The 144179-nt window shown below is 31.7% G+C and overlaps 8 protein-coding genes across 13 annotated transcripts in view; 7 read left to right on the top strand and 1 right to left on the bottom strand.

Moving 5' to 3' along the window:
- The window catches only part of LOC109818915 (chaperone protein dnaJ 10), a 6890-nt gene extending 3712 nt beyond the window's left edge, over positions 1 to 3178 (top strand). For both annotated transcript variants that reach the window (XM_020384459.3, XM_020384458.3), the window contains exons 7-10: positions 1573 to 1731; positions 1840 to 2012; positions 2625 to 2705; positions 2878 to 3178. In XM_020384459.3, the coding sequence (XP_020240048.2) occupies positions 1573 to 1731; positions 1840 to 2012; positions 2625 to 2705; positions 2878 to 2958 (494 nt within the window). In that variant the 3' untranslated portion in view covers positions 2959 to 3178. The remainder of the gene's footprint in view (positions 1 to 1572; positions 1732 to 1839; positions 2013 to 2624; positions 2706 to 2877) is intronic.
- Positions 3179 to 19296: 16118 nt separating this feature from the next.
- Positions 19297 to 21364, top strand: LOC109818905 (protein CASPARIAN STRIP INTEGRITY FACTOR 1). The gene is made up of 3 exons (XM_020384446.3): positions 19297 to 19431; positions 19828 to 19883; positions 20900 to 21364. Exons 1-3 carry the CDS (start codon positions 19350 to 19352, stop codon positions 21038 to 21040), a joined length of 279 nt encoding a protein of 92 aa, XP_020240035.1. The 5' UTR covers positions 19297 to 19349; the 3' UTR covers positions 21041 to 21364.
- A 35196-nt stretch (positions 21365 to 56560) lies between these two features.
- LOC145950928 (uncharacterized) lies at positions 56561 to 61425 on the top strand. The gene is made up of 2 exons (XM_083062873.1): positions 56561 to 59231; positions 59303 to 61425. Exon 2 carries the CDS (start codon positions 59363 to 59365, stop codon positions 60635 to 60637), a length of 1275 nt encoding a protein of 424 aa, XP_082918999.1. The 5' UTR covers positions 56561 to 59231; positions 59303 to 59362; the 3' UTR covers positions 60638 to 61425.
- Positions 61362 to 61811, top strand: LOC109818910 (photosystem II protein D1). Its single transcript, XM_029268937.2, has one exon. It carries the CDS (start codon positions 61362 to 61364, stop codon positions 61809 to 61811), a length of 450 nt encoding a protein of 149 aa, XP_029124770.2.
- Positions 61812 to 69475: 7664 nt separating this feature from the next.
- LOC109818912 (RING/U-box superfamily protein) lies at positions 69476 to 75647 on the top strand. Of its 5 annotated transcripts, none has more exons than XM_020384452.3 (5): positions 69476 to 69611; positions 71073 to 71474; positions 72928 to 72974; positions 73077 to 74049; positions 75162 to 75647. In XM_020384452.3, the coding sequence occupies exons 2-4, from the start codon at positions 71159 to 71161 to the stop codon at positions 74025 to 74027; spliced, it is 1314 nt and encodes a 437-aa protein (XP_020240041.1). In that variant the 5' UTR covers positions 69476 to 69611; positions 71073 to 71158; the 3' UTR covers positions 74028 to 74049; positions 75162 to 75647. The 5 variants fall into 5 exon arrangements, with proteins under 5 accessions (XP_020240041.1, XP_020240042.1, XP_082919001.1 ...); XM_020384453.3 differs by lacking the exon at positions 75162 to 75647 and adding an exon at positions 75021 to 75155; XM_083062875.1 differs by lacking the exon at positions 75162 to 75647 and adding an exon at positions 74403 to 74660.
- An 8532-nt stretch (positions 75648 to 84179) lies between these two features.
- On the top strand, positions 84180 to 86542 carry LEA (dehydrin LEA). The gene is made up of 2 exons (XM_020384448.2): positions 84180 to 84388; positions 86055 to 86542. Exons 1-2 carry the CDS (start codon positions 84218 to 84220, stop codon positions 86439 to 86441), a joined length of 558 nt encoding a protein of 185 aa, XP_020240037.2. The 5' UTR covers positions 84180 to 84217; the 3' UTR covers positions 86442 to 86542.
- A 9024-nt stretch (positions 86543 to 95566) lies between these two features.
- LOC109818914 (putative receptor-like protein kinase At2g21480) lies at positions 95567 to 98765 on the top strand. Its single transcript, XM_020384457.3, has one exon. The coding sequence runs from the start codon at positions 95695 to 95697 to the stop codon at positions 98314 to 98316; it is 2622 nt and encodes an 873-aa protein (XP_020240046.2). The 5' UTR covers positions 95567 to 95694; the 3' UTR covers positions 98317 to 98765.
- A 1922-nt stretch (positions 98766 to 100687) lies between these two features.
- Positions 100688 to 107837, bottom strand: SAE2 (SUMO-activating enzyme 2). The gene is made up of 11 exons (XM_020384456.3): positions 107585 to 107837; positions 107394 to 107483; positions 104819 to 104902; positions 104520 to 104738; positions 103746 to 103847; positions 102802 to 103260; positions 102462 to 102691; positions 102006 to 102099; positions 101734 to 101913; positions 101568 to 101665; positions 100688 to 101336 (listed from the first exon to the last, which is right to left on the bottom strand). Exons 1-11 carry the CDS (start codon positions 107615 to 107617, stop codon positions 101012 to 101014), a joined length of 1914 nt encoding a protein of 637 aa, XP_020240045.1. The 5' UTR covers positions 107618 to 107837; the 3' UTR covers positions 100688 to 101011.
- Between the last annotated feature and the right edge of the window lie 36342 nt (positions 107838 to 144179).

The following is a 144179-nucleotide window of genomic DNA, read 5'->3' on the forward strand; positions in this document are numbered from 1 at the left end:
TAAGGGCTTGAAATAAATTATCCTGGTTTGTTGATGTAAATGGATGCTTTCAGTTTTGTTTGACAGAAAATTGTTTTGAGGTGCAAAACAAATATTGTTTCTTCAGTTTTGAAATATAAATGAAATTATTCAAAGAAAGACACATTCATTATGGTGTAGTTTAGGATCTTGCAGAATGCTTTAATATGCTATTTAAATTACATTATTTCCCACCGAGGGAAAATGTCCAAATAATGTCTAATTTGTAAGCATATCATACTACCAAATTCTGAGTCTGTTATAGTTCTGGCTTTCTATACCTGGATTATTAGATTCTTGCTATGTTAGGAATATTGTTAGGTTGTGCTCTGCTCAGTTTGTACTAGTTGTTGTACCACATTTCTGCTTGAGCTTAAGTACAACATTTTTTGAATGATGATTCTATTACATGCTTAATACCATCAAATGAGTGGTCCTATGCCTGTTAATAAGAAAAGACATATTAATCTATGTCTCATTCTATAGAATCCTAAATGGATTGTGAAATTCCATTGAGGGAAGATTCTTATGTACTCTTAGAGGACTAAACTCAATCCACTAAAAACTGTAATTTGTGGGCAGCATTGCCTTGCATGTCATTGGATCAGCTTTGAAGTTAGTTTAAAATCTAGATTGAATCTTGAGTGTTGGAGTATTACTCTTACCTTAGAATATATCATTCCAAAGTTGTGGGGTTATAATTCCATATGTTCCACGGAGTGAGATTTTATTTTCTTCTCCCGACATACCATTATCATTTTTCATGAAGTAACAAGTACCCTTATTAAAGTTTTAGACAACTAAATTTTTCTCTCAAAGAAAATGTATGGCCTCATACAAATATAATATTGATAGGGACTTGGGTATTATGCGGTGCTTAATTCCTACTTCGATTAGTATGGGATGCTCAATGGAGTATTTAACTGCTTTGTTCTCGCCCGAAAGTAACTAGCTTTCAAGGGAGGGTTCTCCTTGTTCTTGGGTGCTTATCAATTGGTATCAAAGTTGGTTGCTAGTATCTTGGAAAGAGCTACCTACGGAGGGACTAATAGAAAGGTTGAGTGAAGCATCATAGAGTGTCATCCGCCAAGATGTCAACTCTCTGGAGCAGTACTATGCCAGGGACTTGGGTATTATGGGGTGCCTAAGTTCCTCATCGAGTGGTATGGGATGCTCCGTGGAGTATTTAAATGCTTGGTGCTCCCTCCTTAACATTCAGCTTTTAAGGGAGGGGTTCTCCAAGTGCTTATCAACTACCTTGAGTAAAATATGAGTAAGAGTTAGAAGAGGAATTTAGGTTCTAACAACCGTGCTGAAACATTTTTCACGTGACACTTGAAAATTCAAAATGTGAGGATCCGTTTTTATATATTATAGAGCGTCTTCACCATGAAAAGACGCATGAATTTCATCACATATTATTACTTCCTCTATCAGCATGCTGCACGTGAAAAGGATGACAGGGGTATTGTAAAATTCATGTAGGAACAGTATGTTCACAACTGAATCTTTTCTTCTCCTGGGTTGCTAACTTGTTTCTGACATTATTTTCAGCTTTTGGAGAGGCCATGCTACACACAATTGGTTATATCTACACACGAAAAGCTTCAAGAGAACTTGGAAAGGATATGAGATATATGAACGTTCCCTTTTTGGCTGAGTGGGTGCGAGACAAAGGACACCGTATTAAATCACAAGTAACAGCAGCCTCAGGTTGTAGACTAATTATTATTATATTTGTGTTGTCTGTCTGTTGAAAGGAAAGGATATTGACATTTCTCAAATTTGCAATGTTATAATGGAAACTGTCTGTTTATGTAGGAGCTGTGTCCCTAATTCAAATACAAGAAGAGCTAAAGAAGCTAAACCAAGGAGAAAACAAAGAAGAAAGCATAGTGAAAGCTATTGAAGAAAAGAAGGATGCCATGATTAATTCTCTATGGCAGATCAATGTGATTGATATTGAATCAACTCTTTCACGTGTTTGCCAAGCAGTAAGTTGCAGTATTTACTTTATGTAGTTTGATAATAATAGTCTTTCCCCCTACTTACCTACTAGTGCATTTATTAGTGAAAACATCACATTAAACTCAAATGATATTATATAAATTTCTCAATCTGTCACTGTCAGTTGTGTTACCAGTGGCCTTGATGTACTACAACAACATTTCTTAAAATTACAACATTAAAAAGATCAATTTTAAATTTTAGGGACAAAAAATAAGCTTAACTTATATTTGAGGAACTAAAAATGTATTTAAGCCAATGTTTAACTTCTAAACCTTTTAATTTATTTTCTATCTCTAATCCATCTCAAACATCTAATTATTTGAGTATAAAATAAGGATTTGAGAGTTTTATGCAGAGTAAAAGTGTTGGAAACACTTACTGTAAAAAATTAATAGTGAGTAACTTGATCACATAATAAAGAGCTAAGAATATAATCTTTTACCTCGGAAAGCTATAGGTGGACCATGATCACTTCACAGGTATTTACTGAAATATTGATCTGAAATGCATGCAATAATTCGTTGAATAAGTATATCATTTACTTTGAAATATCAATTAATCACAAGTTTTAAGAAAATGGTTTTTATTTTTTTCAGGTTCTTAAAGATCCTAGTGCCTCCAAAGATGTTCTGAGGTCTCGGGCCAAAGCACTGAAAAAGTTGGGAACTATATTTCAAGTTAGTGCTTGATTTCTGATGTTGGTGCACCAATAACTAGTTGAACTGTGCATAACTTTGTCACATATGTCATTGCACGTTAGCATGAATTTAACAATGATTTCAATAATCATCTGTTACATTTTGTTTATATATTAGACATAGTTAAGAAATGCTTCATTTTGTTTATCAGGGTGCTAAGGCTGCTTATAACAGAGAATACAGCCTACGTAAAGAAAGCAACAACCCAGCAGGTGCTGCTTCCTCATCATAGTCATCTTGTTCAGTTTGTTTCATACGGTTATGTATTGAGTTGGTTGTATTCTTATGGCCGTGTGGCTCTTAGTGGATTCTAAACCTTTTCTTACAGTGCTGTTAATAGGTATGGTATGTAATTTCACTTGGACTTATGGATTGGACTAACCTACCACAATTACACACACTTGTACTTAATTATTATTATATAGTTTATAGTGATGATTGATTTCATTTCATTTCATTTTTTTTTACCATATAACCACATATCCATAAATTTTAGATAGTGAGGGAAATATTTATTCGTATATTTATAGTCACTGATGGATCCAGAAATTTTAGATAGTTGAGACAATATTTATTCGTATATTTGTAGTATCAAAAATTTTACATATAATATTTAAAAATATAAATATATCATAATTATTTTTTACAAGGTTTTATATCTACGATTATAATTAAAAATAAAAATAATTAGGTCCGACTAGATTATATTATAATTTATCTGCCATAAACATTTTTTCAAATATTTGGTTAGAATTATAATCCTAAAGACCTACTTTAAAATAATTTAACACTAATAAAAATATAAAAATAAATGTTAAATTTTAAAAAAATCAAGTTTAATTTATTTATGATATAAACATGTTTTTAATATCTAATATATATTTTTAGATGATAATTTATTTTAAAATATAATTTATAATAAAAATTTTAAATAGATCATAAATCTTTCGATCTTTCCTATTTTGATTTTTTTAATCAACATATAATCTTACTATTTTGATTTTTTTAATCGCCATATATAATAAATAGAAAACACAATAGGTAAACATACATGCTACAAATTTTATTTTATCAAAAATTAATTTTTTTTAACATATTACATTATATATGTGAATATTAATATATATATATATATATACATATATATATATATATATTATAATTAAACTTTTAAAAAAAATTATTAGTTATTGAAGAATATTCTTTATTACATAAGAGAATTAATCTTTTTCAAAAATTTGACAGACATTAAATAAATGAATATTTCCTCAAAATTTATATTTTATACAACTTATAATTTAAATATATATTTATTTTATTAAAATATAATTTTTATTTTTTAAAATATATTATTTTTTAAATAACAAATATGTGTGTATCAAATGGTAGTGGGGGCAAGTGCCCCCACTATACATAACCTAGATTCGTCCCTGCATATAACATACTTGAGATATGGCTCTCCTAAAGTGAAAACTCATTTTAGAGGATAAAATAAGTAACCTTGATTGTTGATGAGAAAATTAATAGTGAATATTATGTTTCCATGTATATAAATCATGCATGTATTGAAATACTAATTGTTGAATTTTTTTTCAATAGTAATTAAAATCCACTTATTTTACCTTAAAAGAATGTTAGCAACATTCTCTCTAACTAGAATTGTCAAAACGGGCCAACCCGGCCCACGTGGGCCGGCCCACCTTGACCCACTTTAAAAACGAGCCAACCCAACCCGGCCCACTTGTGATTTTCTCAAAAAATATTTGGTCCGGCCCGACCCACCACGGGTTGGTGGGTTATACGGGCCAACCCACCTGCCCACCAAAAATTTAAAAAAAAAATTATCAACAAAATTCAAAATTTTAAATTAATTATAAATTAACATAATAGTCATAAAATTAATATCATTAATAGTCATAAGTCATAATTCATCATACAAAATTAAATACAAATCATGATAAAAGTCTAAAATAAAAAATTTTAATATACCATCATACAAAATTAACTACAAATCATACTTAAATTTTTATTGCAAAAAAAAAAATAAATGGTGGGTTGGTGGGCCACCCGGCCCACCACGGGTTTAGCCCGGATGGGCCAGGTCAAAGTGGGTCGGGTTGAGATATACCCACCTACTATAAAGCTTTAATTTTTTTGGGTCCGGCCTGGCCCATTTTCAAGGTGGGTCGGGTTGGCCCACGGGCCCCGGCCCACTTTGACAGCTCTATCTCTAACTCTATTTATAACTTTTTGCTCTATTGGTTAAAGTTTATTGAAAATCTCTATCAGTTAAAGTTCATTGAAAATTATAAATTTTGGTGGGTCTAAAAGAAAGACTCATAAAATAAGATCGAGATTTATAAAGTTTGTGATTTTCAATAAATTTTAACTAAGACTTTTAGAAAGAATAATAGAGTATCGCTAGTATGTTTTATCTTTACTCAAGAGTCAAATTCAAGCTTCGACTTGAAAATCTATATATAGGATAAGAATAAAATTTACTTAACTTTACCTTATTGCTATGACATTATTTATTTTTATAACAAATGATTTTATAGGATAAGAATAAACTGTTGTAATTTCATAAATAAACTTCTTTTAAGTTGTATTATATATTTAATGACATTTTTCACGAAAGTTAAATTACATTACATATTTTGTTAGAAGAACACAATCAAACGTGAAACATTTTGTTATACAATGTCCAAAAAGTAAATATCTTATAATGGATTTCTTTCTAATTAATTTATGCAGAAAAATTACGTTAATAATATATTTTTTTCCAATAAAACTTTAACCATTAGTTGCTTAATTGTTTTCAACCATGAAACAAACATGCATATGTTTAAAATTTATTTTATATTTTGATTGCGATATAATTCTTCGCTAGTGTTTTACTAAATAATTGTTTTCATTGTTAAGTTTTGAATTATCTATTTATGTATGTAGCTCATTTCATGATCACAATTTTTCAAAAAAAAAATGCATTAACCACATTATAGGCATATTTAACCCAAGATAATCTTATTCAAATAAGGCAATTATATTTCGGAGTTTAAGTGTGAGTGAAAATCTCAGATTAAATAAAATTAAATATATTAAGCAGTATATAAGTGAGAAAGATCTGTCAACTTAATATTTTAAAATTTTGGATTATAATGTGATGTCAAATTTACTTATGTAGTTTATTCATGTTGGAAAAGATAACAAAATAATAACAATTAAGCGGAAGCAAAACTGAATCTCTTTTCTTCCTATATTAATAATAATAGGTTCTGGAAGCAATAAGATAATTTTAGTAGGATGTACCAAATTTTGAACGTTGGAAAACCCTTAATGTGAGCTAAAAACCCATGAGATCTAGTATAGTAAAAACTCCACTAATAATACTCAATGAGTACACCACAAGTCCTCCTGGAATCACTAGAGATCACTAGAAATAGATCATCACCAATATGGTGGATAACAATACAAGAAAACTCTCAAATGGGTATTTTAACCGAACAATAGAGAGAATCAAAATATATAGAAATTGGTACCAAACACTTCTTCTTCAAAGTTGGTTGCTCCACTCCTTCTCATAGAATTTTTCTTCTTCCCTCTATTTCACAGAGAGGCACAATACACCAAACACACAAACACCTCTTCTCCAAAGTTGGTTGCTCCACTCCTTCTCTCATAATTTTTCTTTTTCTCTCTGTTTCACAAAGAGGCACAATACACGCAAACACATGACTCTTTAATTTCTCCTTCTTCTAAAAGGTTGATCTTACATGCCAAGACTCATAACAACTGATGCTAATACAATTAGCATAGTGGACTTTTTATTTTTATTTTTAAATCAACATGTGTCCAAATAAATTGGTGACCCACTTGAAAAATCTCCCCCTTACCAATTAATTGGTGCCATAGTCAACCAAACTCGCCTTCTCTTTACAAACAACAAACTTTCTTGTAGGTAAGGTCTTTGTCATCATATTTGAGCCATTTTCTTCAATATGAATTTTCTCCAATGATAATTGCTTCATCTCCAATACATCATGTATCCAATGATATCAAACCTCAATATGCTTCGACGTTGAATGAAAAATTGAGTTCTTGCTAAGATGGATTGCACTTTGACTATCACAATACAAAACATGAATTCTTGTGAAAGTCCCAACTCTTTAGGAATTTTTACATCAACAAGAGCTCCTTGGTAGCTTTTGTTATAGCAATATATTTTGCCTCTATAGAAGATAGAGCAACACATTTCTACAATTTAGATTGTTATGACACTGCTCCCCTTAGAAAAGTCATTATATAACCAGAAGTAGACTTCTTGGAATCTACATCACCAGCCACGTTTGCATCTATGTAACCATTCAATAGAGACTCACCACTTCCAAATCACAAACAGATTCTAGAAGTACCTCTGAGATACCTAAGTATCCACTTCACAGCTTGCCAATGCTCTTTACCTGGATTAGAGAGAAAACAACTAACTAAGCCAATAGCATGAGAAATATCTAGTCTTGTACATACCATTGCATACATCAAGCTACCAACTATAGATGCATATGGAATCTTCTACATTTCTTCTTTATCTTTCTCACTTGTAAGACATTGCTTAGAGCTTAATTTGAAGTGACCAGCAAGTGGAGTACTAACAGACTTGGAATTGTCCATACTAAATCTCTTCAATACCTTCTCAATGTACTTTTGTTGTGATAACCACAATTTTCCATTCTTCCTATCACGGATAATCTTCATGCCAAGAATTTTCCTTGCAGGACCCAAATCCTTCATTACAAAGGACTTGTTTAACTCTCTTTTAAGATTTTGAATTTCTCTCATGTCATGACGAACAATCAACATGTCACCCATATAAAGCAAGAGAATAATAAATTTACCATCCAAAACTTTATTCACAAACAAACTGATCATAAGAGGTTTTGTCATACCCATGATTCATCATGAAGGAACTAAATTTCCTATACCATTGCCTTGGAGCTTGTTTGAGCCTATACAAGCTATTCTTTAGTTTGCAGACAGGCTTCTCTTTTCCTTTAACAACAAAACCTTTAGGTTGTTCCATATAAATTTCTTCCTCCAAGTCACCATGGAGGAAAGCGGTCTTCACATCAAGTTGTTCAACCTCTAAGTTTAAATTAGCTGCTAGGCCAAGCACAACTCTAATTGAAGACATCTTGACCACGAGTGAAAATATTTCTTCAAAATCAACTCCTTTCTTCTGACTGAAACCTTTGACAACCAACCTTGCCTTGTACCTTGGTTGTGAGCAATTATCCTCTGATTTCAACTTGAACATCCACTTATTTTTGAGTGCTCTCTTGCCTTGGGGCAACTTCACCAACCTAAATGTGTGATTCTTATGTAAGGATTTCATCTCCTCTTGCATGACTATATATCATTTATCCTTCTCTTCATGTTACATAGCTTCTTCATAGCTCTCTGGCTCTCCACCATTAGTCAACAACGCATACTCATGAGGGGAATATTTTTGTGAATGACAAGACTCTCTAGTAGATCTTCTCAACTGTGGAATTATAGATGGTTTAGGAGGAACAAGCTCTACTTATTCATTAATTTGTGACTTTGGCACATTAGTTATATTCTCCACATTTTTATTCACATCTCCTCCATTATTAGTAGCCCTGGTAGGATGTTTTGGCTCAACATTAATGTCCTCGCGAATAATCTGTTTTGGCTTCTCCTTCTTGTTAATATCTTCTATGGTTTGGTCTTCAAGAAAAATAACATCTCAGCTTCTAACAATCTTCTTATCAACCGGATCCCAAAACCTGTAACCAAAATCATCATGACCATAACCTAAGAAAAGACATTGTTTAGACTTACTATCAAGCTTGTTTCTTTCATCTCTAGGGATATGAACAAATGTATTGCAGCCAATCCTCAAGTGACTATAAGAGATATTTTTCCCTCTCCACACCCTCTTTGAAACATCATTATCAAGAGGAACAGAGGAAGAAAGGTTGATCAAGTCCACTACAGTTCTCAAAGCTTCACCCTAGAAAGCTTTAGGTAATTTGGCATGAGAGAGCATGTATTTGATTCTATCATTAATTGTGCGGTTCATTCTCTCTGCAACCGCATTGTGTTGGGGGTCTTTGGAACTGTCTTCTCAAGCTTGATGCGATGGTCCTTGCAATAATGCTTAGATGGACCCCTATATTCACCACCATTATCTACTCTAATACACTTCCACAATTTTCCTATTTCTCTTTCAACACTTGCATGAAAGTGTTTAAACACATCAAGTACCTGATCTTTGGATTTCAAAACAAAAGCCCACACTTTTCCAGAATGATCATCAATAAAAGTGACAAAATAAGTGTAACCACTAAGGGTTTTAGCATCCATAGTGCAAACATCAGTGTGAACTAAATCCAATATATGTGGCCTTCTACGTGGATGACAAGTGCGGAAAGAAATCATGTGATGTTTACCAACAAGGCAATCAAAACAAGTTTCAAGTGATGTATCTTCAATTGGAAGAAATCCTTGTCTTGAAAGAGTATCAAAACCTTTCTCAATCAAGTGACCAAGACGTTTATGCCATAAATTTGTAGAGCAACCCTTCTCACTTGTCAATTAAGAGTATTCTGCTTCTCTCCCTTTGCTATCTCCAATGGCAACAACCTTGCTTATCCTTTGATTTCCAATCTTCACTTGCCCAAAATCCCCGACAATGTAGGATGTATAAAGTACTCACGATGTGGTGTAACATGAAATGAGGCAGCAGAATCAATAACCATTCATACTCCTGTAATGCAAGATTAATAGAATTATCATCATAAACAATGACAACTTCACCATCAGATACAACTGTCGTAGTGTCTTTGTCTTTATCTTTTCTTTTATCATTACCTCTACCCCTTGATTTATCTCGCTTAAGGAACCTGCACTCTTTCATTACGTGTCTCATTTTATTACAATGGAAACACTTATTGTCTTTCCTTGTCCTTGATCTTCCTCTTGACTTGCTACGATCATCATTTCTATGAGAGTTTCTTTGATGGCTTCTCCCCCTTGATTTCATAACCAAAGCTTCATTATGAGTTGAAGAACTAGCCATTCCTTGTCCATTTCTCCTAGTTTCTTCATTCATGAGACTATCTTTGACCATATTAAAAGTCAGCTTCCCATTAGGAGCAGAGTTACTCAAAGATACCACCAATGTCTCCCAACTGTCTGGTAATGAACTAAGCAACAATAATGCCAATAGCTCATCATCTAATACAATCCCCATAGTATTCAACTGATTCACCAAATTTTGAAAATTTCTTAAGTGCTCTACACTCTGCCACTGAAGAACCATCCTTGTATTTTAAGTTTACTAACTTTTGAATGAGAAACACCTTGTTTTGTGCGTTTTTAGACTCAAATAGCTCACTCAATTTCTTCCATAAGTTAAAAGCATTAGTCTCACTTAGCACATGATGGTAAATGCTTTGATCTATCCATTGTCTAATCATGCCAATAGTCTTCCTATTGGCCTTCTTCCAATCTTCTTCAGAATTTTCTGCTGGTTTGGTGTCAATAGCCTCAATGGGATCATACAAGTCTCTACAAAATAAAAAACTCTTCCATTCAAGACTTTCAAATAGAGTAATTGGTGGAATCCAATTTAATCATTGCACCAGCAACATCGCCTTCACTCATCTTCAGAAAAGAAACCCGAACCCCCAATCGGAGCTCTGATACCAGTTGTTGGGAAAGATAATAAAATAATAAAAATTAAGCGGAAATAAAACTAAATCTCCTTTCTCCCTGTATAAATAATAATAGGCTCTAGAAACAATAAGATAATTTCAATAGGATGCACAAAACAAGAAAAATAGAAATCAACGGGCACCAAATTTTTAACGTGGGAAAACCCTCAATGTGAGGTAAAAACCCATGAGACCTAATCTAGTAAAAACTCCACTAATAATAATCAATGGGTACACCACAAGTCCTCCTGGAATAGGGGTCACTAGAAATAGTTCCTTACCAATATGGTAGATAACAATACAATAAAACTCTCAAATGGGTATCTAAGCAAACAATTGAGAGAATAAAAATACATAGAAATTGGTATCAAACACTTCTTCTCTAAAGTTGGTTGCTCCACTCCTCCCAGAATTTTTCTTTTTCTCTCTCTTTCACAAAGAGGCACAATACACGCACACACATGACTCTCTGATTTCTCCTTCTTTTAAAAGGTTGATCTCACATACCGAGAGTCACTACACCTGATACTAATACAATTAGCATATTAGACTTTTTATTTTTATTTTTAAATCTACATAAACCCAAATAAATTGATGACTCACATGACAATTCATAATTCATTGATAAAATCATTGTTTAATCACCTAACACTATAATCATCCATATTCTCTCCCTAAATATATAACACTTATAATTTTTTTATAGAAACTGCCCCCAACAAATGAAACCACAAGTTTTTAACCCGGCGTTAAACCAATTAAATTTCTTCTATTGCACATAAATTTTTTTGCTATAAGATCCTTACAATCAAGCATTTTCTATTTTTCTAATCAAACGATAATCAAAGATCAAGAGCTCCATGACTTCATGCATTGATTGCGGGTGTTCAGTTGTACATGGAAATCCCTGAACGACCCAATTTCATGTTGTACATTGCTTATCATACATCTTTCTTCAAAATAAAATAAAAAAAGAAAAAAAAGAAAAAAGTATACTATAATTACTAGATAGTAGAACAAATTTCAATGTGCGAAAGTAATCAAAGTGGATTTGGATGGACTAGACTACAAAACAAATTAAAATACTAAAACAACCCATTTAAAAATGCTAACCCAGTTGATCGTTATACATATTCTATTGATTCAAATTGCAAGTTACTTTTTACGTGTCATCGTTGAATTTCTCCAACTACCGTTTCTTTGGGGCAATAAAACGTTCACTGCTAAAAATGATTGACAACACCACACCAAGATATATAAAATAAAATTCCCTTTTAAAGCAAACAACTAAACAAGTTGAGTCATGCTGGATCAATGTTAATAGAAGCACTCCACTAGGTTACTAATCCATTGGATAAAATGATTGTCAGCAATAAATAAAAGAAAAATTAAAAATCGATAAGGTTTGAAGGTTCTAAGTGCTGCAAATAATAGATATAGTGATGCCAAAGTGCTCTCCAAACAAGATCAATGTCATAATCTAATTTGCTCTTAAGTAGATGGTGTGGAATATGCACTCGAGGAGGATTTGATTCATAAGACCACGCTTTTACTATTATAAATGGATGGTTTATAATGATGAGTACCGAAATGGCAAATCCAAAATCCACATATTTATATCATGATTAAACCTATATCAATTATACAAGCATCCATGCAAAAGGATAATTAAGCCAGCTAATAAAGTATATTTAAGAGATATTCTTTTTCTAAACATTAATGTTACATGAAGTTTTATAAATTAAAGACTTCTTTCATGATCAAGATCATATTATAGAAAAATATAAGAATCAGATTAAAAGATAAATGGGTAAAAGCTCTTATATTGTACAGTAATGCTCTAGATAATTTGTTAGATAGTATATATAATAGTCTCTTATATTTGGAGTAAGATAATATATATCAAGATATGAAATAAAATATATGTAAATTAAATAATACCTTTTGTTAGAATTACATACCGTTTTTTAATATATTTTATTAATAAATATCCCTTTTAAAATTATTAAAAAAATTGAATTTAATATTTTTTTTTCTTTTATATATTATTTAATTATTTTTAAATTGTAAAGATAAATAAAATGGTTAATATTGAATATTTTATAATAAATCATAGAGATGAAAAAATACATATAAGTGATGAATGTTACCAACATGCATGGTGTGATATATAGATAGTAGATAATTTGTTTTTTAAGCATGTATTATGAGTTTAATTTCTAGCTAGTTCCAAGTGGGTGAAAGAGCTTTTGTTGGGAGAGATTAGCATATTAAACATTTGATTAACAATAAGATAAGATAAGATAATTTATTTTAAGTGTGTTTGGTATGATATATGAACAACGTATAAGTTCTTTTTGATTAAGATAAATTTGTTTGGTATACAAGCTTATTTTAGGAATTCATAGCTTATTTTCATAAGTTAATTGAAGAAACTTTTAAGTTTTTAGTTTTCTTTTCCTACATGTTAGTGTTTGTGTTTATTAAATAAATAAATATATATATCACTTTATATTAATCAACTAGTTTATCAACTAATTTTATCAAATACTTCCGATTCAATTAGTTAATTTACAAGCTTCCAATTTTTTAACTCCTAGCTTATAACTTAAAAGCTTTGAGCTAGCTTATAAGTTAATTTTACCAAGTACACCCTATATTTTATCTTGGTCAATATCTTTTTTTTTTATACTTATGATTCATTCATATTGTTGAAAAAACAATTCAAATTTTCAAATTCAATATTTAAGATATTGTTTCTATTTAAAAAGATAACTTGGATGTTGGATCAATAAATAGAAGTTCTTAAGATGGGAAGAATTATTTGGCCTACATAGGGTCAACACCCTAAATGAGAGAGAGGTCATATATGTTGGAGTTGAAATGTAAATGAAAGTCTCACATTGGATGCAGTTTTGTATGGAAAGTTAAACTATGGGGAGCACTTCTTTAATGAATAGCAATTGAGTTTGACATCAACTTAATCCAAAACCTTAATAGTGTGTTTGGATGGAGAATTTAAATGGGGTAATTCATTTATTTGAAGAATTTTAAATTCTTTAAGGTGAAATATCTTGTTTAGATGGAGAATTTATAAAGAATTTGAAATTCAAGCATTTGTAAAATTCCTTGAAATAGTATAATTTTAAATTCTCTCAAAAAAGTAAGAATTTGAAATTCTTCATTTTTTTCTTATTTCACTTATATATTTTATCTTATCTCTTATCTCTTTATATTTTTAATTATTGAATATTCAAAAATATTTTTTAAATTATTAAATATTATCTAATATTAATTTTTAAAATTATTAAATATTTAAAAATTAGCTAATATTTATTTTTATAAAATTTAATTTAAAAAACTCAACATATAAATATATTTTTAAAATCAATTTTACCATGGTGGAATCAAATTATCATATCCAACCAACAATTTAAAATTTGAGAAATTTGAATTGACTTATCCAAACAAAATATTTTAAGAATGATAGAAATTGAAATTAAAGTAATTCAAATACCAAGAATTTAAAATTCTTTGAATTTGTAAAATTTCTCATCCAAACACACCATAAGGCAATGAGTTGATGGATTATTGTCACTTATATACTATTTAACTTACTTAACTATATTCAATGTGGGACTCTCATTCATACTTGAACTCTAACAATCCTTTCAAATGTGAGTCTCTTCCACATGATATGCTCCACTTAAGGGGAAGTCTTTTTCTCATCCACAAGTATTCAATGGTTGCCACACTCCACAAAGACTTACATGGGATCTCACACTTGGATCCATTGCTCACATCAACGGAACATGTCCTCCACATTCTGGAAAGATTTTCAATACAAAGGAATCCTGCTCGTGGATCCACTGCTAAATCTATTGGCCAATTCTTGCTTGAGTTAGCCATCAATCACTTGATCAAACCTTACCATTGTTAAGATTGTTAAAACATTGGGAGAAATTCATCGATGGATAGTGATTAAATCACATAAGTGAACTTGACACTACATCGTAATCTAAAACCTTAAAATATTAAGTTAATGGATCTTTCTCACTTATATATTAGTTAACATACCTAACTTTGTTCGATATGAGACTTTTATTCACACTTGAACTTTAACACTTTTTTCAAATGCAACTCTCTTCCACATGGTATATATGATGCAATTTGAGATAATGAATATTTATTGAGTTATATATTATTGTGGAATTAGGAATGATGACCTATATCACATTAAATAAACTTGTGTGACTTTTTCTTATATCTTCATGTTTTTTTTCTTTTTCTTTTATGTTCTTTTATCATTGAGTGTAAAGATATTTTTTCCAACACATTACAAATTTGGATTCTCACTAATTGTTAACAAAATTTTTTTTTTTTTTATTTGTAACAATGATGAGAAACATTGAAAACAATACCATAAATAAATAGAAAATGATCACACAAAATTTATTTAATGTATTTTGGTCCTTAATGCCTATGTCCACAAAGATATTTATTATCTCAAAATATATTATATATATGTTTTTTAAAATCCTCCCTTCAAATTTTGTGGATTAAACTTGAAAATCCCTCCTCACAAGTTTTATAAGTGAAACTTGAAACCCCTTCCTTACAAGTTTTATAAATAAAACTTGGAACCCCTTTCTCACAAATTTTATGGATGAAATTTGAAAATCCCGCCCTCACAAGTTTTGCAAATGAAACATGGAAACCCACAAATTTTCTAGTGAAACTTGACAAACCTTCCTTCACAAGTTTTCTAACAAAACTTGACAAATCCTCATTCATTTGAACTCTTCTCTTATTTAAGATAGTGGCCCCTTTATAAATCAAGTGATTTTTCTCATCTCAAGAGTTTTTATTTATTAACCTAACACCTTAATCTTAAAAGAGCAAACAAGTCCCTAAAATAAATATAATATTTTAATTCTAAATAATATTATAAAGACAAATAATATCTTTTTATATCTAAACAATATCTTAATAATTTGAAATTAAAAATTTGAATTATTTTTTTAACAAATTTTTGGAGTACAAGCAAAAGCCCACATTATTGAACCATGAGAAAAAACTAAAGGTTTATAAAGTATATTAAATTAAAAATATATTTTTAGATAAACTATATTCTGAAACCCTTGGTTGATTCATAGGTGGTTATTCAAGTGGATGGGAATTAGGCATCCAAGTGTTGGGTCTCTAATCTTGATGACAAATGGTGAAAATTTAGTTCTTGATCCGTGATTCGTATCTCTAATATCTTTTGAACCACTTGTGCTTAAGATTAGCTCTTTACATCAATAGAATCATGTATTTAGCTTATAAAGAAAAAGATAAAATATATTGTAATATCATGTGTAATCTTAATTTAATTTTAGTTTTAAATTTTTACACACTATATTAATTAAAAATTTAAAATGACGTGTCTTGATTTAAAAATAAATTATTTGCATAAGTCCTTCCATAAAGTTAAAAAAAAAAAAAAAAAAAAACTTATCTCTATAATTTTTTCTCATTTAATAAAATAGAATAGTCATTATTAATAATGACAACATCTTTATTTTATTCTCTTCAATTTTTATTTATAATTTTTCACTTAAACTTTTAAAAACATCTATGCAATATATGAGATACAAACAGTTCTATATATAAAAATAATCTTTTAAATTTCATGGACATAATAAAAATATCATTTTTAGTCTTGAAAAATTAACCAAGTAAAGATATAATTAGTTAATTGTTATAACTAGTTCATTTAGTTGCTATCCCATTTTGTGTTGTTCCATCACACAGTTCTTTTCCAAATTTAGGTGATGTGTTCTTCCAAGTTGACCAATTATCAATCTCTCTAAGAGAGGTGGAGAAGAATCTTCCGAGAAGATAATGCTTGACTTAATTAGGGGAGCTCATGAACGTCCTAAAACCACTTTAAGAAAAGATAAGAGTTTTAAAACACTACAGTGCTCATCTTTATTCTCCACCAATGTCCTTTCATCGTTATTTGGTGCTTTGTCCTTGTCGTTAAGGATAATTGGAAGCACTTACAATTTACAATACTATTTTATGCTAACCTAATATCACTTTTTGTGTACGCAAACTTTGGATCGATGTCCTTTTAGTCCCTACGCGCATGCTTTCTAACTTTCCATTTCAACCCCCTTTTAAAATTTGATCAGCTTATGAAACTTTGCCTACTGGATGAGATCAAATTCATAATGCCAAATTCATTATTATGATGAAGATTATATGATTAATGTCATCCGATATCATGTCAATCATCGATCGGCTTATTGACTACTCTACTACTAATATTCTCTTTAAAGACAAGACTGGTGAGATTTAATCAAGGTTTTTGGTCATGACTTTCTGTTAAAATCAGTAGCTCCTGTCTAGTTTTAATCAAGTAGGTGTGTATATAGATAGATAGTGTTTGATCACTGTTCTTTATGAGTTGAAATACTGCTTATAATTCCATACATATTTTTTTGTTGGCTTATAAAAAAAATTATTCTTTTTCACTCGTATGAAATTTGATTTTCATAGAGTTGCTTTTATAGTAGTTTTTTAAATAAAGAGAAAAAAAATTCTAAAATGCTTAAATACTCATGAGAAGAACTCTCGTGTTGTTCGTAATAACTAAACAGAATTTTATCATATAGAAGATATTTGTGGTTTATAAAAATATATATATATATATATATATAGTCTCCGATAAAAGTTTGGTTTGCTAGAATTTGTTGTAAAGTTTATTATGGGTACGATAAAAAATATTCTTTTTCAATAATATAAAATTTGGATTTTGATGTTTAAAATGATAAGGAATTTTAAAATTTTTAAAATTTGAATTGATTTTATTGATTTATTTACTTTAAATATTTTTTTATAAATCGCTTCAAATTTTTAAATTTTAAGTTTACACAATTTAATTTTTCATTATATGAAAATTTTCTTAAATATATTTAAAATTTTGAAATTTCGATATTACAAATCATCTAAAATAAATATTGGCTAATTTTTTTAAAATATTTAATAATTTAAAATTTTGATAGTAGACCATATTTAATAATTTTAAATATTGAGTAATTCAAAATTAAAAATGTTAATTATTTTAATTTTAAAGTTGATAAAGTGAAGAAATAGAAAAGAAATTAAAGAGATGGGAAAAAAGAGGGAGACAAGTATTACAAGAAAAACATCTTGTAGTGATAGATAAAAATCATCACTAAAAATTGAAAATTTATAGATAAATGTCTATTTTAAATTGACCTACAAATGATCTATTTGTCTATTGTATAAGATGTATAACAATGATTTTTTTTAGATTTTATCTATAACAAATAATTATAATTTTGTTATAAGTATAATTATTTAAGTTTATTTAATGATGACGCACTGTTAATGTAAAAAGTTGTATACAATCAACTAATTAGAAATCATAATTTGTATGACTTTTATAAGATAATTATTATAAAAGTTAAAAATCTTATCATATGATAGATTGTGATTAAATGACAGTATAAAATTATTTTACATAATCAGTATATCACCATTAAACCCTTTTAAGTTATACCTGCCGTAAATGTTTATATATATATAGGTAGATATATTTTTTTGTTTTACCCACAATTGTAAGTATAAGTTTTTTTCCTTGTATTGATTTCAAAAAATATTACATACAAATGATATACAAAAAGTTAGATATAATATATGTAAATATAAATTTATTTGATATATATTTGTGTCAATTTTGTCTGAAATTTTATATATATTGTATGTTATTATAATTTATATCTATACTTTTTTTAATAATACAAGATATATATTATATCTATAATATAGGTAAAAAATACTTTTTAATAATAAACAATGTGTTACTATAGGATGTATATCATTACATGTTATTTTTATTATTTATTTTTTTGTAAGGAAATAGAGTAAGGAGAGAAAGAAAGAAGAGAAAAGAGAAAGTGAGAAGTTAGATACAATAAAAGCGAGACGAGAAAAAGAAAAGAGGCACTACAAGAAAATTGTCGTATAGTGATATACATTCTATAGTGACACAATAAGTGTCACTAAAAACTACTTTTTACCTACATAATAAATATAATATATGTTGGTATATTGTTAAAAAGTGTGAGTATAAGTTATAGTGACACACAAAATATATTGTTAAATCTCATTCAAAATCAACACTAAAATTATGTGTAGCTATATGCCAAATAGATATATACCTACATATATGTCACTATATATATAACATTTATTGTAGTGAGAGAAAGAGTAAGAAAATAGAGGAGAGAGAAAGCAGAGAGATAAAAGAAAGAATAAATATTTTTTGTGAAAATTGAAATTTTACAATTTTAAATAATTAAATTTATTTTCATAAATTATTAAAATATCAAAAAAAATTCTAAATTTTTTTATTCAAATAGCATATTTCACTACAATGTATTTCAAATGCACTAAAATAAAATTGAATCTCTCTTAAAATTCTCCTTAAAGTATTAAAACATTTTAAAATTCGAAAGGAGGGGCAAAAAAAATAGTAACAAACAAGAGTTTGGTACGCTAGGAAATTAGGGGTATATAATAATTTCCACTAAGGTCTAATTTCAACTATTATCCTAATTAATATATGTCACTCCACTAACTTCTTAGACTTAGTGCCCCAACAAAAGCAAAGTGGTCTGCATACACCTTTTGTGTTTGAATATTTATATAGAGTGAGAACACTTTCTTACAAAATAAAACTGTCTACTTCAGTTTTTTCTTCAAAAGGCTTCCTCTGTGGGGGAATTTATTGTTCCTTGCAATATAGATAGGAAACAGAAACACCAGTTTTTGTGAACTCAAACGTAGAAAATATCAAGTTGCACAAATCATCATGGGCACTCTCATGCTTCTCAAGAAATTCACCCTCCTCTTTCTCCTCATTTCTGCCTCACTTTTATCAACTTCTTTTGCAGGTGTGTCTTTTTAGGTCTTCTTTGTTGCAGCCTTTGGTAGCAATCACATGTCAGCGATAGCATGGCTAAAAATAAAAGAGCTTGAGTGCAAATATATGAACACATAAATATATTTTACGCATACCAAGTTCTCTAACATCAATAACAATGATATTGTTTGGCTCATGTTAACTTTGATATGTGGAAATTAAATTAGTTTAATGTGTTTCATCACATCTTCTCTTTTAAGCCTCTAAGTGCATGGCATGTGATTAACTGGACACAACTTTATTTGAGATTTAGTTTTTCATTATTGTATATATATCATGTATAAAGTATTCTCACTCACACAACATGAAAATTGTAAGGTCTGAAATTGCTGGATATGACATGTCTGTGCTTAATGCATATATGCAGGTAGACGATCCATCTCTATCAAGAACTTCGTTAAAGATGGGAATGCAATCCAAGAGGTATGCATGCATGACCAAGTAATCGTCATCTATTATTTATATTTAGATTATGTTTAGATATAATTTTTTATAAGTATTTTTTTGAGTTTCTTTACTAAAAATAAAGAATTATTTTCAATAAAAAAAAAATTTAGCAACACTTTTAGCTCCTAACGAAACAAGCTATCAGCATCGTATACTTTCATTTTAGCATTTCCTCAATCCGGTTAGTTCAAATATAAGAAGCAGTTTGCAAGAACAAAATGTTACTTTACCCCTTCTGATCGTCACTCCTCTCTTCTAAAGCATTTTTTTTTTTTGAACCAGCCAAGAATATATTGAATATAACTTATTTATAAAGCATATATTATAATATTTATTTATTAACAAACCTTTAAAATATTGCTAGCTGCTTGGAAACCAAATTATGCTCTTTATCAATATAACTTACTCCCCCTTTTATCTCTCTTGAAATCTTTGTAGTTGTACCTAACAAAATGGTGCAGAACTCATGAACTACCTATATATTACCTTCCAATTTGAAAGAGCGCCCATGAAAGAGCATGTCCTTTGTTAATTTCCCTCTTCTTCTTTTTCTTCTTATTTATTTAATGTCCTTTGTTCTTTTTCTTATGTGTATCTTTGTTAGGAGCTAGCATATCATGTCATCATGAAAAAATGAAAGTAATTAATCTTCACTGTACAATCATACATATTTAGATAGAATAAATAGTGTGAAGAATTTTTACATTAATTGTTATCTATCACAATTCCCAAACCATGGTATGTGGTAAGTTTGTTTATATTTTTTTACAATAATTATCATCAAAATTATACCTGTGTACATAATGCATAGAAATTAAACTCATAGAGATAATTAAGATTAACTATTTTTATTTTTCACATTCTCATCATCAAATTAAAAGAAGGTATAATTTTCTAATTTTCCATTTTTCATTTCTTTAGCATCTCCAAATATTTCATTTAAAGTTTAATGTACACTCAGCTGCTATATTCATGCTTTGTTAATTTGCTAGGAAACACCAAGGAAGCCAGTGAATAAGGAAGAAGTAAGAACTATAAACGAGAGGCTTCTTAGGGCTAACACCAAAGATTATGGACGATATGATCCATCGCCATCTCTCTCTAAGCCTCCTTTCAAGCTTATACCTAATTAACGTAACGTTCAATATGAGAATCTTGGAAGTGGGTGGAATAAGTAGCATAAATAATTGGCTTAATCTTGTATAATTATAAGTATGTCATATATAGCAAAAGAAATACGGGCCATGTCAGGAACCTGACAATTTAGTAGCATAAATATATATAGATATTAGAAGATGTACGTGTGCTTTACATATTACTATAGTTCAAGTTTTGTTGTATGAGTCCATAATATACATATATATACTTGGTATTGTCTTATCTAGAAATGATCGTGAACTAGTATACTGTTATGAGTGAAACAAAGTAATGAGATAACGTATGTATGTTGAATTCGAGTGACTTTGCTCTCTGGTCTTTAAACATAATTTTCCAAAGTCAAGGAAGATCATAGTGAAGATAATATTGAGATTTGAAAGGATAAAAAATTATTTGATATATACTATGGTTACCAAAATAAAATGACTATGCACTTGTAGACCTAGCTATAGCACAACATATGTAGGATAAGGAATGGGTCGATCCTTTCATTTTTTTTTTTCCTTCTGTTTAGATCTTACTAATCTGATTCCTGAAGTTTAAACATAAGATAAAATTATTTGCAAAGAAAATAATAAATAAATAACTTTTATTAGAAACTACATGGAGATGCATAATTATAAATCCTAACGAAAGTGCATTAATAACATTTTTAATAAAAAATTAGAGTTACTTTTAATAATCAATAATCTTAACACAAAGGTTAATATTTGTTTACATATATATATATATATATATATATATATATATATATATATATATATATATATATATATATATATATATATATATAACTATGTTAAGTAAAAGTTTTACTTAATGTAAGTTTGAGGAGTGTTAATAACATAATGGGCACATATTATTTTTAACAAACTATTATTGTTTTTTCAAATTAATATTTTTAATATAACAGGCAAAAGCATCACAATTAAAATTGTCATTCCTAGCTAGGTTGGCATCGCAATCCCATCAATCATATGCCGACAGCCATAAATTAATATATATATATATATATATATATATATATATATATATATATATATATATATATATATATATATTAAATAAGGAATAAGAAAAAACATAAGCATGAGGAGACATAATCAAACAAGAACCCATAACAAAATAAACCAGATTGAGATAATATAAACTTATATTTAGGACCTTGTTGTTAATGCCAAAGCTTTTACTAATGAATAAATGAATCGAATCTCACCGAGAATTAGGAAGAAACACGTCAAATAAGAAGCGTGACTCCTGAAAAAAAAAAAAAATATATATATATATATATATATATATATATATATATATTCAATAAATTTCAATCAATAATAATATATTAAAAAGAATTGTTGCTAATATATTTCTCATATTATATTAAAGTTCTTTTTATATTAAACATTAGAGCAAACGTCAGTGATATTTCAATAGTTTTTTTTTTAGATTACATACATATGACATTAATTTCTATCTTTTTAATATTTACGATTATTTCCCTTTATAGAAATGCAGATTAATATGTTTTTTCTCTAAAAAAAAAGTAATATGCTTGTTTAACTTTTCTCATGATGCCAAAAGAATGAGTATATATAATTTTAAATATGATGTGATTATAAAAAAATGTTATATGACATAAAAAATATCATTATAAATATAATATATGTAAATATATATTTATTTTAGTGTTAATTTTAAATGAAATTTGATAACATATATTATATATTATTATAACATATAATTACATTTTTTTAAACAATATATTAACATATATTATATTTATAGTATAAATAAAAATAATTTTTAATAATATATTATATTATTATAGGATGTGTGCATATAACAATTTTCTTATAACATGTAATTAACTTGCGAATTAAATGAAATGTAGCAAAATGTAAGCCTACATGGGCTTAATCAATGAACTTAACAGTCCTAACCAAGGCTAAAGAAGTTACGTAATAATGAATATTAAGAGATTAAACGGTAAAAAAGATATATATACAAGTATATGGGAAAACTCAGATGTAGAATACTAATATGTATGAGTTCTAATGTTTGAGCCAACCGTGTGTTTTAATGCAAGTAAACATACATTTATTTTAATTTATCAAGAATTATATTTTTCCGTTTTATTACTTTAGAATGCTCTCTGCCAATTATACAACACGTTCAAACTACAAAAATAGTGAGTTGGTTTAAAAATGAATTTATCAAAATTTCTAGTTAAATTATTTTAACTTGACTCTTTGAGTTATATAGGGTTGAAGACAAGGTCGTTCCATTTAAAAAATAAAAGTAAAAAATAAAAGTCATGAGTTTCAAATTAGGTGGGGTCCCTTAGTCTATATTGGTTGGCTATTATATATTGTGGCATTGTACAAGATTTGTGTAGGAATGTCTAATCATCCTCTGTAAAGCTAGGCTGAACTTTGGAACATCTCTTGCTCTAGCTATCTTTACTTATTTTTTATATAATAATATAATATTATCATTTTGCTTTTCAAAAAAATTAAAAATCCCTAATATTCTTATAGACCCTATAGGCTAGACCTAGCCTCCTTCTCCCACACCATGTCAATTTTTTAGAAATTAAAACTTAAATCCATTGAAATGGAGTACCAAAGGTGCTCATTGCATAAATGTATAGGAATTTAGACCAAAACGTAGGCATATTTTAATTTTGAAAAATAAATACCCAAAAAGAAAAATATTGCAAATTGATTGATGCCAGAAAAAATATTAAAAATATTTCCTTTTTCCTTTTATTAGTTCGGTATTCTTTCTAATTTTTACGCATGCATGGTTGACTCTAGAAAAATGTTATTTAATTTTTAAGAACTCGTTCTTATACAATAACAGTATTTCTGTCAATTGAATTTGCTCTAATAATATTATAGGGATTATTGCATATAAGAACTACAGAAACAACTAGGGCTAGAGTTTGCTCTTACGATGCAAAATATATAGTAACTACATAAGCTTAGAAACATGAACCAACTCCTTCTCCCACTTGTGTATGAGTGTATCTATTATATGAAGAAAGGAAGCACTATAATACAAGTAATGAGTGTGACACTTTGGGATGATGTGACGTCATAGTCAACTAGTGAGATGCGATGCGTACCAATGATGAGCCTCCATTGCAAGAAGTAGGTTTTGATGGACAAGAAGAAATCGCCCTCAAAGCATTTGACGAGATTCTTTATCTTTCCTTCTCTCTACCAACGACTAATTGGTCGAAATTAGGTTTAAATATTCAAAATCAAATTTTAAGTTAAAATTTTGTGGAGGAAAAAACTAATGAAATTAGAAAAAGTGATATTCTCATAAAAAAAAATTATAAATAAAGCATAAAATAAATGAATACATCACATTAACCACTAGGGTTAGCCTAGTGGTTAGGTGTGAAGGAATTGAGATAGTTAGAAATATGGGAATCTAGGTTCAATTTTCATTATGACCATCTTTATAATATTTCTTATCTTTACAAAAAAAATGAATACATCACATTAATAAAATAATAACAATATATATTCTTAGAGTATTTAGATTTAACTTAATGAAAATTGTTCTTCACTTATATATATTGCTATGACTCTATTCCTAGTCAACTCCAACACACCTCCCTCGTGTTCAAGACTAAACATCTTGAGTGTGAAGTTTGCAGAAGTAAATATCTGTAAGTGATCCAATAATGGTTCAATAATGAGTGACTTGATAAGTTCTCTAATAACCAATAATTGTTAAGATATAGACTCTGAGACCATCTTAAGAAAATGATTTAAGAGTTTAACTCAACCTTACAAAATCAACTTATAAGATGTAGATTCCTTTTTACTTATATATATACACTATTATAACTCTATTTCTAATCAACTCCAACATATATATACACATATATATATATATACATATACATATACATATATATATATATATGAGGAGGGATCATTTTATTTCAGGAGTAAGTCTACCTAGACTTACTTTGTTTAATAACTCATGTTTTATGTGACACCCTCTACCCCAACATACATATACAATCATTTAAAACAAATGCTTTAATTAAAATCTTTCATAAATAAAACCAAATTCTCAAATATCTTACGTAGAGGATTCACATTCATAAACTCATAAACAATATCTTCAACACGGAAATTACAAAAAAATAAAACTGAGTTTTCAAATAGTTTAATGGAAATAGCATCCTAAACTAAACATAGCTATGCCCCGATGTCACATATCCTATCAGAGCATGCCCAACTGAAGCCTAACCTCATCACCAACATCCTCATGTTGATGATCACTTGCAATACAATTTAAACACAGACAAATAACAACAAGGGAGTGAGAAACATCTCACTCAGATTCAGGTACAGAAATAAAGGTTAGATAGCACACACACACACAACAAACATATTACATGTCATAAACATCAATCACATATAAAAAATACACATACATAATCAATATCACATATACATTCATTTATCATGCAATGATATCATGGACTTGAATCATAAATGCATGTGCCGCCAGTCACGTGTCTCATCACATATCTCATCATTTCACCATTAGTGACCCTAAGGTACACCTTGTTAGCTTGTTACATCACCAGTGACCCTAAGGTATACCTTGTTAGCTCATATATGCACATGATGCATGTCACACATTCACGATTTCATTGACTCAACATTTCACTTGTCATGAAACTTCAGGTCTTATCACACTCATCACATTTCACATTCTCATAGTCATAGCTTATCTCATTTTATCACATTTCACATTCTCATAGCTTATCTCATTACATCACGTTTCACAATAGCACATTTCATTCACATCATGTCTCATGTCATTTGTTCATATTTCACATAGTGATACTTATAAATATTCCTCATAGGGTTTCGTACAAGAACCCACAGGGCACTTTAATTCATATCAAAACTAATCTAATTTTGAAATCAATTACATATTTATACTCTACATCACACAAGGAACGCAACAGAACATTCAAAAAGTAAAACAGAAAATATTCATATTTTGTCTGTTTCTCATAGGATTCTCTTAGGAACCCATAGAGCACTCTAATTCATATCAAAACATATCTATTTTCAAAATTAATCACATATTCATACATCACAACCAACAAAGAACATAACAAAATAATCAGAAAGCAAAATAGAAAACATTCATATTTTGTCTGTTCCTAGAAGCATGCATCAGGCAAGGGATTAGAGGTCAATTCTACTACCCAAAAATTATTCCCACACCCCCGAGCGAGGTTTCTCACTCCCCCTTACCTGGATGAGCAGAAAACGAAGCTAGAGCGAAATCTGGTCAATCTCCTTCTCTTGATTCTCCTTGGTCTCCAGAGAGTGTGTCTAGAAACACTACCAGAGTGCTCTATTTATATATTTCAGGAGTGGCCAAAATGACTCGTTTCAAATCCAGAACGGCCCGTTCTAGGCTCATGCATAATATGTAAATTTCATATTCAGAACAGTCTGTTCCAAATCTAGAACGGCCCATTATGAAATCACATTTTACCTATAAAAGTCATGATTAGAACGGCCTGTTCCCAAATCGGAACAGCTCGTTCTAGCTTCGCATTTACTTAGAGAATCATGTGTTGGAACGGCCCGTTCCAATTTGAGAATAGGTCGTTCTAGGCTACTAAAAATCAAAATATTACAAAATAATTTTCATAAATATTTATTATTAAAATACTCATAATTATTAAAAACCTTTAAAATATTCTATAACACCCATTAAAATAGTTATAAGAAAATAATCTCCATAAATATAAAAATAAATAATGATTAATCATTATACTAGTAGAAAATTCGGGATATTATATTTTACATCAAATTTCAACGATCCAACCATTCAATTTAAAGTTCTTAATACATAGATCAAATATGCAAATTTTTAGAAAATTTGAAAATCGTTTGATACTTCGTTTCATTGATTTGAATCAATGTATAAAATGATTTTATGATTATCCGTCAATTTGAATTAATGAAATGAAGTATCAAATGATTTTTAAATTTTCTAAAAATTTGCAGATTTGATCTATGCATTAAGAACTTTAAATTGAACGGTTGAATTGTTGAAATTTGATGTAGAACATGAGTTATTGAATGGAGTAAGTCTAAGTAAATTTACTCTTGGAGTAAAAGGATGTCCTCCTCTCTCTCTATATATATTCTATTTTCACTCTCTTTCTCGATCTCTCTCAATTGGTATTTGTTTAAACATTGAAGAAGACGACCACCGTTGGTGGCACGACGAGCCAAGGTTGGTGAAGAATGGTGATGATAGTCTCCTGCAAATACCCCAATACTTAAATTAATATGTGATCCAAGTCCAACATACTAACAATAAATTAAGAAAAGAGAATGTAAATATACATGTTACGTTAAGTGCTTCTTATACTAATGAGGGACATAGGAGAGATCTTATGTGACAAGTTCATAATGGAACATGTTATATCATGCATGATTGTTACGCTTATCGTATGTGTGACTATATCAGCTCTTATATGACTGTCGATTTGATGGCTTGCTTTTGTTTGGGGTGGTCATAGCATGGGACGACAGTTGGATTTTGGAGCAACCTAAGTCAATCCGGTGTCAATATTGATGTGGGAAGTTGATCGTAACCCAGGGATATGATACTAGGTTTTAAGTATCTTAATAACATTTTTATTTTTTTAAAAAAAATTAAGTATTTCAAGAAATGGCCCAGATTTCTGTTTTAGGGCCTCCTAAGATATCCAAGATATGCAAAACAGTTACTATAACAACTATAACAAGCATAATGACTGCGATTCTTAGATCATTAATAGTCATTTAAAGGATAGTAACAAGACATAAGAGATCCTAGTGTTTAAACAAGAGACTAGTACATAAGAGAAAAAACGTTTAAGTCAGGTTAAGTTATACTCTTTAGATGTTTTGAGTGATGATAGTAGGTAGAATTCTTTAAAGAGGTAGCCTTATATACCAAAACAATTATATATACTAGAGTAAAAGAGACACTTTAATTTATGTCTCTAAATGTTTTTAAAATAAAATAAACAAAAAATAATAATAGTGTGAGGAGTTATTCAGAGTTGGTTAATGATGGTTATATTAAAATTACTTATTTATTTTTCTTAATAATTAAGGGTATAATGATCTACAAATTGTGGAGAAAAGAATAGTTATGAGAAAAACTATTTTCTTTATATATTAATATATGTAATTATTTTTTTCTCTATTTATATTTATGATTTAATTTGGTTCCAACATTTTTAAATTGTTCAATTTAATTATTTAATTTTTTAAAAATATTTAATATTGTCATTTCATGTAAAATGACACTCACATCATTAATGGAATAAAAAAAAAAAAAACAACAACAATAAACATCTTTTGGAAATTAGATGACCAAATTGAATTTTTTTTGAATTAATGTTCAATTTAGTCTCATTATTTTTAATTGGTTCAATTCGATCGGTTCTCTAACTTTTATTAAAAGTTCAATGTTGTCCTTTCATTCAATTTCATCAATGTCATTAGTGTCAATTTGAACAAAAGAAAAACATTAAACATTTTCTAAAAATTAAATGATTAAATTAAACCATTTAAAAATAATGAGACCAAATTAGATCATATTATATATAGAGAGAGGGGCAGGATCCACTTACTGAAAAGTATAAATCTACATAGGCTTATTCTACTCTATAATTCATGTTTTATATCAAATTTTAATAATTCAACTAGTAAATTAATTTATTCATGTGAAAATAAGGAGAATAAATATTAAGCCTTAAATTTTATTATGAATAGTTGGGATAAAAACACATGATTCTTTTAATTGATGATATAATTTTATTTTTATTTGTAAAATATAAATTAGAACTCGTTTTTAATGTTTAAAAAAATTCATATTTTGTCAACAAAATATTTTAATTTATCGTTGACTTAAATATGTATTTATTTTTTAAAATTTAAGGTAAATTTATTTTTAGTCTATCAAATTTAAAATTATTTTTTAGTCATGTAATTTTAAAAAAAAGTTAATTCGTATACACAAATTTTGTTAAAAAATTTGTAAAATATTGTTATATAAAATCTACTTACCAATATTCTTATTAATGAAAATATCACATTAAACTCGATTTATATCGAATAATTGTTTCAATCTGTCATTTTCAAATATATTATTAATGAACTAAGAGATTAAAACAAAATTTAAAAAAATGGCAAAGACATATAAGGTTAGACCAATGAAAAAACTATATTTAAGAGACTAAAATAAATTTATTCTAAATTTAAAATATTAAAAACATATTTAACCCTATATAATTCTACTTAAATGTTTGGTTGGGCCAACGAAAGGGCTCCTCTTAATTTCTTATTAATTTGTAGTCCATAAACTTTTCAATAGCGTTGTGTCTAGTTATACAGAAATGTCACCGATGCACAAAGCCTCTAACTTCAAGTTCCGATTTGAGATGCGCATTACTATTAGGTTCATTGTGATATATATACATCTCTTTGCTTTTTTTTTTTTCTTTTTTTTTAATAAGTATGTCTCCTTTTTAAAAAAAAATTAAAATATTTTTAATATTTTAAAATTTTAATTTTATGCCTCCAACGTCTACTGTAGCATTTCTCTTTGTTTTTTTTTTTTAACACATTATTTTCTCTTCATTAGTTTTAACATGTACTCCGTATTCCAACTTTCAACCTATTTCAATAGGTAGTTTTTACTTTTTTTTAGTTTTTATATTACTCTCTTCTCCTCTCTCTTTTCAATTTTCACATTATTATTATTTCTTTTTCTCCTCTTATAGTTTTCACATGAATCCGGGACATAGAACTGGTGTCTGACAGTGTTATAGGTGGATGTGGCTTTCTTGATAGTGTCGAAAGATGTTGAGCCAAATTATATGCAATTTTTTTCTTCAAGCACTTACCCACATTACATGTCTAGAAAAAACAACATTAAATTTAGTGATCAAAATAATTTTATTATTCCAAAAAGTATTTTCTATAACACTAAATTTACCATTCCATAATAAACTTTCTAAAATTATGTAAAATAACACTTCTGTAAATTATTTTTTAGAACATTAATTTTATTATTCTGAAAAATACTTTTTGAAATGTGTTATGTACATAATTTTGGAAGTTCTTTTCGAAACAATAAATTTAGTGTTTTAAACAGTATTTTTTAAATATGTAAAAAATACAATTCCAAAAAATACTTTTCAGAACACTAATTTTACTATTTTGAAAAGTATTTTTTTGAAATATTTAAATTAATATTTTAGAAAATATTTTCTGGAACACTAAATTTAATGTTAAGATTTCTGAAAATGTGAAAGGTGAAAAGTGTTCAAAGAAAAAACAAACGTCACCCACCAGTTGAAGAAGTCACACGTCCTTACAACTCTATCACACACACCACTTCTACAATTCAAATGCATCTAAAAACTGAAAGAAATTAGGTGGGAAGAAAGTAATGTGAAACCAAAAGAATTAAAATTACTTACTAAAATATGTGAGAATGGGAAAAAAATGAGGAAGTGTATGTAAAAACTAAAAGAAAAAAAAAAGAAAAAATATTAAATTAAAAATTAAAGGTGTAAAATTAAAAAATTAAATAGTAAAAAAATAAAAAATATATATATTTTAGAATTTCTTTTAAAATAAAAAATGTACTTATTAAAAAAAATGTATTTATCATGATCCTTACTATTATCTCTCAGGAATTTGGGCTTATTATCTCAATCCGCAAAGACCATGAAAACGTAATATTAATGCTAGAGTTGTATGAATAGTGAAACTTAGGAATTTGAGCTTATTATCTCAATCTGCAATGACCATGAAAACGTAATTTTAATGCTAGTGTTGTATCAATGGTGAAAGAAGAGAAACAAAATCTATTCTTATTAAGGGTGCTAAGATTTGACAAAATATTTTTGTTTTTATTTTTATTTATTTTAAAAATATATATAAACAAACTAATATTTTAATTTATGCAATTTACAAAATTATAATTTATTTTATTTAAATAAAAAATTTCAATTACATTATAATTCAAATTTATAATAAATAAATTATTTTGAATATATAAATTACATTTAAATTTATAATAAATAATTTATATTATGATATAAAACTATGTTTAACTATTAATAATTTTAAAAAAAAATATTGAATAAATACAAAAATGATGCATAGCGAAAAATGATTGCCAAAGAAAAAGAATCAATAATAATAATGTCATCAACATATACAAGGACATGTAAAGCAAAATCACCTTTGGAATAACTAAATAAAGAGTAATCAACATAAGATTATTACTTAAAACCAATTTCCTTTAGAGTAGTTAAGAGCTTAGCAAACCAATTCTGAGGTGCTTGTCGAGGTCCATACAATGACTTATGTAATCGATGTGACATCCTCTATCCCACATGCCATAACACATAATATATTGAATAACTGAATAACCTCAAATATAATAGATAAGCTCAAAATCATACAGGTAGAGAGAATCAACTTCTAACATAAACTAAACTTAGTGGAAATATTAAATTACAAAAGGAATTAAAATTAAACTACTCAAATTAAATAACATAAATCAAATCCTAACTAGTCCTAACTAATTCTTCGGTGTCACGTATCCTATTAGAGCATAATCCTTCCATGAAGATTGAGCATTGTCACCAACATCCTCAACATCATGTTGAAGATAACCTGCAATAACATACAAGAAGAGCAACACAAAACAAGAGAAGTGAGAAACATCTCACTCTAGCTCACAACGTAAGATGTAGTCAGGTAGTCAAATACAAACAAGACATATATCAACATAATATAAACTTATCGATCATATAACATATTCCATTCATTCATGATATAACAAGTAAATACCACGTGGCATTAAGATGCATTATGTAATGGATACATACTAAATTTTATCATGCATGTGGCACCAATAAAAACATCACATATCACATATGTGCATTGCCACTAGCAATACATGTAGAGTAGTTTAAGAGTACATGTCGGGTCACACCCTCTGTGCACTTTCATTAGAAGGACATACTACTAGGGTTTGATCAGGATAGCTAAACTGTGCCAGATACATCCCATGCTCATGAGGGAAGGACTGAGACTTCCAAACCGAACTATCTCTAAGGTAGGTTCCCAATCTTTTTGATAAATGTCTAACTAATCTGATTAAATATGCATTGAGCCACTTATCTAGCACAATTTTTGTACATATTGATATTATTTTGGTCTATATATGCTTAGAATCAAAGAGGGACTTTTGATTTATGTTAGTACAGGGAGCAATGAAGCTTTTGATTCAATTTTGTGTTTATTTTGTAGGTTTTGGAATTTGGAGGAAAATGGCTCAGCCATTCAAAAGGGCTGAGCGGATTCAAGCCAGAGAGCCCTCCAAAAGTGCACCAAACCAGAGGCGCTCAGCCACTCCAATCCGCTGAGCGAATCTGACCCAGGAAGAAGGAGTGCTCTCTGCCTCCTAGGCGCTCAGCCACTCAATTTCGTTGAGCGGATATGGCCCTGGAAGAAGGATGCTCTCTGCCTCTTAGGCGCTCAGCGGATCTGAGGCGCCCAACCCCTTGTGCTTGCTTAATAGTGAAGGATCTCTAAGGCGCTCAGCGGATCTAAGGGGCTCAGCCCTTCAGGTTACTTCATGGTGAAGAATTCCTCAAACCGCTCAGCCGTTTCAAGGCGCTAAGCGGATTCTTCTCTTTCCTGCTTACTCTGTTTTAATTCCATCACATATATAAGGGCAGAGGAGTGAGAAAAGGGGAGGAGAAGCTGTACGAAGAGAGAGAACAAAGAAATGAGAGAAACAGAGCATTTTGGAGCTCGTGGGAACGCGAATCTTCAGAGGATCTCTTTCTTCTTCTACCTTTCATCTTGTTATTTGGTGATTTCTTGTACTATGGAGAGCTAAGCTCTAGGGTTGGGATTGATGTAATCATCGAACTCCTTTGTATTCCTCTTTGATTCATATATATATATCTCATCTATTACTCTATGTCAGTGATTTGTTTCTGTTCTTAATGCTTTGATGAACTGATCATTTATCTCTGATTTTGGGTTTAGAATTTGGTTGGAAAACGTTTTCTGAATCTAGACTTGGAACGAATCACCTATTAATTTTGAGAGCCAGGGATGGTCTTGAAATTAATAGTTGCAACAAGTTCTGACTCTTAATGCAGGATATTTAAATGAATGAAGTGAGGAATCATTCATTGAGTTAAATATCTTAGAATTTCTTATGCCAAGAGATTGGGTTTGAATGAAAATAGAGAACTCAATGGCCATGAGTAATGGAATCATTTGAAAGAATCAATAGGAATGCATAGGAGGGAGATTGATGAAATCTATCCCAACTATTTCTCATATCTGTTTGCCTTAAATTTTATCTAACTTTTGGCTACTTAAGTTTGATCTATCATCCACATCAAATTTGAACAGGTGTAATTACTCAAGTTTTAAATTCACAAGTACCAATTAGTATAATAGAAATCAAAGCTTACTTCACAAGTCCTTGAGGATCGACAACCTTTTAATTATACTACAGAGACTTGGGTGCGCTTGCCCAGAAAGCCAACACTTTTACCCAAGGGACCTTCCCTAACGGTGTATTCCACATCGTACATTTAAAAATATTTTATGCATAAGATGCATGTCAAATAGACTCTATGCATTATATTCACATGGTCTTATACCATAACACATCACACATCTTATCATATCATATTATATCATGGCTAAGCCTTGGTGTTAGAGAAAAAAATACACACTAGAAGGAGGGGTTGAATAATATATATCAAAAGCTCGTGCTTTTAATATGTAGTGAAGCAGTAGAAGCTATGACAAATGAAGTACTGGAATACAATCAGATGAAAGGAAACATATATTTTATATTGGTTCGTCTTAAACACAGAGACTACGTCCAATTCTTAATCCAACCAGATTGACTTTCACTATCTTTTTCAAGATACAAGTATTCTTTCACAAGTCACTTCTAGCTCAAACCTAAGTAGTCTTTGACTTGTCTCTCCAAGCAACTACCCAAGTATTCTTTCAACAAGCTTTTCCAGGCTCAGACCCAAGTATTCTTTCTACAAGACTCTCTAGGCTCAGCACCAAGTATTTTTTCTACAAGCCTCTCTAAACTCAACACCAAGTATTCTTTCAACAAACCTCTCCAAGCTCAACACCAAGTATCTTTTCAACAAGCCTCTCTAGGCTCAACACCAAGTATTCTTTCAACAAGTCTCTCCAGGCTCAAACTCAAGTATTATTTTGAACAAGTCTTTTCATAATCAACCCTTACAAATAAATTTGACAAGAGTTACAAGGATATCTTTGTCTCTTCTAGACATGATGCTATGAAAATACAACACAAAACGTCTACAAAGAACTATGTATAAGATTTACAATGAAGAGTTTCTTTGTAGTGCTTCAACTTTGTTCTCAAAATGTTTGATCACTGTAAAATGCTTAGTGAATGTTGATCTTTTTATGTACAATGCTTTTCTTCATATGTGTATTCTATATTCTCTTTTTTTTTTGCCTGGTGTCTAAGATCCTTATATAATAGCTTTAGAGAAGATGACTGTTACAACAATGTTGAGTTTGAACGTTTTTAAATTTCTTCATAAGTTGTTTCATTTGTCTTCTTTGTTGATCCTAAAGGTTAACGTCGATACATTTAATGCAAGCATTAAATTTCATTCAGTGAAGTGTGTATCTCTTATATGATCTTGGTAGCTAGTTATCATCATTTACTTCTAAATTGAGCACATTAGAAATAGTGTCAGAGCAGAGCAGTTGAAGTTGGCGTAGAACAGTCTTTTGTGGTGTTTTTTTTGTAATATCTAGGATTTTTCTCTTTGTTTCTCATGGACATTTTGTCTTTTTCCTCTTTAATGCACTTCGAGAGTTCCAAAGCTTCTTTTTTTTTATATTTGCTAAGGAATAAAATATTAATGCTTCTCAAAGAATAATCTAACATTTTAACGAGAAATAAATGTATCATAATACAAATTGTATGCTTTGTCTAGTGTACTTCATCTTACAAATGAAATATGATATCTACTTTGTTTGAAATAGTCTCTTGAAAAGTTTTGTTTGTTATCATAAAAACTCATAACTTCTTGATCATAAAAGCTCTTAACTTCTTGAGGGATTTAAGATTGTCTTTTGATTTTACACTTGGTTAGACTTCTCATCATATGACCATCATAGGATCCATACACATCAAATGCATCAATGTTAAGACACATCAATCAATTCATACATAGCTCACAATATGTCATCAATGGCATACTCATACACTATAACCAGTTATTAAATAATATAATGATTAAACAATATCATCCAATATACCTCAAGTAAGAATCATTATGAGATAGTTTAATCATATATTAGCACCATAACCATAATCACTGAGATAAATGTCACTAAGAATTTCTAGCAACTTTATCATTGTCACACATGAAGTCCTTAGATATCCCTATCATTAGAACACTTCAAGTCATTAACAATTCTACTATCTGTACCGCTATGCCGAGCTCGAGCTCGGCATCTCAGCACAGAGTGACCTCGGACACGCGCTAGGCCACGTCAGCCCTACATCCAATTAGGTCATAAATTGATCTCGGGCCCAAGGCCCAAAAAAATCCTAATCCACACAAAGGTACGTGCATTACTTATACGAGACTCATACTCCCACAAAGACTAACTTTAGCATCGGAGTCTCTTTTGCAGGTACCACCCCCATATTGGAGCATCAAGCGTACCAGTGAAGGAGGCTCACCAATCTTACTCGGAGGATCATCTCTACAGCAGATTTCCGGTAAGAACATTTGGCGCCCACCGTGGGGCCGATCAAGATAGCTATTATCGGCCAAACTTATGGTTTTCACCCGAAGCCATAGTAGACGAGCAACAGACGACGTAAATCACACGACTGCCATGGACAGCGAAGCAGTATTGAGGAGACTGATCGAGCAGGTCGAGCAGATGCGGCAGCAACACACCGCCGATCTACAAAGTATGCGTGCCAAGCACGAAACTGACCTAGCCGCGATGCGTACCGCTAATGAGGCTGACCTAGCGGCGCTGCGCGCAGAGAATGGGTGTATTCGCGCTCAGCTCCCTCGGCGTCCCTCTGATCAACCCCCTCAACAGAGTAACCTACATGAGGAGGAGGGGCACTCGATTTCTCAACCGCCAACAGCGACTAGGGCACCGACTCCCAGGCCTACCACACAACGGTCCCACGTACCGACGAACAGGTCGGCCCATGACGTCAGCAATGCTCCTGCCCACATCACGGGCAATCAAGCGACCTTCCGCCGTCATCCTTTTGTGGATGGCATCATGGAAATACCTATCCCTTTCGGGTGGAAGCCTCTCCACATCGACCGTTACGATGGCACGACGGATCCGGACGAGCACATCGATTTATATACTACACAGGTAAACCTTTACACTAATGAGGATGCTATTCTGTGTAGAGTTTTTCCGACCTCGCTTAAGGGGGCTGCGCTCAAATGGTATACCCAGCTGCCTGCCGAGTCGATTGACAGCTTCGGCACTCTGGTCAGACGGTTCACAGTGCAGTATGCAACGAGTCGACCTCATGACATAACGTCAGCTGCTCTGGCCAGCCTTAGATAGAGGGACGACGAACCACTACGGACGTTCATGGAACGCTTTGCCAGTATCTCGGTCAAGATTCGAAACTTGAACCCCGAGGTGGCCCTACACTCCATGCTCATGGCGTTGAAGTCAGGACCTTTCGTCGACAGCCTTTGCCGACGACCTCCTCCCAACATGGACGAGCTCCGAGCTCGCGCTGCTGGATACATCCAGATGGAGGAGCATGCCGAGTTCCGCAAGGCAATTCGCGACAAACCACAAGGAAAGCAAGACCAAGGTCAGGCCACGAACATTTAAAGTTGGCGACCTTGTTTGGCGATTACAGGGAGAAGCAAGAACAGACCCCTCCAAAAGAAAATTTGGAACTTGGAATTCCACCCACCTCAAATTTTATTTCTCTTAACTTGTAAATTCAGGTGATGTACTCTTTTTCCTCCTCAGCCTTTTTCCCACTAAAGAAAAGGGTTTTTGGCCAAGGAAGGTTTTAACGAGACACACCTCAGAAATAAATCAACAAAGCAACTCCATTCCCATACATTTTCGGTATTGGCACATTAACCATGACGACTTGCCAAGGTCGAGTTTGAACCTTGGTGTTAAAGTTGAGTTCGAGCCTTCAAATACAAATTACGTTGCCAAGGTCGAGTCCGAACCTTGAGACTACATTTTCTTAACTAAGGTCGAGTTCGAACCTTGTTATGCCAAGGTCGAGTTCGAACCTTGTTATGTCAAGGTCGAGTCCGAACCTTGAGACTACATTCTCTTAACCAAGGTCGAGTTCGAACTTTGTTATGCCAAGGTCGAGTCCGAACCTTGAGACAACATTTTCTTAACCAAAGTCGAGTTCAAACCTTGTTATGCCAAGGTCGAGTCCGAACCTTGAGACTACATTTTCTTAACCAAGGTCGAGTTCGAACCTTGTTATGCCAAGGTCGAGTTCGAACCTTGTTATGCCAAGGTCGAGTTCAAACCTTGTTATGCCAAGGTCGAGTTCGAACCTTGAGACTACATTCTCTTAACCAAGGTCGAGTTCAAACTTTGTTATGCCAAGGTCGAGTCCGAACCTTGAGACTACATTTTCTTAACCAAGGTCGAGTTCGAACCTTGTTATGCCAAGGTCGAGTCCAAACCTTGAGACTACATTTTCTTAACCAAGGTCGAGTTCGAACCTTATTATGCCAAGGTCGAGTTCAAACCTTGTTATGCCAAGGTCGAGTTCAAACCTTGTTATGCCAAGGTCGAGTCCGAACCTTGAGACTACATTTTCTTAACCAAGGTCAAATTTGAACCTCCGAACAACAAATTTGGGAGCTCCTCAGAAGCCCCTTCGCTCTTACATCACTCGGTGCTTGGGGGCAAGTGTACTGGCCAGCCGAGTTGCCGACTTGTCCCTCACCAATCTATTGACTCGGTCAAAGGCTTACCAGCCTGACCAAGCAATAAACTCTATATTGCCGAGTTCCTCAGCTCGGCCATGAAACATGGACATCGGAATACCTCATCGGCCCAAAGAGACGACGTCATCAAACAGATAAAAATACGATCTTGTCACCGCGCCACAATCACAAGGTAAAACCCTAACAATGCCAATGTACCGGTAGATAGTAAAAACCCTAATATTACCAAGGTACGTCTACATAACCGTCACCTCCCATTAACACGCCGCCCGCACGTTTCGGGGAGCGAGGTGACACTTATGACACATGGCATCACAGCAGAGAAGCGTACGCGAAGGGTCACGACCCCCTACCGAGCTCGACATTAACTCCTTGACCCACGGTCTTCGGAGCTCGGGGGGCTAGTGTACTATCTGTACCGCTATGTCGAGCTCGAGCTCGGCATCTCAGCGCAGAGTGACCTCGGACACGTGCTAGGCCACGTCAGCCCTACATCCAATTAGGTCATAAATTGATCTCGGGCCCAAGGCCCAGAAAAACCCTAATCCACACAAAGGTACGTGCATTACTTATACGAGACTCATACTCCCACAAAGACTAACTTTAACATCGGAGTCTCTTTTACAGGTACCACCCCCATATTGGAGCATCAAGCGTCAGTGAAGGAGGCTCACCAATCTTACTCGGAGGATCATCTCTACAGCAGATTTCCGGTAAGAACAACAATCAACTTACATCATAACCTATTAAGAATTATTTCGTACCATAATTCATCCTTCCTAAACATTGATATAAGTACCTCAAACCACTCATAAAATCAAATACTAAAATGGTAAAGTTATTCATCATCCTTATTACAAATTAACCTTCTAAGACATTGTGTGATCCAAACGTCGTATCTAGAGCTATATATATGATATCAAGTTAATATTAATTTTATTAGAAAGATAAGCCAATTATCTTCAATTTCTATGTTGACCCCAAGAGCTAATTATGTCATCTACTATTTTAAAAAAAAAATACAAAATACAACATTTTAGCCTAAACCTAACAGCTTGACCTCCGTTCACTAATTTAATAATAACTTGAGTTATAGACCTCCTTTTTAATTGATTTCAACAACATTTGAAAGATAACATCTAGGGCTACAACTTTTATGGGTATTACAAAATCTAATTATGTCATTTAAGTCTACTATAAAGGCTTACAACACATGTATGTTATATTTCACACACAAGAATATAAGGTTCATCTTTTAACTCACATAACTTTGTCACTCCTTAACATTTTTATGTGATTCTTGAGTCTAAACTATAGCCCTAAAGTTTTTTAGAGAAATCACATAAATATCAAGGTATGTTCTTACTAGAATTTTCAAAACAAGCCACAACTCACATCCAAATTTTTTTCTCCCAATCCAATCGATAAAAATATAGATTAAAACCTAATACTACTCTATTATACCACCAATTACTCAAATACAACATTAATTTCACATTCTAATTACATGCTCCTATTAACTACTCACACAATAACTATTTAGGGTTCTCACAGAAACTCAGAGACAATCCAAATTTCACAATTATATGTCTAATCACAAAATTAGAGACATATACAACTACACCACATCATATAAAACAATAAAAAACATATGAAAGATAAAAAAACATAATGAAATCAATTGGGGAAACCTCCTTCATACAATACAAGCAACAAAGAAGGGATTAGGGGTCAATCCTACTACCTAACATAATCCCTTGTTTAGAGCAAGACTACTCATTTCTACCTTACCTCGACGAACGCTTGATGAGGGACGTAAATCTCCAAGGTGTTCTCCTACGAGCTCTAGTTCTCCTTCCCATTCTTGAAGAACCATAGAAATTGAGGAGTGTAAAAATAAAAGAATTGTTGTAACCCCTTTTTAAAAACTTAATACACACATTTCTTTTCTCCCTTAAATATTAAAACTTATAAATAAATAATATATCAAATAAATATATTTCTTCCAACCAAAATAATTATAATGAAATACAATAATTAATAATTAACAAATATATAATATATAAAATAAATCTATTTTTTCCAAAATAATTATAATTAAAATAAAATATATAAAAAAATTATATTAAAAATACATTTTTCTTCAAATACTTATTACAACAAAATATCATAAAAATACATATTTCTCTAATAAATATTATACAAAATAATTTTTACAAATATTCATTATTTAAATAAAATACTCATAATTATTAAAAATCTCTAAAATATTTTATAAAAACTATTTAATTAATTAAAATAATTATAAGAAAATAATTCTAATAAATATAAAAATAAATAATAATTAAATTATTATATTAATAAAAAAATTTGGAGTGTTACAATCATAATAAGGACTAAGAATAATATTTTTCAAATTTTAGAAGAAAAAAATTTGGTTTACAAGAACCAAATTTAAGCTTATTCATTTATAAAATTAAAACTATATTTAATTTCAGAATTTTGTTACACGTTTCTTTTGCAAATCGACAATTAATGCCTTTATGATTTATTTATTTATTTATTTCGTGCAGTGATTTAAAACCCGGATCGAATCGGCCGGTTGGACCGAGAATCGGTGGTCCAACCGATCCAAATCTTAAGTTGGATCGATTATGCAGTCGACCCGTTTCAAACCGGATTGAACCGGTCAATTTTCTGGTTCAATCGGTGAACCAGTGGGTCAAACCGGTTCAACCACTTTTTTTTTCTTATTTTTTTTAAAAAAAATTTAAGGAACCATAAACCACAAAAATAATAATGAAAATTGAATCTCTTAATGGAAGAACAAAGAGTCTTACTAAATATAACAATGACTACTTATTCTAATGTATTTGTTTGTAATATATACAACTTAAATAAATTTTATAGTATATTATTAATTTTAAATTATATATTTAATAATATAATATCTATGTAGATATTACATATATTATTTTGTGATATCAATTGCAAACATATTATATATGTACATATTATTTATATTTTTAATTTGTATTAATTTACAATTTAACATGTAATTTTTTATGTATTTTTTTATAAAATAAAAATAAAAATAATTTTAAATAAGATAGAAAAATTAAAATTTTAAATAAGATGAATTTATTAAAATTTATAAATATAAAATATATTTAATATGAATATTGTTTTAATAAAAATAAATAAAAATTGAGTCATGCACTTCAACTAGTAATTTACCGGTTCAACCTTTGACTCATTGACCCAGTACCTTAATCGATTTGATGACCGGACCGGTTTTTAAAACTATGATTTCGTGACTTTATTTATATTGCATCAAAATCGTTCAACGGTCCTGACCCTCCTGTTGTATATAAACGACCTTGGCCTTGTTTTTAAACGTTCTTTCCCTCGTTCTAAAGTACGTTAATATGCAACGTCTATGGTTTCGGTCTTTTCTAGCTTTCAACTGTTCTCGGTTATTCATCTTTTGATTATGCAACGCCATCTTGATTTCTTGATCTTTAACTATGATGTTCATATTCAATTTTAAGAGTTTGTCTAGGGTTTTGGTTATTGATACGAAGATTTTGAGATATTCGCAGTCCAATCTTCTTTTACGCCAAGTATTTGAATATCGTTATTCATTTGATCATGGAGTTCCATTTAGGTGTTAATTGATCGAGTTCATTCGTTTGCTGTCCTCTGATTCTGTTGTTGGTTGAAGATTAAGTCAGTGAATTAGAATGGCTAACGGCTCTCCATAAATCAATTTCTTCGCTGAGTTTCCTCTACTATTTTATTTCTCTGGGACTTGATAAAAAACCTAGGGATTCAATTATGTTTTTCTGCAATGTAGTGGTTGGAATTGCATCGACGAGCATGATTTGGTGATGACTCCCCAGGTTTTTGAGTTCTTGGAATTTTTCTTTCTTTTTTCTTTACTTCATCATCTATTATGATTTGGCGACGACTTCCCTTGGGTGTTACAGGGAACATAAGCAATTGAAGCAGTGGTGGGAGACTATTGACGGAGTTCCTCTGAAGCCTTAGGTCTACTTCTTGACTGGTTCTTGTTTTGTAGTTTTATTATGTGTTCGTTCTGTTGGACTCTGATTGGTGGTTTTAATGGTGTACGATAACCCAGTAGTGTTAGAGTTCTCCGGTACTGTCAACAATAATCAAATATGGCATGAGTTTTCTCTTTTCATATACTTTGGTATTTTAGTTTTTTTTACTGTTATGAGCTTTTATATTTTTTACTGTGAGATTTTTTCTCTATTTTACAAGCTGATGTGGCTGGGTAGAAGATTCCAGATTGTATGGGCAGGGTAATACCCACGCATATTATTAGATGTGGTGAGAAATGGAAGGGATGAAATGAATCACTTTTGAAAGATTATTCTCTCTCTTGTAACTAATTTTTTGTTACTCAATACGGGTTCTCTACACCGAGCTCCATTCCATTCCTTCATTGGGGCTCCTGTTTAGAACTAAGGGATTTTATCGGTTCTTCCTAAAAATCCAAATTTTGTCACAATTGGTATTCAGAGCTTCGACCTGGTATTTTGAAAATGGCTGCTACCACCCGCAACCAAATTGCCATTGCCGACCTTGAGAAGAAAGTCGATGACTAGCATGCAGAAATCAATGCTCGGCTAGAACAAATGAGTGTGAGCATGGAGGAAATTAGGAGTCTCTTGTCTACACAAGCATAATAGAATCAAAATGAAGCTTCTTCGATCATCAAAAGCAACAACTCCTCTTCTGAAACTATTAAATTGAGTCACCACTCATACTTCACGAGAATATCAAAGGTTGAATTTTCGAGGTTCGACGGAAAAAGGGTGAAAGAGTGGTTGTATAAATGTGACCAATTCTTCATGTTGGATGGTACTCCTGCAGAATCCAGAGTTCGCCTAGCATCCATCCATTTAGATTATTAGACTCCCCAGTTATCTTTGAATGCTATCATTGCTATGATAGGAATTCCAGATTATCAGACTATGAGAGTCACTGGTATGCATGAGAAAAAACTGTTGCAGATTTTACTTGACACGGAAGTACACATAATTTCTTGGACTTGGAAGTGGTCAAGAGACTGGGTTGTAAGCTGGAGAAAATCACTCCAATAACAGTCACAGCTAGGGGAGGCACCAGATTGGAAGCTCCCTATCTTTGCAAGGGGTTTAATTGGCAATTACAACAAATTTCTTTCACTGCAGATGTGATTGTGCTTCCCTTAGGTTGTTGTGATTTGATCTTGGGAATATCATGATTGAAATCTTTGGGCCCGATACTATGGGACTTCACCAAGCTTCAAATGGAATTTTCGATCAAAGGAAGGAAGGTCTTACTTAGGAGGGCTAAGCCTTCCAAAGTTAAACTCATTAATAACAAATCTCTCTCTCTCAAGCCATTCAACAGGGGGCACAAATGTGTTTCTTGTATATGGAACCACCCAATCAACATTTGGAGATGCCTTCTTGTCAGTTGCATACTTCAGTTGAATCTTTGCAACAGGTACCACCAATCATTGTGCAACTCATTGATAAGTATTCTAATGTATTTGAAGAACTGAACAGGTTACCTCCTTTTAGACCTGGGTTTGATCATTGGATTCCCTTAAAGGAAGGGACTAATCCTTTTAGTATTCGACCTTACAGGTACTCTGTATTTCAAAAGGACATTGTGGATAATCTTGTTGAAGAAATGTTGCAGCAAGGTATTATTCAGCATAGTAATAGCCCATTTGCATCCCCAGATGTTTTAGTGAGGAAGAAAAATTGTTCTTGGAGGTTATGTGTTGACTATAGGAGGCTCAATCAATACACAGTCAAAGACAAGTTTTCTATTCCCTTGATAAAAGACTTGATGGATGAATTGGGTGGATCTACAATTTTTTCTAAGCTTGATTTGACTTCAGGCTATCATCAATTGAGAATGGAATCTAGTGAAGAGTATAAGACAGCCTTCAAAACACATGTTGGGCACTATGAATACTTAATGATGCCCTTCGGACTCACTAATGCTCTTGCATCTTTTCAAGCTCTAATGCATCATGTCTTTCATTTGTTTCTTAGAAGATTTGTCATTATCTTCTTTGATGACATTCTTATTTACAGCCCCACCATAGAGGATCATGCCATTCATTTGGAGCTTGTGTTCCAAATTATTAGGGAGCAGAAATTGTTCCTTAAAAAAGATAAATGTTGCTTCGCCACTCCCAAAGTTAAGTATCTAGGACACTTCATTACTAAGGATGGGGTGTAAACGAGCCCTTCTAAAGTTCAAGCTGTAGCAACCTGGCCACAACCTTCTAGCATCAAGCAATGAGAGCTTTCCTTGGCCTTGCTGGGTACTATAGAAGGTTTGTGCTTAACTTTGGCAAAATTGCCAAACCACTCACTAACATGTTGAAGAAAGACAGTTTCCATTGGAATGATGATTCGGTTGCTGTGTTCTAAGCCTTGAAATAGGCCCTTGTTACAGCTTCTGTCCTAGCCCTTCCTAATTTTTCTAAGCCATTTATTGTCAAGACGGATGCTTCCGGAACTGGGATTGGTGCAATGCTTATGTAGGATAAGCACCCAATTGCTTATATTAGCAAATCCTTGGGTCCCAAATAGCAAGCAATGTCTATTTATGAGAGGGAACTCCTTGCTATTGTCTATGCAGTCCAAATATGGGGCACTTATTTATCTCATAACCCCTTTGTCATTAAAACTGTCAGGCCCCATAAAATAGCTAGCCCAGTCCAACTCAGCCATGGGCCATGGGTATGGAAGACATATAATAGGAGAAATAAAAAATATTAGTAGAAGGGGTAAAAGGGGAATTTATGCAAGGAGGGAACGTGGAGTTAGTTACGTTTTGGGTGGATTCTCATTTTAGAGGGAGGAGGAAAGAGAAGGGGACAGTTTTTGGGTATTCCGTTAGTAGTGGGTCAGGAGCTGTGCGTATTGCAGATTCTATCTCTGTAATACATTTGGTTTTCAATAATACAGTATCTTTCAATTTTATTTCTTGGTCTCTGACAATTGGTCCGACCTGCCGGATCCGTTGCCTGAGTCATCAACGAAAGAGTTTATGCCCAAAGGACGTGGAGGAACCTCAGCAGCGATGGACGGTCGTGTAAGCTTGTTGGAGGTCACGGTGCAGAATTTGGCGGAGAACCAGGTGAAAGCCCAATCGGAGTTGCAGAGTCTAATGAATAAGATGATGGAGGAGATGAGGCAAATGGAAGTTCGTTTGTCACGAGGCTCAGGTGGGAATGTTTCGAATGTTGGGTCGTCGGGTTCGAGTGAAAGTGGGTCGCATAATCAAAGTCCCTTGGAGTTGCAAATATTATCCGAATTTCGATCAGCTGTGAAGAAGGTGGAGCTTCCGAGTTTCGATGGCAGTGACCCCGGTGCATGGATATCAAGAGCAGAGACGTATTTTGAAATTCAGGAAACTCGACCTGAGTTGAAGGTGCGTTTGGCTAAGATTTGTATGGAGGGATCCACTGTGCATTGGTTCAATCTTTGGTTTGACAGTGAATCTGAACCATCTTGGGAGGGTCTTAAAGTAGCATTACTGCGGAGGTTCGGAGGAGCGTTCGTTGAGAATCCTTTTGAGAGTCTTGCAGAGTTACAACAAGAGGGAACAGTGACCTCTTATATTGAGGAATTTGAGTACTTAACTTCTCAAGTCCCTAAGATGCCAGAGCAACAATTTATGGCCTATTTCATGCATGGTCTTCGAGCAGAAATTAGGAGGAAGGTCAGAATACATAAACCTGACAACAGGGTGAGAATGATGGAGCTTGCAAGGGCGATTGAGGCTGATTTGCTCGAGGAAACTCACTTAAAACCCTTATATATGAGGGGTTTGGGGGTAGTTGATGGGAGTCAAAATCGTACTCTGTTTTCTCGTGGTGGAACAGAGTATTCTGCAATGTTAAAATCTGGAGGAAACTTAGGTGGTCAGCAAAGGAGGGAATTTCGTCATGATGAATCAAAGAATAAAGGCTCTAGTGTAAGCAACACAAGTACCGGAGAGAGGCGATTTGGTGGTGGTAGGGATCGTGGGGTGCGTCACTTATCTTATGGAGAATTAATGGAAAGGAAACAAAAAGGGTTATGTTTTAAATGTGGTCAAAACTTTCACCCAATGCATCAATGTCCTGAGCGTCAACTGAAATTAATTATTGTGGATGAGGAGCAGTTAGAAGGTGGGGAACATGAAGTATTGGCCTTAGAAATGGAGGAGCAGCCACCAGAGGAGCTCACTTGTTCGCTCCTTAGTAGCTGTAATGTAGAAAAGAGGACTGATTTTCAACCTAAAACCATGAAGATCAAGGGGATGGTTAAAGGCGTTCCTGTGATCATTTTAATTGATAGTGGAGCTTCACATAATTTTGTTTCTTCAAGGGTGGTGGATTCTTTGGGGTTGGATTATGGGCAGACTACAATTGCAAAAGTAACATTGGGGGATGGTAACAAAAAAAAAGTGCAAGGACGTTGTAATGGAGTATTGGTGGAATTGGATGAGTTGCAGATAATCATTGACTCTTATGTTTTTGATGTAGGGGATGTGGATTTGATTTTAGGTGTGGAGTGGTTGGCTACTTTAGGGAAAGTAACTACTGATTGGAAGAAACAAATTATGGAATTTAATTATGAGGGGAAGAAGATACAATTGAAGGGAGAAGTCAATCTTGGGAGAGTATTTGAGTCTTTGTTTTGCTTTCTAAATCAGGAGGTACAAGAGATAAATGGGGTGATGTGGCCTAGTAATATTCAAAAGGCAAAAGGATGTGAAGGTGAAGGATTGACGGATGAGCAGGAGGGAAGGCTGCAACGTATTTTGCAAAATTTTTCAGAAGTGTTTTTAGAGCCTAAAGGCTTACCTCCTAAGAGGACCAAAGAGCATGTGATTGTTTTGAAGCAAGGGGCTGAACCTGTGAATGTGAGACCATATCGATATCCGCATTATCAAAAAGAAGAAATAGAAAGGCAAGTGGATGAATTATTGAAGTTTGGAGTCATTAGGCCTAGCACAAGTGCCTATTCAAGCCCGGTGATATTGGTAAGAAAAAAAGACCATACTTGGAGAATGTGTGTTGACTATAGGGCTCTTAATAAAGAGACTATACCTGACAAGTATCCTATACCAGTCATAGAGGAATTGCTTGATGAATTGAATGGAGCTTCTTATTTCTCTAAGCTGGATCTAAAGTCAGGGTATCATCAAATCCGGGTAAGAGAAGAAGATATTCCTAAAACTGCTTTTAGGACTCATAATGGCCATTATGAATATCTTGTGATGTCTTTTGGGTTAATGAATGCACCAGCAACCTTTCAATCCTTGATGAATGATGTGTTCAGGCATTGTTTAAGGAAGTTTGTTTTGGTGTTTTTTGATGATATATTAGTGTATAACAGAGATTGGGGGTCTCATATCCAACATTTGGAGCATGTGCTGTCTTGTTTAAAAGAACATGGCTTGGTAGCGAATAAAAAGAAATGTCATTTTGGCAGGAAGACAGTAGAATATTTAGGCCATGTAATTTCGGAGGATGGAGTTGCAATGGACCCGGAAAAGGTGAGAAGTGTTTTGGAGTGGCCCGTTCCAAAAGGGGTAAAAGGTGTTAGGGGTTTCTTGGGATTGACCGGGTATTACAGAAAGTTCATTAAAGATTATGGCAAAATTGCTAAACCTCTAACAGATTTAACAAGGAAGGAAGGATTTCATTGGGGGGAACAAGCTCAAACGGCTTTTGAGAGGCTAAAGAAGGCTATGACAGAGGCACCAGTTTTGAGGCTACCAGATTTCACAAAAGAATTTGTGATAGAATGTGATGCTGCAGGAAGAGGGTTGGGTGCTGTTTTGATGCAAGAGGGTCGACCCGTGGCCTATTTTAGTAAATCTCTTTCTGAAGGAAATTTGGCAAAATCGGCTTACCACAAAGAGCTCATGGCACTAGCTTTGTCAATTCAACATTGGAGACCGTATCTTTTAGGGAGACATTTTAAGGTTTTTTCTGATCAAAGGAGTTTGAAACAATTGTTGGGGCAGAGAATTTCTACCCCTGATCAACAATGTTGGCTCACTAAATTGTTGGGCTATGATTTTGAGGTGATTTATAAGCCTGGTCCTCAAAATAAAGCTGCAGATGCTTTGTCTAGGAGTAAGGAAGAAGTGGAATTACAAGTTCTGGTTTCTAAACCAGAATGGTTGGACTCAAGTATAGTGCAAGAAGAAATTCATCATGATTCTTACTTGCAAGGGGTGGTTTCAGATTTGCACAAAGACCCCACATCTAGGCCTGGATTTTCTATAAAACATGATATTCTTTTCTATTATGGCAGGTTGGTCATTTCAGCAAATTCTTCTTGGATTCCAATTCTTTTACATGAGTTTCATAGCACACCTACGGGTGGTCATTCTGGCTACTATAGGACATATAGAAGATTGGCTGAAAATGTTTATTGGTGTGGCATGAAGAAGAGAGTTCAAGATTTTGTTAAAGAGTGTGACATTTGCCAACGACAGAAATACCAAGCTCAATGTCCATCTGGGTTACTGCAACCATTAGATATCCCAGAACAAATTTGGGAAGATGTAAGCATTGATTTTATTACTGCTCTCCCTAAGTCCAAGGGACTTGATACCATAGTAGTTGTGGTGGATCGACTCTCTAAATATGCTCATTTTCTTTCCCTTCGACATCCATTTACAGCTAAAACAGTGGCTGATTTGTTTGTGAAGGAAGTGGTAAAATTGCATGGGATTCCCAAGTCTATAGTCAGTGACAGGGATCCCCTTTTTCTAAGTCATTTTTGGACTCAATTATTCAAATCCCAAGGCACCAAGCTTAGGATGAGTTCTTCTTATCATCCAGAAACTGATGGCCAAACAGAGATTATTAACAAGTGTTTGGAAACTTATCTCAGGTGTTTTTGCTCTGAACAGCCTAAGACTTGGGTCAATTGGTTGCACTGGGCAGAATGGTGGTATAACACCACTTTTCATGTCACGACAGGGGTCAGTCCTTTTCAAGCAGTATATGGCAGGAAACCTCCTACATTGGTGCAGTATGTTACGGGTGAAACCAAAGTAGAATCAGTTGAGAAGGAGCTTATTGATAGGGATGAGGCACTTAGACAGTTACGGTATCATCTACAGCGAGCTCAAGGACATATCAAGAAGTATGCAGATAGGAAAAGGAGTCATCACTCCTATGAAGTGGGAGATTGGGTTTTTCTCAAGCTAAGACCACACAAACAACAAAGTTTGGCACAAAGAATTAATCCTAAATTGGCTGCTCGGTTCTATGGGCCTTACCAAATTGAGAAGAAGATAGGGGCGGTAGCATATCAGTTAAAGCTTCCTTCACATTCCAAAATTCATCCCATTTTTCATATTTCTCAACTCAAGAAAGCTGTTGGCAACTACCAAGAGGCCGTGGACTTACCTGCAGGTTTGGAAGCGGAAGTGTTTGAGAACATTACACCTGAGCAGATTTTGGCAGTTCAACAAAGACAGAAGAATGGGGTTCTTGTTCCATACTGGTTGGTCAAGTGGTGTGGGAAACCTGTTGAGGAGGCAACTTGGGAAGAAGCATTTACTATTACCAATCAATTTCCTGATGTACGCCTTGAGGACAAGGCTATTGTTGAAGGAGAGGGCAATTTCAGGCCCCATAAAATAGCTAGCCCAGTCCAACTCAGCCATGGGCCATGGGTATGGAAGACATATAATAGGAGAAATAAAAAATATTAGTAGAAGGGGTAAAAGGGGAATTTATGCAAGGAGGGAACGTGGAGTTAGTTACGTTTTGGGTGGATTCTCATTTTAGAGGGAGGAGGAAAGAGAAGGGGACAGTTTTTGGGTATTCCGTTAGTAGTGGGTCAGGAGCTGTGCTCTGTGGGTATTGCAGATTCTATCTCTGTAATACATTTGGTTTTCAATAATACAGTATCTTTCAATTTTATTTCTTGGTCTCTGACAAAAACTGATCAAAAGAGCATCAAGTTTTTGTTAGAACAGCTACTCAACACTCCTTTTCAGTAGGTGTGGATGTTTAAGCTCATGGGGTTTGATTTCGAAATTCAGTATAAGGAATGGGTGGAAAATAAGGCTGTTGATGCTCTTTCTCGCAAACTTGGGGCTGAATTACTACCAATGATGCTTGACAATGCTCAAGAAGTTTTGTTGGACAACATTAAGGCCTCTTGGCATCAAGATCCTCTACTATAGATAATCATTAAGGATTTGCAAAATAACACTAAATTGCACCCCAATTTTACATGGTACAAGGATGAATTAAGGAGAAAACGGAAGCTAGTTATAGGGGCTGATTCTGCACTCCAAAAATCTATTCTTCATTGGTTACAAGATTCCCCGTTCGGTGGTCATTCGGGAAGTGATGTAACAGCATCTAGGGTGAAGTTTCTTTTCTTTTGGAAGAGCATGAACAAAGATATTCAAAAATATGTGCGGGAGTGTGATATTTGCCAAAAAAGCAAGCTAGATTTAATTGCATATCCAAGTTTACTACAGCCACTCCCAATTTCCAATAAGGTTTGGGATCATATCAACATGGACTTCATTGAAGGTTTGCCATCTTCAGCAGGAAAACAAGTTATCTTCGTGGTAGTGGATTGGTTGAGCAAGTATGCCCATTTTTTGCCATTATCCCACCCTTATACTACCCTTGATGTTGCACAACTTTTCTTGGATCACATTTTCAAGTTACATGGTATGCCTAGTACGATTACTAGTGATCAGGATCCCATTTTCTTTAGCAAAGTTTGGAGTGACTTATTTCAACTTCAGGGAGTTTGCATGAACATATCCACTGCATATCACCCTCAATCAGATGGGCAGATTGAGATTGTCAATAGATACCTAGAAACCTACCTTTGCTTTTATGGACAGCCACCTCCCATTCATCTTCCATACCTTCCTGGGAAGTCCTCAAATTTGATAGTGGACAGAACTTTAATTGCTCGAGAGGCAGTCATCAAATTTTTGCAATTTCATCTTTTGAGGGCTCAAAATCGAATGTCTCAACAAGCTAACAAGAATAGAAGTGATAGGACTTTCACAATTGGTGATTTTGTCTTCCTCAAGTTGCAACCTTACAGACAACCTTCTATGCGCTGCAAAACTTTTCACAAGCTTATCCCCAAGTTCTATGGCCCTTTCAAGGTGATTGATCGTATTGGGCAGGCAACTTATCAACTTGAGTTGCCTTCCTCTACTGAGATACATAATGTCTTTCATGTTTCACAATTGAAATTATGCAAGAACCCTGCCACTAGTTCCATATAGTCCCTTCCTCTTGTTGCTGGTTTCCTAGATTCTCCACAGGAACCAGAGGCTATTCTTGATAGAAAAATGGTTAAAAGAGGTCGAGTGGCGGCTACCAAGGTGTTGATCAAGTGGAATCTTGATAGAAAAATGGTTAAAAGAGGTCGAGTGGCGGCTACCAAGGTGTTGATCAAGTGGAAAAACTTCCCTGCGGAACAATCTACTTGGGAGTTTTACTATGATGTTCTCAAGAAATTTCCTAACTTCCACCCTTGAGGACAATGGTGTTCTTGTAGGGGCGGGTATTGTTACGGTAATTATCTACTATTAACAATAATCAAATATGTCATGAGTTTTCTCTTTTCATATACCTTGGTATTTTTGCTTTTTACTGTTATGGGCTTTTATATTTTTTACTGTGAGATTTTTTCTCTATTTTACAAGCTGATGTGGCTGGGTAGAAGATTTCAGATTGTATGGGCAAGGTGTAATACCCGTGCATATTATTAGATGTGGTGACAAATGGAAGGAATGAAATGATTCACTTTTGAAAGATTATTCTCTCCCTTCTAACTAATTCTCTGTTACTCAATACGGTTTCTCTGCACCGAGCTCCATTCCTTCATTGGGGCTCCTCTTTAGAACTAAGGATTTTTATCAGTTCTCCCTAAAAATCCAAATTCTGTCACACATTTGGGAAGCTTGGTTGAATCTTTGACTGTATGATTTGAAGGTTTGCGTCTTGGTTTGGAGAATTCTTCCACTTTTTCTTTTACTAATTTTTATTATAATCTATAAGTGCCCTTTTGGTGGCCAGGATTGAATATCACTTCTGATTGAATATCCTCTTTGTCGCAGTGGCACAAGACCAATCAATGGTATAGAGAATATGAGATGATTTTACCAAATGATAATCAGCAAAGCTCAGTTAACACTGTTTTGTCCTGTTTTTGTTTCCTGTGTTGATTGCAACACACATGAATTGAATTTTGACCTTGAATTTATTGTTTTTAAATTATTATTATTATTATTTTCATTTTTAGACTCCTTATTAGGACAATTTTATGTGTTAACTTCTCACAATTGAACTTGTATAGATTAATCAATGAATATGCGTTGGGTTGCAGATGTTTTATGTGTATGGTTTCTTATGACTTTTGGAACTTTTGGATTTCCTTAATGTTTTTGTATCAGGACTAAAGTCACCAAAGTTTTGAGACCCTAAATTTTTCCCCTTTTAGATTACTTTGACCTGAATAATTTCCCTTCATTCTTAGTACTGATTATTTTGCTTCTTGATTTGGATCTTCTATGTTCTTACTAATTGAACAATTTTTTGTTAATCCCAGTTTTAAGGGTTTTATGATCTACTGACATACAAGGTCTTTCATCCAAAGGCATGCGGAAGGTTGTATCAAACATGAATATATTTCTCCTGCAGCATTTGCAATGTATTTCAAAGAGTATTGTATTGTTTTGTTTTAAAAGATGAAATTAATATTATTTTTCATGGAGCTTGTGTATATAACTTTGATTTTGACGATACCTTTTATGTTCATAGAATTATTGTTTTTCTGAATTTTGAATCTACCATGCAAAGATTGCTTCATTTATTTGCTTCTGGATTATATTCTTTTCTCTGTTCTTACTAATTGAACATTTTTTGTTAATCCCGATTTTAAGGGTTTTATGATCTACAGACAAAAAGGTCTTTCATCATGTGGAAGGTTGTATCAAAATGAATATACTTCTCATGCAGCATTTGCCATGTATTTCAAAGAGTATTGTATTGTCTTTTTTTAAAAGATCAAATTAATATTATTTTTCATGGAGCTTGTGTGAGTATATTCATATGTTTATACAACTTTGTTTTTGTCGATAGCGTTTTTGTTCATAGAATTATTGCTTTCCTGAGTTTTGAATCTACCTTGCAAAGATTGCTTCATTTATTACCTTGAAAATATTTTCCAATAAAGACATTTTCAATTTCTTTTCTATGATTAAAATTTTCTTCTTTAAATAAATTAAAATGTACCCAAGGTCCTATTTTTCTTAGATATGAAAATCTTGATGTTCAACTTTAGTTGCACACAAAAATCATTAATTTATGTATTAGTTATATAATTCAACGCATCTTTGACTACAATAATTTTCTGGATTATCCAATCTCTCTTTTACTTGGTCAAATAGTTATAGTGTGAATTATAATGTGGACTGTTCTTTTTTATAGAAATATTTTCTCTCCAAAAATTGAAGAGGTTTGTTGTTGGGTCTTTATTTTGTTCTAATGATTTTACTATCACTTGATATTGTTTGTTCCTTTTTGTTTTGAGCACCAGAATTTACATGAAGATTCCATTCGTGAATCAATGTCATCTGTTGGTGATACTTTTTAGATTTGAACTTCCTGGATTTATCAATTTTTGTTTTTGTTTCTATTTGTCAATTATTTTGGGCATTTTTGTTTTCTCTATATTTATATACTCGACAAATTCCCCTTTTGTTGCTTGATTTTAAATTAAAAATCAAATTTTTATTCAAGATCAACATTAAAATTACATAAAATACATGAAGTAACTCGGAAGTTAAGTATTTCCTTTCATTCTACTTTCTTTTTTTTGCTATTGATTTGCGTATAGATTTGAATTTTTTATGTCGTTAATTGATTTTTTTTTATACTCTGTTCTCAGGTTTTATTATAAATTGACGGTTGGTAAACTGTTTTTGAGTTATGTTTAGTGTGGAATCTTATTTGTGTGTGGCTGTGTTGATGAATTTGAAGTGATAGGCATGTTAGAAATGGGGTTTTTGAGTTGTTGGTCAAAACCATTGATTCTTTGCAAAATCTTGGTTGCATGTTGAATTTGAGTACACTTTTGAGTTGATTATGATGTATATACTTGTTGTTTTGTGTTGCATATGTTGGAAACTTGTTGGATTTTAGGTTGTGGCTCAAAATCAGATTCAACACATGCAGAATTATGATGTCGCGCCAGGAGTGCCTTCAAAGCACTGGGTGCTATTCTAACTTGAAGCTCTCTGTCACAATCACACCGAGCGTCGGATTGGTGGCATCGTGCGTGAAGAGAGAGACTCATGTAAGATTGGAATGACGTCGAGCATGGGAACCTTGAAAGCTCTCTAACTTGTTGATGTCGAACCCAAAGTTTAGTGGCGCCTAACGTGATCAAGCCAGAGCTTTCTGTCTAGATTTCACCGAGTGTCAATGTGGTGACCCTGAATGAGAGTCAGGTATAGACTCTTTGCCTAAGATAGGGTTGGGCGTTGCGCTTTCACTACAAGAAAAATGTAAATTTTCGAAGAAAAATTTCTAAAAATTTATATTTTCCAACGAAAATTTTTTGACGAAAATTCTGTCGAAAATTTCTAACGAAAAAATAAGAAAATTTTTGACAGAATATTTCGTCGAAAATTTCAGAAGGATTTATATTTCTGTTGGAAATTTCCGACAGATTTATATTTCCGCCAGAAATTTCTGACAGAAATATAAATCCGTCGAAAATTTCTTATTTTTAATTTCTTATTTTTAATTTTATTTTTAATTCTTATTTTCATTTTCTAAAATTGAATTTTTATTATTAATTCTTATTTTTTATGTAATCATTTTTAACTATTTTTTATTTTAAAAAAAAAGATAAATAATTATTTTAGGTGTCACCTACAACAATTACGTACTATTATCGTATTTATATTTAACACCTCTATTTTTTTTTTAGTTTTTTAAAATAAATATTATTTATCTACCTTAAAATAATAAAACTAATGAATTTATATTTTAGAAAGATGAAAATCAAAGAAAAATATTTTACTTATTTTACAAGTAGAAAACAATCTTTATAAATCTTACAAGGATGAAAAATAAAAAAAAAAATTTACAAATACCAAAATCAAAATCACCTATCTTAAAGGGACTAAACTATATTTAAACCTTCTAAAATTAATATTTTCGATCTTAACAATTATTTTAAATAAATAATATTTATTTTTAAATATTTATAAACTACTTAGAGATGTTAGTATATTGTTTAAAATTATAGTAAGCAAGTTCAAGTGTGAATATTTTCATATTTGTGTGTTTCATGAGTTTTCTATTAAATAATTAGTGCACATATTAGTTTATTTAACATAAATAGTAGTTTTATATTTTAGAAGAAAAGAATAAATTTTTTATTTTCTAAAAGTAATAAAAAATTACATATATATATATATAATATAGGAGATTATAATTATATTGGTGTAACTTTTATTAAGTATTATGCCGCTCAGTAACTTTATATTAAATGTGAATTTTGTAAATCCAACCGTTAAAGGGAAAGTTCATATCATTTTATACGTGTATATCAAATTTTGTTAAAATTGAACGACAACTAGAAGGTAATCAAAGTGTTCATATTTTAGTGTATTTTGAAATGAATATATTATATCAATTTTGTTTTATAAAAATGAAGTATCAAATCATCTTGGATTAATATAAAATTTTGTATATATAATCTAAGAGATATGAACTCTCAATCTAACAGTTGGATTTACCAAATTCACATTTAATATAAATTTATTGAGCGGTATAATACTTAGTAAAATTTACACCGGTATAATTATAACCTCCCTCATATATATATATATATATATATATATATATATATATATATATATATATATATATATATATATATATATATATATATATATATATATATATATATATAGGGAGCATATCAAGTGAGAGGAAATTTATTATGAGGGATGAGAGGGTTAAAATATAACCCTTAGATTAATCAAGTGAGAGAAAATTTGGGATTTAATCAAGTGAGAGGAAATTAATCTAAGGGTTATATTTTAACCCTCTCATCTCTCATAATAAATTTCCTCTCACTTGATATGCTCCCATATATATATATATATATATATATATATATATATATATATATATATATTAAATGTGACTTTTACTAAGTATTACACCGCTCAATAACTTTATATTAAATGTGAATTTTGTAAATCCAACCGTTAAATTGAAAATTCTTTACTCTTAAATCATATATACAAAATGTTATATTAATCGAAGATGATTTCTTATAAAACAAAATTAAATCTGTCAAAAAATTTATATTTTCGATGAGAAAAATTTTGTAGGAAAAACTATATTATTGATGGAATATTTCAGACAAATTTATATTTGTCAAAAATGTAAGAACTGATTTTAAATTTGATATGAAAATATTATGATATAATTAGATAAGATTTTAACTTAGTATTTTATTAATGGTTGATAATTAAAAAATAAAACAAGGATAAATACATTTTTTGAATTTTATATGTTTGACATAAGATAACTTACAAAATAACTCTTGGTAAAGTTATTCCGCTCAATAACTCATGGTGTGTGTTGAATTTCATCGATCCAATTAATGTTAAATTAAAAGTTATTAAATTTTACTAATAATTAATATAAAAAATTAATTAGTTTTGGAATAAATTATTTGCTAATTAACAATATAATTGAAACATTAATTATTTTAAATTATTTAACTAAAATCTTATTAAAAATTTACTATATGATCTTAATATTTTTGTATAACTAATATCTGGTTTTAAATTTGATATGAAAATATTATGATATAATTAGATAAGATTTTAAGTTAATATTTTATTAATGGTTGATAATTAGAAAATAAAATAAGGATAAATATATTTTTTGAGTTTTATGTGTTTGATTTAAGGTAAGTAAATATATTAAATTAATTAATAATTTATTTAAAATGTTAAAATTTAATTTATAAGTATGTAATAAATAAATATTTATAATTTTATAAATTATAAAATTAAATAATTTAAATTATAATTTTAAATAGAAATAAGTAGATGTTAATTATAAAAGTACGTACATAAAGAATAATTAAATATATTATTATTATTATTCCTAATATAAAATTATTATATATTATTATTATAGTACAAATATGAGATTGTATATTTAAGGATCACTTAAATGAATTAATTTATACAAGTTATACTGACAACATACATATACATTTCACAGTTAAGCGTGTTTGACATGGAGTAGAACAGGGATGGGTGACTTTCTAAGAAGTTTCCCAGAAATTGCGCAAGTAAGGATAAAACACGCTAAACAGTGAAATATCGTGAAATAGAACCCTTAAGAGGCCAAATATGAGGATTGTTACATTAATAAAAGTTATTAAAATTTTAAAAAAATTATAATTTTCGACAGATATTTCCGACAAAAATTTCTGACAGAAATTTCTGATAGAATTTTCTGTCAAAAATTTTCGATGAATTTTTTTTTCGACGCTACTTTTTCCGACGAATTTAAATCCATCGAAAATCTGTCGGAAAAAAAAATCTGTCAAAAATTTACTTGTTTCCGTCAAAAATTTTCGTCGAAAATCAATACTTTTCTTGTAGTGTTTACCATGCTAGGTGCAAGGTCTCGGGGACCTTTGCCATAACAACATCAGGAGGTCAATAAGCTCAAAAAGGTTGAATTAAGAGCCTCAAACGGGTTGTTCCCAATCTAGAACATGCCGTTCAAAACTACAAAAAAGGCTTAGAAACCCTAGGTCAAAACGGGTTGTTCCCAATCCAGAATGGATCATTTTGACCCAGGTTGTTATGAGCAAAATAGTAGTTTGAAATGGGCCGTTTAGATTTTGAAACGGGTCGTTCCAATTTCAAAATTTTGCCATAACAAACAAATTTGGAATAACATGTTCCACTGATCAAAACGGCCATTCTAATTGGTTTTTACACCTATAAATAGGTGTCTTATGCACAGTGCAAAGGGACCAGATTTTTTCCGAAAAATCGACCAAAAATTCATAGAAAGGTTGTTATCTTTGACTTGTTTCTAGTAGTTCTAGTTCACAAATCTCTTCTCCGTCTATCTTTTGTATTTCTTGAGTATTGCGAGGATATTTATAGTATGAAAGGTTGCCAAAAAGCACCTGGACCCTACATTTGAAGAGGAATTTTATAAAGCTCACTTCGAAGGTATTACTATTAACTCTCTCTCTCTTTTCATTACTGTTTCATTCAAATACCATTGTCACAAACAATAAATCATCATGTATACATACTATTTTTAAACATATGAGGGTATAAAACCCTATTTTATAAGTAAGTGTAATTTAAAATAACATGTAAATAACCACTAAAAAAAGGAATAACATGTTTAAACTATATTCTTTATTATTTTAATTTCATCATAGGGAACCGATTAAGAGCGTTTTAAGGTTCCTAATACCTTCCCTACACGTTGTAATTAGAGGAAAATCTTCCTAATTAAAGAAAATATTTGTAGAATCTTCTATTTTATTTTCAACATATTTTTTTTCCTTATTTCCTTATTTTGGAAGATTAGATTTTTACAAATAGGTGTAACGAAAATGTAATATGTATGAATGATAATAATAAAATCATTCTCTTTTTCAAGTTGGTATCAGAGCTCTTGATCTTAGGAGCTCCGTTTTCGCTGCAACAATAGCCATCGCCACCGCTCTCTAGTCACTACGGCTGCTGCCGTAGCCATTGGGGTTGTTGATAGGGTAGAAAGGTGTGCCCAACTCCAGCGAACACAACGTTGGAAATCACTCCGGGAAAGACATTGCCACGCACCACCACCGTCGCTGGCACGTGTAGCCCACGCGCCTAGCTTCGGTGAGACCCACTCGTCGTCGTCGTCATAGAAAGAGTCGCCGGAGCCTCTTGAGTTCGTTCCACAGGTCGGTACGTCCCATTTGGCCTAGATTCAAAAAGATATGAGTTTTGAGTTCTGCTCCTTTTTTTGGTGTAGCACACACGTCATCGTCATCGCGGGCAGGGTCACTGGAGACACCTGATTGCGTTCCAAGGGATGTCTGAGGTAAAAAAAATTTCTTTGGGTCCTAATGATCTTCCAAATGTGGTGGTTCCCTATTGGTTGGACGGTTGGAATTTCTTACAATGGAGCCAATACATTCGAAGGATTCTCAAGGGACGTTCAAGACTAGACCACATAGATGGTGGAGGGCCAGGACCAAACGACTCTAATTTTCCAATTTGGGACAATGAAGATTCACTAATTATGACTTGGATGTGGCATTCTATGATTCCTGAGATAAGTCAAAATTATATGTTTTATTCTTCTGCCAAAGAGATATGGGATGATTTACAGAATACTTTTTCATTAAAAAAGGATTTTGCTACATGCTATGACATTGAAAGTATGATATTTAATACAAAACAGGGCTCTCTTTCCATATTAGAATATCACAGAATCTTGAATGGACTTTGGATTGAATTAGATCAGTACCAAACAATAAAGATGTGTAAAATAGATGTTGTCGCACATGTTAAGGCCGTGGAAAGAGGAAGAATCTTTAAATTTCTCCATGGTCTGAATCACGAGTACGATCCAATTAGGGTACAAATATTAGGAAGAGAAAAATTAGCATCCCTATCAGAAGTATTCTTTGTGGTAAGAGGAGAAGAAACTCGGAGAGCTGTCATGCTTGATGGGGGGATCTCCAACACAGACTCTACCATGACAACTAGAAAGGGGGTCCACAAGGGAGTAAATGCCAGAGGAAAGTCATTTGTAAAAGGTAACCGTGGAGACTATTGTTCATACTGTAGAAGATCTAGACATACCAAGGAAACATGCTTCAAACTCCATGGAAGAAATAATGTTCTCGAGCGCATGGGAAATTACAAAGGGTCTGCTCAAAGATGGGCAAATCATACTACCTCAAAACAGGAAGCCACCAATCAATCTAGTACTTCACCACTACCAGATTTTGATATGAAAGCTTATAAGGAGGAACTCGAGCGCTTGAAAGCAATGGTTGAATCAATGAGTAAGCCCTCTAGATCATGTACTCTGTCCATGAAAGGTAAGATTTCTCTCAATATTGTTGGTCCTGTGTCTCAAGGTATTTGGATTCTCAATTCGCGAGCAACTGATCATATGACACTTTTTCGCGTGATCTTTAACTCATATTTTAAAAGGAATAGAGAACAACTTATTACAGTTGCGAATGGTAAGGGTATACCTATATGTGGCTCTGGGAATATAATTTTGGAATCATCTATTGTATTAAAGGATGTTTTACATGTTTCACAATTAGCCAATAGTCTTATCTTTGTGTAAAACCTCATAAAGGATTTAAATTGTTCAGTAACATTTTTCTCAACTTATTGTGTTTTTCAGGATCTTGCCATGGGGAAGACGATTTTAACTGCTAAGGAGTAGAGTTGGTTGTATCTGTTGGAATCTAATGACCAAAGCAAAACAAAATTCATAAGTCAACAAGCTACATCTGAGACGTGGGCAAATTCTCAGATATGGCTACATTATAAAAGGCTTGGGCATCCTTCATTCAACCTTATCAAATCCTTATTTCCTCATTTTTTTTACTAGGGAGATTGTTGAGTTTTTAATTAGGGAGACTGTTGAGTTTTTTAATTGTGATATTTGTCAATTGTCAAAACACCATCATGCATCTTATCCTATTAGTAATAAAAAGAGTACTTTTCTATTTGATTTAATTCACTCTAACATTTGGGGACCTGTCGTAGAATCTATTTCTAGGGGTTCGAGTCCCGGGCAACCCACTATAATTAATATATCGAAGTTATATGTACATACTATAGCGATCTATATAAAATAAAATTTTTTAAATGAATGAAATGAGATAAAAAAAGGAAATTCGGAGAATTCTAAATGAATAAGAGCATACTATGGATATTGGTATTGGTTGACACCGGTATATAAGTCATGTTATACTGTTGAATAACAAGCCCTAAAATTATCTAATTATAGAGAATTTTTGTGCTTGGGAGTCCCTAATGATTAAATGAACCAAGATTTTACCATGACTGCAATTTTAGAGAGACGCGAGAGCGAAAGCCTATGGGGTCGCTTCTGTAACTGGATAACTAGCACCGAAAATCGTCTTTACATTGGATGGTTTGGTGTTTTGATGATTCCTACCTTATTGACCGCAACTTCTGTATTTATTATTGTTTTTATTGCTGCCCCTCCAGTAGATATTGATGGTATTCGTGAGCCTTTTTCTGGATCTCTACTTTATGGAAATAATATTATTTCTGGTGCCATTATTCCTACTTCTGCGGCTATAAGTTTGCATTTTTATCCTATATGGGAAGCGGCATCCGTTGATGAATGGTTATACAATGGCGGTCCTTATGAACTAATTGTTCTACACTTCTTACTTGGTGTAGCTTGCTATATGGGTCGTGAGACAAATGGTTCGTTACCTTTATTTATGATTGTACCCGTCTCACGTGGACATATCTTATGAAAAATAAATCAGAAATTTTCCAAATCTTTGTTAATTTTTTTCGTCTTGTCCAAAATCAATTTGGAAAAAATATCAAAAGTGATGGACCATGGGCCAAAGGCCGAATCACTAGAGCTATGACCAGGAACATTCAAGAAGGATTGGACAGCTTGAAGACTAGTTGGATTTCCAAGCCCAAGGTATTATTCATATGGTCCACCCTATCATGAAGAGAAGGCATGGCTTTGTTGTATATAAACTTGTACATAGTTTCTTTATATAAACTTATTTTTACCTTTGTATTTGTGAGGCACTTTATTTCATTTTATTGATCATTGTATATTATTTTTAGGGTAGGTTACTTGGAGACTTTGACTCCATTTAACCTAATCTTAAAGAAAACTCTTTTTCTATTTTTCAGTAGTATAAGTGGGGTGGCAATTAGCAAAGCTTGAGGGTGTGACTAGTAATTAGGCCAGAATTGGGCCTGGAAAATAATTTACATATTGGACTCATTTTTCTCCTAATTTTTCATAGATTTGATTTAGCTAGGTCTCATCATTTTTTGATGGACCTAACTAAACGAAATCAAACATTTTTGAAAACGAATTTGGTGAGCAAAATAGCCCAAGGCCACCTAGCTTGCTCTTGGTTCCTTTCTTGGACGAAATTGCTTCTTCCTTCTTCAAGCTTGAGAAGCTTGTTACAAGCTTCTCCTTAGCTTGCTTCCCAAGAAAGTTAAGTGAAAATCTTGCTCCACAAGCCTTTTAACTAGCTTGGACGGTCAAGCAACTAAACCATGGTTCACTTGAACCATGGTTAAAGTTAGCTTGCTCCCTAAGCTACCTCCTTTTATAAATTTGTAACTCTTACCTTTTCCCTCACTTTAGATGAATAATATTCAGAATTTCTCTCAAATTCTCTCTTCCAAAGCCTTAGAAAACTGTGGAGAACTCTCTCCTCTAGGTTCTTTCACAAAGGTTTCCAACCTTTGTGCCTTGGTGCCTCAATCTTCTAGCTTCTTAAAGAAGCTACCGAACCTCCTTGTTGCATCTTCCATCATTGAAGCGTCTTCCTCTCATCATTTTTCAGCCATTAAAGACCTCAAGAGAAAGTTTGGGACGTGAAGATGGAGAGTGAAGGAGAACAACAATCATCTTCTTCATCTACTTCCATCATTTTTGGTATTTAGAGCCTTGGTGCTCTTGAGGTTATGTGTCTCTTTCCTTTGAATGAATCTGTGTTGTTTCTTCCCACTTTTTATGTCAAACACTTGTTTGCTGAATGGATCTAGGTCTAATGCATATTTTGATGGATCCTATATGTCACATGAGAATTGATTGATTCACATTTTGCTTGTTCCATTACTCTTGAATCAATCTAGTTTTTCTACTTTAGGTTTCTTGTGCTTGTGCTTTTTATTTTTGATTGAGTCTTGCCTATTCCTTAACACGAGTCCGTGATTGGACATTGATATTGATTAGCATGATTTTTGTTTTTGAATCATATGTTTTGTCTAGAGTCATGTGTAGTTCTTTACATGTCATTGAATCTTAAACTAGCTTGTTGAACCTTAAATTTATTTTGTGTTGTTCTTGTGTCTACATTGGTTCGGTTTTTGCTTTCTATTCTTGTGCTGACCTATATGTGCTTTTACTTTACACATTTGAGTTCTTAATTTGCTATTAGTCCTAGCAAATCCCTTAGAGTTAGGTTTCTTTGATGTCTCATTAAAAAGTTTGTCAATAAAATTTCTAAACACTTTTCTATTAGGTTTCCTTGCATTTTTGTTTGTGGCTAAAACTTGTATCACTTTTTAATTCCTCAAAACAGAGGCAAAGCAGATGTATTAGTGTTTAAAAGCATTGGAAAAACCAAAGAAAAGAGTGCTTGAAAATTGACCTAAAATTTGAACAAAAAGTGTGAGAACTAGAATACAAAATCACTAGTATACCTCTTGTTTTGTGCAATTTTTTTGATAGCAGTTTTAAACATTAAATCCAAGACATATACTTGCATTAAAAAGGCATTAAACACCTGTACAAAATAAAAAGAAAAAGTGCAAAAAAGCTACACAAAAAAAAGAATTGCAAAAGAAAGAGTACAAGGAAAAGCCAAGGAGTAGAAAATTTGCTTAAGATTGCTCTCAGTTTTGACATTTTGTTGCCTATCTTAAAAACTGTTCATCCATACATTGCTTGATTTTGAGTCTTATTTTGTTTTGTAATCTTAGATTTTGTTTTGTAATCTACTATAGTGCCATTGTTAGGTTTCCCTTTGTGTGCTAGCCTTTTTTTGGTGCCTTAATTTTTGTTTGTCTTTATTTGGAATTCTTTCTAGTCTTGTCTCATCTATTTCTACCATTTGGTTTAGCTTCTCCTAATTGTTCCTTTTCAGTTTTACCATATATATTCCAACAACTTAAGGTGTGTTGAGTGCTTCTTGAAGGTGTGGAAGGCCAAGTTACAAAGGAAGCCAAAATTGGAAGGTTTTGTGGTGGCCTAGGAAGCTTGTTTCTCCATTGGACGAAGGCTTTGGAAGTTTAAACACCTAGGAATAACCAACATCAAGGTTATTCCTAAGAGAGGAGTGAAACACTTGGAAAGTTGTTGCAGCTGAAAGGAACTTGAAGGAGCAAACAAATTTTGAGAAATTTTGTGAAAATTAGAGACTAGTTTAGAGACGGAAATTTTTTTGTCACAAAATTTTTCCTTGTTAAATCCGTCTCTAAATTTGTCACTAAATTAGTGGCTGAATTCTGTTTTCTAAAATTTGGTGCAGCTACTACATTTCATTTAGTGTGATTTTACATTTCATTTGGTGTGAATTTACATTTCATTTGGTGTAAATTTACATTTCATTTGGTGTAAATTTGCATTTCATTTCTTGTAAATTTTCATTTCATTTCTTATAAATTTTCATTTCATTTGTACAAGGCCTTTAGGAGTGTCTTGGAGTGTCTTTGGTGCATTTCCATCTCTCCTTAGTGTTTTCAAACTAGGTAATTCATGTAGTATAGAGTTATGGTTAACTATTGTGAGGGTTTCGTCACTCCGATTGTACTCTTGATGGCTTGGCCTCATGACCCACCATCTGTATTTTTTTTGTCGACGAAGACCCAATCACTCACACCACTGAGAATTGTGAACTAAAGGCTTGTATTTGCTTTATTGATCGTTGTTGTTACTTATGAACTAAACTAAGAATTATATTGGTTTGTTATTACTTTATAACCCATTGTGGAAACCATGAACTAGCTGAGTAAACTTATTTAATTTTAAACATTACAATTATGAATGTTGATGACATTTTTTACAGCATGGAGGATGATTTATATACAATAGAAACTCTACCTAACTTTAAAAGAGAACCTATTATTGCTACTAGTGTTACTACTATTGGTAATAAAAGTAAGAGTAGGGTTATTAATGATCAAGACCAAGATACTGAAAAGGTTAAGAAAAGTAAGCCTAATACCTCTAAGGTATGAAATTATTATAAAAGATTGATCTAGTTGATGGGGTGGATAAATAAAAATGCAATGGTTGTGAAAAAAATTGTATACATGTAAAGCCATTTAAGATATTAATCGTTTAAGATGTCATATTATTAAATGTATTGGTCTCCTAAGTACCAAAATGTTAGGATCATGTTAGATAACAAAGCTAGTTTAACATATAGTATGAATTAATCATGTTATGATTTTTATTTTTATTATAAAAAATTATTTAATATTTTAAGATGTATTATTTTAATTAAGCTAATTTGGACTGATAACCTGGTGACCCAACATGAGTTAGATTAGACCCAAAAAATAACAACTTAAAAAGAATATAAGTCAAGTCAACCTAACTTATACTAATATTTGGAGTATAAGTCATGTTGATAAACATAGTGAATAAGGGTTTGAAATTCTATTGAAAAAAAATATTCACATTTTGTGTGATCATACTAATATCATCTTCAAAAGACAATAATTATAAAAAGAATATGATAAAATCCTGTGCTTTCTTATAGAATATGTGTTTAATTTTAGGTATTAGAGCAAACATGATATACCCATTATGATTTTTATTTGACTTTAGTTATGTGGCTTTCGGTATTGCTTAAACGACCTACTTGATTTTGATATAAACACAAACCAAATCAGTTTATGACATTGCACAGGCTACATATCAATTGCACCATCAGTCTTCAACATTGTTGGCAGGACTGCTAGAAGACATAATAAATTTGAATATACAACTATGTTAATGTTAAAAAGGCTTCTAACATGATTAGCAATTAATTAATTATCACGGTGTGAAATTTGCAGTTTTAATATTTAAAATTGAATTAAATATTTATGTATATCATGATTTATTTGTAAAGGTGACATTTTAAACTAGTTTTAAGACACCCTTTCGCGTCTTGTTGTCATCACCCTTGGCGTTTATTGGACCATCGAAAGCATTTTAGTAAAATGTTACTTTTGACAAACTTGCCAATAATGAAGACATATTGAAAATTCAATGCAATCATGTTTTACTGTGATATCCCTTTTACTTGTTCATATACTTCATGGGCACGTAGGATTCTGATTTTTTTTTTTCTCATACACTGTATTTTACCCTTTAAACTTTAAGCCATTTCAAAGTATTATTATTACAAAGTTTAAAATTGTCTCAATTAACTTTAAGATTTTAATTAATATTTTAATAAATCATTTTACTTTACGCATATAATTAATGTTTTACATGATACATAATCTTCTTTGTTAAATGTAGATAGACAACTTTGTTATTTAAAGTTTTACTTACATATTTTTAATTCATCATAAATAAAACAATTATACTCCTTCCCTTCGGACAAGGCTGGTGGGCTCGATTTTGATAAAGATTGATTATGTGTAGGGATGGTAAAAATACTCGCACTCGCGGGTTATCTGTGGATAAAATCTGCGACAGATAATAAATGGATAGGTTAATTGGGTACCCGCAGATAACGGGGACGGATAATTTTTTATCCGTTTATAAATGAGGCGAGGGCGGATATAATGATATTCATACCCGCAGGTACCCATTTAATAATATTTCTTAAATATCATAATTATTCTTATACCACATAACCCTAAAACTATACACTCTCTCGTCTTATGTTGGATATAATTTGATTAATTTTCTAGCTTTGATTGAACCAATAAAATTTATGTATTTTAAGTTGTTTACTTTCGTTTAGAATTATGAGATTGAATTATTGTAGCTTTGTAATGAGACTTTAACTTACTTGTGAGATTGATGTATTTTAAGTCATTGATTATCTTACATTTTTATTATTATTTCAATAAAATTAACGTTAAATACAAGTTCAAAATTAACATTGAATTTTTATTTTTAATATTTCAATGACATTAAATATAGACTTAAAATTATTTGTAATATAATTTTTTTGAATTTCTTAAAAAATTTATAAATATTCATAGATATCCATGGATATCCGTGAGTATTCAAGAAATTTATGGATACCCGCACGGATATGGGATGGGTATAGGGACAATTTTTATCTAGCGGAGCGGGGGCGGATTTACTATTACCCACCCCATGGGATCCATTGTCATCCCTAATTATGTGAAATAAACATTGTGATTTTGGTTTTTGTTTGCATATATAGTGGAAATGTTGGAATTTTATAATACGATTTATATTCTCTTAATTATATTTAAGACATAAAATAATAATTTTTTAAGTAATGACACATTCTCTAACATTTTTTATTAATACTTATTTTTAATTGTTGGTTAACAGTTACTAGTTGATTTTGTCTACTCTATAGAGTTTTACATAATAACATTTCATGCAATCTCTTGTTGGTTAGAATTTTTCATGTGTATATGCAAGACTTTTTAGTGTGTTTTGTCTTTACTTACACATTTTTTAGAAAATTTCTTAAAAGATTATTCATTCCTAAATCACTCCAAATTAAACACGCTTAACTATGAAGTTATTAAGCGATAAGTTACCTAAAAATGTCTTTTGTTAATATAGGCAGTGTACACAATGACAACCTTTAGAGAGGGTTGGAGTGACGACCGCCTAGGATCCCAACCTTGGAAGGACATAAAAAAAGTATTATTTAATCTATATAACATAAAAAAATTGCACCATTAAATTATATAAAAAAAATTATTATAAAAAATAATTTAATTACGATCAACAAATTAATTGATAGATGATTTACTGTCTTTCAACAGAAATCTACTCATAATTTTAGAAAATCGATTGATAATGTTAAATATTAAAAGGAAGACATAATATATTGATTTTCTTTTTTCATTTCATTATGAATTTTTTGATAACATAAAAACATAAATAATTTTTTTTCTAAATCTTTTTATTTATTTCTAATTTCTTAACTTTTCTTCTTTAAATTGTGGTCTCTTTTCCTTCATTAGAATCTCAAAATTAAATTATAAACCTCCACTTCTTAACCATCACGAACTTCATTGTAATGTATCATTGTTATCGATCATTTTTTTCACTATGTAGTTGTCTTCGAGAATAATTTTTGGTCTCACATGAAACGAATGTAACGAATACTTTTATTTTAGTCATTTTTTTTAGCAAATGTGTGTAATACTATATGTTGCTTACACATTTGAGTTTTAAAATTGGAGTCATAGATAATATTCAAATAATTTATAAGGACATCTTTTTTATTCGATCAGGACATAAAAAAAACTCTAGGACAACTTTAATAATATTAATTAATTTTTTTAAGTCATTCTCAATTATATAATCTTATACATAATCTATCCTTTGTGTAATTAATTCAAATCATTATTAATATTTTTTTAAAGATCTATTAGAATCAAATAATTTCTACAATTAATAAAAGATTTTAGTATTGGTCTTCGTATATTTTGAAATTTTTTACTCCTCAGCCAATAAATATGATTGCCCCACTATCGTAAAATTATTTTCATTCTCTCATTTTATGATCTCTTTTTTACGGTGTAAAATAAAAAATAAAAAATAAAATAAACTTTCTAATAAGTTAAAATTTATTTATATATAAATTAATTTGTTAAAAAATTGAATAATTTTCTAGTATTTTAATTTTAAATTATATAGAAATTAATTTAACTTGTAAAAACAATTATTCTAGTTTTTGGTTTTAGTTTTTCTCTTAAAAATGCTTTTAAAAAAGTTCATTCAGACATTTTTTTTAATAACAGAAAGGTAAAGAGCCTAGTTTACATAAAAACTATAACAATTACTTGAATATTTCTTTTGAGAGAGAGAATATTATACCTTTTAGAAAAAGAATTACAAATTAACTAATAACACTATAAAAGTCATAAATAAAATAAATAAATAAATAAATATTTGTAATTTTAACTATTCATTCTGTGACTAAAAAATATACACATAATTTTTTAGAATACTGAACCTTTAAAAAAATTAAAGGGTTATAAATTAAGAATTAAAAATGACTTTTATATAAAAATAAAATCCTTTGATGAAGAAAAAATAAAAAATAAAACCAGTTTCTGTATAAAGAAAAAGAAAAAAGAAAAGAACCGAAAAGTAGTTGAATCTAACGTGGCAAAATAATAAAATAAAGTTCTGAGAAAGTAAACCACGTAATCAACTAACGGCGTCACATGCAACGGCAGCCCTAAAATAAGTGAACTCACTGACGCAGCCCTCTAACGGCGTCAAACTAGACGGCGCCGCGCTCTTCTTCTTCTCTTTCCCTTTCTCTTCTCTTTTCCTCACTCTCTATGCAAAACTCTCTTTCTCTCTCTACTTTCTCTCTCTAGAAATAATTTTCATTTCAAAGGTACGCTTCCATCACATAATCCTCTCTCTCTATTTGGAACATTCATTATATCTATAATAATATATATATATATATATACACACATAGTATTGTTTTTTAATTATTTATTTTAATTAATGCATTATTTGTTGTTAGTGGTGTTGGAATTTAGTGGTTTTGAGTTTTAACTGTGAATTCTGGTTTATATATACATATAGGGTATTAATTATTTTAATTAATGCATTATTTCTCGTCAGTGTTATGGAAATTTATTGGTTTTGAGATTTGACTGAGAAATCCGGGTTTTCCGCATTGATTTCGGATCTTTCTGACTTTTTGAGTGTGTGAGAGTTAGTGTTGAGTTGTTGTTTTCCTATATTTGGGTTGCTTGATTGGATCACATACGGAATTTATTATTATTATTATTATTATTATTATTATTATTATTATTATTATTATTATTATTATTATTATTATTATTATTAGTATTTGGTTCTATTTGGTTCGTGCTGTTTTGTGTTCTTTGGAGAATTTTCTTTTGGTGATTTGAGGTTGGTGACACCAATAAGTAAGGTGGGAGTGGAATGTTTGTGTTTTATGAAGTGTGTTGTTACATAGACACTGTTATGGCTATGCTGAATGAGCTCTTTGTATGGTGAGACGGTGTTCATTCCACTGCTAATGTTCTGTTTGATTTTGATTGCTTTTGTAGCTGCTTTATTAGTTAGGATCAGTTTGGCTTAAAATTTGGATGAACGTTCTAGGATGAGTTTTCTTTTACAGATTTTGATCATAAAGTTTGCCAGAGTTTTTTGCTGGGTCAGATTGGCTTAAAATTTTGATGGATGTTTTGGTATGAGTTTCTCGTTACAGATTTTGATCATAAAGTGTGTCAGGGTTTTTGCCAGGTCAGTTTGGCTCAAAATTTGGATGAATCTTTTGGGATGAGTTTCTTTTTACAGATTTTGATCATAAAGTTTGCCGGAGCTTTTTCCACATCATTTTGGCTTAAAATTTGGTTGAATGTTTTGTGATGAGTTTTTCTTTCTCTTTTTTCTTAACAGATTTTGATCATAAAGTTTGCAGTTTTCACTGTTATATGGGGATTTTGGATCATTAGATGATAATGTTTGCCAGAGTTTTCACCATTATATATGAGGCTTTTGGATCATTATCACTGTGGTTGCTTGTCCTCACTTTTTGTTCATATCCTTTGTTAATGAGTTCCATTTAAAAAAAAAAAAAAATTATGTTCTGTTCAGTTTTTGTAGGTTAAGGTTTTTTCTGTTGTTGTTGTATCTTCTAATCTGTTTTTATTTTCGGTGCCTTATTTCAATTTGGAAGTATGTTTAACTTAAGCTAGAATACTGGTAGTTAGTTGGTTGACTAATGATTGTTATTGCCTTTTATTCTGATTATGCATTTGACTGTCACGTTATGGATCATTGCAATTGATGGTATAGTTTTCCTTCACTGTTGCAGGGATAGAGCTGTGTTTACTGGGGTAGTGAGGTTGCTATTGGCAGTTTTGTTGATGTAAGAAGCTGAATACTGTTCTCTATTTCAGAATGGGTGCTGTTTGTTGTGTTGCAACCAAAGATAAAACTATACAAAGCGCATCACCCAGTGAAATCTTGCATCGGAATATTCGATATTCTCCGACATGGAACTTCCGGTGGGATCATCGAGGGCGTGTAGCTGGTGAAGATACAACTATAAATTGGTTTTCTAATGGTATTAGTGGGAATGATGGATTGGAGAATAGAAATGAATCCTCAAATGTATCTGAGGATGGAAGCCCGTTGCAGAATTATCAAAGAAATAGATGGCAAAAATCCCCAATCTCTGAAGGAACTGCTAGAAACATGTTAAATTCATCTTCGGGTAACTTCAATCAAATCAGCTCTCTGGTTTTGATCATATTCATAATTCATATACTTACTTGAGTTGGACTTTTTAAAATTGGAGTTTTATTAGTCATTTCATCCTCACAATTTATTATTTGCTGAGCTAAATCGGAAACCTATTAAACAAAATGTAACATTAATCAAGCAAATCACAAGTCTATGTGGATGATATAAAATTAGTCATTGGTGTACAAGTTGGAAACATGGTGATGTATTCTCACTTATGTTTCTTTCCCATAAGCTATCAGACAAGAAAATATTGAAAATTAGAAGTAAATATGGTTAAAATGTTAGTTCCATTAGCAGAACAGGTTTAGCTTTTTATATCACTATCACATAAGCAAAATTTAGAGGAATTAGATTAACTGATTAACCATTTTTTACATGAAAGGACAATAAAATAAAAGAAAAATGAGCAGGTAGGAATAGGAAACGTAGCATAAATTATTGTTTGTCATACTACAGTAACTATGCACAAAGAAAAATGGAAAATGAAGATGGTGAATAAGTGAGTTGAAAAGCATCATTCTGTCTACCTCGAAATGTAGGAATTAGGAAATATATTTTTGGGTCAGGCATAGGGTGTTGGTGTGTCAGATTCTTTGTTAGTACTTAGTAGAAGAAACACATACTGAAACTTTCACGATAACAATTTAGATTCAGCTAGTGTGATTAAGATACCAGTTATTGAGAGTCTGTTATATGTTAAATCCTCTTCTTTTTTCAGAGACAGGTGTTGTAGGTTCATGCATTGTGATTGAGTTATCATATTTTCTTAGACAGGATTAATTACATGTTAGATAATCTTTCTTATTGGCGAAAAGGATGCACTGAATACTTGCATTAGTTGCATATGACCAAGGAAGAAAGTATAGACTTCTGTATTCATTCAAATAGATTATTTGGTTTTGTTTGATTGGCTGTTGATTTTTGATAATCTGATGTATGTGTTAGTGTGAATTTTGCACAAATGGACAGGTTAATAAATTTTTATCCAGTTCATCTCAGACTAGAACATGGTTAACAAAATCGAACAGAAAATTTTGTAAGCCACAATCATGAAAAATTCCCTCATAAAACCACAGCCTTGGACTAGTATCCACACCTAAGAAGTGCCTTTTTTGAAGTTAAAAGAAAAAAAAGTTCATGGACTCGTGTCTTCACGAGGCTAGGCTATGAATCTGTTTGGATATAATCTTAGAAGCGTTTTTAAGAGTTTCTCTACTGGAAAATACTTTTTATTTCCAGTAGAGAGAATCTCAAAAACACTTTTAGCTTGTATCCAAACAGACTCTATGACTATATACCGATAAGATGGCTTTATTTGGCTTGCTCATGCTCTACCCGTTTTTGATCAATCCATTAGTAAATTATTATTTGCTCAACTGATTGATTTATGGATCTAACATGTTTGTTTGTGTTTATCGCAGATCAAACTATTTCAAGGAATGTCTCCACACATGTGAGCTTGGAACAGGTGAGGTTGCAATAATAGAGGAATCTGCTGTTATTTTTTATTTTGTTAGTAGTTGATATGTTGTTTCTTTGACACATTTTCTACTTGTGAATCACTCTGTAGGTGAATGAGTTGGCAGAATCATCAATGGCATTGTGTCCGTATCCCACAAAACTTCCACATTCATTGCCTTCTACTTCTTTTTCAGTATCTCCTCTGCCATCCCAAAGTCACCCACTTCCATCCAGCTCAACACCATCAAGGTGGCCCTGCCATTCCACCAGTCATCAACTATCACGGCAAGTTTCTGACAGCCGAATCTTGGGATTTAAGACACCTAGTAACTTTTATGTATCTGAAGAGAGGCCAGTGTTTCCCTCATGGAGCAATGAATCTAGTATGCACTCCTACGGTGGATCTTCAGATAATTGGTCTAGGCCTGGCTTTTCTGAGCTCACAGGAACTTCCCTCAAAGAAAGATGGTCATTTGACAGTGAATCATTTGGTTTTAATTGTGAAAGGCTGGTTAGATCCAGTAGTCCCTTTTCAAATTCTCCAGTTGATTTGCAAACATGTGGTGTTTGTTCAAAACTTTTAACTGAGAAGTCTTCTTGGGGCTCCCAAAAGATGGTTGCAAGTAATGACCTTTCTGTAGTTTCTGTCCTTATTTGTGGACACGTTTATCATGCTGAATGCTTGGAGAGTTTGACACCTGAAATCAACAAGTATGATCCACCTTGCCCGGTCTGCTATTTTGGGGAGAAATATACTTTTAGGTTGTCTGAAAAAGCTCTAAAGGCTGAAATGGATTTGAAGGCTAGAACTAAGAAATCAAGAAACCGAATTGTGGACAGTGATATTGAAGATGATTCTGTTGTGTATGGACATGTTAGAGATAAAGGACGTCAAGGTAAAGGTCCCAGAGTTGATTCTAGTTCCAGTGGGAGAAACTCTAATGGGAAACCATTTTTGCGGAGACACTTCTCATTTGGCTCAAGGAGTTCCAAATGCATGCTAGATAATCAGCCATCCCGGAAGAGGGGCTTCTTTTGGGCAAAATCTAGCAAGGAATAAGCTTCGTTGTGGTTGCTGAGAGGCAAGTCCCATTATCTTCATTGTTTTGCTCTCTCCAATTTATCAATAGCATTCATCTGTGTTATTCCATGCATCATGATAGAAGAGAATTTTCTACTTTTACCTGTTGTAGTTGGCAGGTTATTTCCAATGTTTTCAAATCCAGATCAGACCAACCAGTTTGACCGGGTTCTCTGGCTGGTCTGATCATCACGGTGAACTGTTTTAATCATCTGAATTGAATACATGGTTGAACTGCTTCACCTTTTCTCCCTCATTAAAGCTTTTAAATAGAGTGAATTATTTTGGTTTCTGATTTAATATATTTAAAACTCAGACTTTCTCCTATTAATTTTTCTAATGTGGGAAAAACAGGAGTATGCGAGGCAAGAATGGTTTGGCTGCATTCCAATTTATATCTAGAAGCTATACCCTTTAACTCTTTGTATACAATGCGTGATTTGCATAGGATGAGAAACATTACCTCCTTCTTTCTATTCATTTGATGTGGGACTAGCATAGGTTAGAGAAAGATGCCATGAGAGTATATTTAGTTTCATACTTTTTGTATATGCTAAATCAGTTTAATTATGTTAGAAACAATTTTCAATATTCTTTTTCTGTGATTTTATATATTTATCGATTTTATTTATATGTATATTACATTTTTTTACACTTGCACACATAAAAACCACGGAACATATGGGCCAATTTGGTGCAGGATTATTCTGGTTTAACTAATAATCTTGAGTTCACATCCTATGTGTGCTATTATGTTAAATATTTAGAGGGATAGTTTTGTCGTCCAAAGTAGTGTTACTTGACTTGAACATTGTTTCCTCCAATGAAGAATGAATATATATATATATATATATATATATATATATATATATATATATATATATATATATATATATATATATATATATAACACTGGTTCTTTTTGGTTATATTACTGATTCGGTTTTGAAACATTGCTTGGTATACATCCAGATTTCTTTGGGTTTAGGTTTCTTGGTACAGTGCAACAGAATTGAACTTCCGAGTTCAAATGTTTGAAAAGTTGAACTTATGGCATGCCTGCAGCAGTCTTTTTGGACTTAGTTTTGGTTTGTTTTGCCTTCTTTAAAGCAGGTTCTGTGGTTGAACTTCTCCACAACCTCGGATAAAATGACTGAGGAAAGGGCAAGATGTCATTCATCAAGCTTTGATTTATGTCTGCAATACACTAATACATGATTTCTAAATGTTTAGAAGCTGCAATTACCCTGTAAAGAAGAAAACTGAAAAGATACAGAAGATAAATATAGGAAAACAAAGATAGTGTTTAGAAACCAAGGGTTTTGTTATTTTGTACAGATTGATTAGTATTATTGCTTATGGATATAATTCATTCATATATCCAAAAAAGAAAGTTCTGTTGTTCCCTGTTCTACTGATATGTAATGCATACAGTATACGTGCCATGAGCCCTTGGGACTTTGGAATTTCTGGTGTTGGGCAATGGTCTTAACAGATTGTTAATACCAATTAGTTTGTTTGACAAATTAATTGTTTAGTAATGATATTTGAACATGTCAATACTCTAAAATATTGATATGTATCATTTTCTGTGTCTTATCATATTATATCATCTATTGATACCTAAACCCAATATCTATTATATTATCTCATCACCCTTTTTCTTTTTACTTGATCTGGATTGTCTATAGTGTGCAATTGCAAATCTAACCATTAAAATTAATCAAATTTAATTTTAAATATTAGTTACGCATAAAATAAACTGAATTGACAAGATTCATTCAGTTTTTTGGAAACTGTAAAGGATCAAAGATCCCTGTTTATTTCTCAACTATTTTGGATGGTCCTACTATCAATGCCTTCGTTAAAATGATTTGTTTTTGCCCTTCTGATTATGCTGGTAATTAAATTATAAGCTGCTACAAACACGGGTTGCACGCACCCGATTTTATGTTGGTTGTTGACTACACGTTGAATAACATAACCAGAAGTCTTCAAAGTCGAAAATTACACGGACCTTGATGTTGCTCGTGACAATAAAGACTTGCGTGCACGTTTCAATTAGTGTTTTGTTTCTAATCTTCATTATCTTCTGTTAATTTGCACTCGTGAATCATGACTTGATGACTTAAAGAAAGCATTTATTAACAAATCCTACCTACTAATTATTGGGCGACAGAAAAGATATACGTTGACTCACACGAAGGGTAAACATTATTTCTATAGAATTTTTAAGTCTTGCTTTATAGCACTTGTTAACAGCCATTTATTAAATTGTCCTAATTACACGGTTTTTTCATTTTTGGTTTATAAAAAGTTTAGATGAATTGGATCTCAAATGTTCATTAGAGTTATGATTGTTTATAGAGGTACATACATATTATCAATAATAAAATTTTCACATCAACAGAAACTGAACTCACATTGTTTTATAATATGAATTTGTTCTTTATTAATTGAATCAATTTTTGTTGTTAGACGACTTTTTAATAAGGATGACATCAGAATTCTATTTTATTTTTAATTGTTTTGAGACTAAGAGTGAATTTTATTTTAGTCCTATAAATGAGTGTTTATCGACAAGGTTACACTCTTATTCTACAATTTTGGGTATATACATAGACGATAATGAAGGTTAGATTTAAAATTTGATAGGGGGCTTAGGCTCTTACAAGAAGAAATAGTGGAGAATTCTCAGCAATGAGTGAAAGCGTGATGAAGTTGTGTTGTGTCACGCAGAGCTCAAGCCTAAGCAAGCATCAAAACTATCAAATTACAGTACAATAAAAGTTGAGGAATTTCTATTGGTGAAGTGAAATAGTGGTCGGAAAGAATACCAATAACAAAAGCACTTTGCTGAGCCTACACTGACATTAGGAAACAAAGGTAGGAAAGTAAATTAATGAGGTTAGTTGTCCCAATAATGAAAACCTTATAATTGTACTAATTAATTCTTATATATTAAATGTAAATGATTATTTTTGTATAAAAGCATTTTTAAGAATTATTTAATTGAATTTTTTTATGAATTTTTTTATCTTCTTATTTAACTTAGTTCTATATTTATTCATGAATTAAATTTTAATATTTTTAAAATAAATTATCAATAGATGAAAATAATTTTGTATTGTAGTATAAATTATTTATCTTAAATTTAAAATATAATTTATATGTTTAAAGATATCTATATATAAATATTTTAAATATATATATAAATTATTTTAAAATTTAGTTATATATAACATACTAGTTTACATAATTTCTATAGATTTTCTCAAGAAAAAATATTTAGTTAGTTAGACAATGCCTAATATTATCATATGGCTTTTGATATTAAACACAGTAGAGAGAATTGATGGTAGTCAATTAAAATATGGGCCAGAAGCATTTTTGGAAGAGAAAAATGGGAAGAAAAATTAAAATAAATTTCTCTAGACTAAAATTAGCTTGTGCATAAGCTAATTTATAGATGCTCTCTCCTATTAACTTCTCTAAAATCTTACTTTAATTCATGCATAAGTTAAGTTTTGACTTGTAGAGAAATTTATTTTGATTTTTTTCTATATTTTTTCTCTTAAAAATGTTTCTAAAGAAACTTATTCAAACAGATCCTACCAACAAGGTCGAGCATAGTTGATAGATAGTTTGGTTATTTGAATATTCTGATGATGGTTTGATTCTTTGGTCGTCCATGTGGAAAAACGTTATTTGTTAGGAGATGGGGGATATCCTAACTTCACAAAAACAACAATAACAAAAATCAATTGTGAAGTCCATATTAAAAAATATTAATTTCTAAAAAATCTTTATATAACAATTATTAAATTAACAGTATAAATAAATAAAATGAACCATAAGGTCATAACACAACTAAATATACAAAATTAAAAAGAAATTAGAACATTTATATTCACCCCTATACAACTTTTGTATTGAATGAGTGAATAACTCTATTCCAATATATCTATTTATGGCTCTAAACAAAACTATTGCTCTAAATGAAACTAGGTTGTCAATCTATTTGTATCTCGCAAACTCTCCCCTAAAAGTGTATTCTCAACTTCTTCTAATGTATTTTTTTTCCCTTTTCATTTGAGCCTATGATCTTCTCCACTCCATCAAATCACTACCTTAATCTTCTTCTTCAAGCTTTCTCTACTATCACTCACCTTCCACTTCAACTTAGGTATCTCTCACCTTTCCTTTCTCAATGACACTACCCCAAGTTTTATCCTCACTATTGGTCCTCTCTTACCCACATCATTCCTTTCTCAACGAGACTACAACAATGTTTCTTTTCACACTTTCTCCTTTCGCCCTTACCTTCCTATTCATTTTTTTTTATCTCATTTCATTCATAAATAAGACATTTCCCTTTCCCCTCTCCACCACTTAGAAGACTTGACGGTAGAGTTGTCAAAGTAGGTAACTCGGCTCGATCCATCACGAGATGGGAAATATGTGAGCCAACTCAACCCAACTCACTTTTATGTGAGTTTAAAAAAATCGACCCGGTTTGATTCACCACGGGTTGGTGGAAAAAAATGTTAAAAAAATATTAAACTTTATTAAAAAAAATACATACTATAATCTTATATTTAAAATTACAACTATTTTAACAAATAGGACAAATAAAAATGTCAAAAAATAATTAAACATCATCCACAACCAACTTAATCAACTTATAAAATCAAAGTTATTACATAAAATATTGTCAAATAATATCAAATAGACACTAATTATCATAATTCACAACTAATATGTACAAAATTTATTCAATGATATAAACGTATAATTACATTATTCACCCTTACTGACATTGGTTTCACAAAGTCCTTTTACCCGTTTTGATTTTGACATCTCTGAGGTTGATTATGGCACTTTACCTGTATGTTTCCTATTATGTTTCATCATTTTCTTCCTTTTTTTTAATTAAAGATTATTGTACTTACCAAGAGGGAAACATGAGGAGACTGGGTTATGGGAAAGGTGTGTCTTCTTAAAAGTATACTAAAATTGAGTTTTTAGTGTTTTTGAGGCTTGATTTTTCCAACTGCATATTTTTAGGTTAGATTGTGTTTCGTTTTAAAAGCAAAAAAAAAATGGCAAATGAAGCAAGTCATGCGAGAGAAGCTCACAGATTTGCAATGGTCATCTTCTTTGAAGCACCTATCTACGAAAGCTTAGTGATTCAAAGTGACAACAATACTCATATAGAGATACAACAAAAAGAAATATCTTTATTTTATAGATTACCTTTGTACTTAATTTGTTGTATCACGTCTTTGAAAGGAAGATGAAACAACTTTGTAAACCTTTGTAACTTTGAGTTATTTTGGGTTTGAGTCTAAAGAGACTTGTCTATAAAAGAATACTTGGTGTTGAAGCATATAGAGTCTTTTTGTAAAAAGAATAATTGAGTAGTTGCTTGAAGAGACAAATCAAAGAATATTTAGGTTTAAGTCAAAAGTGGCTTAGTAAAAAAATATTTGTATCTTGGATAAGATAGTGGTATTTGATCTAATTAGATCAAGAGCTGGATCTAATTTTGGTAGTTGAGGCGAACTAGTATAAAAATACTTTGTGTTATTTTTGTTTACCTTTTTACCTACACTCCTGACTACAATATTGTTACTTCACTATTTTACAAAAAGTGTGAGTTTTTGAGTGACACTATTCAACTCCCTCTTCTAGTGTCTCTCTTTTCTCCACAAGTTGAACCTAGGGTTTCTATCAGAAACTATACTAGATGATACCCATGAAGTCTCACAATCTCCCCTATGTATAGCTTAGTCAAACTATCCAAAGGATATCAAATATTAATTGGAATGAAGTGAGTAGAGTTAATGAATTTAACTATTATCACCCAAAATGGAATCCATATTCCTTGTAGTTCTAGAAAACCAAACCACAAAGTCCTTGGATATACTATCCCACTTCCACACAGGTATATCTAAGGATTGAAGATTCCTTGCTAGTTTATGGTGTTCTAACTTAGACTTTTGGCAAACTAAACATGGTAATACAAACTCAACTCCACTTTCTTCATCTTAGGCCACCAAAACATCCTCTTAAGATATTGGTACATCTTAGTGGCTCTTGGATCGATACTAAGGTTACTCCTATATGTCCTTCCTCTAATATCATCTTCTTAAGCTCTAGAATACTAGGTACACATATCCTATCCTTAATCCTCAATACTCCATCTACACCTACTCTAAAGTCACTAACCTTTCCTAGCATCAACTCCTCCACTTGATCTAATAGAAATGGATCTATTTTCTGGCCCTCTCTAATCTCATCCACTAAAATATTAGTCACTTTCAAGGTTCCTAACTTAACAATACTAGGAGTCAACTCACACACTAAACTAAGGTCTCTAAATTCCTCCAAAAGGCTAAACTCCCTAATCATCAAGGATGATATTTGCAAAAACTTCTTACTCAAGGTGTTAGCCACTACATTGGCTTTACCTAGGCGACATCTAAGCTCAAAATCATAATCCTTAAGAAATTTTAACCACTTTCTTTGTCTCATATTTAATTCTTTTTGGTCAAATAGGTACCTGAGGCTTTTATGATCACTAAAAGCCTCAAACCTTGAAGCGTAAAGGTAATGTTTCCACAACTTATGATTATCAACTTAAGATAGCCTAGGAGTAATAGAACAAGACCACCCCACCGTAGGTGAACCCTCTGATCCATCCTAAACTAGGGGATGCCTGTTAGCATCCTGTTGAAGTTTTGGAGTTGTTCATGATTACCTCTCATTCCCATTAGAGGCTCACAACCATACATACCCCAAGTTGATGACCTCTAAGACATGCCTACATAGACTCACACTACCCTACATTAAAACATGTATGCATGGACTCCACTAACAACGTTATAACATCATATATACAACAACTATTAAATGACACTTGCTAGATCGTAGTCTTGGACTTATTCATGACACACCAAGTCCTGTTTCGATCTCACCAATGCTAGCCTTATCCTGGACTTACATGCTCCACACATCACCACATCACCTTATAATGATTTATTATATCATGCATCAACATATTTCCTCATAAATCAATACCATCTCACATACATATCATTGATACTATACAGTTACATCATTCATACACAAAATGACATATTGTTTACTTAGCCTCTTATACTCAACTTTTCTTTAGTTTTCCCTCTTTACATTTTTTTATCCCATTGCTAAATTCTATATTTTTTTATATTTTAATTCTAATACTAACCACTCTTCATTGACTCCTCCATTATTAAATTATCTGTACGAACCTAATTAATTATGAAAAAGGTGTGGCCCTCAACAAGGTTAGACTTGCACCAAGCACAAAGAGATCAAGGATATCTCTTTCCCATATTCACGCCCAATGTGGTGTTACTCGTGCCAGATGTGAAGAGGGTTAGGACCTCTCTACTTGATTTGCGTTTGATGGGAAAGCCTCCACACCTAACTAACTTTGAGGAGTCAAGGACTCCTTTGAAACTAATTTGCCTATCGTCATTTGGATCATGTTCGGTGTCACTTCTTCTAAAAAACAATGTCAAACAGCGTTATGTGAGACATCCCTCAACCAACACAAAAAATTTAGGGACCTCCCTGGAATACTCGTGCTCGGTGTGGCTCCCTCTACACTCAATGCAAAAATCTAGGTTCCTCATGCCTAGCACTGCTGTAGATTTTGCACTTCACAACATTGCGGTCTTGTTTGTGGTGAAATTTGTTTATGAGTTCTTTTTATTTGAACTAGTACGAAATTGTTTCAATTTAGGTATTTTACAATAAAGTGGTTAAACTTACTTAAGAACGGAAATAGATGAGACAGAACTGATTAATAAACGTTTGTTTCCAGATTTTCGTGAATGATGATCAAACAATAATTTGCATGCATGTAGATACTTAAGTGAACAGAATGGACAATAAATACATTGGCAAAATAAATCATTGTCTAACTCGCATAATGATCAGGTTACAAGATTAAAATCAAACAATCTACAACTACGGAATTAAAAGAAGAAATTACACTAATCCTAGAAAAAGAAAAGAAATGTGGTCAAGAATTTGTCATACCCAGCAATTCCATGCACGAAAGTCATATGCGCAGGCCGTGAGTGCTTGAGAGTGCAAGTATGATTTTTCTGACCACTTACACGAGGTTGCTTCTTCTATTTATAGAGATTATCGAGAGCGGTTGATTTTGTGTAAATTCATCGTGGGCGCATAACCGCTGTCCACTACGTCGCTTACGTGGGCTAAGGATATAACTTCTCGTAACCGTTTGTCCCACATTTTTTCTCTCGATTCGATATTTAATAACCACCTTGATGTATCTGCTAACCTCCAATAACTTCCTTACGTTTTCGATCAATCCTCCAGTATGCGTGTTTATAATTCCTGGGTTCATCCATCAATTCCTTCGAGTAAAAATTTGCTCGAGTGACCCTAACAGGTCTCCATAATTTGGGATTTTCCATCTCATCCAAAATCCATCAGTTAACCATTTTTCTTAATTCAATTGGCCAAACAATGTTATATCACATCAAAATAACACAAAATCAACAATTAATTCATATTCATCCAATTAAGTAACTCACTCCCCAATTTCATGCATATAACCCTAACCCTCAAACACTTCAATTTTTCATCAGATTAAATCACTCATGAATTCATGCACGAAAATGTCATAACAAAATCATACTTCAAATTAGATCATACAAATAGTTGCCAATAGGAATTCAATTCGAGACTAGAGGTTTAGGGATTTCTTACTACCCTTATCTCTCAATGCACTATCTTGCTATTCCCTCTAACCATAAGTGACAATTCTATAGTACTATGCACTCTATGTAGCTTGAGTTGCTACTTCGCACTCTCTTTGGTGACCCCTTCTAGATTCTTCTCTACAGGTATTCTTAGAGTTTAAGAATGATGCATAATGAAAAACTAACCCTTGCTTTTGTATTTATGAACCTACAATCCAACTCATACTTTTCTTCCTTTCCTTATCCTCTTCTTTTCTTTTATTTAATTAATAAAAAATTATATTACAAACTTGATTAATTAATTATGCCCATAATATATTATTAAAGATAATTTATTTTATTTTATTTCAAAAAATTTGAGATATTACAACTATCACTGCAATTATATTGACATAGAAATCACCACCATTATTACTATCTTTTGTTGCGTTTATTATCTTTGACATTGTCATCATTATTACTACTATCAATACTTTTACTTATATTGTTATCACCAACACTAACATTATCATTGCCATCACCATTATTAACATTATTATCATTGACTTCAGTGCCACCAGCCGCAACCACACATAAACATTCCTTTAAACTAATTTTAGTAAGACAATGAGTTTTTAATGTGAGTTTATTTTAAAACAAAAACAATGAAACAAAATTGTATCGAACATAATCGACATCTTGACCGACTTCTTATAATCAGCCAGTTGTTGTGTAAGCTTTTAATAACTGAGTTTAATAGAAGTATTTAATCATTTATACTAATATTCCGCGATTGATAGGGTCATGTTAAAGTTTGAAAGTTATCACATATCTTCAATCACAAAAAAATATAGGGAAATAGTTTTGGCTAGTTAGTGGAAGAAAACCGTTTCTAAGAGGAGATGAACCAAAACATCTATATATATAAAAGCCAAGAAAACCCACAGAAAAAGGTAAAATTCTTCGTTCTTGAGAGCTTTGGTCATAGTTCTTTTATGATCGGAACAAAAACTAAAACTAAAAATTAATTGTAGTTTTTAAAACCTTATTAAACTTGAAATTAAAAACCACATCAAATGAGCCCGTGTTTTTACATGAAACTACTTTGAAAATAACTTTGAAATATAGATCAGATCGTTTAAACATTGTCGGCAGAAAACATGATAATAAATCAGCCAATATTGTCCAAATGAAGTAACACATGGCTTCAAATCTGTCACATGAGACTAAAAGTGACAGTGAAATCTTAAGCCACGCGTAGGTGCATGCATGCAAATCTCCGGCCATGCACCGCTAAGAGAAGAGTTAGGTTTCGTAAGAAAATTGAATTGAAGTACGAGGTCCAAATTACATTCATATGGTTATTTATACATGGAACATTAATTAGGTGCATGCATAAGTTGGAAGATGGCACAATTAGTTGAAGTGCGAGATGAGGTTGGGAATCCTGTGCAACTCACAGATGAATATGGAAACCCAGTTTGGCTAACCGACGAAAAGGGCAACCCAGTGTACCTCACGGCTGTGGCAATCAAACCACGACACCTTCCTCAGTCCAACACTTCAATCACAACCTCGGTACCTATTCTTAACTATTATTCTTTCCATTGATTCCACCGTTTTGTTTCATCTATATATATATATTATTTCAAAATTTTCATAAATACGTGGATCAATTGATAAGAAGTTGTTGCAAATTTTCGTTCTGGGTATGCAACTGTGACAAAAATTCTGAGAGAAAGTTTGGTTGTATCTTGTATGTGATGATTATATTCAACGCAAACAAGATTCTTTCTGATGAAAGATACATGTGGATTAAATTAAAAAATTCACTCTAAGATTTTTATTTTTTTTACAGATTCTTTTCTTATAGGTTAATTGCTAGATTTCTCGTAAGAAAAAGTATCAGATAATTTAAAATTTCTCAAAATATTTACAAAATTGTTTGTTATTAAATTTTATATTTATTGATCGATCAAATCGTGTATTTATGTTTATTTTTGTATTAATATGAATATTTTGTGCTTATTATTAACAAATACAGCTAAACTTATTTGATAAGAAATATACGATTAAATTTATCAATTCAGGACTGTTTATATATATTTGATTGTTTTTCTTATGATTTGGCAATATACAATTTAATGATAATATGATTGATTGATTTCTTATTGGCTGATAGTAACATGCATAGAAATTAAACTGTATATGCCTAATTCTATGATTACAAATTATATTCTTGGTATCCAGAGTTATGTTTCTTCATCATTTTTAATTCGAACTAGCTAGAATATACTAACTTTTATTTAGGATTCAAGTTATGTTAATTCTTCATTCTATTATTTTTAAAACATCTAGAATAATTATATATACATATTTATTATAATTATTTCTCGCCTCATTATAACAACTCTAATTATATATACTTTATCCGTATGTTGAGTTTGAAAAAAAAAATCAAAATAAGTGTTATATTAAATTTTTAATGTCATATATATTAATTATTTTTTTATTTATATTTCTCCTAATATTTTTCATGAAGTGATTTTGTGTTGTGGCATATCTAATAAAGAAGATAAATCATAAAGTTAATTTTGTAAAATCATTTTTTTATTCATTAATTTTTCTTAATTTGTATAAAATAAAGTAAAACAAGACTAATTATGAGAGGAAGAGAGTACTCTTTCCATCTTACAATGATAGAAGGTTAATATTTTTACATATATTAAGAATAATAATAAGTGTATAACTTCTCTCCATATTACAATGATTGAAGGTTAATATTTTTACATATATTAAGAATAATAATAAGTGTATAACTTTTTTATATAACTTTACTTAAATAACTTTACTATTTCAATAAATATATTACTTTTGAATGTGTTAATTAAATAATTTATAAAAGGGTAAATTAGTAAATAAATAATTAATATTACATTAAAAAATAAAGTAAAAATATCAACTGAAACATTTTTTTAAATACTAAAATTACAGTCAGTTTAGGATGCTGCGAGTATTAATTAATCATTATTCTTCCAATTATGACTCATATGACCTATTGAGAATTCTGAAAGTATGCCAAGTTTGCACAATATTTTCTCGTTGCAAAAGGCTCTCAATTTTCTTTAACTATATATGTTCTAGTCTAATCTAAACGCCACAATTACATATACAAACACAATTAAACAATAGCCTAAACGTTCTATCTTACTCGGTTTTTGCTTCAATTAATGTGCAAATATAGTCTGAGGATGAGGAGGAAGTGGAGAGGAACATGCAGGAACTCGATGATAAAATAATAAAAGAGAAGCTTCAAGGAGAAGGAGAAGGTGAAGGAGAAGGAGAAGGAGAAAGAGAAAGAGAAAGAGAAAGAGAAGAAGAAAATAAATTAATAAAAGAGAAGCTTCAAGGAAAAGGAGAAGAAGAAAAAGAAGGAAAAGAAAAGGAGGAGGAATTTTCATACACTACGACAGATACTACTACCACCACAGATACTGCTGCTGATCACCACCCAACCACAACCATAGCCACTGAGCATGAGAAGAGGAAGAATATCATAGACAAGATTAAAGAAATATTACTTAATATAACTTTTAATTTTGAGTTTAATATTGACCTTCCAAAACTATGATCGTTTTTTATCTTAGATTGTGATTTTGAACATTTTTTTATCGATTAAATACGTAAAGTTTGTACACTTTTTTTTACTTATATGAAAACTATGAAACTCAATTGATGTCCAAACCAAAATAAAAGATCATGAATATGACTGAAATTGTTTGAAAAATAAATCCCATAAATAATCAAAATAATTTAAGATTTAATATTAAATTCTTTTTTGGTTACTTATTATGGGATTTGTTTTTATGTAATTTTTATAATGTGTGATTCTTTTTAGTTTGGACATTAATTAGATTCTATTTTTTTGTGTAAGTAAATATAGTGAAACAAGTTTTACGTTTTCTCTTAGTTATAAAAGAGTTCAAAATCATGTTCTAAAGTTAAAAACGACCAGTGTTTCACAATAAAATAAACAACAAAAATATACTTTCATCGTTATAAATAATAAGAAATAGTTGTGGCTAATCTTGTTTTTGAATAAAGCAATATATCGATGCAGATGAGACAAGAAGTTGTGTATGAAGAAATGAAGATATATAGCCACGTGGGAATAATTGAAAGTTATCTTTATTAACTTTTATAGTATTTCTTATGATTGATAATATTGTCGTGTTATTATTGTTGTTATTGTTGTTACTATTGTTGTTGCTATTGTTGTTGTTGTTGTTGTTGTCGTGTTGTTGTTGTTGTTGGTGGTGGTGGTAGTGTTGGTGTTGGTGTCATGTTGTTGTCGTGTTGTTGTTGTTGGTGTTGTTGTTGTTGTTATTTTTGTTATTGTTGTTGCTGTTGTTTAACTTTTATGTCAAGTATTTCTTATGATTGATAATATTGTTGTGTTGTTGTTGTTGTTATTACTATTATTTTTATTATTTTTTTAAATTTATTTTTTTATTTTATTTTATTTTATTTTATTTTATTTTTAAAGTTATTATAGTATCTATATAAATTGAAGTATTTTGATATAATTAATTTTTTAAATCAATAAAAATAAAATAATGTATAGATTTTTTTTTACTTTTACTTTTTCTCTCTCCTAAGTAATGTATTCTTAGTAAATAAATCATTTAAGTCAATTTACATTTTTTTCTCACAAAATATTGATTCGAGTATTTCAAATCTTTTCATAAAAATTAAAATAACAATAAGCAAAACAAGATTATGTTTGAAGAAGTAGAAGATTTTGTAGATTTTCTATCAATTTGTTCCTTGTAAAATCTCTTTGATTTAATATGAAATTTATGAATAAATAATCCTTCTAAAACATTGATAACATATATACAAGTGTGTGAATTCATCATAATTTATCACATCATCCAAAAAAAAATATTCTTACCAAGCCAAATTTTTCATATATATATTAAGAATTTTAAAAAAATATATTTAAATAGGAACTTTTTGAAAATCAAGCATTCATATATATATATATATATATATATATATATATATATATATATATATATATATATATATATATATATATATATATGTATGTATATATGTATGTATGTATGTATATATGTATGTATGTATGTATATATACCAATTGTTCCAAAAATCTTTAAATTTAGAAGGATACAGTAAAATTTCTCAATTATTATTATTATTATTATTATATATAAATAATTAATAAATAAAAATGTATAATATTTTTGGAAGTTAACTATTTTTTTAAATTGATATTTGCAACACCGAAAGTGTACATTACATGTCTTGTGTAGTCACATTTATCATAAAATTTGTCACATTTTATAGCAAGTATGAGCTTACCCGTCATACAATATTATACATTCTATGATGAGTAAAGTCATATTCACTATAGAATGTGCAGTTTCTATGATTGGTATGGTCACACTTGTGATAGAAAGTGTGTTTTTTAAATATTCTTTTTTCATTTTTGAATTTTCCCAAAGTTGTATATAAAAAATACATCCCAAACAATTCAATACAGTATATTGTTGTCTAGTTCAATACAAACATATATAAAATACAATATTTATCATTTAAAATACAAAGTAAACTAGCTAACAATAAAAGAGAGTTAACAATAAAGCTAAAAAACTATCATTAATAATAACAATGAATAATTACTATAAGAATATACCAATCTTATCAAGTAACAATGGGTCTAAAGTAAACTAGCCAATATACACAAAGAAAACTATAATAATATACAAAAACATAAATCAACTCTCAAATTGACTCAAGAAAATTATGTGTCCCTCTTTTACAAATATCTTCCAATTTTTCATCAACAAATGGAGTTGAATTTTTGAATACCTACAATTAATTCAAAATAGAGATAAGTTAAATATTACTCAATTATTAATTAATTAAATAATCATTTAAAGTAAATAATTTTATTTAAAAATATATTACCTTTCTCCATGAGTCCTTAATATTGTCGATAATAATGGTGAGCTTGCATTTCATCACGTAGTAGTAGCACTCATGATTACTCAATTGATATGGGCACTACAATTTAGTGAATATAAAACATAGTTAGAGTATACTTTAATTCAACTATATGTATTATTATGTTGACATTTGACTTACTCTCAGGACAATATATTGAAGCTTCTTCCAAGCTATTAGAGGAAGGCCCTAGAAGATCAAACTTGCATCCAAAGACCTATGAAAATGAATGATAAGCCAAAAATAGTTAAAGAATGAAATTATTATTTATTTCATGAAATTATTAAAAAAAACAAAAATTGAAAGTGATACTTACGAGTCAATGAGGTATCTAATAGGCAACTTAGTAATTTTCTTGTGTAAAGAACACAAGTGAAATATATATGAAACTGCCTTAAAATTATAATGAGTTGCCAATGCTCGTTGTATTTTGTAATATTGTTAAAAACTTGTAAGTTAATTTAAACGTTAAATAAAATATAATACAATTACCCATTCAAATAAGGTGTTAAGTAGAGATTCTTCCCTCCTAGCTTGAACCAGTCTATCAAATACCCCTTCACTTTAGTGTCTTTAGTCCCAACAATTAGATGACAACTAGGTCAACGAAACCATAATAATAAGCATTTTGCATCTCCATAGAGATGTCATGAAGAGACCTTAAATTGTGAAAATAAACATAATGTTAGGAATGTATAATTGGATATATTAAAATATTAAAAAAACATTAGAATTAACACTTACTTTATTCATAATTGCATTACTAGTATGGAAAGGATGTCATCACCAAAAATGATATCCATTGCATTACGCTAGCCTCTAAAGAAAGGGATAGGGTTCTTCCTACCAACAATCTCAAGAGGCATGGTTACCTCTATGTTACGCTTCTTGAGATTCAGTGTTGTTGGAGCCAATTAATGAAGAGAAGAAAACTCAGAAGGTGTTGCATTTATAGCAGCAACCATTTTTCCCTTTCCAAAATCAACCTAAACATCATATAATACAATTTATTAAGTAAGTTGTAAATCACTACCAAAACAAGCCATAAACTATATATGTTTACTATTCAGATTATCATATGGATTCATTCCATTTATAATAAGCCCAAGCCTAAGACTTTTTGGATCATTATCAAAATCTGGAAACATGAAATCTATTTTCTTTTATTGCAAAGAATTCGTCGATTACCTCAATTGTCCATCTTTTTTTTATCCATCTACATGCCACCTAATTTTTTGACATCATGGACATTAGTGAATAATCGCTTCAACCTTGGAACTATAGGAAGATAACATAACACCTTCATTAGAGGACTCTTGCTCACCCCATATTTAGAGTCATCTTTCTTCATTTTGTATTATGATTCCCACATTGTGGACACTCATGTAGCTATCAAAGTCTTTTATGTATGAAATGCAATCATTCAGACACGCATAGATTTTTTATAATTCATATCCATTGGACACAATATCTTTTTTGCATCATAATTATTTGTCGGCAATGTGTTACCTTCAGAAAGCATGTCACTCAAGAATTTAAGCAATTTTGTGAAGTTTTTATCAATCCATCCATTTTTTGCCTTAAGGTTGAACAATCTTAACACTATGGACAACCGTGTAAAATTAGTAGAGTCTAGATACAAAGGTTTCTTCGTATCATTGCATATATAAGCTCGTTCAAGATGCATATACCAATTCAAAGCTACCCCAATTAAAGAATCCTGAAAACAATGAATAAGCAACTTATCATTGCGAGCATACAATGTCATCTTTCTAATACATGGTCATGTGATTCTTTGGACAGCTTGTTCCTTTAGATTTATCAAATTCAGGCACTTTGAACTTTGGGGGGAATTCTATATCTAGAACCAAACAAAGATTGACAGCTTCACCGATATCATAACTACATCCTTCCACAACCTTTAGCCTCTCTTCTAGCATTTGTAACCTCTCACTAGACTGAATGTGCTCAATTCCAGAGGTTGGTTGATATCCCCCAGAAGTTTGGTGAGGATTCCCTTGGTTGATCAATTCAGTATTTTGGGGTTGGCAGGGAACTTGGTATTTATAAAAGGCAACATTCATGGGTGAACCCCCGGATTGGGTAGGTTGCATTTGCGTAGGCGGCTGATTCACCAATAGTTGGTGTTTATCCAGTGGGTCCATGATTGTTGGAGGTGTGTAGTTGGGCGGAAGGCCATATGATGGCCATTGGACCTCTGGAAGATCAACTTGTTGGTCGGGTCTATTAAGATGTAGAGTTAATGGTTGTGATGGGATTGGGGTAAAGCTAGGTGGATACACAAGAGAAGTTGACGATTCTCCTCTGGTTATTGGAGGGGTCCCTTCTACATTTTTCATTTGCATAGACTACAACATCTCTAGAATTTGGTCCATTTGTTCCTTCAACTGATTGACATCATTCCTCGATTCTTCGTTGCATTCCTCTATCTCATCCATGATCTTGGCTTGAGAGCGTGTCCTATAACGATGCCGAGAAAACACTTTTGTTTTTTTATTTATTATTTCATGAATACAAAGTGAATTTATGAGTATAAAAGAAAAGGAAAATGAAACAAATTTTGGAAAGGATTGATTTTGTATTTAAAGTGAAGAGCGATTCCCCACATCTCAACGCTAGAGGCAAAACCCCTTAGGTCATACGACGGTTGACACTTATTTCAAGGGAGCATTCACTTCTCAATGGATAAGGTCATTTTACTAGCAATGCAACAGTACGAGCCACATTTTCAAACAAGGATCAATCATCTCAAGATCAAAATGTGATTAACAATCACTCAAGGGAGAATTCTCTCCTCAATAAATGATGTCTAAAACAAGTTATATATTAAGTCAAATGTGCTATTATTATATTCCTTTTGAAAGTTTGAACGAACCTCCTTAGTCATCTTTTGGCAGATCTTACCTACCCTTTGGAGATCATTTTTTTAGCACATTTATCCTAATACTTTTGCTTAACCCTGATGCATTGCTAGTATGATTTTGAATCTCCTCCATATTGAATACTATCAATTGTTTTAAAGTGTTAATGAGACAAAGACTTAGTTAAATGAAAAATATGCAACCTAATATGCCCCTAATATGCATGTATGCATGGCCTTCCATCATTTTTATCTTTTATTTATTTATTAAATTTTATTTTAGGCAAAAAAAAAAAACAATCTAGATACTAAAGTGATGCATGAACATATTAACATACTTTTTTTTTGTTAGCACGAACATGTATAAAAGGAGAGATAAATAATAGTACAATGTGACTTATTACGATAAATCTAAGGTAGCAAATTTCTAAGGTTAACACCCTAATTTGGAAGGTTATTAAGTCCACCTATTAGTGCATGATTTTATGCGCGGATCTAAACTCCTTAAGATGTATTGGTCCGCAGGTTGCCCTTATCATATAAATAAAGACCTAGCACATGAATCGATCACAAGTAGGGAACATACCCTCTCAATATGATTAACTCATACTACTAGTAACAACTTGAGCAGTAACTTAACAACTGTCAAGTGAGCATCAATCCCTTCAATAACAGTCATCAAGCCACCTTCTATTCTTAGGCTCGCACAGGCTCGGGTATAGAGCCCAAAGTGTGTGAGGTACAAGTGTCAGTGGGTGTGTGGGGTAACAAATAGACATGTAAACCTAAAAATTATCCAAATCTCACAAAAGACAGGTAAAGAAAAATGTATATATAACAAATAAATAAATAAAGCTCTAATTTAAACTTAAATCCAAACAAAACATGCGTAGCCAAACAAAAAAAAAACAACAATATATATATAAATAAAAATAAAAAGGGTAACATCAATATTTATAAAGTTATAATTTTGCGCAATTAATTTAATAAGGCCTAACTCTCAAATGTCCCTAGTGGAGTCGCCATCTGTCATAACCGGAATCACAACGGGATGGCGCAAACATTTTTTTCAATGGAACCGCCACCAATCTTTTATTTTAAGGGAAAAACATTGGAAAACCCTTTAAAAATAATCTTTAAAATCAAAATTGGGTTTGAAAGTCAATTACGTGTAGGGAAGGTATTAACACCCTACGACGCTTGTAAAAATACAGTACCTTTAATTAATTTCGCAAAATTACATAAATTTATAAATATTTAATCTGCCCTAAAAATATATTTTGTCATGTTTTATATATATATAACCTTTATAGATGAAGAAGAAAAAAACTTTTTTTGCATTTTTATTTGAAACTTGCATAATAATTTAAGTTAACAAATAAATAAACATTGAGCGATCATAATAACGCTAAAAATAGAATTAACATTACTATTTTTTTTTGGAATAATCTTTACACAAGAATTCGAGCTAACAAGTGGCTAGTCATTAAACTCTTGTAATCAAATAACATTAAAGATAAAAATGTTATTCAATTAACGTTATTATTTGTTGTATATTGAATACTTTCTAAACAATAATCTTGAAGACAACAAATCATATTCACTCTGTACATACAATTATTTTCAACAAATAAAAAAAAAGAAAAAAAAGGTTAAGAAAAGAATATGATACCAAATGTGAGGCGAATAAATTGTTGAACATGTTATCGTGTTGAATCTTCAGATATGAGGATCTATTAGGTGCTTTTTGGCTACCTTTCACACTACACAGATGCCTCACAGATCTCAAGAAATACAAAAAGAGAGAGAGGATTTTTGAGTTATAAAGAATCTTAGACCAATTTTTTTTCTCCCCCTGAGAACAGTGTCCGAGTCTGCTATATATTTATAGATGTCAGACCTGACCAGAACGGCCTATTCTGGATTCAGAACGGCCCGTTCTGGATCATTATTCAATTATAAGCTAAATTTGAACCTGGAACGGCCCGTTCCAGATTTGAACGTGTACCATAACGAACTGCACTAGAACGGCCTGTTTTGGCCCGTTCTCAATTAAAGTTTTAGGTCTTTTTAGTAATTTGGAACGGCTCGTTCCAATTTAGGAACGCCTTGTTCCGACTTGGAAATGGCCCGTTGCGGTTTTGGAACAGCCCGTTCTGGTCTACTAAAACTAACTTGTTTGGGCTTCAAGCCTCCTTGTTGTCATATGGTGTTGCTTCCATACTTTGGGAGCTCCTCCGCTTCATAGTAGATATCTATTTCATTGCTTTTGTGGGTCTGGATAAAATTGGTTATTTACAACGCCTAAGCCCTCACGGTTTTACTTTTGAGTATCACCCAAAAAATTTCTTTATCATTAGAATGTTTGTATTTTATAAGTTGTTATTTCTTCTCTTATTTTATTGATGTGTGACTTATTTATTTATATCCCAATACTTAGGAAAGAAAATTAAGTTTGTGAAAAATGACAGTGTAAGAGCAAAAGCTAAATATAAATAAGCTGGATGTGAATGGGAAATGTTTTATGGCTGGAATATAGTCCAATACGCAAAAGTTTCCATATTAAAACTTCTGTTGAAGAACACACCTGCTGTAGGAATTCATTGCTTTTAAGTATATAATATAGGGACATATTTGGGAGCAAGTGGCAATTGTCAGCGACCAATTTGACATTCAGTTGTGTTTGTGAGGGACTGATATGATAGGTTTTATGCATTTATGGAGAAATTCTATAAAGTGATGGAAGATTAAGGGGTTAAAAGGAGTGATTCCTCCACGTCCTTCTTGTTCCAATTAAAGCTCTTACCACGGTATCAAACACGCATATTGGTACCATCGAAATTTGAGCTTCCACTTGCAGCAAACTTGATATTTTGATATTCCTTGGTTGATATGATGGGGAAAAATTTTCCGTGGTTATAGAGACTTAACATGTAGATCATGTCAACTATCTTTCGATTACAACCAATCTTGTGGATAAATCATTTGTAGTAAGATCTCTCATTCTATTTTTTTTTTTCTCTCTACAAAACTTGAACATAAAATTTTGTTTTTTTATTCAGATCAACAATTTGTTAATTATATATATCATTCTTTTTTTTTTTTTACTAAAATTATATATATATATATATATATATATATATATATCATTATTTGTTATATATAAATTTGTATCATATAAATGGTGAAATCAAAAGTTAGTTGATCGTGATTTGAGCACATAAAAATGTGCATTTACTTTTTAATCTTAATGGTTTAAATATCTAAAACCTAAATTTATAGTTCTTGTTTTTCATAGTAATAAAACTTTTTTTTATAAATTAGATAAATTTATAAAATTCATGCAAATTTAGAGTTGTCTAATACTTTATTACACTATTTTATTTTAACAAATAATGTGTTGTTTAAGGGATAAATGAGTATCTATTATTTAATAACATCCTAACATGTTTAAATTATGTTTGACAAAAATAATATTGTTATATATACACGCATTTTTTAATCTAATTAAAGTAACCCCACGTAGTAAAAACAGGCTTTATTTGTTACTGCGGTTGTGGATGATGACGAGTGCAATGACAAAAAAGTAGTTTAGTTACCTTTGTGAACATCTACAGCATGATCAGAATGAGAGCAATTTAGTGCGACAATCTAAACGGGTGTGTTTGACTTGTTCAAACAAAGCGTTTGGTTTGTTTTGTTTCCCTATGGCAAATGCTAAAAAGAGGCATGCAACGTTGGAGAATTGTCGAAAACGCAATGTTCCCTCCACATTCTGTGGCTGATTATTTGGAACTCGAAGTCCCTTCCTCTTTTCCTCCAAAGATTGGATGCGTTAGAGAGAGAGAGAATCCCTTATAGGGATCCAATGAGACCCCATTTCACGCTTCTTTGTTATTGTTTCATTCCATAATTCTAAATTGAAAACTCCCACATCCTCATCCCTCACCCTCACCCTCACCCAGGAGGTATGGGGAAGATAGAAAAAAACAAGAACACCCCAACACCACTACCTTTTCTATCATCCTTAATGTCATCATCATCTGTGATGGCTACCCTCCTGGTCCTTCTCTTTGCCTTCTCCTCTCTCCTAGGCCTTGCTTCATCCTTCACCCCAAAAGACAGTTTCCTCATTGACTGTGGTGCAGAAACTGCTCTCACCCTCCCTGATGGCAGACAATTCAAATCAGACCCTCAAGCCTCTTCTTTCCTTCAAGCCAATGATGACTTCAAAGTCAAAGCAGAAGGTGTCAATCTCCCTTCCCCCGTTTACTCCAATGCAAGGATCTTCATCCAAGAAGCTAAATACTCCTTCCATTTGGTCCAACCAGGGTTTCATTGGATCAGGCTCCATTTCTACCCCATCAAGAACAACGTCTTTGATCTCCAGAAGGCCACTTTCTCTGTCTACACAGACACCAATGTGCTCCTCCACAGGTTCAACGTCAACAACACTGACAAGCCAATCCTCAAGGAGTACCTCATCAATGTGACTCAGCCTCAGTTCACCTTGTCCTTCATTCCTTTGAAGAATTCAGCTGCATTCATCAATGGTCTTGAGGTTCTCTCAGCTCCGGACAACCTCATTTTCGACACCGCCGCCGCGCTTTTTCCGGTGGAGGAGTTCACCGGCCTGGCCACCTACAGCTTTCAGTCTGTTTACAGGCTCAACAACGGAGGCTCTCTCATAAGCTCATCAAATGACACCCTTGGAAGGACTTGGGAATCTGATGAGCCTTTCCTCACAAACAAGAACTTGGCCATGAGTACCTCAGTGGCTACCTCAGCTATTAAGTACCCCAAAGACACTCCAACCATTTCTCCTCTTGTGGCACCACCAACTGTGTATGCTTCTGCCACTGAGATGGCTCAGGCTACTGTCAATCAGCCAAAGTTCAATGTCTCGTGGAAATTTGATGTGGACACTGCTTTTAGCTACCTTGTTAGGCTCCACTTCTGTGACATTGTCAGCAAAGGGCTCAATGAACTCTTCTTCAATGTCTATATTAATGAGAAAATGGCAATGCATGATGTGGATTTATCAGCCCTCACTAGTGCCTTGTCAACCCCATATTACAAAGACATTGTGGTGAATGCAACATTGATGACTAAGGGACTAACTGTGCAGGTTGGTCCAACGAGTACTGATGATACTGGTGGCAATGCCATTGTGAATGGCATAGAGATCTTCAAGATGAGCAACTCTGTGAACAGTTTGGATGGGGAATTTGGAGTTGATGGGAGAAGTGCTAGTGGTTCCAACCGCGGCACGGTGGCTGCGGTTGGATTTGCTATGATGTTTGGAGCTTTTGTTGGTCTTGGTGCCATGGTGATCAAGTGGCACAAGAGGCCTCAAGACTGGCAAAAGAGGAACAGCTTCTCCTCATGGTTGCTGCCTCTGCATGCTGGTGACACAAGCTTCATGAGCAGCAAGAACTCAATGGGGAAGAGCAACTTCTTCTCCTCATCAATGGGATTAGGCAGGTACTTCTCCTTTGCAGAACTTCAGGAAGCAACCAAGAACTTTGACTCCAAGAACATCATTGGTGTTGGTGGATTTGGCAATGTGTATTTGGGAGTGATTGATGAGGGGACTCAGGTGGCTGTCAAGAGAGGAAACCCTCAATCAGAACAAGGCATCAATGAGTTTCAGACTGAGATCCAAATGCTGTCAAAGCTTAGGCACAGGCACTTGGTGTCCTTGATTGGATACTGTGATGAGAATGATGAGATGATCCTGGTTTATGAGTACATGCCTAATGGACACTTCAGAGACCATCTTTATGGAAAGAACATGCCTGCTCTCTCATGGAAGCAAAGGCTAGAGATCTGCATTGGATCGGCTCGAGGCCTTCACTACCTTCACACTGGCACGGCTCAGGGCATCATCCACCGCGACGTTAAGACCACCAACATCTTGCTTGATGAGAATTTCACAGCCAAGGTTTCTGATTTTGGACTCTCAAAGGATGCACCAATGGGGCAGGGTCATGTTAGCACTGCTGTGAAGGGTAGTTTTGGTTATCTTGACCCTGAGTACTTCAGGAGGCAGCAATTGACAGAAAAATCTGATGTGTACTCATTTGGGGTGGTTCTGCTTGAGGCACTATGTGCAAGGCCAGCCATCAACCCTCAGTTGCCAAGGGAGCAAGTAAACTTGGCTGATTGGGCAATGCAGTGGAAGAGGAAGGGCTTGCTTGACAAGATCATTGACCCTCAACTTGTTGGTTCCATCAATCCTGAATCTATGAAGAAGTTTGCTGAGGCTGCCGAGAAGTGTTTGGCTGATCATGGAGTAGATAGGCCTTCAATGGGAGATGTTTTGTGGAACTTGGAGTATGCCTTGCAGCTTCAAGAAGCCTTCACCCAAGGAAAGGCTGAGGATGAGACCAAGTTATCTGCAGCAGTGCCTGCTGCAGCTGTTCCTACTTCACCTGTCCCACCAACACCGCCGACACCACCCACTCCTTCTGACAACCGCCCGGCTGCGCGGCCAGAAGTGAATAACAATGCTCCAGCTGAAGTGCAATCTGTTGAAGACCATTCTGGAACTGCAATGTTTGCACAGTTTGGCAATCTCAATGGCAGGTGAAAGAAGCCTAAGTAATTTGGTTTCCTGAATGGATCCACCACCTGGACTGATGAAAATTTGATCAGGTCCAAGAGATGTTAAAGTAACTGTGAGAAGGTTTGGGCCAAAAAGTTCATGTGTAATGATGCTGTGATACTGTATGCTGTTTCTCTTCTAGGTGCTCTTGTTTTCTGTATTGTGTGGGGTATTATTTTGCATGCTAGCAAAGAATTGTATGAAATATGTAAGGTGATTAACCTGTTGGTTTGTAAGTATACATGCACTCAACAGTACCATTAATCATATATGGTATTTTATAAATGAATTGTTGTATATTGTTATGTACAATTTAGGGAGGGGTTATTGTAGAAGCAAGTTCAAAGAAACTGGCTACTAGAAGGTAGTGAATTTGATTTGAGTTCGTATGTAATCGACCAAAATTGTAGCAATAGTTTGTCTTTTTACAAAAATTGTCTCATTTAGCCTTCTGAGTTTTTCTTGTTCATGTGCCTGCTGCAAGAGAATGAAATTGAACTCGATGTTCACTGAGGCACTTAAAAACTAAATTTACATTTTCAGTATTGCTTTGTTCATGTGAAACGCGAAAGTATTGAAATAACTAACCGCTATAAAGTTAATGTCTCAAAGCGAAAAGTGAAAACTAAATGCATCTTGTTTTTCTTTTTGAAACCATCTCTTAGAAGCATCAAACAAGTTTTGAAATTGTTGAATAAGTCCCTTACAAGCAAGTACTGATAAAAAGTGTCATCCCAAAAATTTTATATCAAAATATAAAACAAGTAAATAGTCCAAAGAAAACAAAACTGCATCTATTAATAGAAGTAGCACCATCTCCTTTTTCTACCTTGTAATGATCCAAATAGAGAATATGTGCCTAGCTACTCCCGCAGCTCTACGTATATTTAACTCATTTAGCTTCAACAAGATATCTTCTCATGACAAATTATTCTGATACTGAATGCAGTCAGTCAGACTTAGATGCAACAAACTGTGTGACCAATGTTGCAGCATTTTATGTAGTTGTGCTTTTACAAATGAGAAATGCAAGTCCTTGTTTTAAAGTAATTTTGATGGTTGATCCGCTGTATACTTTGACTCAAAAGAGGAGTACTATAAGACAACTACTGATATGTAAATTTATTGTCATTGTCAAAATTATGATGCTATTAGACATAGGTTCTTTGGATAAATTTTTTGTGGAGCACTTCTTTAGACAAGTTGACTGGCATTGTTTTGATTAAAGAATTTGAAGTTTTACATGTTTTTACATTCATTGAATTATCATCGTTCTGTTCATAAAAAAATATTATGTTGATTAAGATAAGAAGATATTTATAAACAACTTTTAATATTGATTCTTAAGCAATGTAAAACCTTTTAGTAGATTAGAGCATTAACTTATTCATAAGCTAATTTATAAATGTTCTCTTATAACTAGTGCAAAATCTATTTTTAATTTGTACATAAACTAATTTTAACTTATGAAAAAAATTATTTTATTTTTTCTCTTAAAAATATTGAAATTTATTTTTTTTTATTCTTAAAAATGTTGAAATTTATCAAAACCGTCCATAACTTCTAAAAAGAAAATGACTTTCTTTTTAGCTAGTCCGATTTCTAAATGAACAGAACCAACAATTGTTTCATCAACCGTCATCCCAAGTACAACACTTCTTTTTTGTTAGAGAACCCATTACTGGAGGTGCAAATCATTGTCCATTTTTCCATAAATTTATGGTTACATAACTAGTGGTTGTATGCTTCATAGAAAAATTAATAGATCGCTGTGGTTTACGGTCTATAATGTATCACAGTATGTCTCACACTCAGGTAAAAGAGAGGGTTCTGTAGTTGCAATATAAAACTAGTCGATAAACCAACAGTGATCACTCGTAACATGGCGTTGAATGACTACCCACCCTCATCTAGTAGGATAAGATTTTTGTTTGTTTTATCCTTTTTATTGTGGCTGTCGTGCATCAATCCTTCAAAAGTGTTTTACCTTTCTGAACGTCTAGACAATCCTCTGGTAAATAAGATCAAGCCAAAAAAATATATTGGCAGGGTAACCGCTCAACCTTTCTCCCTATCCATGCAGAATGGCCCCCACTTGTTACCTTGCAGGGGGGAAATATTTTAGTATAGCGATACAACTTCATTCATGCTGATTCAAACTTAAAAAATACAGTGAGCAGTCCAAAACATCTATGATGTTATTGTCTTATTGCTACCGTAGTTCACTTGTATGCACGTGTGCTGTGTCATACCAATCGTATATAGACAGATCTGTGTTGAATCTTTCACACACGGGTACCATCAAGCCATTCAAGATTGCAATATCTCATACAAAAACTGTTCTGAGAATTCAACATGACACATGAAAGATAAATCACATTCAAATGCTAAGGTATAGTATACATGACAATGAATAGGTTACCGGTTTGCAAAACTTTTGATCACTAATGTCAACTGTAAGAAAGTTAATTTGAGGTCAGTGATCCTCTCTGTCAGGCGTCAGTGAGAATAATACATGGTTGCAGCTACTGAGAAAGCACAAGGGAGGAGAAAAACAGTATCTATGTCAAGCAAAAGACTAGTAGCAACAAACCTAACTATGGCCAAAAGAATCACCAACCTCCCTATCAATACAAAATTAGAATGCAAGAATTCATCCTCGTTTTAGTTCATCAATGGACTATGACAATCTTTTCTTTTTAAAGCTGTCTACCTCCCCATCAAGCATAACAAGATCGTCTTCATCGTCAATCACTTGCAATTGCTTGTGATGTTTTGCTTCATCAGCAGCATTTGAATTGTCGGAATCATCAGGAAGTTTTCGTTTCTTCAAGGCTGAAACTATAGCTATCTCGTCATCCTTTTCAGATTCCACAGCTGTTACTCCATCTGAGGTGCTTGCGCCATTGCCAATACGTTTGTCCTTATTTTCTGCTGTTGACACTGGTTGAGTCCATCCTGAGAGAACCATGCCATCGGGTTCTTTCTCTTCATCAAATTCCTCTCTGAAAATCACCGATGAAATATAGTACTTTAAACAAAGAAAAAAAGAGACTACAGGATCCATAGGTATAGGAACAAAAAACTAACTTAATGCAACATGTGAGAGGGAAGATAAAGAGAGAGAAAAAAAAAAAAAACAGACACTATAAACTTACCAAGCTCCTCTAGCATTGTAGTATTTGATCCAACATTTTTCACAGAATACAAAAATTAAATTAGAGTCTAGTAAAAACCTGTGCTTGATGTTAATATTGCAAACAAATTCCTGCAGCATATCCTCTACAGTGAGCATTGTGCCACCAGTTACCGGGGAAGGAAGCTCAGACAGAACCTGAAAATGCCAGGAAACAGGTTTATAAATAAAATGTGTCTTTTTTAAAATAAAGACAACAAACATACCTTTTCAAGGTTGGCCTCGTAAATTGCAATCATGTCTTCCTCAACATCACCAGCTTCATAAAGGAGGTTTGAAGCACACATAATAAGAGGAAGGTTCATACCAAGCTTTGCCTTGACAATTTTTTCGACTAAGTCTTTCAACTTTGAACGGTTGGTGTTTATTTCAAGTGATAAAGGTGTCTGTTTTGCACATATTTGAATATATTGTGTGTGAGCATGTTTGTAACATTGAATTTAGGAAATATATGCAACAAAAGGGAGATTTCACAAACCTCAGAACAGACATAACAAGACTTGTTAGGTTCAAATGGTTCCACCGGCATAAGCAGCATGTTTCTTGATGGATGTTCCAAACAATATGTCATTCTATAATGTCCAGATAAGATTAGAAAAACTTACACAATAGTGAAATTAATGCTGACTTGTGAACTACAGAGTAGTGCATTAATCAAGAATTCATTACAGAAGAAATGAGCACAAAGGAATTAACAGGGAATTAACAGGAAGGATAAGACAAGATCCAAACAATCTAAAATAAATTAAGGTATAGAATACAGAAAAATAAGGTCAGAACAAAAGAGATCTGCAATTTTTCCCCCAATGCATCTTGGTTAATAACATTTCACAATGCTTCTCAAACCCAAACATACAGTAACAAAACAACTTCCCCATCACTACTACAACCAATCCAAAACAAATAATATGCAGGAAGAGGAATCAAATCATACCTATAATTTTTAATGTCATTTTGCAGCACTTTGATTGCTTCAATGACAATCAACCCGGCAATAACAGCATTTGTAGTTGCAACAGCATGCACAATATTACCAGCAATACCTTTAGCTTCAAAAAGGCTGTGCAAAGGGATGCCAAAGGAGGCAGCCCGTATGTTTGCAGCTGCAGTAACAAATTCTACGGCCAACTGGTCATCTTTATCGAAGCTTAGATTGCCAATCTCCTGCTCAAAGATCCATTTAAAAATAAAAAAAAAACAAAAAAAAAATAGTATTCAGATAATAGGTAATATAAAAATATGATCACTACATCAAAGCAAGTATCATAACAGACCTTTTCCCTTTTTGTAAAAAATAGTCTCAATGCTTCAATAAATATTTTAGAATTTTCTTTGAGAGTCCAAATATCCTGCGGGTTCTTCATACCCAAAGATGCCATGGAAGAAACTGATAATTCATCATCAGATGCATAATTTTTCTCCAAATTTCCATTTTGTTGAGCCAGTTCATCAGACAAGACATCTTTGCTGTATATAGGCTTTGGTCTATTACGACTTTTCCATGTCTCTTCATTAGACAAAGCTAATTCAATGTTATACCCAAACACATGATCAAAAATTTTCCTTCCATATTGATCAATGTCTTCATCTTTCCTGCGTTCAAATACATCCTCTACATTTTCTGATGAGCTGGCAGCATCACTTGATCGAACATTTAAGTCATTGTCCTGATTCTTGTCTCCAAATAACTTAGCAAAAAGTAGTTCTTTAGCCCACACAATGCAGTGAACGAACTGCCAAAAAAAGATGAAAGCAGAAGATGGAAGTAAATATCAAAATGCTTCTATTTGATGATCAATTACATAATGTAAAAGCCAATAGCTTGAGTCTATCATTTTATCCATTTGCCTAAAATATAACTAATATATCAGCCTTCAATATTGCGTTAATCTACCTAGTAGCATCCATCAAGATACAACAATGCATCATAAATTCCCCATTGAGTGACCCCAGTTCCTATTGTTTCATATTTTCTATGTCCTAAGATACAAACAGTTAGATGACTAGCAAAAGAAAATGAGTAACCAAAGGAGTACACAGTCAATATAAGCATAGTAATAAAATACCTAAAAGATTTAAACATTCATAAACTACATGTTTGGACTTTGGAGGCTTATAATTCAATAGAACTTTCATTGACAATCTCACTAGTTTAAGTTTCTAATATTTTCATTTACTTTAGTACACAGTCATTAATGAAAATGACAACCAACCATACCTTTGATGGGGTACTTGTGATGGTACAGACAGGATATGTCTTGGGGGCTGGTTTAGGCTGACACTCATAGCACTCCGTTCTTCCCTTGACATGTACAGTGACCTGCTTTCATTTAAAAGTAAATCACCAATACAATTTAAAAATTGCTAATTAATATATTCCGACAATTAACCTTACAAACATATGTTAAGCTGAATACATGTGAAACCACCAAATATATTGAAAGTTAGTAATAAACAATGTAATCTACATGTTTTCCAAGAAAACTAGTAGACAGAAGAGGTTACGAGATTAGTAAAAGGAAACAGAAAATATAAAATCTCAGACCTAAAATGTCACGGACACCATTATAAATCTATAATTTTTAAGAATTTAAATTTTAAATCAAATTATTTTTAGAGTACATGGCAGTATTCCCTTAAAATTTATTGGATAATCACTGAACATAATAAAAATTTAGCTGATAACAATTTTGAAGCTTAGGAACATGCCCCATAAAACATGTTGCTTTCCTGATCAGAAGATTGCTTATCTAGACAAAAAGACATAAAATCAGTGACTAATCACTGACAATAACAAATTCTCGTAGCCAAATATATATATATGACAACCAGATAATCAACAATTACATTAGAAAAATACTCTTAAGCATATAAAAATAACCATCAAACAGGAAAAGAGTGCCATTAAGAATCTACTAAATACTGCTAAAAAAAACTTTCCATGTATAATGGACATCACATACTAAGAAGCCAATAAATGCAATTAAATTACCTGTCCAAGGAATCCAGTAGTCCCACTTTCAACCAAAGGAACATTAGCTGCCAAGCACAGGCGATTCACATGTCGGCGTGCATCTAAATTGTCAAGTCCATTTAGAACGACGTTAAATTGCTTAAAGAAGTCCACATTGAATTCAGGATCTTTGACATTTGCATGATATGGTGTAATGTTTATGTGGGGCCTAAATTTTAAAACAGCATCCCTAGCAACCTGGTTGAAGACTTCATCAGATGGACGGACAACTAAAACCTATACCAGTAACAATCATAACAATAGCAGTAAAAACTTACTTTAGCCTTGGATTGTCCAACATGAGATTGTCGAAATAAAAATTGTCTGTTCAGGTTACTGACTTCTATGGTGTCCATGTCAATCTGCACGTTGGAAATAAATGAAGCATATTAGTGTTAAATAATCCATAGCTTAAAACCATAGCGATAGTTCAAGAGATAATTTATAAAATGGCTAGTGAGCATGCACACACATAACATCAACACCTCATACACAGGAAGAATTCATAGTGAGTTGAATGATCACTGACAATATGACTGCCAACTCAAATGCACAAGCCTTATACAGGAACTCAAATTAGTAGAAAGAGACGGCACTTTAAGAATTAGCATGGAAAAATTCTAGGATGTGTTTCCACAATGACAAACAAGTATACTGAGAAGCAAAACACTTGAGCCATATTTGATATAGTTTTCAACCTAGTAAGCTCCTTCAAACAACTCTTCCGTTCCCAAAACTACAAATAGACAAGGTCCATGGAAAATAATTGCAAAACTAAATGACATGAAAAAGTTTGGCTGCACTTAATGCTGCATCAATTCCAACAAGTAAGAGTCTAAACTATAATAATAAATAATAAAGTCACCAATCTCAGGTAACGACACATAGTGGCTAGAACTGAAAATGCTATAACAAGATCGCAGGAAGAGACTAGAGAGATGACCACTATTTTAAATATTATTAAAACAAACAAATTAAATAATTTATACTACGCATATTAATCAATAACAAAATTAACAAAATTCATGATAAATAATAAGTCATAGTTTACACAAAATCACAATCAATCTAAAAGTGTTACGAACCGTGCATCATGGAAAATGGTGAAAAAGAAAATAACCCACTATATCATCTAACGGATAGTGTCACAGGCAAATAGTAGAAGTTGCATAGCAGTTGAAATATGATATATACCAATATATGTATAAAAATTAAGATGAATGCAAATAAAGATTGGCATAATAGTAAAAAGTTTAATTGGCCAGACTCGCCAAGAGATGACAAGGACAAGAAAGCATGCTGCAACCACAACACTGATGGTGTCTGCACTAGCAGACAGGAGTCGCAATCACAGATCCGAGGAATTCCACAACACAATAGTGTTGTGGTGCCGCTATAGCAGCTATTTAACAACACTGACCGGCAAGAACATAGTAATGAAGTCAAATACTCAAATAATGAAAATTATGGTGAAACTAATAGAAAAATTACAAACAAATAGATTTTATAAAAAAATGAAAACCAAGTCTAAAGGAAGAAGAGAGAACAGAGCATAAAAATTCAGAGTGAAGAAACAAAAGTCAAAATAGAAGTAACATTTTTTGTGGAATGGTCACGAAAGAATGTTTCAGATCCTATTATGTTTCCAAAGCAAAAAAAAAATGCATTAGAAAATGGGCAAGAAATTACAATTTTACAAAAAAAAAAAAATAATAAAAAATAAACACTAAACAGCATTGTTTCAGGGGTAAAATTGGTTTTCATAGCCTATATCATGGTAGTGCCGATATTGCGGCCTCAATGGCTGCTATTGAAATTCATTCCACTATTTCAGTACCATAGAAGCCTAAGGCCAGTCCGTTATTCTACTATAGCGCACTAGTGACCACTATGATAATAAAATATATACACATGTATACGTACAAATGTAAACATATGACACAGATCCATGTCCAAAACATGTATGGCTCAAGGACACAACACTCGTAAACAAACTTATTTAGCAGCAAGATACTAGCTGTGCGTATAACATAGTCTAAAATTCAGTAGATCCATCAACATTAACCTATCACCCTCAGCACTTAGTGGCAGTCATCAGCATCCACACCACAGACTGCTTTTAATTAAAATATGAATCTCGGGGATCTTACAAGCCATAACGATAGTAGCTAAACTCAACATCCCCATATAAATAGCAAGATCCACAACCACACCACAAACCAATACCCTACTTTCATCATGGCCAATATCAATTAGCACATTAGGAATTGAAGCAAACATAATTTAAGCACCAAGGCAGCTCCCCCCACAGAGTACAACCAACCATGTGCTCCATTCTCCCCCCTATATCGAGTTCATATCAAAGCAGAAAAACTGCTCAAACCTCACCACAAAAGCACCCACGTGCCCCAACACTCGAACAATCTCCCCCTTTCAACGAAAAATTGAAAATTCAAACCAGGACCCAGAAACCACCAACCAAACCAAAAGGGCAAGGAATCAACCCACCAACTCACCCCTCCCAATACAGAAATCAACACAAACCAATTTTCAACACCATATTCCACTACTCCAACCAAGACCTCAAAAAAGTTCTCACAACACAAGCAACACTCACTCCTCACTCCCACAAGTACTACCTTCACACAACCAATAAACAACTCACCCGACAAACCAAGGCGCGAAACATTTGAACCACCCATCTCACGAAACACACAAAGCTCGAAACTTTAACAAAAACCCCAACAACACAAAAACCCTAAAAAAGCACCCAAAAACTCAAACCCCAAAAAAAAAAACCCGCAAAAACCCTTGAAAAAAAAAACCCACGACCCAAAAGAGAAGAAAACTAACGATGTGAATGTCAGGGAAACCGGAGAGAGCGAGAGTCTTGAGAAGCTCGCAGCCAATTCCGCCAGCACCAACCATGAGCACTTTCGCTTCCTGAAAAAGGCAAAACGACATGAGAGGGCACAAAACGACAGCGTGTGGAGAGAAAACGAGAAAGGGAAAAGGGTGACGTGGCGTTGCGTGGGTTAGGTTACCTTGACAACGGAGGAAGGGGGAGGAGAGGCCATTGGAAGTGAGAGTGCAGGGAAAGGGTGAAGAAGACGCAGTGAAGAAGAAGAATCGTTGAAAAATCATGAGAGAGAAGAAAAGAAGGAAAAAAAAAAAAAAACACGCCACGGTGGTTTTTAAAATTGAAAGGGGAAAGGAAAGTGGGTGCGGGGAATCGAACCGTTGACGTGAGGGAAGTGGCAGAATCTAAAGGGTCGTCGGGGAAAAAGCGCCAAACCCCAAAACCAAGAGGATTGTGCAAACCAAAATTATATATAAAATGCTGCCATTGAAAAATAACCAAATCATACGCCGACACTTTTCAGATTCAACACGCTTCTATAAGTAACATGTTCTTTTATAATGTTTTTTTTTTTTTATGTTTTTTCACACCATATTTCTTTTAAGATTATATATAACATTCATTATATTTTATATAATAAAAAAAATTTATAATTTTATAAAATTTGAAAATTGTAAAAATATTTTGAAACTAAATTTTTGTAATGTTTAATGAATATTAGTCGATAGTAAAAAGTATGTTCGAATTTTTATTTGTTGACATTTTCTATTATCATAATGATTAATTTACTCTAAAATAATTAGTTAAGAAAATGAAAGATAATAATTATTAGAGATGGAAAAATGGATAGACCCACTTAAAGTATAATTAAAATATATTTTAATATATATTATCACTTTAATTTATGATTTTATTATTATTTATAAAATTAGTTATAGGGATTACATTTTTATGTAAAGAGTTAAAGTAATATATATTTTATTAAAATTACTCATGAAATATAGTAGTAAAAATTATGTGATTAAAAAATATATTTTTATTTTATATAAAATCAGAATAATTACCTAGAAAGAAAAGTTAAACTATAAAATGAAAACACTAATCCAACATAAATTCACTACAAATTTATCTTTTAAGAATATAAAACAAAAAAAAGTAGGTTGATCGATTTACCCAACAAGTTGACAGATTAGGCAAGACAAGTTGGACAGATTGATGAGTTTATTTACCCGACTCAACCTCAAAAAATAGGCAAGTTAATGGATTGACCCACTTAATTTAATTCACATTTTCATCCCTAATATTTATATCTTAATATGGTAAATAAACATTATTTGTGTTACATATGATTAGGAGTGACAATCAACCAAACCAACTCAAAAATTGTTTGAAATCCAATTTGATAATTAACTCATTGAACTTAGTTCATGAATCAAATAAGTTAAACTTAAGTTATAGATTGAACTCGATAAATAAATAAGTCGAACTTGAGATTCAAATAATTTAACTTGTTTGGTTCATAAATTGGTTCAATATATAAATATATAATTTATATAATGAACTTTATACTTAATATCAACTTTTTAAAATTTGAAATAATCTTCAAAATATAATTATAAGTTAATAATAATAAAGAAAGTGAATACTTTAAAATTTTGTGGTTATAAATTGGGTTTTATATTATTATAAGTGAATACTTTTATTTATTTAGACTTAAGTTGTAATTATATTTTTTTAGAGTCATACCTTGTAACCTTGCAAAACTAATAAAATAAGTTATGTTTTGTCTTTTAAAAAAATTAAACAGTCATTTTATTTAAACTTTGTTATTAAATTAAAAGTTTGAAATGTATAAACAAATTTTTTTAAAAAAAATACTCTTAATTCAAGTGATTTAAGATAACTCATATTTCCATCCCTAATAACTATATCCTAATATGGTAAATAAATATTATTTGTGTTACACATAATTAGGAGTGGCAATGAACCAAACTAACTCAAAAATAGTTTAAAAGTCAATTCTACAATTAACTCGTTAAACTTAGTTTATGAATCAAATGAGTTGAATTTGAGTTATACATTAAGCTCTAAAGAGGATATTGGGTTCTCTAATAAGCTCAATAAATAAATGAACCGAACTTAAAGTTCATATAATTTGGCTTGTTTGGTTCATAAATTGTCTCAATATATAAATATATAATTTATGCAATTAACTTTTTATTTAATTTCAACTTATTAAAATTTAAAAAAATCTTCAAAAATTAGTTATAAATTAATAATAATAAATAATGAAGGAAGTGAATACTTTAGAATTTTATGATTATGAATTTTATTTTATATTATTATATGTAAGGTGAAGTAGTTTTTATTTATTCAGACTTTGATTGTAATTATTTTTTTAATAATCATAGCTTGTAACCTTACAAAGCTAATACAATAAGTTATGTTTTGTCTTTAAAAAAAAATTAAACGATCATTCTATCTAAAAGTTATTATTAAAATAAAATTTGGAAATTATAAATTTTTATAAATAAAAAAACTCTTGATTTAAGTGATTTAAGGTAACAAATTGAACTAAGCAGCTATCCAAGATCCTTCGTTTAGGGTCCATGATCAAGAGGGACCCATTTTAAAAAATATACTATACAATTGTGTTATAATTTTTATATTATTTTTAAAAATAAAAATAAAATTATATATATTTCTTTTTATATTTAAAATATAAAGTGATACAATCATAATATCTTGTTATCTTTATAGTTAATTTTTTATGTATTAAATTATATTTTTTATCTTTAAATTTTTTTAGGATTGGTTCTAGTTTCTCAATTTATTTTTATTTTATTTTATCATTTTAATTTAAAGATGCATTATCTTTAGTCCTTAAATTTATTTATATAATACTTTATAACAAAATATAGTATAAACATAAATTGAATAAAAAAAACATAGTATATCTTTTTTAAATTTATTAACATTGTTATTGTTATTTCATTAATGTAATAAAATATATTATTTTTTATTAAAGATTTAATACAATGTTTAGTCTATAAATTTTTGAAATATTTTTATTAGGCCTTTAAACTAAAAAAATGTAATCAAATATTTCACCTTTTATTTTTTGTAATTAAGTCCTTAGGACTAAATATCTACCTACATTTCTTGAAATGTGACATTTTTTTTATATCTTTATAACCATAGAGTTATTCAAAGTATTATTTCATATATAATTGTATATGTTTAGAGAATTTTAATCTACTTATAAAAATTTTCATAATCTCTTTAATCATAAAATTTTTAAAATAATAAAAAACTTTATGACATTGAATGATAATCTAATATAGTTGTCTAAGTACAAGAAAACAAAAAATATTATGTCAAATTAAATGTTATAGGAATTATAAATTAATCTTTAATCGTAAGGGTTAATTATTTAAAAAAATTAAAGACCAAATTATAATTTCTTTTTAGTTTAAGTCAAATTATATATTAAGCCTTAATAATTGTGTATTTATTTTTATATTTATAAATATTTATATTTCAAATAAGGTTCATACTTATTATTTCATCTAAGACCTATGAAATATCAGGATCGATTCTACTGCTATTGAGCTTGAATCAAGTCAAAAGACGGAATAATATTATTGTTTTTGCAAATTTATTTTGTTTAAGTTTATTGACTTTTAAACATTTTGCTCCATTTCAAGGGAACTATAATCATTGATGTTCATATAATATTTCTATTCGATATAAATGCATGCTCAAATCCATTTATTTTTTTAATACTTTGATATATAGATGCATGATTTTTTTCTAATACTTTAAATGCTCTAGTAAGATTGTATGATTTGTTAAATATGCATAAATATGTATGGTTTATCATATATAACCTTTGCTCTAAAAAAATATGAATAAATAAATCTTGTAATATGCCATTTTTTAAAATTCTATTATTATTATTACTAGTAGGAAAAAGGCTCTTTATGCCTGCATTGTATTAAAAGAAATAAATAAATAAATAATGAAAAGAATGAGAAGTTACCCATAAAAAAAAGTAGTTATTGAAAAATAAATAAATGATAAAATGGTTTATATAAAAATGGAAACTAAAAGTAGTTATTGAAGGTAGTATCCCCTTTATATATTAGTATAGATATAGTATTTGATCAATATTAATTTATTATTGTAAGAAAATATTATTTTGTACATTTTAAATAATTATTTTGTACCTATTAAATAAGTATTTTTTATTAGCATTTTAAATTATTATTTATATATTTTAAAAGATAATTTGAAAGTTGATAAATTATATATTTTATTTTAAAATCTAAAAAGTTGATTTTATATGATATTTTAATATTGAAATTATATTATTATATTTTGGGTCAAAAATATATTATTGTTATTATTATTATAGAGGAAAAATATTTTGTAATATACATATATTTATTTTATTTAATTATTTTGGAGAAAAGAGAAGTAGATCGAAAAAGAAAGAAAAATGGGTTGGGTTGACCTAGTCCACTGAATTAATTTTAAGAAAGGGGTTACACAGAGTTAAACTATCTGCCTCATTCGCGTTATGAAGGATTAAGAAAGAAAAAAAAAGGAGAAAAAAGAGCTCTGAGAAGGAGTGTCCAAGAAGAGAGATTGGGAATGACTTCCACTACATCAAGAGTATCCTGATTAATGCAATCATGTACGAGAAAAAGAGATTATTTGTATGCAAAGTCACATGAGGGAATTGGGTAGAGAAGGAATCTCATACGATTATGGGTAATTTTATAATTATTTTTGTTTGAGGAATTGATGATTCATTAAATTTTGCATGTATTGAGGATTAGGAATATGCAAACAATTTGTAAAATGATTTTATGGGAGTGAGAACTAAATTGTAGAAAAGTGTTTGTGAGTTAGGTTTTGGAAAAATTGAGAATTTTACTATTTGAGTTAAGATTCTATAAAATTGATGATTCAATCGAGTTTTATATTGATTTATAAGTGTGGTTGTTATATTATATGATAAAATTGATTATCTAGATGATAATTGGATTTTATTGGAATGTGATCTATAAGTTAGGGTTCTTGTTGATTGATGAGCACACTTAATTATATGAATTAATAACTAATTAAGAGATTTTACTTATGGATATACATTAGTATTTTTGTAATATCTTTCTATGTGATCAACCAAATCAATTTTTGTTTGTTGGGTTAGAAAGTAGACACTTGGGACTATAATTTAGTCTCTAGAATCATGTAAAAATGTTAAGAATTGATTGAGTTATGCGAGTTATATGTTCAATCTCTATTCTAATGCACAAAATATTAAGTTTTGTGTTGTCAGCCAAGCGAGGTGACCTTAACAACATTTTTAGGCTTCGTGTTCTTCACAAAAGTTGTAGCTTTGGGTGTTATATTTCTAATGGCTTTGGAATCACTCAAAAAGGATGTGTATAACTCAGGTTATGGTCAAAATAGTGAGTAAAGGTCAAATTGTCAAGATTTACAGTGCTCGACACGAGTATTTTATTTTAGTTTGGTTTTTGACGTTTTGGAACTCCCTTTTTGGCATGTTTGTGATACTTTATAATTTTTTAATGATGTTTTATAATACTTATGATATGATTGAATGAGTTTGATGTGGGATTGTGAAATATAACATTATATTGATGAATTTTGATGATGGTTGTGAATCGTATGATGTCTAGTAATAATTATTGTATGAAGAGGTATAAATGGTGTGTTCTGGATGGAATGTAAATTAACTGTAAATTAAATATTGATGTGTATGAGGAGGTTGTACAAGATATGTGTATGACTTATTATTTTATGTGGAAATGTTAGTTATGCATGTGATGTGGAATTGAATTGTGAACTATGATGTGATGAATGGGCACAATCGTATGCGTGACACCGGGTCGTAAGGGCGTGCATGTGATACGATGCTATTTATGGGTTTTTGTGGGCATGGTCGTATGCGTGATACGGTACTAGATGTGTGATGTGTTAGTACAGTCGTATGTGTGATATTGATGCTAGTAGTGGAATACATTGGCACAGTCGTGTGTGTACATGATGCTAGGCATGTGATGCGACAGGAGGGGCATGTACGTGATACGGTACTGGATGTGTGACATGGTGTATATGTGCAATTTGTTTATATGTACATATGAGGATTGTAATAAGATGATGGAATATGTGGATTGTGATGAGATTATGGAATATGTGGATTTGAGAAATGATGTTGAACATGTTTGAATGATGAATGTTGTGTTTATGGATTATATTGCTTTGAGATTGTTTTGTAGAATTTTGTGATGTGCTTTCTATATAAATATCTTCTTTTCTCACCATATGTTTGTGGTTATTTTTAGGTGAGGAAGATGTGGACATGAGTGGCATTCGAAGTGTCAATAATTAAGTCATGGGAGTACTCTAATAGTGCAACATCGGGGCAAAGATCTTCTAGGACTTTACTTTTTATTATAATTGGAGTTTTTACATTTCCTTTGAAACTATTTACCAACTTATTTGCTTTCTAAACTTTATTTTAAATTGATCGGATATTGGAAATGTATTTTCTTTTGGAAATGTGAATCATTTTACCCGTATTGAAGTAACATTTCTTTAGATTATTTTATATATGTATTAGGATAGAATGGGTGTCACAAACCCCCTTTGTAAATATTATGCTCTCATTCTCACAAAAAGAATATTACACTTTGATTTATAAAGTTATGTTTTATTATAATATATCATATTGACTCTAATGATTGTTGTATATATACATATGTTATGATTGTTGTATGCTCTGATACTTATGCTCTAAATTTTATAAGTCTAAGCATGTTATTGAAAATCTTATGATTTGATCCTAATAAATTTTATATAGTTTGTCTTTATGCTCTAATGCTTATAAAAGCCTAAGCATACTATCATAATTATCTTACTTGATAAAACTTTTGATCTAATACAAATGCATATTTTACTTTGATAAGACAAACTTTTAACAAAAACACACTCTTAGCACTAGTAACAAGTCCTGCTAAAAGGAACATATCGTTTGAGCGCACAAACCTTTTCTTAAAAAGTTTTCCAAAATACAATCTATTTCGCCTATTAGGAAAAATCAACTATATCTATATTGAAAAACTCTCTTTTGTCAAAAATATATTTGTCACCATCATAAAGGGAAAGATTGTTAGGTAAAAAAATCTTAGATCTCTCAAGTTATAAGTTTTAATGATAACAAACATAGATATTTTTCTAGAATTTTTTTTAGATCATTCAATAAGATGAATGAGTATAAGATGAATGCACTAAGACGATAAATTATCTTGATGTAAAAAGTCTAACAGATTAAACACTTCACCTATAAGACATTTATTTTGAATTCATATCATTTAAGATGTCTAATAACTAAAATTTGTCTATGTGTACATGATTTTTTAATAGATCAAAGTAAAATAGCTCCATTAGTATCCACAATGACAAAAGAGAAAGAAGACATGCTTTACATCAAAAAATGACAAGTAGATCCCTTAAATTACAAAAATCCTCAAAGAAGTTGCTTTTGAACCAACACATGCATGGCTCCACCTATTTAGTACCTAAAAGGTGATAAGTAGTTTATTTGATCAAATAAGAAGTGACAATTTGGTGAAATACACTTAATGCATCAATTGACACTTCTCTTCACAAGGAATGAAAATTATAAACAAACGAAGGAAGCCTGTGATAGACACTCAAGGATTTGTAACGATCATCTTCACTAAAGCACATATATAAGGAAGTTTGTAGAATCAAAAACATATAGAAGAGAAACATGTATTGTAAAATTTCATTCATCCATTTAGTGTATAAGTCATGTACTTAATATTTTTGTATCCCATCTTGAAAGTAAGACAAACAACATAGTTATCTTACCCAACTTTAACTTTGTGTTATTGCATGAAACCTAAAGAGACCTATTTGTAAAAAAAATACTTGTTTGAGTTTGGAGAAACTTGTCTATAAAAAAATAATTGTTTGTTTATGTATGAAAAGACTTGTTTGTAAAAAAATACCTGGGTGTTTGAAGCTTAGAGAGACTTTGTATTAAAGAATACTTGAATAATTACTTTAAAAGGCAAGTCAAAAAATACTTAGATTGAATCAGAAGTTGCTTGTGAAAGAATACTTGTATCTTGATAAAAAGATAATAAAACTTGATCAAATTTGATTAAGAATTATATATAATTTCGATGGTTGAGACAAATCAGTATAAGAATACCTTGTATTCTTTTGACTTACTATTTTGTCTACACTTCTATAATTTTACTACTACTTCATTGTTGCAAAAAAATTTAAACTTTTGACTAATATTATTCAACCCTTCCTTCTAATATATTTCTTTTCTCCACACCAGTCCTACACACAATTATATTAAATTTTGGTGCGTTTGTGAATGTGTTGTGACTTTTTTATGATGAAATTTGAAATTTGCATGAATTATTCCATTATATATTTTATAGTTTGTGCATGAGTTGAAAAAAATACAATGTGTTTTTAATATTTTATATTTTTTAATGTCATTATTTTTCCTACTTTTAAGTAACTAAAATAATTTTTTTCTTCCGGACCCCATCGAAGTTTTTAATAGGCCATTCAATGTACTCTACAATATGTCTCGTTCAATTATTAAATAAAAGACGGGTCCACATTTTTGTTTTTGGATAGAACAAGTTGTTACATATATCAATCCAAAAATAAGTGGGTCCCACATAGTTGTTCTCCAATGATACAAAATCTTTATTTGAGTTATCTACGTACTGCTGCAATCTTAGTTGTATAAAAAAAAAAAAAACAGAGAGAGAACAATATCACTACAAATTCAAAGAAAAATGTCACAGCAATGTTAAGAATAAGTAATTATGGGTCAGGTTGTTTAAATTTTAAAAAAAAATATTATAAAAATGGTTTTTTTTAAAATTAGGAAATAAATATAAGTTACTTCTTAAAAAAAACAAATTTATTTATTTTAAAACTAAACAACTTAGACAAATACGTAAAAGAATATTTATCAAAAAATGTATTTTTTAAAAATAAATTTAAACAAACAAACTCTATATCTTAGTATGGTTAAGAAACAAATGCATAAAAGTTAAAAATAGATTATTTTAAAACAAATATTCCTTTGCGAAAAAGTTTGTAACAAGTGAGTCCATAATAATTTAAATTGAGTTATACTTTTATCATATATTAAAATTAATTTCCGCATTTTTAAATCAAGACTAAAGTGAAATCATTGTATCATGTAGTTCATTGGGCCAGTTAATAATATTTGTTAGATTCATTATCAAAATATTAAAGGATTAAGCTGATTAACTTATAACCTTTTAGACCAATTTTTAATTGTTTTTACCGATTTGTTCATAGTAATTATAAGTAATTACACTGCGCCAAAATAGTTGTCGACCTACTATCGACGATGTATGAAGTTGGACAAAACAAAATGTAATATTTGGTGGACTGTACATGAGAGTTGGTGGTCGAATGAAAGAGAAAAGGGATAAGTGAGATACATTAATTTAATTTTTATAAAATTGGCTTGTACTTAAGGATTATTTTTTATTTATTTATAAAATTTTGGTCAAGTTATTATACTTAATATGAAGATCTCTAACATACCCCTCACATCAAGAATTAAATATATTAAGCATGAAATTTACAATATTTGTTATACGTATTTGTTATACGTAGGTGATTTGATAATGATCTGATAGTAAGTGTTATGATTCTCAAGCTTAGTGACTACAACATCATCTTATGTTTTAATTATTCATAGGGGATATTGAGTGGACTTAATGAACATTTTTATTCAATCCTTCCAGAATGGATAGTCTTTTCCATATTGAAGGATGAAGGCTTTGTAAGTAGGCATGACAACAAGGCGGGTCGAGTACTGGTTTCATGATACCTATCCCTGCGGTTCAAATCCATCCTCGTCCCTATCTTTGTACCCATCAAGTATGTAATTTTCGTCTCATCCCATCTCTATTAGGTATTGGGTATACCTATACCCATATACCGTAAAAAATTTATTTTTTATTTTGCAAAAAAAACACACAAATTTTTAGCTTATCTTTTCATTATATTACAATTGTAAATGGGTTGTTTGTCTATCTCATGTTTTAATTAAGAGACTTCTTAATAATTAAACAACCACAAATGTTTCACATCATAATAAACAACCACACATAATTAAATATTAAAATTTTGTAAATAATTAAATCGAGGATGGTATTAAATCAGGAATGGGGACGGGGACGGGGACGAGGACGAGGACAGGTAAGTATATACATGTCCCCATCCTCGTCCCCGGTTTAATATTTCGGTTTTTACTTGTATCCGTACTCAGACAAATTGGGTATTTCTCGTTAAAGTCGGGACAAATTCAAGTATTACCCACGAGTACAAGTTTATTTGTCATCTCTACTTGTAAGAGAAGCTCCTTCTAGCAGATACTATACTTCATTACTTCCCATTTAGACTTTTTTCCTTTAGCACTATTAGATGCTCAATTTGTCAAAAGATGAGCTCTAATACTAAATTGTGAAGAAAAGATATATACTAGGGGGAGATTTATTAAGATATTATCATTATGATTATTTATTGTTATTACTGTTAGTCATTATATTTAGGAGATATGATAATTATTAATATAGTAACATATCTTCGATATTATTATATTTAGGACATATGATAATTGTTAATACAGTATCATATCTTCGATATTAGGATGGTAAAAATTGCTTGTTATTCTTAGCCTAATTATGGGCACGTTTAGTTGCTGGAATTATGTTGCGTGAAGGTTTGTACGTACCGGTGACTTGTAATATGTATTTATATTGCTTGCTTGATAAATGAAAGATACAAATTTTCTTGCAGTAAATTTTAACAGTGGCAATGGCAAGAAGAAAGTCGACTTGAATTTTTTTCTCGGCTCGAGTGACAATCCCGGCAATATGATTACACCAATACAATTACGTGGTCCAAATTATGATGAATGGGCGAGGGCAATTCAAACCTCATTGCAAGCGAAGAGAAAATATTGATTTGTGGAAGGGAAAGTCCTAAAACCAACGACCCATGAGAAACTGGAGGATTGGATTGCAGTGCATTCGATGCTTATAGCATGGTTGCTCAACACAATTAAGTTATCACTACGCTCTACTCTCTCCTATTACAATGATGCGTAATCCTTGTGGACACATCTCAAGCAGGACTTTTGCGTTGTGAACGGGACTCGTATATGCCAATTAAAGACATCTTTGGGAGAATGCAAGCAAGGAAAAGGTTAAGAGGTGTCGACCTACTTTGGCCATCTATCTCGTTTATGGGATGAACTTGTGACTTATGTCAAAAATCCGACTTGCGAATGTGGAGGATGTACGTGTAATATCGCCAAACAAGTAACTGAGTTGCGTGTTACAGTGCATCATTTTCTTATTGGCCTAGATAGGGCTTATGCAACGATTCACTCAAATTTGCTTTCTCAAGATCCGTTACCAACCATTAATCAAGCATATTAGTGAGTCATACAATGCAAGATGAAAGGCTGCTGCGAGAAGCATCTTCAACTCATCTGCACCATGACTATCTCATGGCTTTTAGAGTTACACCCAATGTACGAGATAAATCTAAATTTATGGACAATTCTGACAAATTTTGTACTTACTACAACAGAGAAGGGCATGATGCAAGCTCGTGTTTTCAGCTTCATGGGTTCCTTAAGAGGTGGGGGAACCGTCCTTGGGGTGGCTGTGGATCGAGTCGTGGCAGACCAATGACAGGGAGAGGATCAGGTCGTTCTAGAGGGCATGGTAGGGGCACAAACAACACACTTGTGCACGCTAACAAAGCCACAATAGGTAGTAGTAGCAGCGATGCTAAAGATGGGCAGTCTCATGCACCACTGAACTCGGGTGAGGTAATTGGTTTATCAGGCATTACTCTAGCACAGTGGCAACAAATTCTTGACGCTTTGAATGTTCCCAAAACCAAGGATCGCCTATACAGAATCACAGTAAGAAACTAAGAATGACATACCTTGGATTATTAACATGGGAGCCTCGTACCATCTGACAGGAAATTTATCTTGTCTGATTAATGTGAACAAGATTACAAACATACTGGTGGGATTGCCGGATGGGAAAGATGCAACTGCTACGAAGGAGGGCAATGTGATTTTGGATGGTGGTTTGCAGCTTGATAATGTTCTTTTTGTACCCCGTCACATAAATGTATATGATGCATGTCACACATTCACAAACTCATGAACTCAACATATTACTTGTCAAGAAATTTCATGTCTCATGTCACTTGTACACATTTCACATTTTGCATTTTTCATTTCGCATTTCTCATAATCATACTCATAAGATCATCATTTAGAGATTCATGTTCTTATCATGCTCATAAAACACATCACTTACGCACACATTACTAAAGTAATTTTCACACAATTTGCGCACCTTTAAACAAGGCATAAAACATGTAATTAAAACATCACCGGGGTCTTGCTCGGCGTACCCCAACTCGCGCCCGACGCATTAGATGCCGCACCAAAAGCGGAGCATTACGCCCGGCGTGCCCTGAGCGCGCCCGACAAATTTAATGTCGCGCCTAAAGTAGAGAATTCTGCCCGACGCAGCTTCACACGCGCTCGGCGTGACTTTCCTGTGCCCGGCGCAACTTTCTTACGCCCAACGCAACTTTCTTGAGCCCGACTCAATTTTCCTGAGCCGGACTCAATTTTCCTGGGAAACTATGAATTTGTGCCTGGCGCAAAGAATTGCGCCCGTCACCCTTAGTGCAAACATACACTTTGAAATCAAACAATTTTTCACAACAAACATGTAATCATATAAATCAATCGGTAAAAATCCTCCAAATAACACTTAGAACATAAATCCATACTCAATTTTACATAAAATACCTCAAATCTTGTCAAAAGATCATACCCCTAATTGTTTCTTATAGGGTTTCCCACAGGAACCACAAAATACTCTAATTCATATCAAAACTTATCTAATTTTGAAATCAAACACATATTCATGCATCACATCCAACCAGAAATCCAACAGAAAACTCAGATATTAAAACAGAAAACTTTCATAATCTTCCTGTTCCTTGAGCATGCATCAGGCAATGGATTGAGGATCAATCTTACTACCCAACAATTATTCCTACACCCCTGAGCGATGTTTCTCACTCCTCCCTTACCTAGATGAGCAAAAGACAAAGCACGGACAGAATCTGGTTGGTCTCCTTCTCTTGGTTCTCCTTTGTCTTTAGAGAATGTAGAAAGAAAAGTAAAGTTAGAAACGTAAAATGATTTGGTAGCCTCAGATAACTTCCTAACTCCCGATAACTTTTTTCTTAATAAATAAATAAATAAATAATAAAATAAATCATTTACCAAAACGTCCTTCCTTCCTTTCTCATAAAAATAAATAATAATTAAAATATACTCTCTCTTTAATAATCAACATAAATATAGGTGTACTTATTTATAAAATACATTTTATAAAATGTCTCCTACTTCACTAATTAAAATTGATAAAAACAAATCATGTTTCGTAAATAAAATAGAGCTCATATACTTAATTAAATAATATTAAAATTAAAATAAATATATTTAAATATTAAAATAATTTTTAAAATACCTTTAATATAATTTATGAAAATCAGGTGTTACATATTGAAAGCTAAATAGGTTGAAGTCTATGATATCCTTTGGATTAGTGCTGGTTGCTTGGTTGGTAGAATCAGAAGTTGTAGTAGTGGAAGCCATAAGGATTGAAATTGATGTGAAGCTTAAAAAAGAAATTGATACCATATTGAAGAAGTAATTTAGTAGAATATGTGTAATTCAATTTTTAAGTGAGTTACATCAAAATATATATACACAAATAAATAAACAGAAATGTCTGAGATACACGATAATTGTATAGCAGATGATCCAAACAAACTTATCCTAAAGATTCAAATACTTTAAATGCAAAATTGAAGATAAAGAAAAGTAACAAACATCCTGAAGATTTAAATATTTAAAATATAATTTTAAAGATAAGAAAAGTAATGGTTACGATAATATTCTAATATATATATATATATATATATATATATATATATATATATATATTATTGTGCACCGAGGGTTACCACACATATATACATGTATCCACATTGATAAGATATTGTCCCCTTTAGGCCTAGCCCTCATGGTTTTGTCCCCTTTAGGCCTAGCCCTCATGGTTTTGCTTTTGGATACCATCTAAAAGACCTCTACCAATGTGAGACTTTATTTGCATCTCAACAATCCTCCCCTCAAATAAAGGACCACGGTTTACCCCCTCCCTTGCAGGGGACGAGTATTATCCGATGGTGGCCTACAAAGCTCACTCACGCTCTGAGTGCTTGCACCGCCGCTCCATCATGCAAACTTGGATCCTGATACCACTTGTTGGCTTTGATATCTTGTTGTGCACCTGATACCACTTGTTGAGTACCGGGAGTACCACACATATACATATGTCTCCACATTGGTGAGATATTGTCCGCTTTGGGTCTTCTTCCCTCACAGTTTTGCTTTTGGACATCACCCAAAAGGCCTATCTACCAATGGAGATAACTGTGTGTATATAAATACATGTTCATCCTCTTGTTTGAATGATGTGGGACTTTGCTTGTATCTTAATATATATATATATATATATATATAATGAATCCTTTTATTCCAGGAATAAGTTTACCTAGACTTACCCCATTTAATAACTCATGCTCTATATCAAATCTGAACAATCTAACAGTTGAATTTAAAATTCTTAATGCACAACTTAAATCTGTAAATTTTAAAAAAATTTAAAAACTATTTAATACTTCATTTCATTAATTCAAATTGATAGATAAATCATAAATTTGATACCTTAAAAAATCTTAAATGAGCACAACAAAAATTTTAATAACTTCACAATATCTTAATCATTTTTCGTAAACAAACAGATAAATCATATCAAAGAGACTCATCGTACTTAACAAGTATAATGAGCATTTAAGGTTTATTCAGTAATGGAGAAGTGAAAAAGAAGTGTAGAAAAATGTTGGGAAATTAGAAAATTGATTCTGTTTAGTCAAAGAGAATTAAAGAAAAAATGAAAGAAAGTTTTGGCGGATCCCATAATAAAAAAAATTGTAAAATATGAGGAAGTGTGTGAAAATTGTTTATTTATATATATAATTTAAAAATCAATAATCTAATTTTTATAATAGTAATAATAAATAAATAAACAAATAAAATTTATTTGATATTTTAAATAAAAAACTATATTTTTATAAATAAAATTATTTATAATAATTAAATTTTCACTTTATTTCTCTTCAGTTTTTCTTTTTCCAAATATCTTTACTTTTATTCTATTTCTTATATATTTTCCTACACTTTTCTTTTCTTCTTTTTTCCTTATTTTTCCTCTTTTTTTTATATCAAATATAAGTTGAATGAAACATATCAGTTAATGGCTTAATGGATTCTCGATTAACAATTATAGAGAAAAGAAAAAGGAAGGAGGAGTGAGGAAACAGTGCACATGTGGTTGGAAAATAGAAGTTTTGAGACAGTGAGGATTTTGAAAAACTGGGACATGACATTCGACATTTTCACACGACACAACGTTGTAGTTGGAAACGGAACAACGGAAGAGATGCAGTGCATCCACGTGAGAGTAACAGCCACATCGTCGCTTTGTCAAGGTGGCGTACCCAAGATTTTAGAAAAAAAATTTACAAAAATGATAATAATAAATTAAATTTAAGTCTTTATACTTTTAATTACCTAATTTCTCTTCACCTAATTATTAGACTGTGATTAACATACCCAAGACTTTATGACTAATGTCGGATGATTTTTTTTCTTTTTATTTTCTTAATAAAATAAAATAATCCATGACCCATTCAAGTCAAAGTGACTCATGTGTCACTATTAAAAATGATAACTAAACTCGTAAACATGAACAATGCTTAAATTCGTTTGAATTTTGACAGAAAATATTAGACTTTATTGAATATAAGTATGAATATAGGTAATATAAGTATTGATAGAGAATATTGAACTTCATTATATATATGAATAGGAATATAGATAATATTCGATTTACTTGCTTGTTAAATTAATTGCTTTACTAAAAATAAAAATTCCTATAAATATGCATAAGTTAAACACAATTAAGAGATAGTAAAATTAAATGATAATAAATTAATAAACAAGACACTAAATAAATAAAACAAGATAAAATAAATAACTAACGAGTATAATTCAAGTATTTAAAGAAAGTAAAAACTTTAAGCATAAAATAAACATGTTGTAACACCATGTTTTTTCTCAAAATTAAATTAATTATATAAGTTTTACTCTAAAATTAAAAGGACTAATTTTATAGAGTATTTTGGTATTTAATTTAAATATTTTGATATTTATTTTAATTAATTATATGATTATCAAAATATAATATATTATTTTATATTATTATTGATATTATGTTATTCTTTTAATTCATTGAGGGGAATAGAAATATAATCAAACTTAAGGTTAAGTAATAGTGGGTGAATTAAAAGGAGGTTGATGCTCCATTTTTTAATTTTATAAATCTAACTTAATCTCTCTTTAACTTATCCATAATTACTTAACTTTAATTTTGGTTACATATTTCTTTACTTTAATTAATAAAAATAATAACATAATAATAATAATATAAAATAATATATTATATTTTGATTCTCATATAATTAATTAAAATAAATATCAAAATATTTAAATTTAATATTAAAATACTTTAAAAAACTAACCCCTTTAATTTTTACGTAAAACATATATAATTAATTTAATTTTGAAAAATTCAAGGTGTTACACAAATTACTAGGTAATCCAATAGCATAAACCCATTGATATATGAAAATAAAACTTCAACCTCACTTTTCCCTATTACCTTGGTGAAAAACTTGTTGATCCAAGAGGAACAAGTTCTGTGACACCTTTACTACCCCAACACATATATTGTAATAATGTAAATAAACTAAAGAAATAAAATTTTCAACATAAGTAAAAGGGTTCACATAAAAACATTTAGAAACATTCTTCAATATCCCAAAATATTTTGAAAATGAAACTTGAAAAATAAAACTTAAGAGGTTACAATATGTTTTCAAAATAATAGATTCAACTCCATATACAAATACAATTCATGTCCTAGAAATCCTCTTCCCCGATGTCACAATATTAGATCATACCCATAAATCAACTGTTGGCATTCTAGATGCCATTCAAAGCCAGATCTTCCTCACCTAAAACATTCACAAATTGTACGGTGAGAAAAGAAAACATCTATATGTAAAGTACAAAAGGAAAATACAACATAATCTCATCATTACTCATTACTTAATGAAATATTCACATTCATTTATAAATATCATAATTTATCAATCATTCATCATCTTCACATCTCAATTCACAATTACATCAATCCATCACAATCCACACAAGTCTTACAATTAACACTATGCCAAGGCCATGCCACAACTGACATAAGTGATACAAGTTAATTGCCTCACTCATCCCACACCATGCTAGGGGCACGCCCTCCCTGTAGCATCACTTACCCAGGGGCCGTCTCATCCCTGGTCATTAGTGTGAGGAACCACAATCACATCACACTTCACACAAATCTTACAATTAACCCTATGCTAGGGCTGCCATATTTGACATAAGTGATACGTGTTAATTGCCTCACTCTTCCCACACCATGCCAGGGGCACGCCCTCCCTATAGCATCACTTACCCAGGGGCCGTCTCATCCTTAATCATTAGTGTGAGGAACCACAATCACATCAACATCTCATTTCATAAATTTCCATATCACATACAGATAAGTCTACACAATACAATGATTCACATGCCCTTCAAGCAATTCACCATGAATACACATCTATAACAATAATATTTATACATTAATATAAAACTCAATTAATTCACCAATTTAATACAATATTAAATCAAATAGTAAAACTCCCAATTTTTCCAAAACTTATCTAACAGGCACTTTTCTACAATTTCGTTCTATCTCCCAAATCATCATTTTCACAAATTAAATATATATTTCTAATCCTCAATACATGTAAAATCTAATGGGATCATCAATTCCTTAAACAAAAATAATTATAAAATTACCTTCCAAAACCTAACTCACAGGCACTTTTCTACAATTTCGTTATCTCTCCCAGATCATCATCCTTAAATATATATTTATAATCCTCAACACATACAGAATTTCATAAGACCAATAATTCTCCAAACAGAAATAATTATAAAATTACTCATAATCCTATGAACTTCTTCTTCTACCCAATTTCCTCATGTAACTTTGCATACAAATAATCCCCTTTTTCCCCGTACTTGGATAAATAGTAGTTGAAACTAAAACAGAGATCTCCTTAGTCTCCTCCTTTGAGTTCCCTTCGGTCTTTAGAGAGTGTAGAAGGAAAAGAAGAGAATGTAGAATAAAGGAGTCAGAACTGAAAGAAGTCAGAATTGAAAGGTATGCTTTTTGGGAGTGCCAGAGCTCTCTATTTATAGGCATCAAGCATCGCCGGAACGACCCGTTTCAAATCTGGAACGGCCCGTTCTGGACTCTAACAGCATGTGTAAAATTCACATCCAGAACGGTCTGTTCCCAAACCAGAACGGCCCGTTCTGGGATTGCATTTAACCTATAACGTCCATATTTGGAACGGCCCATTCTTAAACCAGAACAGACGTTCCCAACTAGGGTTACAAGTCTTTTTCGTAGTTTGGAACGCCCCGTTCTAATTTGGGAACACCTCATTCCCATCTAAGAATTATAGGCAATTTTAGTATTTTGGAACGGCTCGTTCCAGTTTGGGAACGACCCGTTCTGGGCTACTAAATCACCCTCGTTTTAGTAGTTTGGAACGGCCCGTTCCAATTCGGGAACGACCCGTTCTGGGCTACTAAATCACCCCTATTGGGCTTTGGGCCATCGTACAATCTGTGAAAATTGGGCTGTTACAATTCTCCCCTCCTTTTAGAAATTTTGTCCCCGAAATTCACCTGAAAACAAAAAATCGGTAGGCTTCTCTTCATTCTTTTTTCACTTTCTTCATTCTCTTCTTACTTTCTCTCCTTTTCTCAAATTTTCCTTCTAAAGGTCCCCATTTTCCTATTTATAGCCAAATTTAGTAATGATTACTTTTTTTTTTAACTATTTAGTTAGGATTCAATTTCAAAATTCTTATCTCTTTAGTTAGAGATAAGTTTATCTCTTAAGGATTAGGAATCGTACACTTGAAGATTTTATTGCTGTAGGTTTTTAATTTTATTTATTTATTTACAGAAAAATTTCCCTCTTTCTTCTAACTACGCATATTACAGGAGATTTAAAAATATCTTTATTACTTATATTAAATATTTAAGATTTAACAATTTAAATATTTACACTTCATAATAATAATATACTTAAAATTTGATTTATAAAATATTATAAATAGGGTTTTAAAATATGATTAAATATTATATATTTAAAATTTAGTTTATTGGAAATATTGTAAGAAAAATTTTAATGTATCATATAAAAATATTGTACTTAATCTCTATTTATTTTAAAATATCACAACTAAAATTTTAGACTATTATTTTTAAGAATAAAATAATAATAATAGAATTGAGAATACTAAAATTATATAATATTATAATTAAATATTGTATTTGAAATTTAGAATATTACAAATTACACAATGTATTTCTAAAAACTTGATCTTCTACTTTAATCGATTTTAGAAATATTGTAATCAATTACACAATTGATTTGTAAGTTTGGAAGAGATTTAAACTGATGGATATTGATTACATATGGTTATAATCAATTACAGGGTGTTGCATGTGAAGAAAAGAAAGACATTAAAAGAGGAGGTTGAATTGAGTAATGTCAATGAAAGAATTCAACACATTTTCTTTTTAAAATTAGTAAAGTAGTAATGAGACATTAAGGGAGTAAATGAAGAGAAAAACACAAAGAACACAAAATATTTGAATATTGGTTCATCTCAGCCACTAAGATTGTGTCCAGTTCTTGATCAACCTCATCAAGTTCCACCAACTTTCACAAAGATATAAGTATTTTTTTCACAAGTCACTTTTGACTCGACCTAACTTGCCTCTTTAAGCAATTACCTAAGTATTTTTTGAACAATAAAGCCTTTCCAGGTAGCAACAACCAAATATTCTTTACAACAAAGTCTTTTTAGGCTTCAAGCAATAATACAAAGTTAAAAACTTATTTCTTTTATCTTACTTTCAAGACATGATACAACCAACTTAAGTACAAAGTTTTTACAAAAACAATGAATTAATTTTTTTACAATATGTTGTAATATTTTATTTTCTTTTAATCTTCAAGCTTGTTTATATAGGTGTTTCATAAAAATGATTGTTGCAAATCCTTGAGTTTTTCTCACAGGCTTGCTTTGTCTCTCTTTGTCTTTCTTCCTTGTGGAAAGAAGTCTTTGTTGGTACATTAAATGCATTTGACCAAATTGTCACTTGTTATCTATTCAAGGGGGCTACTTATCACCTTTAAGGTACAAAACAAGATGAATTATTGTCTGTCAGTCAAAAATGACTTTTTTTAGACTTCACATACTTCGAGATATTTGCTTGTTGTTTCTTTGATGAAAAACATACCTCTGCTTTTTTTGATGTTCAAGTACCAAATAAGGTTTTTTTCCTTTGATCTATTGAGGAATAACATAGACAAATATAATTTAGTTATTAGATATTATAAATGATATATATTCAATGCATTTGTCATAAACAAAATAAGTGATTCATTTAAGAGACTATACGTCATCATAACTAATTATCTATTTAGATTTGTCTTATTGTGTGATCTAAAAAACATTTTTTTAACGAAAATATCTAAATTAGTTAACATTAAAACTAATATTCTAAGGGATCAAAGATTATTTTTTGATCAAACATTACAATTTTTTTTCTTATAAATACATTTTAACCTCTTATTCTAAAACCAACTCTGAAACGTTTATTCAAAAATTTAGAAATTTTAGGGACTATATTTTGTGGCTATTCATGGATTATCACCAACATTAAGTGACCAAATTTTTTTGAAAGAAAGTTTTAAGAAGATATGGTTGAAGTGTTCTTGTTGTAGAACGATTTTCACTATAGAAGTGTTTTTCCTTTCTTCTCTTTGTGTAAGAGTTTTAGAAGTGTCTTTAGAGAAGGGCTTTTTCTAAAGTGCTTGCAAGATTATGTTGATGTGATTAAGAAGTAAGTTCAAAAATTGCTTATGGTGTTTGAGTAACATTATTTTGAAGAGTCTTGTTCTGAGGTGGAATTTTTAAAGAGATATTCAAGATAATAGTAGAATCTCGGTGGATAGTTAGGAAATAAAATGTAGCTCTCAGTGGTAATTTACATTGTCATTACATTTCATGCATTCGAAATTTCTAAAGAATAGATCTTTTGATATGTTGTTTCATTAATTTTTGATAATTAGCATTCATAAAGATTTTTAGTCATCTTGTCTAAAAGCTTTTAATGATCTCTAGGGTGAAAATTTTAGTATTAAATCAATTCACCCCTCTTGATTTAAGAATATATTTTAACACCGCTAAGGTATAATATGAAAACAAATGATATGAACATCAAGTACATTTAACATGACATTTAAAGTATTTGTTTGTAACAAGCGATGCATTCAGCTTGATATATGGACATGCAAGAGTTTTAGTCTACATCATCTTAAAATGCGATTCTTATATGTACCATCCCGGATAAATTCCAAGATGGTTCTACTGAGAGGCCTTGACGGAGATCATCGGCCGAGCATGTTGAAGGTCGAACTGAAAGGGCTACTTGAGTATTGGGGGAGGCCAACTTCTAACGTGGGATACCACTCTAAAAGGGGGATAAGAATAAGTCCAATATGAAGAATCGTATCCGAGATAGAATCTTATTTTTAATAACTAGAAATTATGATAATAAAACTACTTTAGAAAATCTGGATGTTTTCGGGGCCTATAAGACCCATGAATAAGTAAATATAAATTTCTAAACTTTAGACCTAGAGAGGTAGATTACATTCTTGAATGTTCTGCCTTTGGGGGGCCTTGCCTATAACAAAAACCCTAGACATTCTTCGAGATCGAAACATTATACTATCATCTTAAAGCTTGATATTTTTATGCTATGTAAAAACGTATATATTTGTTATCATTAAAACATAACTTTTGAGAAGTTTTAATACGTCTTTTGATCTAACAAGTGATGATGAAGTTGTGAAAGTAGAAGATGGAGCTTAAGATGTCAAACTATTCTTATTTTGACTTAATATTTTTAAGTGATGGGAATGTGAGGGGAAAACATGACTTGCCTATGGTTGGAAGTGTCTCAATCACCTTCAGTAAAGGAAGGAGGATATGAATAAAGTGTAATAGTGGTTTAAGTGATGGGGGTGTGTCTATGAAAAAAAAATGGGCCCTTAATTTTATTTTATTTTTACTTAAATTGTTTAAAAATATCATTTTGAGACTTTTCTTTTTCCTATGTACCCAAAATTGGCTTGGATCTCCATCAAATACTCATAAAAATTATTATTTTTAATTATTAGGTTTCACAAATTTACTTTATTATTTATTTAATGTTTTACTATAAGAAAATTAGTTTGAGATTTTAGTGCAATTTTTGGGTTATATCAAGTACTCCATGTTCAAGAGTGTATTTTTGTTTGTATTGCTTTTTGTATGAAAAACTCACAAAAGAAAACCTAGTGGAGGTCCCTATTTATACAAAGTTATATTTTGGACATGAATTTCTTACTTTTATCATAATTGCGTAAATTACATTGTATCCTTATTGTCATTAATAATATCACAAATCTTGATATTTATGGTCGTAATAGTTCAACTGTCAACATTTATTTTTGGGTCGTTTGGTTTTAAGTTATGGCGTCTAAGTCAGTCTATTTGGTCGATTAGAGTTCCAAACGGTACACCATCCTTGAATTTTTTACTGTTATATAATTTTAATTTTTTTTTTGAAAATGGACCCCCTCACAAAATATTTATCCAAGTAGACCTATTTATTGTAGAAGTCATAATTCAGTCCCCGGGGAGCCAAATGTAACGCCCCGGTTTTCATACCTTATATTAATAATATTTTATAAATTATTTTAATATGTTAGTGTATTTATTTTTGAATTTTTGGTACTATTTAAGTATTCATATGAACATTATTTTATTATAAAGCATGATTTGTAATTATCATTTTGATATTTAATGTAATTATTTTAGAGTTTTGATATTGTTTAATTAGTTATATGAGCTCTATTTTATTTATGAAACATGATTTGTTATTATTATTTTTAATTAGTGAAGCATGAGACATTGTATAAAATGTTTTTATTAATATGTACGCTTATATTTTTGTTGATTATTAAAGAGGAAGTATATTTTAATTATTATTTATTTTCACGAGAAGGGAAAGAGGGACGTTGAGGTCTTTTGATATTTATTATTAATATTTATTTTATTAATTAAGAAAAAAAGGGGTTAAGGGTGGTTATCAGAGGTTACTAAGTCATTTCACGTATTCACTTCTTCCTGGCTCATTTTCTTTCTACGCTTCTGAAGACTAAGGAGAACCTGAAGAAGAGAACCAACCCGACTTCGTTCATGCTTCATCTTCTGTTCATCAAGGTAAGGGGAAAATGAGAAACCTCACCGGGGGTGTGGGAATAATTGTTGGGTAGTAGGATTGGCCCCCAATCCCTTGCCTGATGCATGCTTCTAGGAACAGACAAAATATGAATATTTTCTGTTTTGATGTATGAGTTTTCTGTTGTGTTACTTGTTGAATGTGATGCGTGAATATGTGTTTGATTTCAAAATTAGATAAGTTTTGATATGAATTAGAGTGCTCTGTGGGTTCCCATGAGAAACCCTATGAGAAACAATTAGGGGTATGATCTTTTGACAAGATTTGAGGTATTTTATGTAAAATTGAGTGTGAATTTATGTTCTAGGTGTTATTTGGAGGATTTTTACATATTGATTTATATGATTACATGTTTATTGAGAAAAATCATCTGATTGTGAAGTGTAGGGTTGCACTAAAGGCGTCGGGCGTAGTTCTTCGTACCAGGCGCAAATTAATAGTTTCCAAGGGAAACTGAGCCAGGCTGAGGAAAATTGAGTCGAGCTTAGGAAAGTTGCGTTGGGCCCAAGAAAGTTGCACCAGGCGTAGGAAAGTCACACCAAGCGTGTGTGAAGTTGCGCTGGGCAGATTTCTCCGCTTTAGGCGCGACATTAAATTTTTCGGGCGCGCTCAGGGCATGCCAAGCATAATGCTCCGCTTTTGGTGCGGCATCTAATGTGCCGAGCGCGAGTTAGGGCGCGTCGGGCGTGGCCCCTGTGATGTTTTACATGTTTTATGTCTTATTTGAAGGTGCAAATTATGTGGGAATTGCCTTAGTATTGTGTTAACGTAAGTGATGTGTTTTATGAGCATGATAAGGACAAGAGTCTCCAAATGATGATCTTATGAGTATGATTATGAGAAATGTGAAATGTGAACAAGTGACATGAGACATGAAATTCCTTAATAAGTAAAATGTTGAGTCCATGAGTGTGTGAATGTGTGACATGCATCATATGCATTTATATGACAAGGTACGATATGGAGTACATCGTTAGGGAAGGCCCTCCAGGTGTGAAACATCTTGGAGGAGTCCTAGGGGATAGTGCGATTTGGAAGGCCCAGTTCTGTCCATTTGTGTGCATGGGACTTATCTTGCGCGACTTCACTATCCCGACTAGACCCTATTAGTATATCCTTCTAGTTGAGAGTGCTTGGTTGAGCCGACATGTACTCCTAGACTACTCCAGGTATGTTTCTTCAGCAAAATACCACGTGATATGTGATTATGTGACACGTGACTAGCACCACATGCATGCATTTATGAGTCGAGTCTGTGACATCATTGGATGATAAATAAGTGTGCATGTGATACTGATTGTGTATGTGTATTGTTTATATGTGATTGGTGCTTGTGACTTGTATTATGTTTGTTGTATGTGTGCTGTCTAACCTTTATTTCTGCACCTGAACCTAAGTGAAATGTTTCTCACTCCCTTGTTGTTCTTTGTATGTGTTCAAACTGTGTTGCAGGTGATCACCAACATGAGGATATTGATGATGAGGCTTATGCTTCAATTGAGCGTGCTCTGATAGGATATGTGACATCGGGGCATAGTTAAGCTTAGTTTAGGATTTCATTATTGTTATTTTGTTTTGGAAAAACTCATGTTTCATTTTCTTGTAAATTCCGCATTTGACCATGATTTAAGTTTACAAATGTGAATTCTCTACTCTTATATTGGTGGAACCATTGTTTCAATTCTAAAGATTTTATTTACTCCAAAAATATGTTTTTATAATTATTATATATGTGTGTTGGGATAGATGGTGTCACACCAAACTTTGAGCTTCTATGGTTGGATGCCGACATGATGTGGCTACCAGAATTCGGTTCTCGAGAAACTGAATTCCAAGCAATCCCATTTTTTTTATTTTAAAAATGGGCCTGGCCTTTTTTTTTTGAAAAAATATAAAATTATATTTTATTTATTAAATAATTTAAAAATAATAATATATTATTATTAAAATAAATATGTATATAAAATAAAGTATTATGTGTATTTATTTAGTAAAATCGTTTTAATTTACTAATAAAATTTTAATGGTTACTAAATTTTGTCATAAAGTTCCATGTATAATAATAATAATTATTAATTTATAATTTTAATAAGTTATAATTTTAATAATTTATAATTTTAATAATTTATAATATTAATAACTTAAATATTATATTCATAAAGAGAGAGTGCATTAAAAATAAAAATTCATAACATTAAGACATAGCGAATATTACATTAAGACAGAGTGAATTACATAAGGTTTATTCTCTATAATGGTATCCAGTTGGTAAAGAGATTGCATGTATGACTGTGCTGAAGATGGAGTTGTAAAATGTACTCCAAATAAGTTTGTAAAGAAATCCTCTGAAGTTGTTGCTGTAACAGCCCAATTTTCATTGGGCCAAGAGCCCAATTAAGGTGGTTTAGTAGCCCGGAACGGGTCGTTCCAAAATTGGAACGGATCGTTCCAAATTACTAAATAGATCTACTTTTGGTAACCGGGAACGGGCCGTTCCGGATTTGGAACGGGTCGTTCCAAACCATTAAATTTGCCAATGATTCTTAGTTAGGAACGGGCCGTTCCGGTTTTCAAAAACGGTGATAGACCATGGGCCAAGGGCCCAGTCACTAGAGCTATGGCTAGAAAAGTACAAGAAGAGTTAGACCTCTTGAAGACTAGTGGGCTTCTCAAGCCCAAGGTACTCTTCATTTGGACTACTCTATCATGAAGAGAAGGCCTAGTTCTAATTGTATATATTTTGTACATAGTTCCTTTGTATAGGTCAAATTTTGCCTTTGTATTTGTGAGGCACTTTACTTGCTTTTAATTAGTGATTGTATATTGATTTTAGGGTGGGTTATTTGGAGAGTTTAACTCCATTTAACCTCCCTTGTTGATACATTCATTTTCTATTTTTCAGTAGGGAAAAAGGGGTGGCATTTAGCAATGCTTGAGGGTGTGACTAGTAATTGGGCCAGAACTGGGCCTAGGCAAACTTTTGCATATTAGACTCATTTTGCTCCTAATCTTTTATAGATTTGATTTAGCTAGGTCTCATTATCATATGATGAACCTAACTAAACCAAATCAAATATTTTTGAAATAAATCAAGGAGCATTTTTGAGTCTTGCCTGCCTAGCTCTTCACCTTGGTTTTGGCCGAATTCTAGCCTTCTCCTTCAAGCTTTGAAGCTTGCCTTCCAAGCTTCTAAAACTTGTTAGGTTAGGCTGACCTTACCATGGTTTTTAAGTGAACCATGGTCAAGGTTAGCTTCTCCTACAAGTTTTAGAAACCATGGACGATTAGCTACACCTTACCATGGTTCCTAGTGAACGATGGTTAAGGTTAGCTTACACTACAAGCTACCTCTCCCTATATATTTGTAAATCTGACCTAATACCTTACTTTTGATGAATGAATTCAGAATTTCTAGTAGAATTCTCTCTTCTCTTAAGTCACCAAAACCGTGGAGACAAATCTCTCTAGGTTTCTCTCAAAGGAACTCCAACCTTTGAGCTAGGTTCTTCAAACTTCTTCATTCTCAAGGAGTGGCCGAACCTTCCTCCATTGTTCAACCTCCATTGAAGCTTCTTCAAAGGAGTATTCCCTATCATCAAAGTGTTCAACCTCAAGAGGAAAAGGTCTTGGAATGGAAAGCTTGGAAGAACATCAATCTTCTCCAAGTGCTTCCATCAAATGGCCTTTTAACCTAATTGAGAACGGGCGTTCCAGAGTTGAGAACGGGCCGTTCCAAAATATGACCGTTGTCAGTATTAAATGCACCCTAGAATGGGTTGTTCTAGTTTGAGAACGGGCCATTCTGGATGTGATTTTTACTCGTGATTTAAGGGTCTAGAACGGGCCGTTCCAGATTTGAAACGGGCCATTCCGGAGACATCTAATCCTATAAATAGAGCGTTGTGGCACTCCCAAAATCACACTTTTCAATTCTGACTTCTTTCAGTTTTGACTTCTTTCAGTTCTGACTTCTTTCTTCGACATTCTCTTCTTTTCCTTCTACACTCTCTGAAGATCGAGGGGCACTCAGAGGGGGAGAACAAGGAGATCTCTGTTTCACCTAATTTTATCCAGGTACGGGGAAAAAAAGGATTATTTGTATGCAAAGTTATATGAGGGAATTGGGTAGAAGAGGAAGCTCGTAGGATTATGAGTAATTTTATAATTATTTCTGTTTGGAGAATTATTGGTCTTATATGATTCTGTATATATTTAGGATTATGAATATATATTTAATTTGTAAGAATGATGATTTGGGAGAGAGAACGAAATTGTAAAAAAGTGTCTGTGAGTTAGGTTTTGGAATAATTAGGGGTTTTACCGTTTATGTTAAGATTATATTAAATTGGTAATTCCATTGATTATTATATTAATTTATGAATGTTATTGTTGTATTATTTGATAAGAATTGATGATCTAGATGTGAATTGATTAAGCGGTGTGTAAACCCTTATTTTGTTGGACTTATCTGTTGTGTATGTGATATGGAATTGACTATGAGATGAGATGTTGTATGGATGTGAGTATGATTATGATTGTGGTTCCTCACATCAATGACCAGGGATGGCACGACCCCTGGGTAAGTGATGCTACAGGGAGGGCGTGACCCTGGCATGGTGTGGGATGAGTAAGATAATTAACATGTATCACTTATGTCAAATATGTCAGCCCTGACATAGGGTTAATTGCTTGTGATTGTGGTTCCTCACATCAATGACCAGGGATGGCACGACCCCTAGGCAAGTGATGCTACAGGGAGGGCGTGACCCTGACATGATGTGGGATGAGTGAGACAATTAACCCGTATCACTTATGTCAGTTGTGGCGTGGCCTTGGCATAGTGTTAATTATAAGATTTGTGTGAATTATGGATGTGAAAATGATAATGTTAATTGCAAGATTTGTGATGAATTGGTGTGATTGCGAGTTATGACGTGAAGATTATGCATGATTGATAAATTATGATATATATAAATGCTTGGGAATATTTTATTAAGCAATGAGTAAAGATGGGATTATGTTGTATTTTTCTTATGTGCTTTACATATAGATGTTTTCTTTTCTCACCATACAATTTGTGGATGTTTTAGGTGAGGAAGATCCGGCTATGAATGGCATCTAGAATGCCAACAGTTGAATTATGGGTATGCTCTGATATTGTGACATCGGGGTAGAGAATTTTTAGGAGATGAATTTTTTATATAGATTTGGAGTTGTATATATTATTTTGAAAATAATTTGTAAACTCTTAAATTTTACTTTCCAAGTTTTATTTTCAATCATTTTGGATATTGAAGAACATTTGTGAAGGTTTTTATGTGAACCCTTTTACCAACGATGGAAATTTATTTGTTAGTTTTATTATTACAATATATGTGTTGGGGTAGTAAGGGTGTGACAATTGCAAACGTATGTCTTCTATCAATTATGTTTGCTTGTGGCATCATGTTGTGTGGAGGATTTGATACATGCTGGTGAGTCTCTTGATACGAGGGCATGGAAGTCGCACCGATTTCAAATGTTGTCGTAGTCCTTCGCTGTTGGTGGGTTCTTGGATCTTGTAGTAGTCGTGACATAAATAAGAAATGGATGGAATTGGCCAAGTACCATTCTATGTATTCTCGTGTGTGAAACAATGGGCCTCGCATTGGATGACCCATTAATGTGTGCTCACGTCTATTATTCCATATGTCGATCCATTGAGCATGTCTTGTAACCCAATTTTCATCCTGTCTTTTCCTCATGTCAATTTTGTATAGGTCATCCAAATTATTGGGTGGAGAAGGGACATCCTAGAAGAGACCAAATTGTAATTTCACTCTATCTGATTAATGTCACTCAACAATTGCAAAACAAATGATGGGGGTACATGAAGTCCACAGTTGGACATCTCTATATGCTTGCATGTGTATTGATGTTTGCAAGCCCTGATATGGAGCCAATAAAAACTACAAATAAATTAAACTTTGTTAGTTAAGATAATATGTAAAACAAAAGAAAATAAGAAATAATTAAAATATTGTTACGAAGATTTACCTGATCAGCTTCAATGTGATCAAACATTGATTTGTATCCCGCAACATAATTTCCATTGCCTTTGTTGTGGTTAAAAGAGAAACCAACGATGCATGGTTTTTTTTTAAAAAAACCTATAGAGGTATATAACACCACAAGAGGGGTTGTGCCTCATTTCGGATCGTCACGAGACTATCAGAAGTGCATACTCCAGAAATGGAAGTGGTTAGACAGAAAACAATTATGTCCATGTTTATTGCATTAGACATATTGCACAAAACTTCATGTGACGATTAAAAATGCTGCATTGAAGAAAGATGTCATCAATATGGGTAATTTTAAAACTTTCTTTAGTTATTATTATTTTTTACACTTGGCTAACTACTTATATTAATTTAATTTATAAACTTTTTTTTAGCATATGGGATGATTGGGCCCAGATTCTTTTACTATTACAACATAGTAAGAGATAATAATCTTGAAGCAGCACAATGGTTCGACGATATCCTAAAGAAAAAATGGACGCTTGCATGGGACCACAGACGATGTTGGGGACACATGACAATAAACCTAGCAGAGTCCATTAATTCGATCTTCAAGAAAACATGGAACCTCCCCATTTGCTCCATGGTCATGGCAACATATACTTGCTACAACAAATTCTTCGTCGAGAGAGGCAGGGAGGTAGATGCCATGATTAATGCTTGACATGTCTACTCAGAAATTGCGTAAAAAATAATTCAAGATGCACAATCAAAGGCAAACACTCATAGAATGATCACCTTTGATAGAATATGTGACACTCTTACTACCCCAACACATATATTGTAATGATGAAAACTTACAAAAAAATCTTTTAATTTTGGTAAAAGGGTTCACATGAGAAACTTCAAAATTGTTCTTCAATAACCACAATAATAAAAATTTAGAAAATGAAACACAAGAGTTTACAAATTGTTTTCAAAATAATATTTACAATTCCAAATCCATATAAAAATCTGTCCTAAAAATCCTCTGCCCCGATGTCACAATATCAGAGCATACCCACAATTCAACTGTTGGCATTCTAGATGTCACTCGTAGTCGAATCTTCCTCACCTAAAACATCCACAATTTGTACGGTGAGAAAAGAAAATATTTATATGTAAAGCACACACAAACACACAACAATGTAATCTCATCATAACTCATTATATAATGAAATATTTACAATCATTTCTACATATCATAATTTTCTATCAATCATGCATCAACTTCACATCACAATTTCACACCAATCTATCACAAATCTTATAATTAACACTATGTCAAGGTCACGCCTGTAGCATCTCATGTCCAAGATCGTGCCACCCCCGACATAAGTATTAATTGCCTCATACATCCCACCCTATGCCAAGGTCACGCCTGTAGCATCTATTGCTCAAGGTCGTGCCACCCCCGACATAAGCATGAGAAATCACACATCCTTTACTATGCCAAGGTCACGCCTTTGACATCTCTTGTCCAAGGTCGTGCCATCCCTGGTCACTAGCGTGAGGAACCACAATCACATTCACATATCCTACACTATACCAAGGTCACGCCTGTGACATCTCTTGTCCAAGGTCGTGCCACCCCTGGTCACTAGTGTGAGGAATCACAATCACATCATATTCATATTCAATACAACATTTCATCTCATAACTCAATTTCATATCACATACACTTAATAGATAAGTCTAACAAAATAGTGGTTCACATACCCCACATACCCCTCAAGCAATTCACCATGAATCACATCTAGATCATCCAATTTTTACCATATAATATAGCAATAACATTTATAAATTATTATAACACTCAATTGAATTATCAATTTAATACAATATTAAATCAAATAGTAAAACACCCAATTTTCCAAAACCTAACTCACAGGCACTTTTCTATAATTTCGTTCTCTCTCCCAAATCATCATTTTTACAAATTAAATATATATTCATAATCCTAAATTCATACAGAATCACATAAGACTAATAATTCTCCAAACAGAAATAATTATAAAATTACTCATAATCCTACGAGCTTCCTCTTCTACCCAATTCCCTCATGCAACTTTGCATACAAATAATCCCCTTTTCCCTCGTACCTTGATATGTAGAAGCTGAACCTACACAAGATCTGGTTGGTCTCCCTCGCTGGGTTCCCCTCGGTCTGAAGCAGAAAGTAGAGTGAAAGAAGAAAGAGCAGAAGAAAAGAAATCAGAAAATGAGAGGTATGCCTTTTGGGAGTGGCAGAGAGATCAATTTATAGGCATCAGGCTTCGTGGAACGGCCCGTTCTAGACCCTTAAATCATGGGTAAAAAAAATACATCCAGAACAGCCCGTTCTCAAACCAGAACGGTCCGTTCTAATGTGCATTTATTACTCACAACGACCATATTTTGGAAACGGCCCGTTCCAAGCCCGTTCCCATTTAGTGTGACACCCTTACTACCCCAACACATATGTTGTAATAATGAAAACTTACAAATAAATTTTTCAATTTTGGTAAAAAGGTTCACATGAGAATCTTCAAAATTATTCTTCAATAACCACAATAATAAAAATGAAATGCAGGAGTTTACAAATTATTTTCAAAAAATAATAATTACAATTCCAAATCCATATAAAAATCTATGTCCTAAAAAAATCCTCTGCCCCGATGTCACATCAGAGCATACCCACAATTCCACTGTTAGCATTCTAGATGTCACTCGTAACCGGATCTTCCTCACCTAAAATATCCACAAATCGCACGGTGAGAAAAGAAAACATCTATATATATAGCACATAAGAAAACACAACATATTATCTCATTATAACTTAATATTCATAAATATTTCAACATATCGTATTTCAATCAATCATGGATTGTCATCACATCATAATTCTCAATTACACCAATCATCACAAATCTTGCACTTCACACTATGCCAAGGTCACGCTACCCATTTAACAATCTCAGGTCGTGCTCACCCCTGATACAACACTGTGCCAAGGTCACGTTATCCCTATCCCAGGACCGTGCTCACCCCTGACATGTTAACCAAGGTCACGATACCCACGTAACAATCCAGAGCCGTGCTCACCCCTGATATAACACTGTGCCAAGGTCACGTTACCCCTAACCTAGGGTCGTGCTCACCCCTGACATGTTAACCAAGGTCACGATACTCATGTAAAAATCTCGGGTCGTGCTCACCCCTGGTCATAGGTGTGAAGAACCACAACCACATCTCATTCACATTTCACACAACATCTCATAGTTCAATTCCATACACATATCAGATAAGTCCAAAATAATGGGTTCATACATCTCAAGCAATTCACATCTAAGTCATCAATTTTTATCAAGTAATATAGCAATAACATTCATAAATTAATATAGTAATCAATGGAATTATCAATTTAATACAATCTTAACCTAAATAGTGAAACCCCCAATTGTTCCAAAACCTAGCTCACAGACACTTTTCTACAATTTCGTTCTCTCCCCAGATCATCATTCTTACAAATTAAATATATATTTCTAATCATCAACACATACAGAATCTAATGGTATCATTAATTCCTCAAACAGAAATAATCCAATTTTTCTAAAACCTAACTTACAAGCTCTTTTCTATAATTTCGTTCTCTCTCCCAGAGCATCATTTTTACAAATAAATCATATATTCATAGTCCTAAATACACTTAGAATCACATAAGATCAATAATTCTCCAAACAGAAATAATTATAAAATTACTCATAATCCTAAGGGTTCTTCTTCTACCCAATTCTCTTATGTAACTCTACATATAAATAATTCCATTTTCCCCTGTACCTGGATATGTAGAAGATGAACCTACACAAGATCTGGATGGTCTCCCTCACTGGGTTCCCCTCGGTCTAAAGCAGAAAGTAGAGAGAAAAGAAGAGAGAGCAGAAGAAAAGAAATCGGAAAATGAGTGGTGTGTCTTTTGGGAGTGGCAGAGAGCTCAATTTATAGGCATCCAGCTTCGCCGGAACGGCCCATTCCAAATTAGGAACGGCCCGTTCTGGACCATAAAAACATGGGTAAAAATCACACCCAAAACGACCCGTTCTCAAACCAGAACAGCCCGTTCTGGTGCGCATATTACTCACAACTGCCATAGCCCGTTCCCACTTAAAGTTTAAATCAGTTTTTAATAGTCCGGAACGGCTCGTTCCAACTTGAGAACGGCCCGTTCTGGGCTATTAACTCACATACAATTTGGTAGTTTGGAACGACCCGTTCTAATTCCAGAACAGCCCATTCCAAGCTACTAAATCACCCCTATACCTTTATAAAATTACCAAAATACCCTTAATTAAAATAAATAAAAGTGAAATAAAAACTGGGGTGTTACATTTAGGGTTATAGGCAATTTTAATAGTCTAGAACGGCCCGTTCCAACTTGAGAACGGCCCGTTCTGGGCTATTAACTCACATTCATTTTGGTAGTTTGGAACGCCTCGTTCCAATTCCGGAACGGCCCGTTCCAAGCTACTAAATCACCCCTATACATTAATAAAATTACCAAAATACCCTCAATAAAAAAAAATAAAAAATGAAATAAAAACTGGGGTGTTACAGAATAAGCACAAGATTTTTAGTAGAAGAGACACAACATCTGGGAGAAGTTCGACCAGTAAGGAGATTTATAGTAAGGTTAGATAAGATGTGGTGTGAGTGACAAATTCCAAAAAGTTCACATCCCATGCTCGCATGTTATTGCTACATGCTTACACGCACACCACAATTTTAACATCTATATATCTCTCGTCTATACTTTACAACAAGTCTCCAAGGTATATAAAGGACAATTTGGGAAACTAATACACGAAGACTATTGGCCAACTTACAATGACCCAATTTTGTGTCCAAATCCAAAATTTAAAAAAATTTCAAGGGTCAACCCAAGTCAAGCAGGATAAGAATATAAATGGACATTAAAAAACAACAAAGTCGTGTAAAACATTGTTCTTATTGTTACACCCATAATCACACAAGGAAGAAATGTCTAAACATTGTTCAAGGCCGTTAATGATTTATATAGCCTATAACTTATTTTTTTTCAATATATCATTTCCAAATTATTATTAGTAATTACCTTATTTTGTTAATTATTAATTTATCATATTAATTTTACATATTTAAATAAATATTATAAATTATTAAAATTATTATTTATTAAAATTAAAAACTATTCAAATTATAAATTATTAATATTATAAATTATTAAAAAATACATATTAAAATAAATATTGTAAATTATTAATATTATAAATTGTTAAAATTATTATTTATTAAAATTAAAAATTATTCAAAATATAAATTATTAATATTATAAATTATTCATATTATAAATTATTAAAATTATTATTTATTCAAATTATAAATTATTAATATTATGAATTATTAAAAAATACATATTAAAATAATTATTATAAATTATTCGTATTATAAATTATTTTTCAAAAATACATATTAAAATAAATATATAAACATAATATTATTTATTATTTTTATTAATATTATATATAAAATTAATAAATAATTTAATATTTAAAAAAAATAGAAAATTTCTAGCTCGAAATTCGGATCCCGAGAATTAAATTTCGATAAGGTTCATGGCCAGAATCATAAAAAAAAAAAAAAAAAGCAACTTAGAATTTGGGAACCAAATTCTAAGTTGCTACAAAAATAATTTTATTCTTGCAAATAAAGTGTCCTTGGTCTATTTTTGTAATTTTTTTTCAAAAATTTTTTACAATAAAAAATTTCACAATCCTTTTAGGTCAGTGCCAGAGTTTAAGGATTTATCTTACTCAATCGAACAAAGTTATGATGTCTTGGTAAGTTAGTTTGGTGAGTCCAATATTCAACTTTTTCACTCATTTACAGTAATTATTTTTCTTAAAAGACTAACTAATTATTTAATAAACTAAAATTTTGTTAAATAATTAGTTGTTTCTTTTGAAATTTTCTTCAAAATGAATTTTCTATAACTAAATAGACTTAATTTATTTTTTCTAAAACATTTCAGGTTAAAATAATAAATGTCTCTGATTTGCCTATGTAGCTAACCACGGTATTTTGTATAAGGTGTTCCATTAGTTTTCAGAAAAATTTCAAAGTTATTATTAATTATTATAAGTATATTGATGACTTAAAAATAAATTTTAAACCCTTGTATCTATTTTTAGTATTTGCTTCCATTATTTAGTTTTTTAGGAAGGTAATGGTCATTTTGCCATTCCCAAAAAATATTAAAAATCTAAACTAGAATCTATTTACTGATGCTGATGTAACTATGGACTCAAATATTTGAGATTCTCATCAATTCTCTATAATACAATATTTAATATATTAAAAAAAAGTTTATTCATTTAAATAAAGAAGAGTTACATTAAATACAGAGAGATAAACCTCTCTATAAAAAAAATTATCCTATTTTTTTTCTTCAAGTTTAATGGCTAAATGCACTAACAATGTATTTACCTTCTCAAATAATCACACATAAAGTATGTATGACTTTTTAAGTAAGTAAATTTTGTAATATTTAATAAATTTATTATACATGACAATTTTTAATTTGATAACAACTTTTTTTAAAAAAATCTTTATAACATTGATGCATATACACATCTTTTTATCTTTTACTCCAAATTCTCCTATTTTCGCATATGTTAAGTATTAAATATATTTTTATATTTTTAAAATATTAATATAGTTAATTTATTTCCAAAAATACATTTTTTATGGTTAAACTATATTTTTGTTCTTTTTTATTTATTTTTTAAATTCAATTTAATCCTACTATTTTTAAATAATTTAATTTGTCATTTTAATTTAAAAAATATTTAATATTATTTTTTCATCTAAATTAA

This window comes from Cajanus cajan, chromosome 8, assembly GCF_000230855.2.
Source record: "Cajanus cajan strain Asha chromosome 8, NIPB_CcT2T_4, whole genome shotgun sequence".
NCBI lineage: Eukaryota > Viridiplantae > Streptophyta > Magnoliopsida > Fabales > Fabaceae > Cajanus > Cajanus cajan.

Excerpts from the sequence above, each read along its gene's own strand:
- LOC109818905 (XM_020384446.3), top strand. The coding sequence starts at position 19,350 with ATGGGCACTCTCATGCTTCTCAAGAAATTCACCCTCCTCTTTCTCCTC. Across the intron at positions 19,432-19,827 it reads TTTATCAACTTCTTTTGCAG|GTAGACGATCCATCTCTATC; the intron begins GTGTGTCTTTTT and ends GCATATATGCAG. Across the intron at positions 19,884-20,899 it reads ATGGGAATGCAATCCAAGAG|GAAACACCAAGGAAGCCAGT; the intron begins GTATGCATGCAT and ends TTAATTTGCTAG.
- LOC145950928 (XM_083062873.1), top strand. The coding sequence starts at position 59,363 with ATGTCTGAGGTAAAAAAAATTTCTTTGGGTCCTAATGATCTTCCAAAT.
- LOC109818910 (XM_029268937.2), top strand. The coding sequence starts at position 61,362 with ATGACTGCAATTTTAGAGAGACGCGAGAGCGAAAGCCTATGGGGTCGC.
- LOC109818912 (XM_020384452.3), top strand. The coding sequence starts at position 71,159 with ATGGGTGCTGTTTGTTGTGTTGCAACCAAAGATAAAACTATACAAAGC. Across the intron at positions 71,475-72,927 it reads CATGTTAAATTCATCTTCGG|ATCAAACTATTTCAAGGAAT; the intron begins GTAACTTCAATC and ends TGTTTATCGCAG. Across the intron at positions 72,975-73,076 it reads CACATGTGAGCTTGGAACAG|GTGAATGAGTTGGCAGAATC; the intron begins GTGAGGTTGCAA and ends ATCACTCTGTAG.
- LEA (XM_020384448.2), top strand. The coding sequence starts at position 84,218 with ATGGCACAATTAGTTGAAGTGCGAGATGAGGTTGGGAATCCTGTGCAA. Across the intron at positions 84,389-86,054 it reads ACACTTCAATCACAACCTCG|TCTGAGGATGAGGAGGAAGT; the intron begins GTACCTATTCTT and ends GTGCAAATATAG.
- LOC109818914 (XM_020384457.3), top strand. The coding sequence starts at position 95,695 with ATGGGGAAGATAGAAAAAAACAAGAACACCCCAACACCACTACCTTTT.
- SAE2 (XM_020384456.3), bottom strand. The coding sequence starts at position 107,617 with ATGGCCTCTCCTCCCCCTTCCTCCGTTGTCAAG. Across the intron at positions 104,903-107,393 it reads GTTTCCCTGACATTCACATC|ATTGACATGGACACCATAGA; the intron begins GTTAGTTTTCTT and ends TCCAACGTGCAG. Across the intron at positions 104,739-104,818 it reads TTGGACAATCCAAGGCTAAA|GTTGCTAGGGATGCTGTTTT; the intron begins GTAAGTTTTTAC and ends GTCTTCAACCAG.